General features: G+C 31.6%; 8 protein-coding genes across 14 annotated transcripts; 5 read left to right on the forward strand and 3 right to left on the reverse strand.

The window, feature by feature from the left end:
- Nucleotides 1-15,431: 15,431 nt before the first annotated feature.
- Nucleotides 15,432-16,031, reverse strand: LOC148192064 (protein SMALL AUXIN UP-REGULATED RNA 12-like). Its single transcript, XM_088100865.1, has one exon. The coding sequence runs from the start codon at nucleotides 15,992-15,994 to the stop codon at nucleotides 15,680-15,682; it is 315 nt and encodes a 104-aa protein (XP_087956991.1). The 5' UTR covers nucleotides 15,995-16,031; the 3' UTR covers nucleotides 15,432-15,679.
- A 22,628-nt stretch (nucleotides 16,032-38,659) lies between these two features.
- Nucleotides 38,660-40,479, reverse strand: WUS (Homeodomain-like superfamily protein). The gene is made up of 3 exons (XM_047319256.2): nucleotides 39,927-40,479; nucleotides 39,753-39,850; nucleotides 38,660-39,256 (listed from the first exon to the last, which is right to left on the reverse strand). Exons 1-3 carry the CDS (start codon nucleotides 40,318-40,320, stop codon nucleotides 38,897-38,899), a joined length of 852 nt encoding a protein of 283 aa, XP_047175212.1. The 5' UTR covers nucleotides 40,321-40,479; the 3' UTR covers nucleotides 38,660-38,896.
- A 10,944-nt stretch (nucleotides 40,480-51,423) lies between these two features.
- LOC124842704 (uncharacterized) lies at nucleotides 51,424-54,796 on the forward strand. Its single transcript, XM_047319252.2, has 3 exons — nucleotides 51,424-51,606; nucleotides 52,859-53,721; nucleotides 54,326-54,796. The coding sequence occupies exons 2-3, from the start codon at nucleotides 52,862-52,864 to the stop codon at nucleotides 54,498-54,500; spliced, it is 1,035 nt and encodes a 344-aa protein (XP_047175208.1). The 5' UTR covers nucleotides 51,424-51,606; nucleotides 52,859-52,861; the 3' UTR covers nucleotides 54,501-54,796.
- Nucleotides 54,797-56,441: 1,645 nt separating this feature from the next.
- On the forward strand, nucleotides 56,442-58,820 carry LOC124842708 (transcription initiation factor TFIID subunit 14b-like). Of its 4 annotated transcripts, XM_088100950.1 has the most exons (7): nucleotides 56,453-56,569; nucleotides 56,679-56,771; nucleotides 56,923-57,011; nucleotides 57,101-57,322; nucleotides 57,628-57,815; nucleotides 57,909-58,030; nucleotides 58,488-58,820. In XM_088100950.1, exons 1-7 carry the CDS (start codon nucleotides 56,537-56,539, stop codon nucleotides 58,581-58,583), a joined length of 843 nt encoding a protein of 280 aa, XP_087957076.1. In that variant the 5' UTR covers nucleotides 56,453-56,536; the 3' UTR covers nucleotides 58,584-58,820. The 4 variants fall into 4 exon arrangements, with proteins under 4 accessions (XP_047175213.1, XP_087957077.1, XP_087957076.1 ...); XM_047319257.2 differs by having other exon boundaries at nucleotides 56,442-56,771; XM_088100952.1 differs by lacking the exon at nucleotides 56,923-57,011 and having other exon boundaries at nucleotides 56,460-56,569.
- A 474-nt stretch (nucleotides 58,821-59,294) lies between these two features.
- Nucleotides 59,295-60,620, reverse strand: LOC124842705 (WEB family protein (DUF827)). The gene is given in 3 exon segments (XM_047319255.2): nucleotides 59,295-59,606; nucleotides 59,608-60,066; nucleotides 60,344-60,620. Coding segments are annotated over 3 exon segments (615 nt in total). The 5' UTR covers nucleotides 60,467-60,620; the 3' UTR covers nucleotides 59,295-59,573.
- An 11,971-nt stretch (nucleotides 60,621-72,591) lies between these two features.
- LOC124842703 (Phosphatidylinositol 3- and 4-kinase family protein with FAT domain-containing protein) lies at nucleotides 72,592-106,457 on the forward strand. 4 transcript variants are annotated; one of them, XM_088100602.1, is made up of 35 exons: nucleotides 72,592-73,012; nucleotides 73,893-74,608; nucleotides 75,669-75,794; nucleotides 75,877-75,962; nucleotides 76,605-76,713; nucleotides 77,944-78,039; nucleotides 78,531-78,593; nucleotides 78,683-78,742; nucleotides 79,386-79,454; nucleotides 81,062-81,143; nucleotides 81,849-81,901; nucleotides 81,998-82,063; nucleotides 82,140-83,372; nucleotides 83,787-84,779; nucleotides 84,862-85,197; nucleotides 86,161-86,416; nucleotides 86,513-86,735; nucleotides 86,824-87,211; nucleotides 88,278-88,427; nucleotides 88,507-88,728; nucleotides 88,842-89,063; nucleotides 90,845-91,492; nucleotides 97,518-97,778; nucleotides 97,862-98,209; nucleotides 98,803-99,215; nucleotides 99,290-99,719; nucleotides 100,327-101,625; nucleotides 101,908-102,177; nucleotides 102,266-102,556; nucleotides 102,639-103,127; nucleotides 103,590-104,021; nucleotides 104,183-104,461; nucleotides 104,628-105,176; nucleotides 105,259-105,468; nucleotides 106,047-106,457. In XM_088100602.1, the coding sequence occupies exons 1-35, from the start codon at nucleotides 72,955-72,957 to the stop codon at nucleotides 106,164-106,166; spliced, it is 11,646 nt and encodes a 3,881-aa protein (XP_087956728.1). In that variant the 5' UTR covers nucleotides 72,592-72,954; the 3' UTR covers nucleotides 106,167-106,457. The 4 variants fall into 4 exon arrangements, with proteins under 4 accessions (XP_087956728.1, XP_087956730.1, XP_087956729.1 ...); XM_088100604.1 differs by having other exon boundaries at nucleotides 101,917-102,177; XM_088100603.1 differs by having other exon boundaries at nucleotides 98,809-99,215.
- A 12,664-nt stretch (nucleotides 106,458-119,121) lies between these two features.
- On the forward strand, nucleotides 119,122-125,047 carry LOC124839648 (calcium-dependent protein kinase 28-like). The gene is made up of 12 exons (XM_047315536.2): nucleotides 119,122-119,796; nucleotides 120,678-120,808; nucleotides 121,010-121,051; nucleotides 121,210-121,321; nucleotides 121,406-121,484; nucleotides 121,589-121,758; nucleotides 121,927-122,053; nucleotides 123,319-123,434; nucleotides 123,526-123,633; nucleotides 123,759-123,821; nucleotides 124,208-124,381; nucleotides 124,559-125,047. Exons 1-12 carry the CDS (start codon nucleotides 119,419-119,421, stop codon nucleotides 124,715-124,717), a joined length of 1,659 nt encoding a protein of 552 aa, XP_047171492.1. The 5' UTR covers nucleotides 119,122-119,418; the 3' UTR covers nucleotides 124,718-125,047.
- Nucleotides 125,048-136,001: 10,954 nt separating this feature from the next.
- LOC124839654 (chaperone protein dnaJ 11, chloroplastic-like) lies at nucleotides 136,002-136,782 on the forward strand. The gene has a single exon (XM_047315542.2). The coding sequence runs from the start codon at nucleotides 136,072-136,074 to the stop codon at nucleotides 136,552-136,554; it is 483 nt and encodes a 160-aa protein (XP_047171498.1). The 5' UTR covers nucleotides 136,002-136,071; the 3' UTR covers nucleotides 136,555-136,782.
- The last annotated feature ends 7,397 nt before the right edge of the window (nucleotides 136,783-144,179 follow it).

A 144,179-nucleotide genomic window follows, 5' to 3' on the forward strand; every position in this document is an offset into this window, starting at 1 on the left:
TCATCTACAAAACTATCCTTTCTAATTTGTCCAAAAATAAATTATGTTCTTTTACTTGTATTTCCTTTTTCCAATTTGTCATCAATTGATTAACCACGCAACTCTCTCACTATTTATTTAAGGTAAAATATCTTTGGAGGTCCCTATTTTTGCGGATTCATATCAATTGAATCCTCGTATTCTCAAAGTTCTCAATTGGGTCTCTATTTTGGTAAAATTGACTCAATAAAGTCTTTGCCATTAATTGCGACGTTAACTTTCTTACGAGATGACATGCTGAGGTATCTTTTATGTGTAACGTGGCACAAATGCTGTTACTACATGGATATTTATAAAATTTAAAATTATAAAATTTAAGAAAATCAGATGTTCCTTTTCATTGTTGTAACGGAAGAACAACAACAACAAACCCAATCCAAAACGACGACGTAGTTTTCCTCTCTTCCTCAACCTAAATCGTTGCTCTTTCAATCTCTTCCACAACCAAAATCGTCATCTTCTCTCTTTCAATCTCTTTCTAAACCCAAATCATCGTCTTCTCTCTTTAAATCTCTTCCTTCACCCAAAAAACCTTCCCTCGCCACTTCCAGTGAAACCGCCAACCCTAAACCTAAGCCCCAAATCCCAGAACCACAACCCAAATGCGTAGTGCAATTTAGGCCCCCAATCATCCCTCTCCAAACCTTACCGCAAAACCCTCGAGAAGGCTGGGTTGTACTCAATTCTTTGAATACGAGAATTCATTGCGTTTGAGTTTTACTCTTTCTTTCTCTGCTCACCTCCTTGATCGTTCGGTGTAAAGGGCTTGACCGTTCGGTGTTGTTCATGTTCTTGCTGGGTCATTCTCGGTCGTCTATGCTGCAGTGTTCTGCTGGTGTCCATAGCGTTCGGTGCTGAAGCATTACCGCTCAGATACACTTGGCATCATAAACCGTTCGGTTAGGCGCACTCAGTCCAAACCCTCGGTTCTCTTCCTGTTCCAACCCTCGGTTCTCTTCCTGTTCCAACTAGGGCTGGGCAGAATTAACTTAAAATACTTAAACTATAGTTAATCTATACTTTTTTAAACTTAAAAAACTAATAATACAGTTAACTAAAAACTAATTAACTAATTAATAGTACAGTTTAAAAATACTAAACTATTTTATATTAAGTACAGTTAACTGCAGTGCAGTTTAGGTTTATACATCCTTTCCCAATCACAGCTTCATTTTGCTTTCTGCCTTACATCTCACTCGATGTTGCTGATGAAGGTTGCCGTTGTTGAAGGCTGCCGTCGAGGTTAACGCTGTTGAAGGTTCGCTGCCGTCGAAGGTTCGTCATCGTCGAAGGTTCGTCGCCGTCGAAGGTTCGCCGTCGTCGGAGGCTCACCGCTGTCGAAGGTTTTGCCGCACTCTACCGTCGCCGAACTGTCGAAGGTTCTTCTACATACCCTTTCAGAGTTCCTTTCCACTCTCTGGGTAAAAGAGTGGATTGCTCAACCTCCCTGTTCCCCCTCCACGTGGAACTCTCTACAATTTCTGTGTCCCCTCGTTCTACTTCGAAGGTATCTATCTCATTCGCAATTGTCTCGTTTCATGAATTGCAGAAGACACAATTCACCTGAATTTTAGTCCGTGCTTATGTGAGAGTACTAGGATTTGTCTTGTTAGTTGTCTTTGTTAACTCTTCTAACATGGTGAATTATTCCGTTGATTAATCAAATCTGGTTTCCGGAGGGAATAGAGATGCTACGGAAAATAGAGAAAGAGAATCTATGCAGAATAAAGTTCGCACTGTTGATTTATGTCTTTTATACAAAAGTGTTTAACTCTGGGAATTGGGTAGTTTGTATGTTTTCTAGTTCTATAAAAGCATTCTTTGTGCAAATGGGATAGTTTGGGTGACTTGATATGGTGTTTAACATAAGGGACATTGAGGTAATTATGTGTTTGATGGCATTTGGAGTGACAATAACAGCATGAAGAGGAGGGAAGCAGAGAGGAATGGAGGGGGCTAAAATCTCCTTTCACTTAGTTTATCTCCCTTCTGAAAATTGAGGAATTTGAAGGAGAGAAAAAAACTTTTAATTAATTAGCCCAAGCAATCTTTAATTTAAAGTTTTATTTCGCTAATGTAAGTATATGAATTATGTTTTATGATACGACTCAATGGTCTTTTAGTTCTCATAACTGGGAAATTGGGATCACATGGACAATTTAATTTGGCATGGAATTAAGTGGCTGGATAATCAGTAGGTAGGAGTCACCAACTGCAAATTGGCTATTGCACTAAATGTATCATCATTGAGGTGACAGACGACCAAAAGGACTATTCTATTTGTCATAGTTTTTAGAATCTTATAATTTTGTAATGTTTTTTTTTCTCTATAGAGTATATCCTCTGCACAGGCTAAAAGATTCACAAAATTCAGGGAAAGGAAAGGGCTTATTGAGAAAGATGTGGTAAGCTAGTGGAATAGATTTTAAATTTGAATGACTATAAATGAACAAATAAAAGATGCTAATGCAGTTTTAATTATCTTGTGCTTTTGAAGGTGAGAACTGATAGATCGATCCTTTCAAATATTCTACGAGATATAATGTTGACCTATTCATTTTACAACTTTGATCTTGGTTATTGCCAGGTAACTATGTCGTGCATTTTGGACTTAATTTTAATTGCTGTGAATATTATATATCTTGATTACCAAAATTTTGATCTTATTCTTTTTGGAAGTTGAGTCCTTATTTTTCCTTAAACAGAATATGTATGTAGTCACTACAGCAGGGATGGGTATTATCTTCTTGAACCATGTCATAACTGCATAACTCACTATAGGGATTTAGATTCTATGGTTAGTGTCAAAAATCATGCATTCATTAGCATATGAGCAATGGAATATATAAATGATGTACTCCTCTTACTTTAAGAACTAGTTTTTTGGATTCAGTAAGGTAAAACTCAAATTTTTAAGAGCTAAACTTATCTGCACTGAACCATCATGCATCTGTTATCAGTAATTTAATTGAAAAACTAATAATAGCTAATAGCCCCTGTACTATTTTTTTAGCTAATAATATGGTCGCTCAGGATGGGTTCTATTTCAGCAATGATGAGGTTAATTGGAGGAAGGACTTTTTGTGGTGAATGTGTGAGAACTGTGATGCCAAGGTTTTCCCCTTCATCTTGGATTCACATCACAACCCTGCTTTAATATGGGGATGCTGTTAGCCAATATCAGCATAGAGGAGTTTTGTATAATTATATATAAATTAAATAAATAAAAAATGTGTGTGCAGTTTTTGTAATGGTAGAAAAGGTGACGAGTTTTGTTTTGTTTTGTTTTATCGTAACATAGGATGTATCGGTCGAGAATTCAAATGTTTTACTTGTAGAACTCAGCTATGATAATGAGGATGCCATTGTCATGCATATCCTTCGTTTCTTTTAATAAAGAAAAGAAAAAATGTGTTAAACCGCTTTGAACTTTGAATGTAGGATCAGTTTAGGATTCTGCAGTTACTTCACTGCAGTTACTTTGAATTAAGAACATCATTGTTGTTGTTTAGGTTACATAACATGTTACAAAGCTATATCATCATCATTTAGATTTTTTCAGATCCTATATCATCATCATCATTTAGATAAATTTGCCTTTTGTTTGATTGAACTCTTAATTAATGTAGTGACGTGAATGTCAGAAACGGTAGAAACCCTCACACCAAATACTTCTAGAATGGATTATTTACCTCCTTGTATCGATTCATCGTCAACTGAGATAGTAAGGGTCGATCAGATGTGTGGGGACATTTTACTAAACAAAAACCACATTCTGAGAAGAAGGCCAAATGCAATTATTGTGGTGATTTGATTAAATATTTGGCTAGAACAAGTGGGATAAGGAATCATTTGGCGAGATGTAAAGAAAATCCTAATAGAGAAGCATTCAAAAGGAAAAAGCTTTCATCATCAATTGCAGAAGTTAGTGTTAGCCCTTCACCAACTATTTCTAAATTTGACCAAAATGCATCTCGAATGAAGTTGGTGAAGATGTTTGTGAAGTCTGAGCTTCCTTTTCGATTTGTGGAAAATGAGGACTTCCGTGACTTTGTATGGTCCTTGCAACCACGATTTGAAGTCCCATCCCGCACTACATTGAGGAGTGAAATATGGGAACTCTATGAAGAGGAAAAAGCAAAGTTGAAAATGTTTCTATCAAAGCAGTGTGAGAGGGTTTGTTTAACTACAGACACATGGACATCAATCCAAAACCTAAATTACATGAGTTTAACAGCCCATTTTATTGATAATGATTGGAAACTTCAAAAGAAAATTTTGAATTTTTCTCAAACAACGGGACATTCAGGAGAGCTCATTGCTAAACATGTTGAGGCTTGTTTGAATAACTGGGAGCTGGGAGTTGAAGCGAGTCCTTAGCATCACAGTGGATAATGCTAGCGCAAATGATGTTGGGGTCCAGTACCTTAAAAGAAGGATGTTATCATGGAATTGTCTTGTTTTGAAGGGAGAATATGTTCATATGCGTTGTTGTGCTCATATATTAGGTTTGATTGTGAAGGATGGCTTAAAAGAGATAAAAGATTCAATTTCAAAAATCCGGAGTGCAGTTAAATATGTGAAATCTTCTCCGGCTAGATTTGCTAGATTCAAGGCATGTGTTGAACAAGAGGGGATTTCTTACAAAGGTATTGTTTGTCTTGATGTTAAAACTAGGTGGAATTCAACTTACTTAATGTTAGAGGCAAGCTTGAAGTATAAAGATGTCTTTGTCTTGCTAGATATGCAAGATAAGAAATTTGGGGTTGAAATGGCCAAAAGTAATGATGGTGTGCCATTAAAAGAAGATTGGGAATATGCGAGGTCTATTCTACCATTTTTAAAGATATTTTATGACTCTACCCTACGCATTTCTGGTTCATCTTATGTCACGAGTCATATGTATATGAAGGAGGTGTTTGGAATTGGTAAAAGGATTCGACAATATTCTGAGAGTAGTGATGTGAGCATAAAATTGATGGCAATGAGGATGAAGGGCAAGTATGAAAAATATTGGGGAAATCCTAATGGAATTAATATCTTATTATTGATTGCTATTGTGCTTGACCCTAGGAGTAAGTTGGATTTTGTTAATTACTTCATTGACTACCTCTTTGAATCTAGTATGGCTAGTGAATTGAAATCAAAATTATTGTCATCTTTAAAAACACTTTATGAACAATATCAAGGTATCGAGGAGGGTTCTCAAAGTAGCCAACAAGAATCTCAACTAGATGATGATGATGATGATCCTCATGGCATGAGTTTCTACCTAAGAGCTACAGGACGTAGATTTGATTATATATCAGAGCTTGATAAATACTTGAGAGAGGATCCTGAACCTTATATGAAGTCAGTTGAGCTTGATATTTTACATTGATGGAAAGTCAACTCGACTAGATTTCCGATCCTTGCGAACATGGCTCGAGAGGTGTTAGCCATTCCTATCTCTACCGTAGCATCAGAGTGTGCATTCAGTACAGGAGGAAGAGTGGTTAGTCCTTATCGTAGTTGCCTAACGCCTAAAATAGTGGAAGTGCTTGTTTGCACACAAGATTGGTTAAAAGGAACACCTTTCTCTATACTTTTTGATGAGGATCCTAAAGAACTTGATAAATTTGAGCAAGGTGAGATTATATGACAAATTTATATACTTTTTAATTTATATTTTAAGTGTTAAAAACTTATGAAATATTTTATTTTATTTTTGTAGAGATAACCTCTCAAGATGAAGTGGGACCTTCAAGTGTTGCTATTAATTTGGATGATTGAAGTTTTGCCACAATTTGTTAGTTATCTAAAGTACATGTGCGGTATGTTGCTTTTAATTGTTTTACAATTTTACCCTTTAGCTTTGTTTTTAAACTGCTTTATGTGAATATCTGCCCTATCCTCTACCAACAGAAAAATATACATTAAAACTATTCTTGAAGTTACATTTATGGAAGTTGTTGCTTTGGGTACAGATGTTCCACTTCCATGTCAAAATTTGTTGTTTAGCTGTCACTAGGAAGTTGGATCTTGTGTTTCTGATGGGGAAAGCTCTACCATGTTTTTGATGGGGAAATACTATTGACTACTGTTGATTAATATTACTATATATCCTAACTTTGTTTGTGCATGTTTTCATTCTACACAGTTTGGTTTGAAAAGGATTATTTCTCCTCTCAACAGTTTCCAAGATGTCACAGCTAGTATTGTTTTCCTTTGGTCATGACTAGGGACACTCTTTTATTTGTATCTTCTATATGTCATTTTAGAAATGTCTCATAAATTTTGGAGAGACAACTTCGAAGATCTTGCTAGCGTTTCATAATTGCAATCTTCAATTTCTTCATTTCTTGATGATGTAAGCTGTGTTTTGGAACAGATACTTCAGAACTTGTTTTTCTCCCTTCTATGTTTGTTGCTGCATTTCTTTTTTGCACTTTTTGTCAGTTGAATGGGCGCAGGGAGTGCATTCTATAGTATGCATATTAGAATAAAGTGAATTCTTCTACACATTTGGTATGCCAACAGTCTTTTACTCTATAAATATAAATTCTTATGGATCTTAACATATTCATAGAAGATTATCTTAATTCTTGAGTAATGAACTATAGGAATGTCAAACTATTCAAAGTTTTTATCAGGATGAAGTGTTGAATCTTATGTTTATTTTGGAGCAACGCACATTTCATTATAATTTTTTTGAACTTTCTGTTTATTTTCAGAGCAAAAGAAACAAAAAGTTTCTGAAATAAAGACTGGAATTGATGAAGCTGAAGCTTTGGTACTTCTTTTTCTTCTGCATTGGAAAGCTGTATTTATTTTCTCTGTAGTCTGGTTCAGATGGTTTATTTAATGAATCTGTAGATTCGAAAAATGGACCTCGAAAAATGAATCTGTTGATTTATGATATGCTCTTTGATTTTTATTAATGATGCTCTTCTCATGTTTAATTTACAGGATGAAGTGCAGTTTTATTAATACAATTTTAATAGTTAGTGCTATAGTTGTTAGTGTTGTATAGTTAGTGCAGTTCTTGGTTAAAATTAGTATAATTCAGTTCAAAATTAGTATAGTTAGTAGTTTAGTTCAGTTTATAGTGTAGTTTAGTACAGTTAAGTATAGTTCAGTTCAGTACAGTTTAATAAAACAAAAGCAATTCAGTTCAGTTTTTCTGAACTATTTTTTAGTGCAGTTTAGTTTTTCTGAACTAGTTTTTAGTTCAATACAGTTTTTAGTAGTGCAGTGCAGTTTAGTTTGATTTGCCCACCCCTAGTTCCAACACTTTTTACTTTCCCATAGGGTTTCTTTGCCATATTTGGATTTCAATCATCTACTGGATTGAGTTTCTCTGCATTCAATTTCGATGCTGACTTTGTTGCATTCTTTTTCTCTGTTTAATTTTGAGCATGTTTTTGTTTTACCACCTTCACTAAATGAATTTGGGTTTTATTTTATTTTATTTTTAATTTTAGATGCTGATCAAATAACTGTTAATTTTTTGTTCGATGCACTCTACATTTCTGCAAGGGGGCGGTCATGGCGACGACGGCGAGAGGGAGGGGACCGGTCATGTTATAGTTACCCATCTTCATCTTTCTCCTTTTCTTTTTTATTTTATTTTATCCGACCACGACCACTGTAAGTTCGACGAAGAAATTATCCGGCGACTGGAATACCAAAGGAGAAGAAGAAAGAAAACTTTGGGGGTACTAGAATCCATGGCACGGAAGAGGGTGAGAGTGGCAACATATATTATATTTAAAACTTAAAATAAGTCTACTCTTAAAATAAATTCACATAATCACCTCTTACTCTGCCACGTATTTATTCAATGTTATCTCAGCATGCCACCTCACAAGAAAGTTAACGTCGTTCATTGTAATTAACGGCAAGGGTTTTATTAAGTCAATTTTACTAAAATAAGGACCAATTGAGAATTTTGAGAATACTGAGACTCAATTGATATAAATCCGCAAAAATAGAAACCTATTTTACCTTTATTTAATGCACCTGTTGAGAATATATTACTGTTTTAATTGGGATGAGGGCAGTAGTAGTATTATGGTTGGATAAAAGGATTAGTATGCAGTGAAATTAATCCATCAATTTAACACCACTTTTAATGGACTTCCTTTTAGCATACATACAGATAGGCTTTTTCTTCCCGCACCTCGTTGATTTCTTCCTGCACCCCAAAGTATTTATAATTCTTAAATTGTCCCTTACAAAAATTACAATAAAAATGTAAAAGTTATTCATGCAACCGGAGATGGTAAAAATAAAGGTAAAGTGGATTTATGGAGCTGCCAGAAGAAAAAAAGGAGGTACAGGAAGATATGTCCACACAGGTTTTGCATCACAAAACTATGGGCTATACTATATGCCTGACCCATAAACCATTAAAAGGTTGATCAATAAATAAAATTAATAATCACGTTTAAGTGTCTCAAAAGGCAACTCCAAATCTAAATAAAATATGTTTAATATTATAACTTGTCAAGTATGCTCTTCCAATGTTCACTTATTTGCACATAAAATAACTAACTCTAAATAGATTAAAATTTTCATTTAAATTTTAAAAATATTCTTTTACATCTTTCATCACGAGTGGAAATATTTTCTTACAAGTAAAATTGAATTATATAATATATTTTTTAAATCGAATGGAAAATAAGTTAGCATGTAGATTAACACTATTTTTTAATACTTGAATACTGTTTGATAATATTTGAATTATTTAAGTTAATATTTTGATTTTTATTTAGTGTTTTTAAAATATTAATTTTTACTTATAATTAATGTTAAATGAAATAGGTGAATATCCTCGTTATATTGCTATAGAAAAAAAAATAATAGTTTAATTAATTAGTTATGATTATATTATAATAAATATATATAACAATTGAAAATAGTCAACTCACTTAATTTATCCCTTCATTAATGAATGAAACAAATTACAAAATTTTTTATTTATCATAAAATATATCAAATTAAATTATCTTATCTTTAACTTAACTTATAACGAGTCATAACTCATATAAATCAGATTAACTTATTTTTTATACTCGGTGTTTTCTAATTGTAGAGAGTCTTGGATTAAACTATTTTAGCCTATTGAGCTAAAAATATTGCATCTAAAAATGTAAACTTAAATTCTACATTTGCGCAGGTTTTACATGTAGTCTAAATAGTTAAACTTAATAAGATATTAACGCATTTATATTCATTACAAGTAAAAGATTAACGTACTCTTTCTAACAATTAAATTTGATTAAAGGTTACAAAATTACGAGTGTAATGTATTAAGAATTGAGACCCAAACATATTGGAGTTTTCTATGTTTCTCAATCATCTAATCATAATAAAACTCTAAAACTCCTATTTCATAATAAAACTCTAAAATTCAAAAAAATAGTATTTTAGAAGTGATGATAGTTTAAAAACAGTGAGACTCGATTATTTTAATATTAAATGGTTTAATTATAAATAATTCTATAAACGAGTTTCACTACTTTAAAATGTACCATCTTTCTAGAAACCATTTTTTTAGAGTTTTCTACCTTCTCTTTAAGATTTATAACTCCTCGATCATCTGTTTAACGATCAGGAGGTACCCAAGAGATCATGGCGGAGTAATCTCCATTTCTACCAAATCAGTTCTTTATTTAAAGCAAGTAAGTTTTTATCCCTTTTTTCCTTTTAATTCCGATCTATGATCATGCAGAGAAATTTGTTCTTGCATGTATCAAAAGTGTTTCTTTCTTGACTCTTATTCAATTTGAGATTCTAAGGTTTGATTCCGATCACCAATTGGTGAGTTATTGACTTTTCTAGAATTCCTTGCAGTGGAAGCAACAATTGGGAGTTCTTAGAGTTGTCGGAGTTCTTTTCAAGGTAATGAAAGCTATATTTGTCTTAAATTATGTTTATTTATATTAAAATAGAATATATAAGAATAATATGATGTATTGGATGAAATTGTGATAGTAGTATAGAATTTGATAGGTATAAATGATGATATTTGGTATTATGAAGTGTTTGTGATTGTAATAATGTGAAAGTGTTTGTGAAACTGAATTCCAAATGATTGTGATGAGAAATTGTGAAATTATTTGGTTTTATGCCTAAAATGGGGGTTTGTATGCGTGAGTTTGAGAATTTGGGACTGATGTGAAGAAACTATTGTCTAGGTGCTGTCATAAGATAAATTGGGACTTGTTAGGAAGGCTAGATGGTTGAAAACTGTTTTGTAGCAACATGAGAGTTTCTAGTTGAAGTTTTCAAGTGTTTTAGGTATATAAAAAGGGGGTTTTTAGTAGTGAGATTTTGGAGTAGTGAGTATAAACTGTTTTGGAAGGTTGGAGGTCTATTGTTATATACATATTAGGACTTGTTTAGGTGCTAAAAACTAGTAAAATCTGTTATGGAAGTGTTAATGACTTCATAAGTTGAGTTTTAGTCCATTTTAGGAATTTTAAGGGTTGGAAATGGAAAGTAGGAGAGTTGGGACGAAACTGAGGTATTGGAGTGTGCTAGCAAGTGTATTTAGACTTGTTTGTGTAGGTTATAAACTTATATGAAGGTTTAAAAGTGTAGAATTGAAATTAAGTAGCTTGTAAGAGTGAATTTGGGGTTTTAAAGTGTCAAATTGAGTTAAAACAGGGTTTTCAAAGTTTTCTCAGGATCTGGAGGGTCCTAGAGGTCTTTAGAAGTTGGAGGTAAAGTGTTCAAAGTGAGAAAATTGAGTCTTGGTCTTACTGATAGCGCCTGAGCACCCGTTTCTAGAGGCGCCAACCCCTGGGCGTTGAGCGTTACTGGGCACCACTACACCAAGTTTCCGGGGGAGAGGGGTTTCAGGGTTCTGGATGTCCGTTTTAGACGTTCTTTAGGTCGTTTTGGAGAGTTTTGAACCCTTCTAGAGCTGTTGGTGAGGGTTTCAATGCTCTTTTCTTTGCCTAAGTATGAGTTTAAGGGGTTTTTGTGTTGTTTAGTGATTCTTCTTGGATTGTTCTTGTGTATTAATGTATATGGAATGGTTTCATGTTATTTTTTTATGACTTGTTGGGTTGTTTATGGTCCTTTGAAGTATAATAAATGTTATATATGTTTGTATGCAACGTAAATGATGAAAGGTTATATGTATATGGTTTCAAATGGCTTCGATGTAAAGGTGAAGTGATATCAAGGGTTTCAAAGTTGTGGAAAAGAGTTCCAAGGAAGAACTTCTTAGTAGTGGTTTCAAGTGTATTAGTATGAATGCAGGGAGCTTAGTATTAGGGGTTATCCATATACTCTAATGGTCATACATTCTCAAATAGAGAGATTTGAGGTGAGAGTAGCAGGAGGTCCGAGCCTTTTTCCATTTGGCAAAAGGGCGTTAACCTTGTGATGTATGGTAGGGTGAAACCCAATTGGCGAGAGCTTTGCAAAGTAGTAGTGACTACCACAAGTGCACAACCCGCCATAATTCGACATTCATTCTAAGTCCGAATAGTCCATTCATAATAAGTGTCATGCATAAAGTGTTTGATGACTCTGTAGTGATATGTTTGTTGTATGTAACCTGTTTAAATGAGTTTATATATATATATATATATATATATATATATATATATATATATATATATATATATATATATATATATATATATATATATATATATATATCATTCTTTAATTGTAAACTGGCTTACCCTTGTTTTTGTATTATTTGTCTTTGTGATGTTTTCTCTTTGCGATGATCACCTTAATGATGTGAGTTTAGGGATGCAGTCATGTCAGTTGTTCCAGTAAAAGGTAAGGAGGAAGCAGTTGGAAAGTCAGATGATTATACATGTGTAGATCTTGTTTTCGTAAATTTATTTTCTTAGAGTGATTTCATTACCATATGTGTAATATTCATTTTAGTAGTATTTTATTATTAAAAGTGAGATGTTAAAAAAAAAATAAAAATAAAACATATGGGAAAGTACAGGTTTTAGTTTACATATTTTATAAAATTTATAATTTTGGTTTCTAGTTTTCTTACAATTTTAACTCTAATTTTTAATTATCCGTAATTTTTTATTTTTAATAGAATTTTATTCTCCAAATTTTTTATTATCGATAACCTTGCTCAATTTTTCAGTTTTGGAAACGTCAGCTTCCTCAATTCTGTATCTAATATTGTTTTCAATTTTAATAAAATGCCGCAAGTTCGACGTTACGTTATTTTCCTTAATCTACCACATGATGTCCAAATCGAGAAAAAAACTACATATAACTAAACTTAAAATTGAATAAATTTATGAATAACTAAAGAATCAAGATTATATATAAAAAAAACTAAAAAAACCAAATCTATATATAACTATTAAAATTGAGGAAGTGATGGAAAAAAGTTGGAAGTCAAAATTATGGATTTGATAAAATACAGAGAACGAGTTTACAATTAAACCCAAATTAAAGATAACGATGAGGAGGAATATTATTTTCTTATAACTCTAAAAAGTGGGCACCATTAGTTAAGTTATAATGATGTAGGGTTCAATCCAAAATAGTTTAGTATTATTTTTCTCCAAATGAAATAACTAGGTCAAAATAAAAAATAAGAGTACATATGACTATGTAGCTAGGATGGAAACATTGGTACATATTATACAAAAGGTCAAAACTAAACATTATTTCAATTTCATCATATGTAGAAACTTTCTTCTTTTACCAATTATAATATTAGAAGAGAGTTAGACTTGGGAATATTTTTTGTTAGACAGTCTTTATTAGAAGTGGAATTTTTATGGTCTGTCCATGAAAAACATGGACCCAACACGTGTGTTGATAAGCTCGAATGAAATGGAAAATCAGAAAATTAAAAAAGGAGGAAAAGCTAAGCATATACACTAATTTTTGCGTTGAAAAATGAAAAATTGAAAACATTTCACGTGGAAACTCAATTAAAATTGAAATCCGTAGTCGAAACTGTGCGGACAATATTTTAGGATGCACCTGGAATCCACGTTTGGATGGAAGCAAAAGCACCCAAAGAAGAGAAAGCCATTGCTTTGTCTGCATTAAATCATGCAAGCAGAGGTCATGGTTGAACATGAAGTTTGAATTTTGGGAGACATATATACTTGAAATACCTATTTTATAATTTCATAAAGTGGTTGAGCCTTTGTTTTGAAGAGTGTAGTACATTGAAAATACAGAAAAAAATGGGTACGTGGGCACGCAGGGTTTGCTTGTGTTCATGAACTTGACATGTCTGCCCTACTGTTTCTTCAGCAACCGAACCTACCTTATGTCCTTCTTCAAATAATCGAAACCAGGGTTTAGATTTGGAAAACAGCGTATAAAAGCAAGTCTTGTCTATAAAGTACATCTCCATATACAAGTCAATATTTGACATTTATTATTTTCTTCAACTTCTTCTGCCTATGGATGCTTTTAAAATTCATAAACTTCAACGCTATGATTAGTTCAACTTTTCCATTTGCATTTATTATTTTTGGCTTTAATGATGATTTTCTAGAGCTCTTGGGATGGAGTTTACTAATTAAGGCTTATCACTTTACATACCTGCAAGATTATTGAGTTTAGTTCTCAGAATAGGATACATGTTTCAATGAAAACAAATCATGTTCCAGTGATGATCAAAATAATTTGAAGCAGTGCATATTTACTAGAAGATGATGAAAAGTTCATCTAACATTTCATAGGAGCAACTGAACAGAATGATCCATGCTTACCTTCATAATTATGATAGAATAGGTCGACAACATAAAGAGTTCATGTTCTGTACAATTGTACTTTCACATGAGAACTTTAGTGGTTAAGTTGTCAATATTTCCTTTTTCTCATCGGAAAGTGTTGGTATTATTTTAAATTTTTGTCCTTTTCTTTTTGGGCAAATAAGTATTACTACAAATATCATTGGTTGTGATAATTAATGTTCTGGCAAAGACAATTATACAGTGATTAATCGATCCCTAATTTTTTGTCATCTATATAAGCAGACATCCGATGACATTATTAGGTGACTGGCAACCTAATTAATTTAAACCTCTGAGCTTAAAATGAATCAAATCTTCTCTGACTGGGCTTGTGACTGTCTGTGACACACTTGTCCATATCGTATAGCAGACTAACAAAATCAAAGAAAACAAGCTGATTTATTTCTGTGGCTTAAGATAATTAGGTTTTGTCATTTGTTAATCAAGGAAGGGACAAAAGGACTGTGTGTTTAATTGTTGAGGGGACCCCATTTGATGAACCACGACGCCCTCATTTCCATGTGCAAGGTTGCAGACAGATTAAGAAGACACATTTGTATAATTTAATTATGGTGAAATATGGAATTTACACGTTTGCTGAGTATATACTAATATGGGGTCCATGCATGTACTAGAATTTTCAGGTAATTTAGAAGGAAAAATATCTCAGTACTTGAAATTGTAAGGACAGGTATAGTCGTTGTCCCTTGTGTCGGCTGTAAGAGTAAATGAAAACATACATTATTGAGAATGTCCATTTTCATATCAGCCTTCTGATTGGATAAACTATATATTGTATATGAATGAAAAAGCTTTCTTTGCAAGAAATAATTATATGACTTAAGGTAAATAAAACTGTATATAATATGACCTTTACGAAAGAAAAACACAAACAAACCTTAATCATGATCTGTGACGAGGAATTTAAGCACGTCTAGTTTTGGTTAGTTGGATTTAAGGTGACGTTAGATGAGATAGAAAGATGGCAATGCATGAAAGGAGTTCAATCCTAGTGATGGCTAAGCATACTTTTTCATGCAACTTGCAAGGCTACTTCGCTCTCTGCTTGTCCTATTTGCAGTGATTATTCTTTTGGTCAATGAAATTCTTTCTATTCAGAGAAAGAGAGAGAGAATGTAGTGTACCCGCATCATATCTGAAAGGGATGTGACATAATGATCCATTATGTATCGTGCATGATTAGTAAGAAATATGTGCATTGCAGTTTTATATTGCTTTATTAATGCTAATAAACTTGCAGTTTTAGAATTGTGTTACAACCTGTCTATCTCCATCTTTCATCAACTATTGATGCACCACTTGACTTTCATCTTTCAAGAATATCAGAACTCTGGTAACTGATGAAACTCAAATTTGTTTGGGATTTGAGAAAATGGAGCTTGAAAAGACAACAACCGATCCCCTTGCATCATTTGCTTATTCCCTTTTCCTCCTAATACCTTTTAATCACCATAACCACTGTAATTTTAATACCTTTGAAAATACACATTGCTTAACTTTGCCAGTTTTGAATGTCAAACAATATCTTTGGATTTAATTAACAAGCTCGTTCAAGCTAATATAAAAAGCAGACAAATGCAAATTATAGCAAAGAGGATATCAAAATATTCAACAGGGTAACACCCCCCATGAACAACATTGCTTAAATCACCACTCATCAAAGATACAAATGACATTGCCAAGGAATAAATACGCTTGGACTTCAATCTATATATCTATAGTATATACAATAGCAACAACAAAAGTAAAATGTTAACAGTAGTGACCAGTCATAAGCACCACTTGACAAAGGGACCTTTTAACTAGCGAATCACCACTTGAAAAGGGATGTCTGTGACTATAATCCTCCGCTTCTCAAATATGTAGTTCCTCCTTTCCTATCTCATCATGGAGGTTAAGGACTGAAATGCAACTTCGTCACAGGGTATGGTAAGTCCCATGTCATGGTTGAAGCCAAACTCCTCCTCAGCTCTTTGGAGCAGGCTTTGAAACTGTGGATGAGCCAGCCATGAGATTGGGATAATGTATCTGGTTCTGTTCTCCCCAACATAGACAGCAAAATGGCCTTTTGGTACATCATCAGGGAGACCCTCTTCATTGTAAGTCTGCTTCTTGCCAAAACTTGAGCATCTTTTGACAATTTGCTTGAGAACAACAGCTTGTGGTAGTTTATTGGATTTTTTGATGGCCATTATGTTGCTCTTGCACTTCAAACTTAGAATTTTTTTGTCTGAGAGGGTTTGAGAAGTGTGGATTATGGGATAGAGTGGAGGGGTATTTATGGTGAGATATTACAGTGGAAGAGAGAACCAAAGTCATGTGGGTGTGGGGACTGGTAGCAGACCAAAGTGTTTTAGGCTAAACTTGTTTATCAGGGAACGCAAGTTCCAACACCAGTGAACGTTTGTTTGCCTGCTCCTTCCCCAATAGACATTGTGGGCCACTTTTCCTCTTAACTCAAAATTTTTCCATCACTTTGTCTCCATTCACTCATCCTTTTATCATGTCGGAATTTTTCACTTGCACACATTCAGTTTTCCATCTTTTCTTGCTCCTGCTGGATGCTGCATCTCAGCATTTTCGCCAAGTAATCATAAAGGGCAAGTGGCACAATATACGTTCTCCTTCTTTAGTTTGTAATCTGATCAAATTCAACAGTGTTAATTAGTACAGATAGAGTCCCAAACATAGTAAAAATAAACATGGTATTTTCAGACGTGTCTCTATTGCATTAAGTGGCTAGGTTTTATGCTTCAAACATGGTACTTTCGTTGATATGTTTTGGTTTTGGTATCTACCTTAATTGCCATATACCAAATTGACACTTTCACAACTAATCAGTTAATTAGGCGTGTAGGAAACACAGATAAGGTGAAAATCGTTTTCAAATTGAAGGAAAGCTTAAAGCCTATATGGAACATGTCCTAGAGCTATTTATCATAGCATTCAATTGCATTGCCATTTTGGGTTCCTCGTCCTGTAGTGTTATATTTTACTATTTTGAAGCAATCATGTACAATGACACTACCAAATACTGCTATTCTGAGCCTACTTTGTTAATAGAACAGAAGCAGTCTCTATTTAAGACGAGACTGGTACTTAAACACATGCAATTCTCACTTAGAAGGAGGAAATCTGCTAGAAATATCCAAGTTCAAGTTAACTTTATCAACAGCATTTGTGGTAGGAGTTATAGGTTATGAACTGAATTGGGTTGATAAAAAATATCTTCAACTTAGACTTCTTAATAAATGGGCACTGTTGGATTCACTAAAACAAGATGCTAAAAGTCTCAAACATCAAGTAAAATCTTCAGCACATATAAATATCTATATTAATCAAAAGCTTCAAATGAATTAAAAAGTAATATTTCCTTTTACACAAACTTTCATTACCAAGTATCAATACTAAAATATATCTACAACAAATTTTATAACTTCAATCGTAAACCTTATTATAAAATCTTGAAGGTGGTATTGAAAGATTGAGGCGTTTGTCAGATAGGTTGTTACATAAATTTTTACATGATAATTGAATAATGTATCAGCAAATTGTCTAACTTTTTTATTATTGAGACTTTTAATCCAACCTTATATCAACTCACATATTTTTTTTCTTACATGACTCTTATAGAAAATTTTCAGCAGTAAACTCTTTCATATTTTTATTATCATCAATTTTATCTTCTAAACTACCTTTTAATATTAACACAATTTTTTATTTGAAAATATATATATATATATATATATATATATATATATATATATATTATAAAAAATATAAAAATGAATATTTAAAACTATAAAAATATAGAAATTTTGTTTAGAAAAAAAATTCTTTAATTAGAAAAGAATATAAAAATTTAAATTTAAAAATATAACAAAATATCAAATTTTTTAATTCAAATTTATAAAATTTATAACATATAAAAATTATTAAAATATATTAAAAAGTTTTATTTGGAAAACAAATATAGAAATAAAATTTGGAGCTTTTCTATGCAATTTTTTTTTAGTTTTAAGAAGTTTGAGTAATATAAATTTATTTATTTTTTAAAATAATTTGAACAACAAAATGTGCTATGATAGAAAAAAACCTCCAACTATGTCGAAAAAGATTTAAAAGCTGCAGAAAAAATTGAAAGAGAAAACATCTTCACATTTAAATAATTAAATATAAAAACACTAAATCCTTAAAAAAATTCTTTACATTTACATATTTAAATACAATAAAATAATCAAATCTATTTCAAATATCTTAAATTACTATATTTTAAATTTATATTTTTATATTTTTCTAAAATTAAATTTCTTAAATAAATTTCTATACTTTTTCTATTTTCAAAATTTTATGAATTTCAATTAAAAATTATATATTTTGCTACATTTTTAAATTTCTGTTTTCGTATATTTTGTAAATATTTGATAAATTTTAATACTTTTTCTATTTTAAAAATTTTATAAATTTCAATTAAAATTTTTATATTTTGTTATATTTTTAATTTTCTATTTTTATATTTTTTTTCTAAATAATTTTTTTCAAAAAAAATTCTATATTTCTATAATTTTAAATATTATTTTTATATTTTTTCCAATAAAAATTTAAATTATTTTCTGAAAAATATAATTAAAATTTAGAAATAAAATATATGTGAATCTAATTATATTAATAAAGATGTGAAAGAGTACTGAACAAAAAAATTCCAACTCTATACAAGGCCCAGGAATAAATTTGGTTGTAAATTTTTCATAATTCTTGGAATCTTGTCAAAGAATCATTCATAAAAAATCAAATTCCAAATAATCTCAAAATACAAACAAAATATGACTATAATACCTTTCAAAGAGAAGGAGAAGGTAAGTAGACAAATTTAGAATTTGTTGGGTCTTTGACCAATTTAATTGTTACACATGTAGTTTTAAGTTTGTATATGACCTTTTAAAAGTATCATATAACCTAAAAATCTCTTTTAAGATAATAAACTTATTATAATCAACCTAAAAATATATTGGAATTTTCATTGCATACATTATTATTTTTATTTTCCAATAATAAAATAAAATAAATTTAAAAAGGTTATATAAAGACATATAGTAAGAATATAGAAAATTATATTTTAGAATTGATAGTATATTTAAATTAGAGATACTTGATTATTTTAATATTAAAAGTTTAAATTATAAATAGAAATTTTATTGTTAAGAAGTGAACTTTAAACTTAACTTAACTCCATAAAATCAGCTTGTAAGGTGAAATTTGCACTTACTCATATACTCTAAATTGACCTTATCGATAGAGACTTCCAACATTTATAATTATTTAAAAACACATATTTTCTCTAAAATCTTTTTTCTATAGGTTTTTCCTTTCTCTCTAGGTTTTTCGTATTACAACGAGCTCTCAATCTATGTTTGATAAGTTTCTTCAATAAAGTAGTTGATTTTTTGTCAATTTTTGTTTGTTTGTTTGTTCTTTCTTTGCATGATATCCTTTTTTATTCGTATGTAGTATTTGAGTTTTCTTTGTTAGTCTGAGCTTATGAGTGATCCAAATGGTGTGTCCTGATCGTATTTGTGTTGTTCATAAGAGCATATAGAACTTCATGTGATAAGGGTGGTTATAAGAGTTCTTTGGTTGTTTAATCAATCTTTCAAGTAAGAGAAACTAATGACACAATTTTTGCATAATTGATATATTGTAATTGTTAATTGTATAATTGTACATGACTAAGTTGTGTGATGAAATATGATATATAGAATTGAGACTAGATTTGTATTTTGCATGAATATAATATAATTTGAATTTTGTTAAATTGATATATTTGATTACTCTTGGATTTACAAGACTGAGATTATATAAATATGTAAAGTTATGTAAATTTATTAGACGAAACCAAAATTAAATAACTACTCAGTATATTATCATTGGAGTGTTGACTTGACAATAATTAAACAAAACAAGTTTACTAGATTGTTAGATGGTGTGTTTATATACAATTATCTTTTTATGGATTGTTCTATAATATATTCATGACGTACTTCTAAACTTTTTCAAGTGTTCATATGTAACTAAATCTAATATATCTGAGTTAGATTATATCTGAAATTTAATCAAACCGAATAATTTATGCAATTATATTTTTTATGGAATAAGTATTTATGGTCTATTTGAGACAAGTGAAAAAAAAAATGTACTAAAAGACGAAAGGAGTCTGAATCAATAGACACTGTAGAAGTCAATTGTGATTAAAACCTATGTTTGTTGGTAGGCCGTTACTGTCAAAGTCCCTTCAAATTGGCCTAATAAGAATGTGTTATACGAAGCTTTTATAATGGGCAGTGATTGGATATTATTATTATTATTATTATTTTCTTCTTATGTTAAGAAAGGATTAAAACAACCATTTCATAAACCCTGCAACAAAAGTAAAGGTCTGAACCAAGAAGACAAAAGCATGTTCCATGTATGAAGCTGCTCAATAACTAAATATTACTAAAATTTCACATTTTGTTGGAAACTTAAGTACATTTTTGTATTCTACTGCTTTTTCTCTGTATGCCAGGGGAATTAAACAGAGTAATGAAATAGAAATATTTATTATTTCAAAAACACCTAATCAATATTTATTGTTATTTTTTATTATCCAGAATTCTTAATATTATTGTTATTTAACACCTTGAGTATCTATGTATAATTTTTCAGTTAAATACTCTTTCTGTTTCTTTTTATATCTTTTCTAAAGTTATATCTGCGGGACTTTAAAATAATAATAAATTTTATCCATTATAATAAATTAGTTGTATTATATTTATTTTACCAATTTTTTCTTTCTAGCTCTATAAATATATGTATACATAATTTAAAAGTGGTTGTAATGACTAAAGGTGATTAAAATTTTAAAAAGAGACAAACGAACATATAACACACTCCCTTGCCCATTTAATTATCTTTTGTTCCAGGTCGTGAATAACTAAAAACAAAAAATAAACAAAATGATAAAATAAACAAAAGCTATAGGATATTCGATAAAAATGGTTAGTATGTGTGTTACCACTCTAAATAATTGTTTTAGTAAGAAAAATATGTAGTTATTTTTATTAAAGACAGTGTAATTATTTATTTGTTGAAATGAATAAATATTTTTATTATTAAAGTATAGAGTTTATGATTGTAAAATGACACAAAAACAATTATAGAAAAGTGTATTCATCTATCTAATAATATAGAAGTTGGAAAATCAAATCTCTCACTTTCCAATGAAAAACATCCGCTTGAATGTAAGTCTATAATTGAGTATATATAATTTTTCATTAAATGGTTTGAAATGAACTTTTGTCAAGTTTTAAAATAATTAAGTCATGTCAATTTTTTTCAATAATCGTAATTTGTCAATTTGTTTTCTCCAAGAAAAGTTATTCAAATAAGGTAATCACACCTTTTTATGCCAAAGGTTATCTAATCACATTATATAACATCTTATACTATATATCCTTTTAGTATTAGAAATATATATATATATATATATATATATATATATATATATATATATATATATATATATATATATATATTACTTAACAATAAAAAATTATTTTTCTTTTATTTCTTTCTCTTCTTCTCTTCCTATTTTTGTTCCATCATCGCAACGCAAGTCGTTATGGCAGGCACCATTTATATGTCATAAACATGAAAGAACAATTTCGAATATACTTTATCTTTAAATCCCTTTTCTCAAACTTTGTTCTTGAGCATGACGATAAGCCAACACTTTCAATGGTTCAACCATAGGACCCATTTCATTAGTAGTTAAAGAAGACAGGCAGGCACATTGGCTTGAGAGCAATGGTGTAATGTTATTTTATTAAACTTATTTCCATATATATAGTGACAATATAAAAGTATTAAAGTAGAAGAATTTGATAGAAAAAAAAAACAAAAAAACAAAACGGAAGGAAGGATGAGCCCGCAGACGACCTTATCCTTGTCCATAGTTATCAATTAAATAAAGAAATCAAAATAAGTTGGTGAGATTAACAAATCAAATTGAAATATCATAAAATGTAATCATGATAAATTCGACCTAAGTAGGATTTGCGTAAATTGAGAAATTGGAATAAAGTACAACAAAATAAGTGATAAAATTTTGAGGCCACTCTTTCTTAATATTTTAACATCCTCGTACAAGCAAAAAGGAAGTTACAAAATCAAATTAAGATTTAGAGTGTGTTCACGAGAAAACACTGTTAAGAGAAAATTGAGAAGATGGATTTAGAAAATAATTGTATTCACGTTAAAAGATTTATAACGAATGATTCTTGTTGATTTGCGGGATGAGGTGTTTTTCTCATCCACAGCAATGCAACAAGATTTGAGGGTGATTATGGTGAAAAATCTTTTCTAACCCTGTGAACAAGCAGAGATCACATACAGCACAATTACTCCTCCTGTCCAACTTTATATAATGGGAAGGGAACATTGTTTTGTCTCTATTGACAAAATATTTTATATAATGTTTCTTTTAACATCACAATTGTTTTATTTTTACATTATACATAGTTAAAAAGTAACTTTACATTAGCAAATATTATTTCACTTTATTAATTAGTAAATAAAAAAACATTTTCTTAAATAGTCAAATTCAAATTCAAATATAGATATAATCTATAAAAATTAATTTTTATTTTTTTTATAAACATTTTTACAATTAAATATAACATTTACAATTATCATTTTATATTACTTTTATAATTAGGAATATTTTGATAATCTTCAATTTCTAACAATTAAACAATTTCTTTTTATCTCTCACATCAATCAAATCGTACACTAATTCTCACAAACTTTACTTCGAAATCCACTCTCAATTACCTCCAAATCCACTCAAACAAACAACAAAAACTTTAACTTCAAATCCACTCTTCCGAAAATCATCTCCTACAAATCTACGTATGTGAACAAAGCCTTAACCAAGTGTAATCATTATGAAGGTGACCTATAAATAATGTCACATCATTTCATTCCAAAATACATAGAGTCCAACAATCTCGTTATCTTATTTACTTATTTATACTATTTATGATTGTAATTATTCACTAGGGTGAATATCTCTAACTTAATCTTATTAATTATGTTATATATATTATTAATGATGATGATTGTTTGATGGATATTTCTAATTTTATTAAATTATTTATTATTTTGTCATTTATAATTTTAATTGGGTGAATGTCTAAAATTTCATCTCAATCAATTGTTCTTTAATTAATGATAGTTCAGTATTTAATATTTTTTTATTGTCGTTATACTTACTTCTATATAATTTTTTAATAATAAATAAATATAAATTATACATATTATTTAAAATAAATAAATTTTATTTTATTTTATAAAACTGCTATGTAAAATTAGAGTGGAACTTTTATGTATAAATTTATTTTATTTCTAATGAATAAATAAATATATATATATATATATATATATATATATATATATATATATATATATATATATATATATATATATAGATAGATATAGAATGAAAACATTAGTTGATTCAACAGGGGTGATAAAATAAGTTCAACAAATAATAAATTTTATTAGATAAAATTTGGATGACTTTGATACTGTTTTAAGAAGTTAACTTTAATCTTAACTCAATCATATAAAACTATTTTATAAAGTAAAGTTTTAAGTCTAATTTAACTTTAAAAAATTAGATTGTGAAATAAAATGTATACCTATTTATATATTATAAACTTGTTCTATCATTAGTCTTTGGAATCTCCTGCACACCTCACTCACACTAAGACATATACATATTGATTGTTGAACTAGAAATCAGTAAATACTTCGATAGTGATATGATAGCGGATAGCATGATTAGTCTAACAAATAACAAATCTCATTATGATAGATTTTAGATAATTTTAATACCATCTTAAGAAATAAAACCTAAATCAATCTTACAAAACTAGCAAACTTATATAATAAGATTTGTATCTACTTATATATTTTTACTTGTCTCTAATTAATTGATATAATATCTTGAACACATGTAAAATGTAATAATTATTTATTCTAAATTTTATTTGGAATCATAATAAATTATGATCCTTATATTACTAATACACGCATGTAAAACTAATAATGAAATAAAACAAATGTTTCAAGTTGAAATTTAAATAAATAAATATTAAGCAAGATAATATAATATTATATATTTTTTTATTTCTTGACTTTCTCAAATACTTCCAGAACTTGGAAATTGCCAGATCCGGTAATATTTCCTTTAGTTAGAGAAAATATATTTGTTTGATAATAGCAAACCTATTACGCAATAACCCAATGCTAGTGACTCTTTCGAAGATCTCTACAAAAAGATTAATTTAAAAACTTGTGTACTTACCAATTTTTGGACCAAACATTACATTTGCAATATTCAAGTACATGAATAATCCATTGACCACACATTTAAGGTCATCGCTTGTTACAATACTTAAAGTTCACTTTGGGTTGAATTATCTTTTTTCCAACCTCCGTCAAAATTCATCTTTTAGTATATGATCATACAGACTAAGACAATTGTTTAGACACCAAGAAATAAATAATTGATTTTTGTGTTTTTTTTTTATAATTTTTAAATTTTTTGAAAGTTTGTCAAACAAGATAGATTTTGTGCTCAAATCTTTGATAAAATCAAAGTATTGTGTTTTATCATGAGGGGTTTGGACAATTACCCAAATATCTTGAAGTTTTAATTGTCACAATTTTACTCTTATGTGATAACAAATAAGTTATGTTCCTTACATCTAATTGCTTTAACAGTGAGAGATTTAAATATATAAATATTGATTGTTATTTTATTCATGATTTAGCCACTACATTAGTATGAAAGACGAAACTTAATTCCATTTTATCCATTTAAATAAAATATATATGGATAAAATGACTGGCATCCTATTTATGTCAAAATTGTACTTCCTTTTTAATTGTCTTCAATCATTTCACCAACAAGTTTATACTTATAAACATCTATTATCTAATTAAAAAATATATTAGAATAATATATATATATATATATATATATATATATAATCATTATTTTTGTTTGTTTATTTTTCAGTTTGTCATTACTATTATATATAATTATCTTTTTTTTTATGTGTAAACGTATATCTCTTGATTCAATAAATTCTTTTATTTTCTTTCTCTTTTGATACCTATGGAAAGGAAGATAGAACAATAAAAATCTGATCATGGGAAAGTATAAGGTTTGGTGTTAAAAGATAGACATGTTTAACCGAGAAGTAAAAAATATATTATTTAGATGAAAATAAATGAATAAAAATAAAAAATTTATTTGTCATTAATAGTTGTATTTATTAATATTAATCTTATTTTTTTAATATTTATAAAAAGAACAGAAAAATTAAAAAAATAATACACCCAAGATAAATTGAGGTTGATTTATAATTAGTTATGGTATCTCATTATCCTAAAAACAAAAACATTTTTCCCCTCATTTTTGCAGTACAGTGGATTATGTTGGAGGAAGTATCTCTCTCTCTTCTCATTATTTTTCTTTTTTCCCCTTCTTTTCTTTATACTTTCAAACCATCTTGCATGTTCGTCATACATCAACCTTCCCTTTTCATATCATCTGCTCCAAACCAAAAATTAATCTAAGAATCATAAATTACAATATGTAGCATACCATAATAATCAGAAGAAGGCATTGGTTTTGATTAATGGCGACTAAATGAAATGATAAACATGTGAAGCCATGTTACTTTTGTCTCCAAAAGTTCTGTAACAAGACAAATTAGGGCAGACGTTAAGGTCGCACAAACAGTAATGTCGAAAGTCCAACCAATCAATTCTCTCACTTCCTGTAAATCCTTGTCACACACTTGCTTTCTCCTTCTATATATCTCTATATTTATATATCTATATCTATATATTTATATATCTATATATTTATATATCTATATATTTATATATATATATATATATATATATATATATATATATATCCGTATAATTGTTAGGACTGAGATGCGAACTTTGTTGATAATGTGGTATTTCTCTTATACGTTTGGCAGTCTTGCTCACACTTCTCGCACAGTATAATATGTCCTTTTTAATGAGAATGGGGTACCTGTGAAGATACTCCGATGTCAAAGTCAGATATGAGTGATAGAACTTTTGTTCTTTAAAAAAAACGTACATTTTTTTCTTAGGTTCTCCTGTATTTAACCTGAAAGTAAAATAACTGATTACCTTAAAATCCGGTTAGTTGGTAAATCGAGTTACTTGCTTGTGATCCACGTGGTCTTGATATTTGGTTAGTTGATTCCGTAACCTGCATTATTACGGTTAGATATTGTTGACAATTTCTTCTCTGATTGGAACATCTGGACTACTGATCCAATTATTTAAGTGTTGGGCTAATTGGCCCAACCTCATTTAACGTAATCGAGCGTTCGTTGATCCTGGCTTGTGTCGCTTAACCTTTGACAACCGTTTTAAGTGTCCGCTGGTCTTGACTTGATTTGGCTGACTGAGTGTCATATGTCGCTTGACTTTTAACAAGCGTTTTGGCTTGCTTATGGAGGTTTGACGTGTACTGTCAATTATAAGATAATTGACGAGCGCTTAGTATAGTGGATAGGTGGCAAGTCGTCTCTATAATTGATAGAGCGATCGGTCGATCAATTGTGATTGATAACCCCTCGATTTAGATATCATACTATATATATATATACATACACACACGTCGCCCATTGAGGGCTACATAAAGGACCTTCTACGAGCTCTTGTATTTATTGCACAAAGTACTTAAAGTACATCCTTCAAAATTTAACCGCGAGGGATATTCTCATTATTAACTCTTTATGGAATGTCCCAACTTCAATAAAAACAAAATTAATTTACATATAAATAATATAAATCTCATTATCATATTGTATTTTGTAGTGACAAAATTTAAATACGCTAACTATAAAAAATAGTCAGGATTACCATAAAAGAATGTACTGTTATTTGCAAGAAATATAATGTTCGGTACAAATATAATGATTGTTTTACAAATATTAGAAAAATAGTCTATTATTATATAGGTTATACTCTTTATTCATCCTTGAATTCGTTACCTTATTTTGAATATAGAATGAAAAGTGAAAAAGTAAAAAAAGAATAAATAGTATCAAACCATTAGTGATAATTTTACTTTTTTATTCATTAATGTAATAATGTAATGATTAAAAAAGTAAATTCACTTGTCCTCATTGAAAAACATGACATTTTTTCTTCTTTGATTATCGTGTTTTTTTTTTTCGAAAATAGATAAGAAATGAGAGAACTTTCACTACAATCAACGTTGTCTTTCTTTGTTTGATCGGAACCAAGTGTTTTAAAAAGAAAATACAGCTATTTTATGTTATTTATATTATTAAAATAAAATTTTCGTTCTTGACACTATAGATAATATTTTTTCAATAAATTTATTTAGTAATACATTATTAGCTGAACTCAACTCTTAATCAAATAACAATATATAATAACTTCGACTATGAAATTATAAAATTTCGTCGTCTTTATTCAAAGAAATGTTAAATAAACACCCGCCTTCTATAAGAATATTAGTTAAGAAATTTAAAATGAAAAAAAAAACTAAAAATGTACAAAAGTACATATTGTAATGAACTTCTATGCAACTCTAATATGATTATAAGTATCTATTTATGTATTAGCCGTATCTTGTTGAAATACCCTTTCCATTTTATTTTTATTGATGTTTAAAGTATATCTCATTTTTTTAAAAAAACAAATAAAGACTCTAAAAAATAAATATTAATTTAAAATCGATTCTTTTAAATGTCTTTACTTCTTTTTTTCTTAATTAGAATACATATATTACCAAACATTTCAAAACAACAATATTTATCATTGGACAAAATTAAAATATTTTTTTGTTATTTTATTAGCAATTAAAAATATTAATCAATATATAAAAAATAAACATTGAAACATTAATCAATCATTTTGAAACTACTCATTAACATAAAAAAGAAGTTAAAAGCTATCATAATCAAACCCAGCCATATTCCACCAATCAACATAGAACATTGCGTCAGAAAGCTAAGGTATGAAATCATGGATTCAAATACAATTCTCTGTTTAATTGTTAAATGTAAAACTAACGATTATTTTAAAAGATTAGGTGTTAAGAGGGTTAGAAAATATGCTAAAATTGAATATGATAAAATTGAATGACATACAATAACAAAAATTATAAACATTAAATTTTAAAGTTTTATATTAAAAATATATCGTAGTCTCTTATATTTCTAGTACACCCGATAAGATATTTAATGCAAAAATGTTCTATCTTGAAGTTTATATTTGCTTATTATCCCTGGATAATTAAACATAATGCATAGAATTGAACGATGCATGAAACCATAGGATGTGTGAGTAATTGAAGAGATGGAATTAATATTTAAAGTAAATGAGCGGCAAATTTTTATAATTGAGATTATTTATTTTGTAATTTATAAAAATGAGATTATTGATTTTTTTTTTCACATTTAAGGTAAGTAATGAGTTTTTACGATTTTCTAATTGAAGTCATTATCTTATAATTTCTTTAATAAAATTATGAAAATGTGAAATTATTATTATTTATGACGATTTTTTTTTATAAATTATTTGAATAAAAGTTGTCGGACGCATGACTATTTCTAATTTGAATCAAAATCATTCGATATTCGATTTTCGATTTTCGATTTTCGATTTTCGATTTATAGTAAATCAAAATAGTCATGATTCACGATAATTTTAATTATATCAATTTTTTTCTTGAACAACTAAGTTGTTATGAATCATAATAACTTTAATTCAAAATGAAAATCGTTATGAATTTTGACAACTTTCATTTAAAAAATTTAGAAAAAAAAATTCATTCTAATTCATAACAACTTCACATTTTCATAATTTTATAATTTTATAAAAATATCGTTAAATTTATTACTATAATTCAGTCTTCCTATATTTATAAAAAAAAGTCAACTATCTCAATTTTATAAATTACGAAATAAACTTTCCCATTTTTTAAATTTGTCTAAATGAGCACATGTAACCATGTGAGGCCTTCCCGTGAAAGACAAAATCTGAATACAAGAATAACATGAGTCATGAGCATGGCTCATTTTTTTACTTTCCGTGACCACGACGACCTTCATAATCACCCATTGCTTTTTGGCTCAACATATACTTTCACCCATTATTTATATTCTAATTCTGTGTTGTAGTACTACACATATCTTTAATTAACAAAACCTAATAGCAAAAAAGATTACGTTCAACAATCACAGTTTCCATGCACACTCAACATAATAGTCAAACTTTCTTAGTTGGAATGCCATAGTAACAATTCCAGCTAGATTCCATGTAAAAAATAAACTAAATAGTGAACTGTATTAGGCCCTATATTTTCTGTCATTATTCTCGATTCAAATCATATTTTGCTTCATTCTTTTTCTTCTTTATTTCTAATAATGAAATTTCCTAACTAAAAGCAACATTACTTTTCTCATTTGTGAGTAGAAATAAATTATCCTATACTTCCCATTTTGTCATATATCTTTCGTTGGACATTTTTGCTCTTAACTATTATTAAATAATTACTACAACATGTTTCATTATTTTCCTTCCATTTTTCTTTCTCTTTTACTTTACTTTTGAAAAAATATATATGACGTATATTGCATAAAAAGATTTTTCTTTTAATTTATTATTAGTATAAATATTCAACCAACTAATTTAAGATTTATTGGTTTTTTCTTTGTACTGAGAAATCGAACACAGGTCATTTGCAATAAGTCACACACTATTCAACTAAATTCCCTTATAAAACAGGAATAGCCATCCAAACGAGCCAAAAAGCTCACGCACATGAATACCCTATAAAACAACTATGCAAACATATATTTATAAACTATTGATCCAAGCAATAGATTCTCTCTCTTTATATATATAAAAGAAAATGCGATAACTATAAATTTTTTATTTAATTTTATACAAATTAATCGTGCACTCTCTTTTATTTTCTTTTCAAATAAGATTTTCTCTAAATTTAATGTCCACATTCACCTATTTTTTTTCATTCTTTCACAATTTCTCTCTTTCTTTGGGTGTTTTCTCTCTCGTCTTTTATTATATTGAACTTTTATCTTATGTTATTTATCTATCTCATTTTCTGTTTTGGATATTCTTTTTAGCGTATTAATGAATTTATTAAGCAAATGTTTGAATAAATTAAAAAATAAATTTTTTTTTAGAATTAACACTCACAAAACATAATAAAAATATACGAACAAAAGTAACACATGTATTGTACTTATATGTGTGTGTATATATACTTATCTCCTGCTAACAGATCCATAGATTAGGAGCATTGAACAGAGGAAAGAAAAACATGATGAAGGGTCAGTGCATGCCCCGTTTGAAAAGCAACTCCTGCAAGAACAAAGCACCATCTCCAATGACCTTATTAGAGCGTTTCAGAGAAGCAGTGTTCCGCTTAATGATGCTATCTGCACTTTCAAAGGCCAACACCAACCACCGTGGCTCCGGCGACGGCGAACGCCAACACCGTCGCTGCAGCTCCCATGACCCTCAGCACAGTGAAGCCGTAGCAGATTGCATCGAGTTCATTAAGAAAAAGGCTGCCACCGACACCTGTTAATCAAAACCCTCACTGATAGTGTTTTATTGCTCTGTAGTTTCGACCACCGTCATGTCATGTAACAACATTAAAAATACTAGTTCCATTTTCTTTGTTCTTGCTCTTCTTTTTTCTTTGTAATTTGATGTGATGGATTTGTAATATTTGGCTCCACTGATGTATGTACGCAGGGTGTGAGATGTGGACGGAGAATTCCGGATTTTTATGCGTTTGTGATGTTGAATTAAGCAATGTGTAGATAACAATACATTTTGTTCATTAATTGTGTTTGTTTTGTTTTTCCTATGTGTTTGGTTTTCGTTTGTGAAAGGTTGTTCGTAGGAAGTGGACAAAGTGGTAGATGCAGAATTAATGCTCATGCATGTTTTGAGTTAATGGGCCAACCATTTTCCGGTGTGTCCCCTTCGGCGATGGTGAATTAGAATTTTTTGCCGGTGTGTGATTTCGACCCCGTTGATTCAACAATATTGAAAGCACTACCAATCATTGTTATTCTCCTTTTTTCTTACTTGAATATTATAATCATTCTTGCTCTTCAGATGACGATTTTTTTTATAATGGATGTTCTTGTCTTTCATGCCAAAGAACCGGTAATAAAAAAAAATTATAAACAAACATGGCTTAGAAATCATGATGAGACTGAAACTCACATTAGAAATATATTATTATTGTTAAAACTTTGATTCTTTAACTATTGTAAGGTCATCAATAGCACCTGCAAGTAAGAATTTTCTTTTCCAAAGGCCACCTTTTCATCAATTATGTATGGCTCTATATGTTAGTATTGTTTATATTAAATGTCTAATACTTCAATGCAACCAATCTTTACTTACTAACTTAAATTGTATTTTACTAAAAATTCCTTAATCCGTTCATTATTTTTTGAAAAAAAAAAACACGCATCAATATTAGTTTTATATTTTTACTTTTAAAATGTTCTTCCACTCAATTGGTGAAAAATTAATTTTTCCAATTGCGTATATTATATTGTACCGTATGATCGTCCAGTCAACCATGGATCGGGCGGTCAACCTTTACTTGGATCCAGGAAGATCAGATAATTGTGTAAGTGAACCAGTCGTTCGTGAATTAGGACAATTAATCTTATAATGTTGACCGAGTTAGAGGTAAAGTGTGATTACTTACAATTGGGTCATAATTAGGCCAGTGTTAATTAAAAGTGCACTCTAAAACCTATAAATATAAGTTTGAGGTAAGAAGATAGGTAATTTATATTTATTATACTATTAATATTTGTACTAATTAAGCTGACTTTTAATATCAGATTATTTTCTGCAGATATCTTTCCAACAATTTTGACAAACAATAGCACTAACTTTAGACCGTTAATCCGAAAACATATATGAAAGTGGTAAAATTTTTATATATACAATGTTAGAAGATTGTACTGGCAATCTTTTATTGTACTTTATTATAATGACAAATCAGTGCAATTAAAAGTTGAATACCTTTTCTTGGCATTTGAAAAAACACTTCTTAATTTCGGATTGTTTTAATGAATGGCTATTTTCTTCAGCAATTGACATTCTATTGTATTTGGGTCGTGGTTAATAAAAATGAAATGTATTAAGATGAAATAAGGGAAAGGAAAATTCTCTTGTTATATATGAGCAAATAATTGTTGTCTATAATATTGGTTACAATATAAGTTAATTTAATATTTATTATGATATGTCGGGCCAATGAGTGTAAAGCCCGTGTTGTGATGGTTTCTGCGAAATGAAGCCCATCAAGTTACTGTTGCTGATTTTATGGACATGGAATCCTTGGAAGGGACACATTAGGATAATGTGTCTATGTGTTGTTTTTGGTAGCTGGACAAAAATGTGTTCATTTTTATCATTTTTGATCCATGGTGGACAACGTGTTTTTGAAGTAGTAAGCAAGAAGTGTGAGAAACGGAGAAGCACCCACGTACGAGTAGGAGAAATGATAATAGTTTTCGGGAATTTAATTATAAACAGAAACAGACATTAAGGTTGTACTTATTTTCCCATTGTTTGGGGACATCAGAATCTGAGATTCTGTATCGTGGAGTAAACAGCCACCATCCAATGTGTATCCAACTTCCAAAAGTACAGTTCAAAATTTTTCTCAATATAAGTTTCGAATTCCTTTGCAATATACTGGTAATAGTGTATTGTCGCATTCATTTCGATAATATATTATTAAAAACAGAATAATTACTTTCTATTAGATTCATTTAACTTACATTATAAAAGTAAAATATAAAAAAGTGAATTTTTGTACTTTTTTAAAAAAAATATATAACATAAATGTAAAAAATGTATGTGTTAAAATATTATTTCTGTTATTTTTTTTAGGAATTCTTTATGATAATATTTAATCTTCAAATTAAGCTTTGTGATTAGATCAATATAGTTTTAATCAATTTTAATCAAATATGTTCCATAGGTCATACTGTATTTATAAACTCTAATCTTTAAATTACTTTTGATACATGTTTTGTTTAAATTCAAAGTATAAAATGCGAATTGTTTAATGCGAATTAATTTCTCTATACGAGTAATTAACTACTCATATATTGGAGAACAATGTTAATAATTTCGAGTTATTATTAAGTTAACAACGAAAGAAAGTAGATATCCTTTAACCATATATATTGTTGACAAAGGAAGAACAAGAAATGAAAAAGAGAGTAATAAAACTCTATAATTACATTGGGAAAAAAACTATATTGCATGTTAATGCCATACCTTTTTAACATAATAAGATATATTGTATCATTATGTGCATGACAAAAAGATTAACATGGACAGAAACTTTATGTCACACAAAAGTTATTTTAGAGACAAACTTGACTGTTAATAAATGATGTTTCTTTTAGTAATTCTATTATGGAAGAGTCTAGCTTGCTCGTTTGTTCTTTGTATTAGCAGAACTGGGTTTATGGCTATACAGTGTACAGATGGATCTGACAGACAACTACATATATAGAAACTTTGACGGAAAGCAAGGTGTATATGCGGAATCAGATAATCAATTCCAGATCCATAATGTATGAAGAAATATATTAAAGAGAACGTTAATATCATAAATAAATTTCAGTATTCATGAAAAACTAAATAGGTAAAGTGTAGGGTAATCATTCGTTTGTCTATGAGCGGAAAGTTAAACAAGTTATTTGAAGGAATCTTGTGAATGCTATGGCTATAGTTGCTGCAAAAGGGCATTACGTATTTGATGCCTGAAAAAGCTTCAAAGATCTTCTCCGATTTGCAACTAAATCCCTATCAATCAATAATGGAAGAAGATGGACACCCTTATACACCAGACGAAATATGGGACGATTTTCAGTCACAGAAGAAGTGATTTTATATGGAGCCAAATATGGGAAATCCTGCATCCAACACCCACCAATGGAAACCTCTTACGTTTGTTCAGTCACCAAATCCTTCCTAAATGAATGCCAATAGACGCAACCAAAATCAACAGAATATTTTGGAGCTTATTGCGTTCTGTTGTGGCTGTTGAATAATCTCTTGGTTACATACTGCTTAGTTCTTTTGTTCTCTGTTAATACTCCATGCTCTGTGAATCTCATGGAATGGCTATTTCTTTGAGAAAGCCTACCATCAGATTTCAAAACAAAAGTCTTTCACGCCTTTTTATTCTTAAACTATCATTAACCAGGAAAAATTATGTATGGGCAGCAAAAAGATACATTTAAGACTTAATATATACTTGAACAAAAGTGATAAGGGTACGAGGATAAAATAGTTATAAAATGTAAATTTTTGTATATTTTAAAAATAAAGTGAATAAAAAGTATGAAAAGATAATATCAAATGAATATAAAAAATTTATGTGTGTTAAAAGTATCATTTTTCTTATAGATTATATGATTTGATAAGAATGGAGAGTTAGAAAAGAAAACAAGTATATAATAGGATAGACAAAATTAAGATATCTCATGTGAAAAAAAAATAGAAAAACAAACATAAAAAAAGAAGTTTACTTGATTTTTTGCGATAAAACGCAAAGTGCAGGTAAAAATAAAGCGTGAAAATATCATATTTAAGTTTTTAAAGAAGCTAAATTATTTGAACTAGTTTAAATTAGATTTCTTAAACTAAAATATGACATGAGTGTGCCATTTTAAATTCTAACGTTAGTTTATATTACTATACATAAAAAAGTTATACTTCATTGCATGCATGCTTTCTATTTTTCTCTAAATAAGTCATCTAAAGGCATGTATATCAGAGTGTAGATACGTTAACATATGCTTTGACAAACTTAGTTTATAGAGGTTTTAAGAGACAAGAATAAGAAAATAAAACAGAATAACTTTTTTTTCTAAATTTTTATTTTCAAACGTATGCGTTTAATTTATAAATTATAGACAAACTTTTTTTTTTCTTTTAGAAATTTTTATAAAAAATATCGTTCAATCAAACCCTAAGCCACATTTATTTTCTGGAAATTGAAAGTAATATAATCAACTATATTTATTTTAAACTAAATTTCAAACCAAAATATAGTGTATAATTAATGAAAAAGAAAGAAAGAAAATTTACTTTTTAAACTAAGATGCTGAAATTAGGGTTTAAACTTCGAACTATCTACAGTATCCGAGTAATGCTATTTTTATTTTTAAATCTATACATAATTTTGGACTTGAAACATTGAATATTTGGTTTCATTCGACGGAATATTACATGAATTGTGTTTAAAGACTCAAAAATAAGTTTGGTGTGGTTGATGATGACACTTGATATCTACTATGGGGAATAAGCAGATATTACTACAGTTGGGTGATGATGGAAATGGAATAAATTGTTGAAAGGGCATGCAGCAGAAGAGTGATGGAAATGTACCATTTATTATTAAACATCCAAAATAACATTAGAAATCACTCAAATATGTTCCTTTTTGGAGGTTATATCATTATTAAAAAATAATTTGTCTGTTAATTTTAAAACTAGAGAAAATTTATAAATCTGAAAGAAGAGTAGAATAGAATAATGTTATATATATATATATATGAAATGCCGCAGTTGGAAGTGGGTTCAAACTTCAAAATATATACTCTCCTAGTTGCAGGGTGGTAGTTTGCAGAGTCCATGGTTTCTCAGTCTCATGATATGCATAATTAACTCTTTTTCTGCTTTCTCTTTTTCTTATTATGCTGCAATTTGGTGGTCATATCATATCAGTATGAATGTGTGTCATGTCATGTACATAGATAGCTAACGCCATAAAATGGTCAGAGAAAGATAAAGCTGAAGCAAAGATAAAAGAGAGAGAGAAAGAGGTAAACTAGCCGTACATATTTTGCCAGTGACTTAAGACCACAACACTGCCCAACCAGGATAGGGATTCAGTGGTCCCTACAAACACAAACAGTACTTTACACGATCACGCGCCCCAAATAAACCGTGTACACACCAAACCTCTTCTTGGAGCCCTAGTTAGTAAAAATGACATTATATTAAATTAAACTAAAGAGAAAATAAAAAATTATATAATTTATTTAATATCATCACATATTAAATATATATATATATAATTTAAAAATTTAAATGATTAATATGGTTTGATTAAATGTAATAAATATTTAAAAACAAGTTATTGATTTCATGAAAAAGTTTATTCTATGGTATTCCCAATATATTATGGACTATATTTAATATTCGAACGCTGGTTTGAATATTTTTCATTTGCGATAATTTTTAACATATTTAGTTTTAATCACAAACAATATATTTTTCATCAATTTTATGGATTCGAATAAAATTATTTCTTTAGTTAAATTTTTTTTCATCTTATTTTAATATTTATTGAAGAATTGTTTATATTTATTTTTTTATCTAATATACTAATAAATTTATTTTTAATTTTGATATATTTACTAAGGCCAATTTAGAACTAAAATGAACACGTTTAATCTATACATGTTACATGTCACAAGATTATCTTACATTAAGATGAACGGATTTAATATGATAATAATTTATGACATGAAAGTCATATTAAGACATACAGATTTAATTCAATATATGAAATAATTCTTGACACAAAAATCAATCTCACACTAAAATAAATGGATTTAATCTTATATATGTAATAACTCTTAGTGATCAATTACACACTGAAACAAAAGATTTAATGTGAGTGAACAAATTTAGTCCGATATATGTAATAACTTTTGGTACCAAGGTCAATCATGCACTCATATAAACAAATTTAATCTGATATATGTAATAACTTCTAGCTCCCTGCACTAAGACTAACAAATTTAAATCAATATATGTAACAATTCAACTCTGCACTGATGTAAAAGATTTAATCCAATATATGTAATATTTCTTGACACGAACCCTTACACTAAAACAAACATATTTAATTCAACATACGTAATATTTAATGGAACTAAGACCAACCTTGCACTAAGGCGAACAAATTTAATCTGATATATCCAAGATGTCTATATCTCGTCGTGAAGGAGTATATTGAAAGTTCCATATCGACTAGAAATAAAGTTAAATTATAATATATAAGTGAGGTACAAACTTCACCATACAAGCTAACTAGTTTTGTGAAGTTGAGTTAAACTTAAAACTATTTTCTAATATAATTTATAGCACGAAAATCAACTCTACACTAATGCAAACAGATTTAATTCAATATATGTAATATTTCCTTGTATGAAGGCTAGTTCCGTATTAAACATATTTAATCTAATATACATAATATTTCTTTACATGAAAACCAACTCTAGTATGATATATGTCATAATTCTAATATAAGATAAAGTAGAACTTAAGCTAAAAACTTAGTTTTTAATATAACTGGTCCTTTTTTATGTCTAAATTCTAAATACAAACGATATTTTTTTATTCTATGTTCAAACATAATGATTAAAAGTTTTGGAACCTTAATTACATATAATATGTTCATTTTTTTTTCTAACAAATTGTTATTATAATAGGTTTCAACCAATTAATTATCATGTATCACTATGCAAAGTAGTTTATGTTCATTCCTAAGCAAGAAATTCTAAATCACTTGTGGTACAGAGAAAAAATATAGCTTCTTATTGTGATGTTGATAAGAAATATTGTAAAAATATATAGTTATATTAGTGTTCGATAACGTATCCAACAAATATTATTGGAAAACACACACATATGTGAAAAAAAACAGTAAGAAAGGAAATAAGTAATTTGTACCAAAAATATTTCAAATTTAGGAAATCTTTATAATCACTTCTTCTTTTTTATATATATTTTTATCACTGGTATTTTTTTAATGTCATCCTTTTTCAGTGTTGTTCGAATAAACCAGTTGTGTAAAAAAATATCATCACTGAATACGATCATCAAATCAACTCTATCCGTTTTTTCATATATAGAATCTTTGGTAGTTACTTAATTATAAAAATATTTCTTTATAAACAATGTTGAAAATGAAAAGTAATAACGTTATAGTTTGGAATCTAATGTTTCAGATTTGTGGAAAGATCAAACTGGTTAGGTTACTTATATGCATACACCCAAACCTATTAGTTCATGTTTAATTCAGATTCTTTTTGTCAAACTATAATATTTTGGTGTTAAAATGTATAACATGTAATTCAATGTGAAAATTGAGAAAACACACAAATAAACCTAATCGATAAAGTGATAACCTAAAATTGTAATAGTTCTAAAATAAGTGAAAATTGAGGTGGTATCTCCATTGCTCAATGATAATGATAGTCCTAAATGAGAAAAAAATGTTCTATTTTAAATTATGTGTTAGTGTGTATCAAAACTTAATACAATAGATGCAGTCATATTGTTTACCTTAAGCTAAAACAATAAGTCATCATTGTCTCACTTATTCATAAAAAATCACAGGATTTAAGGTCAAAAAACATGACAATAGCTGCATGCATAGATTAAGTATTGTTCTTTGTTTTATGTATGGTCAGTTTCAGATAAGCTTATCTTCCATCATCACTATTATTAATTATTGTTGTTCTAAAGCCAATCATTTCAATTAGCAAATTAATGAAAGAATGTTTGGGAAGATGGACAAAATAAGATAACTATGATTAATTAGTCAGTGTCAGTCCATTAAGTTCTCTGCTCATGACATGTGTCAGTTTGGGAACAGCTCTTCAACCGAACACAGTTAGAGATCATTACATTTGTCCACTGATTAAACATAACTGACTAAACATGCACAGAGACATTAATAACTACAATTAATCTTAACATGATAACTAATTAGGAAAGTTTATCATCATCATCGTCGTCTGCTTATATAATTATAATAATGACTAAGTTGAGTGTATATATATAATATACATGAATACTTAAGCTAAATCTGGAGATCTGCGAGTGTAGGAGTTGAGACTGAGCTCCAAAGAAGCACGAGAACCATTCTTGAAGCCGTCTTCAGAATGATACCAGCCGTTTCCATCATAGTTGTAAGAATTATTAGACTTGAGGTTGCAATAGCCATGAATGTCCTCACCGTGCATAGGGAATAAAGGGAGAGTTTCAATCTCAGCAGCACCATCCTCTTCTTGTTCTTCTTCCAGGGTTTCTTCAGTTGGCCTTATTTTTCCAAAGAAGTTGGCGTAGGGTGAGGAATAAGGATCCACGCCAACCCATCCCAAGTTGTGGTTTATTCCAACATGGCCACTGCTACCCCCAGCAGATATTGAACAGTCCTGAAAAATTATAAGGGTTTAAAACAAATGAAGAATTAATCAACACTTACACTTGATTGAAATGGTTTAATAACTCTGTACAAAACATTTTTCTAAATCTGGTGAGCTACTGTTTAAACTTTGTATTCTATCTGTATTCACTCCTACGAGCTGGTGGCTTCAACATAAATGTAGTTTTATTTCATGAAAATTTTTTCACACATTGCTTTGTCGTTTTAGAAGAGTGAAGAGATCGGTGGGGTTGGCTCTTCCTTTTATGGAACTTTCAAGGAATGAACAGTGTAAAGGACTGATTGTCGCTACATTTTGTTGTTAAAGATCATCACTTACTTGTGCACTGCACATGGAGTGTGATGGATCATGGATATTAGTTTCCATTTTAATGCATCACAAAGCTAAATTTGCATTGATGAGCAACGGTAGGAGAGTAAAAAATTACAGAAAGTCTTTGAGGCTAATATGTAAAATCCAAAGTTAAGAGTCGTTTATAACTTACCCTAAAACTTTTCTCCATGGGCACAGAACCATAGCCATAATTCCCCATCTGTCCGACAGTAATGATCTCGACAGAAGAAGATGATGCAGAAGAGATTCCTGGATATATAAGCACAATAAAAGGTGAGAGACATAGTAAAAGAGTATATGGTTGAGAAATGAAGAGAGGGTTTACCCGTAGAAGAAATGTTAGAATAGTTGGTATGAATAGGAGGATCTTGATCAGGTTTCCAAGGAAGAGCATTAGATGGGGCAGGAGGTCTTTGCATGGGCACATTATCAGAAGTGAACCTTTTCTTCTGCCTTTCTCGAGCTTTGTGGTTCTGGAACCAATAAAAGACATTCTTGCCTTCAATCTTACCGTACTGCCTCAGCCTAGCAGAGATCCTCTGAATCTGTTCTGCACTTGGGGATCTAATTCCATTGTTGTAGTAAAGGTCCTTCAATATTCTAATCTGGTCGGTTGTGGGAGTCCACCGTGTACTACTTTGCCTGCTGAGAAAGCCCCCTTTTCCACTGGCACCCTCGTCGTTTGGTTGGCTCCCTTGTGGTTGTTGAGGTTCCATCATGGAGTGGAAACAAAGACAAGGCAACAAAAAAGAATGTTGTTTGTTGGATAGAGAGAATGAGAATGAGAATGAGAAAGAGAATGAGAGGGTAGGTAAGGTGAGGAGGGAGAGTGCATGAATTGAATTGGAGGAAATGAAGGTGATCGAGGCGATGATATGAACTTATTATAATAGGTGTCATTATAGATGAGGCACAGGCACATAGTACATGGAGTGATAAAGAGAGAAAATCACAAAAAATATCTGGGAGATAAGGACTGAGGTTGACAGAGTGGTGTTCATAAAAAGGGAAGGGACAAAAGAGAGCTTAGAAAGTGAGGGTACTATCAGGAATTACTTGGACGAAAAGGCATGACCAGGTATATGTGAAATAAAGTAGAAAAAGGTAGAAAAATATATGAAATGATATATTGGATGAAAGGAAAGCAAAAAAGTAGATGTTCTGAATGAAAGAATGAATGAATGGCAATGGAATGGAATGGAATGATGCGGGTTGTCATTTGGGAGTTCAATAGGTTCTTCTTTTCATGGAGCCGAGAGATATCACATATGGCCCCTACACACATGTGTATATACATGTACAAAACCCTACTCTATATGCTACCAAGATATACTGTACTACTTATATATCAACAAGCATCTACATCTTATGTTCATCTTTGTGGACGTTGAGGAAGGGCAAAAATGTATTTCTTAACTTCTCATCATTCCCAACCAATGCATCAACAAGCATGTACATGTTATGTTATGTTCATACATCCAATTTTCTTGTTTTTCCTTTTTGCTTTTTTATAATTTGAAGTTGTACTTGTGAAGTAGATGATGCGTGTGCAACCAAGACTACACCCTATGTGACAAAGATTTTGAAAATATACAGTGTTGAGAGAAAAGGGATATCCTAAAAGCTCATTTCTAATTCTTTCTTCGCATGCCTGAACTTTCAACACAACAGCAGTCACCAAAAACAGAAAAATAAAGTAAACACTTCTTCTCAAACTCTGTTTTGGTTATATGTACCTTTCAACTTATTAATCCTCAACCACACAAAATTCATTTTCTTCTGTCAACTCTTTCACATTTTTCTATTTTCAATTATTTTCACAATCGTATCCTTATTTATTGATAACTATCATCCTCCACCGTAACATTGCAGATTTCTAAACTACTACCACTCTGTAATAAATTAATAAATAAAATAAATTATCCATGTCCATAATTTTATGTACTGATCAACTGGGTCATGTCATGGCATGTGGGTGCGTACATAGGCTTCTCTTGGGACATTATAGTTTTATACATATTTAACTCGAAAATTAAAAAAAAAATAGTAATAAAAAAGACATGTATGTAGTGGGGAAATGAAAAGAGAAGAAGTGGGCAGTGCTTTTTGGGTTCCCTCTCGTGCATATAAGTCTACAGTAAAATAGTACCATTGTACAAGTTTTACATAAAAACGAACCAATCAGGGAAACTAGTGTGGATGGAACTATTCAATCTTTCCTTTCTGAACTCATTCTGTTGTAACAGTCTGGTTCATTTGATGTTTGATACAAAACAAAAACATTGGAAACAATATACTACTGATTTGAACGTTATTCAATCCTTGGTGTACGTGTCTCAATGTTTCAACTTTTTCAGATTGCATAATTTGCTTGATTTTGACACCGCCATCATGAGATTTGGCTTTCCTTATCATGCATTTACATGGCAATCTCTCTCACGCACACACAGATTATTGTTCATTTTATTTTTAAAAGCTCACATTCTTCTTCTCTTTGATTTAGCAGCAACACTTCATTTTTCAACCCAATCTCTCTCCTCCAAAATCCTCCTCAAGTGCTTACCTCATAAGCTAGAGAGACCTCACAGCCGCAGTGGTACACTCCCTAGTCTTACGGGTAATCATCTTCTTTGCACTAATTTTCTTCCCGTATCTCCAAACATACATCACAAAGATCATTCCATATCTCTCTCTCTCTCTCTCTCTCCTTAGCCTTCTACGTCTACTGCTCTCATTTTCTTTTCCTTTTTCTTCTTTCCATCTTATACAACCATATAGAGTAAACTCCTACCCTTTTGTCCTCAACTTTTCATTTTCTTTGTATTCTCTATCATCTACATTCAAATCCCCACGTAATATTTTCTCAAGCTTCTAAAGTAAATAGTTGCTTTCATCAGTTAAACATATATAAATGCTAGTTTTTGTGTGATATGATTTTGATTCTGCAAACAAACAAAGCACATCAGAAACGGGAACAACCTAGTCCAACCTTCAACCTCTTTGACACACATCAAAACGGGAACAAAAAACCCCACTTTTGTTCGGTCTATCATTCAATTCAACAATTTTCTCAACTCTTCTAAAAGTTCTGCATAAACTAAAAATAAAACAAATTCACAAATGTAATATATGAAATATACCGATCCGAGTTAATGGTCATTTATAAATAATTATCAAGTATTAATAGGTCAGATTATCTTACGCTTTACTACAGTATTAATTATTGATTATATCAGGTATAATCATCCTTTTCTATCCTAATAAAATATAGACTCCTTTATGAAACATATCTGACTTGAGCGTTTGAGTGTCTTCTGCAGGTCAAATACCCATTGGAGTGGATCGTGTTCTCGAAAAGGATTGAAGATCAAAAGAGAGGAATGACGACCCACCCTTAGACCAATTCAACGAAACATTTTGGCGCCCACCGTGGGGCCGAGCGGCATCCCCATGAAGTCACGAAGAACCAAACGCGCGCTCGGTCTCGACATTGCTACTTCGGATCAACATCAGGTTTTGCAAGAGTAAAAAATTCCGTAATAATTTCTAAAGGCATGTCTTTTGTTTTGAGAATTTTCACGAAAGTTCGGTCCTGCGTTCAACCTTGTCAGGTTCTACCGACTCTTAGTTTTAAAATTTTAAATTATAAAATATTATGCACAGGATGGTTCAAAGTTACTTTGTCAGGTTCGACCCTACTCTTAATTTTAAATTATAAAATATTATGCAGAGGATGGTTCAGAGTTGCTTTCAACCTAAATATTATGTGCAGGAATACCTCCACTGGGTCAGGTTCTACCAACTCTTAATTTTAAATTATAAATTATAAAATATCATGTGCAGAAAGGTTCAGACCTACCTTCAACTGTGTCAGGTTATAATGGCCGCTCGAGGGGAAGTCAGAAAAAAGACTGCAGAATTCCCCGCTCAACGCAGGATGTCAAAAAAATGACTCCTGCCTCAAGCCGCTCGGGGGAAGTCAGAAAAATGACTCCGCTCAACGCAGGAAGCTAGAAAAATGACTCATGCCTCAAGACCGCTCGGGGGAAGTCAGAAAAATGACTTCAGAAATCCCCGCTCAACCTAGGAAGTCAGAAAAATGACTCCTGCCTCAAGACCGCTCGGGGGAAGTCAGAAAAATGACTTCAGAAATACTCACTCAACGCAGTAAGTCAGAAAAATGACTCATGCCTCAAGACCGCTCGGGGGTAGTTAGAAAAATGACTTTAGAAATCTCCGCTCAACGCAGAAACTCAGAAAAATGACTTCTGCCTCAAGACCGCTCGGGGGAAGTCAGAAAAATGACTTTAAAAATCCCCGCTCTCAACGCAGGAAGTTAGAAAAATAACTTCTACCTCAAGCCGCTCAGGGGAAGTCCAAAAAAGGGCTTCAGAAATCTCCGTTCAACTAAGGAAGTTCGAAAAAGAACTCTTATCAGTCAACTACTGAACAGGTTCAGCTTTGTCAGGTTCCAATGCCTTTTCATTATAAAAATAAATTATAAAATATTGAAGCGTTTACTTTATTTTATTTAAAAGCATATTTTTTGGAGTGAAAATCTCTTGCACACGAAAAAGTGTCAAAGAGAACTCTTAGCATTTTCTGTTCAGTTTAGGGAACAGATCCAAAGACAACTGTTAGAGTTTGCCGCTCGGTACAGAGAGCACTGAAGACTTAAAACATCGAAGATAGACTCCCTAAATACAAGGGTGAGCAACCTCTTTTAAAGCTCATAATAATCCCTACGCACCTCTTTCGAATAAAAGAGCTTGTTTGGGCTTGGGGGCTTACGTACTATATGAAATATACCGATCGAAGTTAATGATCATTCATGGGCAATTATCAGGTATTAATAGGTCAGATTACCTTACGCTTTACAAATATACGGTATTAATTATTGATTATTGGGTTTGATTCCCTAAAAATATACTCATAACTAATCAATGAACTTGACTGCCTCACATCTATAAATAATACATTCATCCTTTTCTATCTTAATAAAATATAAACTTCTTTATGAAACATATCTGACTTGAGCGTTGAAGTGTCTTCTGTCTGTCAACAACCCATTGGAGTGGATCGCATTCTCGGAGAGGATTAAAGATTAAAAGAGAACATAACAAAAAAGGACGACCAACCTTAGACCAATTCATTTTAAGGAGTTTAACATGTAAGAAGTGGATCTAAAGAACTCGACCTAAAAAAAATCGACATGGTCTAAAAAATCGACCTATAAAACTTAACTTGTAAAATATAGGCATGGAGAGTTTGATATGTAAGAGCTCGATAAAAAAAAGTCAGTCTGAAAAACTCTACTTGTAAAAGGTCGACTAAACGAATATACGGTACAAGTAATAAGTTGAAAATATGTGATTTCTAATAAGTTGAATGCGTATCTTCTTAAAATCCCTTAAAAAGAGAGATAGGCTGGAAGTGAGAGTTGAGACATGACATTAATTAAGGTTGAAGTTTTGCAAATTTCAATTTCATACCTGTAATTGCCTTAATAAGTTTTTATGATTTGTAAACACGACGAGGCTTTTGTACAGAATCAGAACAAAGGAATTTGACAGCATGAACGAACCCATGCGCGTGGGCTTTCTTCTTGTACTTAAGTTTTTATTCTTTTTTCTGTGAATATTAATGAAATGTTATTTATTTTATAACATCCTCTGCAGATTCCTTTTCCGATTGATGAAAACATTGAAAAGTCTAGTCGTGTATCAGATTTCAGACATTCATCGAGCTGAATTTTCAATTGTTGCCCCCGAGACATACTTGCTTGCAATGCATCATTACATTCTCCCTAATTGTTAGAATTAATTATTCTCCACTACTTTTTATAGGTGTTATTAAAATTATTTTAAATTTTTTTGTTAAATTTATTGTATTATCTATTATCATTATACTATTGGATTATTTATTATTGATATAAAAATAAGAGATGAAAATTGTGCATCATTTTAACTAAATATAAGATAAATTTATATTATATAAATAAATAAATATTTTATTTTATAAAATTAAATTAGTAAGGTTGAATTAAATTTAAAGTTAAATTTTTTTAATAATTTTTTTCTTTAATTAAATAAATAAAGTTTTGCTTTCAAAGGATTTTAAGTGGTTATATCCTTTAAAAATGGTAGTAACATGCTACCATTTTTATGCTCAGTTGTTTTGCTTTCAAAGGATTTTAAGTGTTTATATCCTTTAAAGGATTTTACTAGTAGGTTACTTCTTCTTTTTATGCTCAGTTGTTTTTAATAAAGTTATAGATAAGTTATTTTTAAATGATAATATGAACAATTAAAAAATTATAAAGTAAAATGTTATATAAACAAAATAAGTGTTTGATCTTAACAGAGTACTATATTTTTTTTCACAATAAATTAATTAGAAACCATTTTAGTTATGATTTTGAAAATGATCATGAAAAATAACATTTTTTTACTCCATATATATAGTTAAGTTATTCTATTTAAAATTATAGATTAGTATGTATAAAATATTAGGTAAGTAGATTCAGAACCTGTTGCAGTTCATAAATATGAGGCTACCATGGACGAATCAAATCCACAACTGATGGACCTCCAAAATGCACAAAAGCCCATTCAAATAACGACCCTACACCGACGTAGATATTCATTACAGAAAAAATTCTCAAACAGATGTGTCATTTCCTGGGTTGAGGTCTTTTTTCTTTTAGTTTTTAGTTTATTAATTTATTGTATTTTAAATTAATATATAAATATTATTTAATTTTTTTAAATTTATTATGTAATTGTATATAAATTAATTTTATTTTATTTAATAAAATAATTATTATTAATTTAATTTATGTATTATTATTTAAATAATTATTTAAATACATATAAATTTACTTAAACGGATGGATGTGACGACATCAGTAAGATTTTCTTTTAGATTTTAGTTTATTATTAATTTATTATATTTTAAATTAATATATAAATATGATTTATTTTTTATAAATTTATTACGTAATTATATATCAATTAATTTTATTTTATTTAATAAAATAATTATTATTAATTTAATTTATGTATTATTATTTAAATAATTATTTAAATATTTTTTTATAAATCTACTTAAAGAGATGTGCTACATCCACATCCATTTTTTTTTTAAGTTTTTAGTTTATTAATTTATTGTATTTTAAATTAATCTATAAATATTATTTAATTTTTTAAAATTTTTTACGTAATTATATGTAAATTAATTTAATTTAATTTAATAAAATAATTATTATTAATTTAAGTTATGTATTATTATTTAAATAACTATTTAAAGATTTTTTATAAATCTACTTAAACGATCATTGAGGTTTTTTTTAGTTTTTAGTTTATTAATTTATTATATTTTAAATTAATATATAAATATTATTTAATTTTTTAAAAATTTATTACGTAATTATATATAAATTAATTTTATTTTATTTAATAAAATAATTATTATTAATTTAATTTATGTATTATTATTTAATAAATTATTTAAATGTTTTTTATAAAATTACTTAAATGGATGTGCCACAACCGTTAACGAATGTGGCCACATCCGTTAAGGTTTTCTTTTTTTTTTAAAATAAAAACAATAAACTAATATATAAAATATGTAAGGGTGTTGCTCCCTCCACCACCACCACCCTATACTTCCTCCACCTCCTCACATTATTTTAAATACAATTATATCCTTAAGTTAAAAAGATTTTTACTTTTATCCTATTTTAAATAATTTGAAATCCTAATTTTACTTTCCCAGCACCCACCCACGGAACTCTCTTCCCCTTTCCCCATTTTCGTTTCACCTCCCCACCTCTCGCACTTGCAATCCTTTTTCTTCCCAGTTTTTTTTTGGTTTGAAAGCTTTCATTGCCGCCGTGATGTGAAGGAGCGTCGCCGCCGTGGTGTGGAGGAACATCAAGGAGCGTCTAGAGCATCAACCAGCGTGAGGAAGTATACATCAACGGAGGTGACATCCTTAACGGATGTCCCCTAATAAAACAAACTATAAAATAAAAAAAGTAATCTTTAAACGGAGGTGACATCTTCAACGGATGTCAACATCCATTTAAGGTAAAACGGATGTCGACATCCGTTTTTCCTTAAACGGATGTTGACATCCGTTGAAGGATGTTGACATCCGTTGAAGGATTTCACCTCCGTTGAAAGGTTACGTTTTTTATTTCAAGGTTTATTCGAATACGAGGAAGCACGACACACACTGCACCACTCCACGCACTGCACCACGAGAGCGATACTGCACCACGAGAGGGAGACTGCTTGATAATTCTTTCCACCACCACCAACCTTTGCAACTTGTAGTATCTCACAACGACGAAAGAAAGAGAGGAAGAAATATAATGTTAAAATGAAAGAAAAGTATTTTACTCATGTACGAGACTAGATTATGTTATTAGTGAAATAAGTTGTGAATGGATAAAATTAAAAAATAATAATCCTAAAAATAAAATTTTACTGAGGGACAAAATAGTAAAGGGCAGGTGGAAGGAGAAAGGTGTGGTGGTGGAGGGAGCAACACCCAATATGTAAACGGATGTCAATATCCGTTGAAGGTGAAACGGATGCTGACATCCGTTTTATAACAAGGGCAAATTAGGTATGGGGTGGTGCAAGGAGCATTTGGTGGTGGTGGAGGGAGCAACACTCCCTTCTTTTGAGATAAACAATAATATCACAATGTTAAACCTCGTTATCCAATATACATAGAGTTTCAGATATGAGATCAAGAACAAGTTGGATTGTGTTATGTGTTGGAAGTTTGAATGTTGTCCAAAAGTTTAAGTGATATTAAATTGTTCGTTTAAATAATTAAGAAGGTATAAATATTCTTATATCAAAATCAGTTTAATATTTGACCGTTTAATAATTAATGCAATAATAAATGTATATATATTCTCTTCTTATTTCAAATTTTTATTTATAAGTTTTAATGTAAATTTTTAATTAATATTGATCTAATTATAGTCTAATTGTGTTTAATTATATTTTATTTTTAAATTGATTAACATTATTCGGTGGTTCGAAAACAATTACGATCAATCAATTTGTTTGTTGATCGACCATATTCACTATAACTCGCTAGACGATCCGAGTTATAACTGATTGTCTGATCTATGACTAACTAAATGATCATATGATACACATAGTTAAGATGAATAATAAAAATTATTTGTAATTTTATGAAATATGTAAAGATAGATAAATAAGATGGTAGTAAATATCCATATTCAATTTAAAAATATACAAGTTTTAAATACTATTTATATATATATATATATATATATATATATATATATATATATATATATATATATATATATATATATATATATATATATATATATAGGGGTTTGCTACGCCTGTTTTTCAGTTGGTACATTTTAGTAATGTATACCAGGTTTTAGTAGACAAAAAAAATACCCTTTGAATTCTAAGTTTTAAGGTTAAAGGTATTTGAATAATTTCATTCTCAAAACTACAAAAAAAAAATAAGAAACCCCCAAACCCTTACTTACCTCCTCCCTCATTCCTCTCAACATTTTCTCTTTCATCTCTCTCACTCTAACATTTTCTTTGTCACCCTACTGTATCCCCAAGTGAAAAAATCAGAAACATGCCGTTAAACAATTTGCCTTTGTAAAGAGTTAAGTCATCAGCATATTCGTCTTTGGCATATTCGCCTTCAGGCAAAGGTTCATTCAAGATCTCTTTAATTTCATCATCAGCATCATCTCTAAAAAAAACTTTTAGGTTGGTAATTTCATATGTCATTATGCTTGTGAAAATTAGATAAGACAAAAATTATAAAATGAAAACTCATTATAAAATCATTTATTTAAGAAATTGTTTAACCACTGAGTGTTTCTGATTTTTTTCAGGCCAATTATCAATTTCTTTGGATGTCATTATGCTTGTGAGAATTAGATAAAATTAGATAAGACAAAAATTATAAAATGAAAACTCATTATAAAATCATTTTTTGTAAGAAATTGTTTAACAACGAGTGTTTCTGATTTTTTTCAAACCAATTACCAATTCTTTCATATGTCATTATACTTGTGAAAATTAGATAAGACAAAAATTATAAAATGAAAACTCATTATAAAATTATTTTTTTGTAAGAAATTGTTTAACGACGAGTGTTTCTGATTTTTTTTCACTTGGGGCTACGAGACTGAAAATGTTGGAATAAGAGAGATGAAAGAAGGGTTGAGAGGAATGAAAGAGGTGAGTAAGAGTTTTGGATTTTTTTTTAGTTTTGAGAATGAAAATTATTAAAATACCCTTAACCTTAAAATTTATAATCCATGATATATAAAGATATTTTTGTCTACTAAAATCTGGTACACATTGCTAAAATGTACCTGAAAAACAGGCATACACGTGTTAGCAAACCCATATATATATATATATATATATATATATATATATATATATATATATATATATATATATATATATTAAAAATATACAAATGTATGAAGTAGTAAATGAAAGTCACGTCACAATCCACTTTCACATATATTTAATTTTTTTAATATAAGATAATATATTTTTACATACTTCTACACTCATTTTGACACATTATTTTTCATTTTTATTGTAAATATTATACTAAATAAGTATAGATATGTTAAATTACCATTTTCCTTTTAACATAGTTTATTTGGGTGTTAGAAGAAACAACCTCTTTTCAATCATAGATTGCACTTGGATTTTCAAAAAGCATCCACCCAGTTTTCATAGATAAACAAGGAAAATACAGAGGATAAAAGCTCGGTTGAAATGAAGGTAACTTTCAATGCTCCATTCAATAGATAAAATAATGGTGGGAGTGAAAAACCACAGTGAATACTCATACTTTTTTTATTATATAATCATCCTATAATTGATTATAATATAAAAAAACACAATGAAGTTGTTATGATATACCATTTTTATGTTATTTTATTTTGTTTAGATAATCATGTTTTTCATGTATTGGTTGTCATTAAATTTGCTTTTACTAACAAAACAATTGAAGCCTAAGAATAAGGTAGAAAGGATGTTATTCATCAACAACAAAGAGACTAAACAATGACGCTGAAGGATAGAATGAATTTTTACATTTATGAGACTAAATAATTCATTTTTGAGCATTACAAAAAGATATGCATTTGAAGCATCTTCAAGTTTTAGACAGAATTATGTGATAAAAAAAATGTAAAGTTTGTTCGCTAAGCAAAGGGGCAAGGAACCAATGTTTTGGTGTAGTTAGCTTTTAGCTATCAAAACTACTTTGTGATTAAGCAGTTAAGTACTCATTTTTTGAAAAAAAAATGTAGTACTTGGTTTTTCAACAATTTACCAACTACAAGGCTGTCCGGAACTTCTCAATTACTTCAAACTTGCTACTCAATGTTTTAGGAAAACTCTTTTTGTTTATAATATTCGAAAAATTAGTTTTAAATGTTAACCACTATTATTATAGTTATTATTTTTATATATTAAATAGCAATGTTAAACTTAGCTCATTTTATGAATAAGAAAATACATTATTATGCACTAAACACGATAATGGTATAAAATTTAAAATATGTTATCAATAAGTTATTATCCATAATGTCGTATTAATTTTATTAAAGTTTGTAGTAATAATTATTGTTGAGTGTGAAATAAGTTATTATAAATCAATAAAAAATGTTGATATAATTCATAAAATAATTATTAAGAGATTAAGAAACATCCTATACTAAGATTTATCATGGAATGGCTTAGTATAGAGTATTAGACTAATTTACCTTCATTTCAAGGAAGTAAGAAAAAAAAAACATTTTCAAAGGTAAAGCAGCAAACTGTTGCGGACAGCAGATTCTGGTTCTCATCGCCTTTCTTTTCCGTTTTCATGTAAATGAGAAGACGATCCAACTCAGACCTGTAATATTCATTCCACTCAACCGATCTTCACTTTTTTTCTTGTCAAAGCAGGTGCTCCTCTTACCTTCTTATTTGCTTGATTGCTTTGTTGTACTTTAATCCCCTTTTTCCAGATTCCACAATTGTAATCACTTTTGTTATCTTTAAGCATTCAATTTCCTGTTTTAACACTTTTGGGGGGATATTCGGTCTCAACTTTGTTCCTTTGATTATGGGTCGGGGTAAAATTTTTATTTTTTTCCCCTTCCACTACAAGATCAGTTTAGAGAAAGGGGCGAGATCTTTTTATTTTTGAAATACGTTTGATTCTTTTACTGCAATGAGATTGTTCAGAGTTTTGTTTTCTTAGTTCATTTTGTTTGGTTAACAATTCGAAGTGCTGTTTTGATCCTGGGCGGTGCTTGTGTTGCTCACCAAACTATGCTGAATTGACTACAGCTTAAAATCCAAGCTTAAGTTAATTTTAAGTAAAAACGAGAGAGAGAGAGAGAGAGAGAGAGAGAGAGAGAGAGAGAAATGTTTTTCGAGGTTATAGCTCACAGGAGTTAACAGCTGGGTTAAGGTTACTTGTGTTTTTCTGGCTGCTTTATAGTGTCAGAAACACTAATTATTATTTATTTGTCTGTTTATTATTATTTATTTTTTCCCGCTTGAACGATTTTCTCTGTCTGTGAGATCTAGCTTCAAACGTAATGGTAGTGTCTCTATGTCAAAAAACATTGATTGAGTCAACTGTTTGTGTGTGCTGTAAGTTGAAGACATAAACCATTGCTAACCAGGTAATGCGTGACGTAGAAGTCTGATTCCAAGAGGTTTGATATCAGACGAACGAGATGTTTGTCTTTTATTTGTATTACAATATTTTAGTACTTCTAGTTGATATAGGTGGATGCTATTAACTTTTTGAAGCTTCAAAGAAGCAAAGTATATAGATTTTGTCCTTGTTGCTTTCCCGGAGACGTTATTTTTAAACATGTTAAAGTTCTTGGGCGTATTCATGGTACTTGTGTTTGAAATGAGGACACTGGCAGGCATGTATCTGAATAAAGCACAAATGGATTTACCTTTGTTTGCTTTGTTTTAATATGTATTTGAACTTACTGTGCTGCATACTTCTAGTTATATAATCACTTTCAAAGCCCACTTTAAGATAACAGGTAGTATCTTCCCGATTACTCTTTGGTGGAGCTTTGCCAAAGGTTTCATACGATGAAATATTGGCCTTTATTAGCTTATTCTTAACACAATACATTTCCTCCATGTATATATTGTGCTCTTGACATTTCTGTGAAACACTGGACAGGGCATGGCAACAGATGAAAATGCTGACCTGTTAGATGTGAAGTCGCAGCCGAGTGAATCACACGAAACATGGAAGCAAGAGATTACAAGAAGCCAATCCGAAGTACATGTATTGCAGAAAGAATTTACAGAGGTAAAGGCTTGCAATCATGGTTCAGATGGAGAAGCAAAAAAGGAATTGGAGGTTCTTTGGCAAAGAGTCAAGACTGCTTCTACATTGTTGACTTACTTGAAATCAAAAGCTAGGCTCATGGCTGTTCCGCATCTAGCCCATGCAGCTTGTGGCATCAAACAATTAGAGGGGGTAGGCTTTGTTGACAAAAATGGGATACCATTATCAGGTTGGTCCAGCAATGTTGACCTTTCTTCATTTGATGACGCAGATGAAGAATCTTGGATGGAAATTAGCCATCACCATGGTTCCTTTGACAAACAAGATGCAGCTTATATAGGAGAGATACTCAAGTCTGTACAAATGGTTGCAGATGTGATGGAAGCCCTTGTCAAAAGAGTTTTCTTGGCTGAGTCAGAAACTGCAATAGAAAAGGGAAAAGTAAGTGTAAGTCAGGAAGAAATTAAGCGGAAGTCTACCCAGTTAGAGAACGTGTCTGTGAAATTAGAGGAAATGGAGCGTTTTGCTTTGAGTACAAACAGTATTCTAAATGAAATGCGGCAGAGAGTTGAGGACTTGGTGGAAGAAACAACCAGACAGAGAGAACGAGCTGCTGAAAATGAAGAAGAACTTTCTAGAGTGAAGCGAGAATTTGAGTCTCTGAAATCATACGTTAGTGGTCTAATCACAGTAAGAGAAACCTTGCTTTCTTCAGAGAAACAATTTCGAACTATTGAGAGGCTGTTTGAAAAGTAAGTATATTAATTGATATGAACAATATTATCACGCATCTTGATAATAACCCAAATCAAGTTGCTTGAGTTACATGCTTCAGTATACTTCATGCTGCATTTTTGTGCTTTATATATGATTTATTTTATGTTAACTTGGCACCATGGCATCATTAAATTTTATTGGATCAGGTATTCTACTTTTGTAGAATAATGTTATGCACATGGCCGTGATCTATCTCAGACTCTTATTTAGAAGGAAAAATTCATATGACTGAAATAATCTGTGGAACCTAAGTAAATACTAACGTGGTGTCATAGGCATATATGTGAAGCAAAAGTTTCTGGTCCATAAGTCTGTTATTATGTTAAAATAACTTAGGTCTTGTGGTGGTTTAGTGTAAAATGTTGATGACTAGGTGTGTGTGTGTGTGTTTGTATAGCCGTCAATGACTCAACGCCAATTCATGATCACCCTTCCTTTTACAAACACACCTTGACTGTGAACATCCACTCATTTGCCTATGGTTCAGTTAAACATTCATTTGAATTGTCATTTACAATGTTCATTTCTACCTCTGATATGTACATTAATTTCTTATTGCCTGATGTTCCTCTGGAGCAGGCTAGTTGCAAAGACCACTCAATTAGAGGGTGAGAAGATGCAGAAAGAGGCTGAAGTTCAGAAACTTATGCAAGAGAATGTCAGGTTGAGTGCACTGCTTGACAAGAAAGAGGCTCAACTTCTTGCATTGAATGAACAATGTAAGGTAATGGCCTTGAGTGCTTCAAACATGTAAATGCCATAGCACGTGAGGGATGGTTGCTTTGCGTTTTATGCTGACCAATGGAGGCATCTAAAGTGAAAGCTTCACTGGATGAAGAACAAGGTCCTCTCATCCAGAAGAGGCATTAAACAAGGATTATCCATAAACATCATTAATGCCTTGATTTTATTTTCTGGTGCCATTTATTGTTGTTAAGATTGAACACAGAAAATACTTGTGCTTGGAATGTAAACTTAGCGTGCTCTTTCACGGGGAAGAAAAAAAATGAGAATGGGGTGTCTCGTTACTCCAAATATGTTGAGCCTGAATCCTAACCTCACATCATTAACTAGTTAATTAATGTCATTTCGATTAACTTTAGGGTTTAGGTTCTTGAGTTTATTTCACTTGTTTATGTCATTTTCTCAAACGTTATTTGAATACTGTTTAGCTTATAATCTTTATTACTATTATTATTATTATTATTATTATTATTATTATTATTATTATTATATTAATATAAAAAAACGACTAAAACTAATGGATATATCACACCAGAAACTGTTAGTTAAAACTCAGATTGCTATTATAGATACTAAAACTTCGGTAAAGAACAGAAAGAGTAATTTAGTGTGGTTTTTTTAGTTTTTAGTTTCTCTGTATTGGTTTTCTAAATTCAATTTTAGCTATCTGATGACCGCATTTAGCCAACGCAAGACGCTTATGTTATTTTAAGAAGAAAACTTTAATCTAATTTAGCTTTGCAAAATCAGTTTCTAAAATGAAATTAGCATTTACACATATTATAAATCTGTTATCTCTACTCAAATGTGGAATCTCCAACACTATCACATTGTCATATTATAAATCTGTGGTATCTCTATTCAAATGTGAAATCTCCAGCACTATCACATTGTCCCTAAGAAGCTGCACTCAACTAATCATCAATCCGAACATGTGAAACATTAGCTGAACGCAAAGGAACATGTTGTCGATCTTCACAGCCGTGCTCATCATCAATGGGACAAGGATGAAATTTCCATGCGTGAGAATCATGCCCGTGAGGTCAAATGACTGCAACAATGTCATTGTATCTATACTATGTCTCACGTTGCAGCTAAAAAACTCAATTCGCAACCCAACGCGTTACACTAGAACATTGAAACTCGCGACTTCGGCAATAGAGGACACAAAAAAACGCATGAACATCGCCGAAAGGTTGAAGTGTTCGAGTTTGTCACATACTTATGGGACAAAGATCAAGTGCTTGGAATTTTTTATAAAAGTGTTTCGAAATTAAGCTAAAGACTATTTAACTTCATTTTATCCTAATTATGTTTGTTTCCTAGAAATACGAAGAAGTTTGGAGAAATGAAGTCATAAAACTCATTAAACAAAGTAAACATTCATCTCTAACTTTCTATATTTGAGATGAAACAACCACTAGCTGCAAACCAAGAACCACCAAAAAGTGAATTTTTTTACAAGAACATATACACGTCTTAACTCTTAAATCATTGTCACAAATACACCGGAAACAATTGTATTAAAAGTGTGAAAACTCTAAGATTTCAAACTTTACAAAATAAAAGATGTTTTATTTGAATTAGCTTAAGTGAGTAATGATCCTAAAATAAGAAGTGAAGTTATTGTTTATTAAGAATTTTCAATCATCAAAATATATGTTTTCTACTAATATTACTTTTAAATAATTATAAATATATATTCTTTTAAATAAATTGTCTTATTATTTTATTTTAAATTAATTACTCATGAAAATAATAAAATTATATATACTTTAGTGTAATGAAAATATAACTACAACTTATTTTCAGTGATCCAAAGGTAAATTGAGACTAAATACTCTAATATATTTTCGTAAATGAGTTATTTCTTCTTCATCACCTTTTTTTTTTCTAAAAAATTTGGATTTCTTTTTTTAAAAGTTAAAATATCTGGATTTTGTCACGCAGATAGAGCTAGCAGCATTCCAGATTTTTTTTTTCAAGAGTAAAGCAAGAAAACCGAACAACTGCTGAGGATCAACAAGCAAGGCATAGTCTAGTCGTATGAATCGGGCAGTAAGAGTGCCAACAATTTCTGTAAAACCCTAAACTTCATTCTTCTGGCTTGTATCTTTCTCAATTTTGGAAAACCAAAACAATACACTGAAATTGGCAAATGTCTCACTCTCAACCGTTACCCCTTAAGAGACAAGGTGAGCATTTGTCCGATGATGGTGCTTCTGCCATTAAACCCTCACGCCTCAAAATCGCAATACCATCTGAGGATTCAGACAAGAAGGTAATCAGCTTCTATCATCAATTTCGTCAACCCTAATTCTGTCTCATTCTTCCTCTTGGTCTGGATTATTCTTTCCTTCTTGGTTTCTTTTTCCCACGTTTATGGTTTTTGGGTACCGAGTTTTTTCCCTAAAGATTTTATTTTGGTTCAGAATGCGAACAATAGGATCAAAGATGTTGAAATTTGTGTCCCAATAGTGTATGGGACCATTGCATTCTATCTTGGTAGGAAGGCCAGTGAGTAAGTTGGGTCTCTGTTTGTGTCTTTTTTCTTTTTCTTTCTTGGGTCACTGAATTTGGCTATAGTCTCTAATCCTTCGTTTCTACCAGGTCCCAGTCACACAAGTGGACAGTCTATGTACGCGGAGCTTCGAATGAAGATCTTGGGGTGGTGATTAAGCGGGTTGTGTTTCAATTACATCCTAGTTTTAATAACCCCACTAGAGTTGTGGAGTCGCCACCGTTTGAGTTGTCAGAAAGTGGTTGGGGTGAATTTGAAATAGCCATCACTCTCTATTTCCACAGTGATGTCTGTGAAAAACAGTTGGATTTGTGAGTTTCTTTTTAGGTCTTCATATTTTTCTGATTGAATAAACATCAATTTCGTTCTCGAACTATTTGAGTACATTTTAAGAATTAATTTGAAGGTTGATTTAATATGTGAGATGCTATTTAGCATGATTTCTGATACTTTTAGGGTTACTTGAGTAGTTTGTTTTACTTAAGAGACTTCAGAGGAGAAAGAGCAATACGTCACACATGAAATAGATGGCTTATTCTCTACTGATTACTTGGATTTGGTACTTGGACGATCACATTATTTTACTAATTTATGTTCATGAATTTCGATATTTTAGGTATCACCATTTGAAATTATATCCAGAAGATGAATCTGGCCCCCAGTCTACAAAAAAACCTGTAGTTGTTGAATCTTATAATGAGATTGTTTTCCCTGAACCCTCTGAGGGTTTTCTTGCACGTATACAGAATCATCCTGCTGTTAATGTGCCTAGGCTTCCTGCTGGTTTGAATTTACCAAGTCCTGGTACTCTGCTTTGAATGTTATTCCTACCATTATTTCGAATTTTCCCCCTTAAGACTTATACCCTTAAGCTTTCCCTTATTTTGGTTTATGCAGTACAAATTGATACTATGAGTGACAAGGAGAGAGGTGACACCAAAGATCATTCTCTAAGCCAGTGGTTCTTGAACTTCTCTGAGGCGGATGAGCTCTTAAAACTTGCAGCAGCACGCCAGCAGGTTATTGTTTATTATTCAATTATTCTATCATGCCTCTTGAACTTGGCAGCTTTATTCTAGGGATTTATTAGTGGCTTTTATTCTACATTAGTTTCTTGTGGATGCTATGCTATGTTATGCCGTTTCTTCCTGTTCCTTAAAGTAATATTATTTTATGCGTTATGAGGTTACCATATGAAAGTAAATATATTAAATTCACTGATACTGATATGCAACTAATCAAGATAATCTTTTAACAAAGTCTAGAAGGCTTTTATTGGATGGTGAAACCTAATGATTTAGTCCGTGGTTTTCACTAAATGTTTTATTTGTTTGGCATTGTTTTTGGATGCATATGAAGTGAGCACTAACTTAACTACTGCAGTTGCACATGTGGGCCTCTCTGTCTTACAGCTTGAAAGCATTATTTTAAATGTTTAGTCTTTTAACAGTTGTTGACTTTGTTGCAATGTCCTAGGTGCAAGCTCACATTGTTAAGCTGCGAAGACAATTAAGTCTGGTGGAAGGGCTACCTCAGCTGTCAAAACCACCCTCTGGTTATGAATGTACATGATTTTTCATTTTATAATTTTTTGGGCTCCCCCTTTGGGGTCAAACTTGGAAAATCAAGGATGAATAATTATGTATATAGTCCTCGTTGTAGATTGTGTTGAATATTTTTTATCTGCAGAAAATATTAAAGTTTTAGAATAACGGACATGTTTAATAGCATTTCTGCGTAAAGTCTGTATGTGGTTGTAGATGTGTATGGGTCTTACTTTGATGATTATAATATTTTATGTTAAATTTATATTTAGTCTCCTGTTTAATCCTTTAAAAATCTAACTTAAATGTACATTACAATTTTGTTGTGGAGGAACGTGTTTCCTGGTATCAAGCAGAAAACCTCCTAGGCCTTTTTTTCCAGACTCATCGGTGAAAATTTTATTTATCACTTATAATTATTACTTATTATAAAGCTTTTATCGTTGGCTAGCTTAAATCTAACAATGATGATAAGCGTGTGCTTATCATCAATACTTTTTTCTTAAAATTTAATTAATTTGTAGTTAAAATTTAATAAAATAGTTAAAAATGCTTCCATGATAAACTTTGTTTTTAGACTTACGTTTATTGTGTCGGTTTTTGTAGTGGACTTTGGCTAATGTATGCTGAGACTCGTTACGGATAAAGGGACTTATGACTCTACAGATAAAAAAGTAAAGATTTATGTGCTGTGTTTGGTTGTTGACCAAAAAAAAAAACTAAGTGGTAGATGTAGATATATGTTACTGAGTATACAGAATACAATATACCCAAAAGCACTTTATTGTCCCATGTTCGAATTCATACTGTTCCAGAAGCTCTTGTTCTACCAAGCAAGGTCCAAAGCAGGCCAGCTCAGTAAGCAAATTAGAAGTACAAATTTACAAAATTGAGAGGGGCCAACTTTCGCCTCATAAACAAAGAACAAAAAAACGAGGGGTAATTATTAATCTGAGAAACTGAGGGCACCCAACACATGTTTGTGGAAAACTGAGAAGAATAGAGGCAAGTTAGGGAACTAAGAAGGTGAGAAGGACTTTTCAGGCTTTGGGAGAGTCAATTTCGTGGCTTCCTTTCTTTTTAGAGAAAAGCCATCCTATCAAAGGCATCAGTGGCTTCCTCTTAGTCTTCTTGACAGAAGGGGGTCTCCCAAGCAATTCACCCTTGTTAGGAATCACATGAGCAAGTGCATGAGGACTAGCGAATTTCACATATCTTCTCCTTTGGAACTCAACTGTCTCCTCATTGCTTGGTGTTTTGATTTCCACATTGGTTGCAATGAACTTGAGGTCTTCAATCTCTGGATCATCCCGTCCCTGCAGCAACCTTTTCTCCCTTGCTTTTGTGTCTTCGAGTTCTTTCTTTGTTTGTTCCAGTTCCTTCTTCAGGGACTTGATGCGCTGAACCAGCATGCTAGCTTCTTCTTTGGCTCCCTCAAGACTTTGCTTTGTTTCTTCCAGCTCAGCTGCCATTGCCCCACCTCTGGTTTGTGCACTCCCTTCAACTTGCATCTTAATCAGTCGAGACACATGCATGATCACGAGAAAAATTAATTAACAAACTACACGCATCTTTTGCAATCCTGAGGTAATTGTTATATGCATGTTCTTAAAAGGCACAATAATATTTTAACCAAGGTAAATACATTGATACAGGAAGAGAAAACAATTAGCGATATCTAAATACACTTAATATGTATGACAAATTTGTTAACTATTGTGTCTGTAAAGATTTCTCATTAACTGAAAATACATGAAAACTAAAGAGTAGAAAGAGAAATGGGAGAACCTCTTTGATCTTGTTGGCATAAATTTCCCCAACTAACACTTTTTCTCCGAACAACATAACTGCTTCTTTGACAGACTTGAATGGGGCACGAGTGTCAATCTCTGTGCGTTCCATGATCACCATTTTCCTACTGAATGTATGTTTGTTCTTGAGCTAACTAGTTGCCGAGTTGTGCTCAGTTTGTGTAGAACTAAACCGTGATAGAATGAGAAAGTTGGTAATAACGATGGTAAGATATGTGAGAGAATGTGTGAAGGCAAAGGTCCATTTAATACAACAGATGAAGGGACTAATCTTAAGGGTCATTAGTAATGTGTTTTGGTGGTGTAATAATTGGGTAACTTGAAAAGAAAATTAGTAGAATTACAAAACCTTTCTTTTCTTCGCGTCCACTTCACTGATATTTCGTTAATTGAAGTTGACAAGGGTGGTTGAACTGTCCTCATAGTTTAGTTTAGTTAGTTAGTTCAATCTGTATGATATCGAAATTTTTGATAGCATATAGTTTCTTTTTGGTTCCATTTCAGGCATTAGTGGAGCCCATTTAAAACATTTTCAGAAAGAAAATAATACTTGGCACGTTCGTGTTCTTAAGGAGGAGAGTTTTATCATTCGAGTGCATCGTCCAAATTGCTATTTAAATAGGTATCCAACACCCTCTAGTTAGACCTACTTCCATATTTCAATCTAAACATATTTTTCTTATGATTATTGTTGTTAATACCTAATTTTAAGTTCTCTTTGGATTATTTGACCATTCTAAACTTTTGGACCTTTTTTTTCTAAGCCTAATAATATTGACAAGATAAATAGATTATTCTAGTTAAATAGTGAGTGTTAACCGTTAGACGTATTCATTAAAATATTAAACAAACATATTCAAATAATATTGTATTTATCTCTTGATTAAATATATTATTTTACTCATGAAAGAGTTTTTCTTTAAAGAAATGATATTTTACCCACTATTTCTTTATTTTATTTTTACCTACTTATTTGACAGCTCACGTGGAATTATTTTTTTGTATTTCTAATTTATTTGTTGAGCTGTTGGAAATAAGGAAAGACATATGGGGTGAGGATTTAATTTGAAAAAACCTAATGTCTCCAAACTCCTTTTTTGCACAAGTCTGTTGTTGTAAAAAATAAGTGAGGAATCGATCTTTGGTGGTTGAACAATTTTTACAAATTTCATACTAATTTAACCGTTTTAGAAAAATAAATTGGTTAAAACTTTATATTATTATATTTTTATAAAATTTAATAGTTATGTATAAAAAGACTGAGACGGTTACATAAATGTATTATTGGGAAACAAAAATAATAATAAATAAAAAAACTATATGTTGTATTTCGTGAAAAGGGAAAAAAAACACGAAAGAAGAACTAAACCCAAAACAAATATGAGTGAATAAAACATATTTTGCGCACCACATTGACTCAATGCAGGCACCACTCCACCAACACAAATCACCAACGTCACAGTAAAGAAGAATAGAGTGGGAAAAGGTCAGGGATAAATGAAATATTTTCCAAGGATATTCTTGGAATTTTACATTAATGATGAGTGCATGAAGAAAGATGAAAGGGTGCAGGACGTAATTCCTTTAAAATCATGTATTCATGAGATTAAATTTATGAAATCATGAGTTGATTGATAAGATCAAACAAACATTAAAAAACAAACAAGGGAAAACAATTAAATAATTAATCAATTTTGTTGAAAAGGAAAAAAAAAATTACATGAATGTAACAATATTAACCTTAAACAATAATTTGTTTAACTACTCATGAATTAATACTTATACCAAATATTAAAAAAAATATACCAAAAGATTAAAAGTGAAACATGATGTTTCTACTAATTTAGCTTTATGTATATGATTTTTCTTATTTTTCTTTGTTCTCTAATTCTAAATTTAGAACATCTAGGCTATTAAATTTTTTCCTTAAAACTCAAATATGTAAGGGTTACAAGTCAAGCATTAACATCATAATTACTTACGTGAATGGTCCTTATTTATTGATTAAAATCATTCCTTACTTAAATTCTATTCAATGATTAAGGTCAAGCCTTACTTAAATGTTATCAAGGCTCGCTCAAGTTTATTTTGGCAAACAGGATTTGATTAAGTGATGAAGCTTCACTTGAACAAATGTCTTGTATGTCTAGGACTTATGTTGAATGAAAATTATTTTTTACAAAATGTTGAATATGAAATAAACAAAAAAAATTAAATCACAATAATAACATTGAAATAAAATAATTAAGGAAAACTAATAAAACGTAACATTAAAGAATTGTTAAAATAATCCTAAAATTTAGGTCCAAACTATATCTAATTAAGGGTGGCCAAATCAAACTGAACTGTATTGCACTACTAAAAACTGTATTGAACTAAAAACTGTATTGAATTAAAAACTAGTTTGTCTAAACTGCACTAAAAAACAGTTCAGACAAACTAAACTGAATTGTTTTTTGTTTTATTTAACTGTACTAAACTATATTAAATTGTACTAAAGTACAATATAAATTGAACTGAACTACTAACTATACTAATTGTTAACCAAAAATTGTACTAACTATACAACACTACAAACTACAACACTAACTAGTAAAATTACATTAATAAAACTGCACTAGTTCTAAAATCTGATTTTAAACTATCTAATAACAAATTAATTTAGAAAACTTAAAAACAATACAAACAATTACTATGCAAATATTGTTTGAAATTTAAAACTAGTCTCCAGAATTTGCGAGACCCATTGCCTATCCCAACTTCCGCAAAACATTTTCATCATTCCAGTACCTAAAATAAAGAGAACCACTTTGGAGGCTAATTGACATAACATATTACAGTAAAAAATAATATGGAAATGCCAAAATAGTGAGACAACAAAAATATATTTTTAGCTTTTCTAAACCTCATCATAGCCGCAGGACCACCGGTTTCTATCTCCTCCAAAATATGTTTTAGTGATGGATCCTCCTTGATGCGTGTCATTCTTTCTTCAAGCTGGTCTTTATTTGATGGATTAGCAAATTTTCAAGCATGGCAGACATAGATGGATCCTATCATAGATAGTCTATATTCTATCAACTGGTAAAAGTTAGTGAAAAAAATATAAGTAAGAAGTTTACATAATAGTTACCTGCATCTATGCATTACCCAGACGCTCAAAATCCAGAGAACCACCAAGACATGTAAAAGCAAAAATTCGTAAAAATCAACAATATCTATAAGATGGTATGCGATCATAAAATGCATGAAAACATACACAACATCATTAAAAATTAACAATTAACAAGCCATAGTTATTAAGAAATAGAATTATACCAGACATACACATGATACAAATAAGAAAAAACAAAACAGAGGTACTGATTTACATTGAGCACACCAGCCATCCCCGAGAAATCAAAAGGGTTGTTTGGAAACACAGCTGCAGGTCTAGAAGCACCTCTTGGTCTTGCTAGAGAATCTTTATATAACTAACAAATTGTGGCAAAGCTTTAATCATCCAAATTAATAGCAGCACTTGAAAGTCCTACTTCATCTTGAGAGGTTATTTCTACAAAAATAAATGAAATATTTCATAATTTTTGAACACTTAAAATATAAATTAAAAAATATATAAATTTCTTATATAATCTCACATTGCTCAAATTTATCAAGTTCTTTAGGATCCTCATCAAAAAGTATAGAGGAAGGTGTTCATTTTAACCAATCTTGTGTGCAAACAAGCACTTCCACTATTTTAGGTGTTAGGCAACTACCATAAGGACTAATCACTCTTCCTCTTGTACTGAATGCACACTCTGATGTTACTGTAGAGATAGGAATGGCTAACACCTCTTGAGCCATGTTCGCAAGGATAGGAAATCTAGTCAAGTTGACTTTCCACCAATGTAAAATATCAAGCTCAACTGACTTTATATAAGGTTCAAGATCCTCTCTCAAATATTTATCAAGCTCTCATATATAATCAAATCTACGTCCTGTAGCTCTTAGGTAGAAACTCATGCCATGAGATCATCATCATCATCATCTAGTTGAGATTCTTGCTGGCTACTTTGAGAACCCTCCTCAATACCTTGATATTGTTCATAAAGTGTTTTTAAAGATGACAATAATTTTGATTTCAAATCACTGGCCATACTAGATTCAAATAGGTAGTCAATGAAGTAATTAATAAAATTCAACTTACTCCTAGGGTCAAGCACAACAACAATCAATAATAAGATATTAATTCCATTAGGATTTCCCTAATATTTTTCATATTTGTCCTTCATCCTCATTGCCATCAATTTTATGCTCTCATCACTACTCTCAAAATATTGTCGAATCCTTTTACCAATTCCAAACACCTCTTTCATATACATATGACTGATGACATAAGAAGAACCATAAATGCGTAGGGTAGAGTCATAAAACATCTTTAAAAATGGTAGAATAGACCTCACATATTCTCAATCCTCTTCTAGTGGCACACCACCATTACTTTTGGCCATTTCAGCACCAAATTTCTTATCTTGCATATTTAGCAAGACAAAGACATCTTTGTACTTCAAGCTTGCCTCCAACATCAAGTAAGTTGAATTTCACCTGGTTTCAACATCAAGACAAACAATGCCTTTATAAGAAATTCCCTCTTGTTCAACACATGCCTTGAATATAGCAAATCTAGCGGGAGAATATTTCACATATTTAACTGCATTTCGGATTTTTGAAATTGAATCTTTGATCTCTTTTAAGTCATCATTCACCATCAAACTTAATATGTGAGCACAACAATGCATACAAACATATTCTCCCTTTAAGACAAGATAGTTTCACGATAACATCCTTCTTTTGATGTACTGGACTCGAACATCATTTGCTGTAGCATTATCCATAATGATACTAAGGACTCGCTTCAACTCCCAATTATTCAAACAAGTTTCAACATGTTTAGCAATGAGCTCCCCTGAATGTCCCCTGAGTGCCAACACGGTAACCTAGTTGACACTTATTATATATTGTGATGTACTTGTAATAATGGAGGCCTTAAGGTTAGAGAGAAACTTACCCAAACTTACCCGTAGTTATTTCAATGAGAATATTAAGCTTGTTTCACCCTATATTTAAATCGATAATTTAGTCTGTTAAAGGTCATTAGACTCATAATGTGTTGATCAAGAAATATCCTATCGAAGAATTGCATATATGGTAACATTAACCCTTTCGAAATGTCACATGAGTAGTCAAATTAGACATATTTATTTATAATTTAATAGTAGTTAAATTTATTTACTTTCAAATGGCTATGGATATAATTATTTATGAGTAATTTATTTTCATAGGCATGTGGTGGTTTTTGGTGTAGGTTTAGACTTATTTTGTAGTAATATTACTTATTTATATTGAAGTATAATTTATATGAAATTTTATTTACAAAGTATATTATGTTCAAATTATTTTGTTTTGAATTGAGAAAAAGTGTAATAAAAAAGTTACTATATCTTAAATGAGATTAGTATTTTTTTTGTTTTTTTATATCACTTCTGAATTTTTGTTTTACTTTTCAACACAAAAAATGGAACACATGTGCTTTTGTGAGAGACATGTTTGTTGTTATCTAAAAAATCTTTTAAGATAATCTCTATAACCACTATATTGACAAAGTTTTATCTTAACTTACTCTAATCAACTTATTTTAGGCATCACCACAACTTTTGGTAGTTTGACAATAAATGTTATTCATAGGTTATAATAAAGTGTTACTCCCAAGGATGATTTACTTTTTGGGAATTTATTATGATTCAATACATATAATTCGTTTTATAATTAGTTTGAAGTGTTTTTCTCGAGCCAAGTCACATGTTTTAGACGATAAATAAAATTTATGTTTAACTATTTATGTGCCTTGCTTTAACTTAACCTGAATAAATGTATTTAAGAAACATGATTTTGATAAAGTGGATACTATGACCAGTGAAGGTGTAAAATAGAGAACTATATTTGTCATTTCTATCAGGACTGTTATTTTACATATGAGAGTGAGTCATTTGGGTGATTTTTTTTTTTTTTTCATTTTGAGTGTGTTTGGATATTTTTTTTATGATATTATAAAAATCTATCACTTGTTATCCCTCTTTGTATATATACATTCATGTCTTATATATAAAAATCAAGATTTAAATAACTTAAACTTTTATTTTCCTATTTACACTGATCTTAAAAGTTCTAACTTATATTTTTAATATTTGACATGGAGTTGATGTTTAAGTAATATTTAAATGAAGCTACTCAATAAAATAAAATGTATATAAAAAATTAAAAATTATTATTAGTAATAAATAATGTAACCATCTAATAATTATAATAAATTATATACATTTTATCGAGAAAAACATTGTAACATTTAATATGTCAGATTATATGAAATTTTGAAAGTTTAAAATCAATTTATTTTATTTAGTACACGTGCTTCAAAATCTCTCCTGATTACATATATTTTTTTGTAAATATTGATATTAAACTTAAACAAAATAAAATATTTTGTTTAATATCCTATCGATTTTAGCTATTTATAATATCAATTTTTATTTATTGTGTAATATTACAGTAATTATTGTAAACATTCATCAACATAAGATTAAATAGTATGAGTCTTTATTAGCACAATCATATGTTATTATTTATTGTGCACCACTTTTGTATTTAAACACATGCATGATTAATGCAAATCAGACAGTTCAATATATTTTTTCTATCTTGGTATCAAAGCTTTTGATCCATAATCACAACAATCATATCATTCTTTACCAACCAAAGAAATGATCTTCTAACTACAATCTTTGTCAAGTTGAAGAGAGACAAATATCCACTATGAAAATCTCTAATATTACAAGTGATTAGAGGTTATAAATTTGATGCTTATATGTTAAACACAATAGAATGTATTAATCAATTCATTATGGATAACCAATCCTAGTTATGAGGATTGACAAGCCCAAATCAAGCCATTTTAAGATGGCTAGTAAATTTCATGTCAATTGACATTGCAACTAAATTACTTAAGTGTGAAACATTTAAACAACTTTGGGATGAAGCTCAAAGTCTTGTTGGTGCACAAACCGGATTCATAATTGTCCATCTTAAATATGAATTTCACAACACACAAAAATGAGCATTGGAACAATATCTTAACAAGATAAAAAACCTTAGTGATAAGCTAAAGCTGGTAGTTTCAACAATTTTTAACTCTGATTTAGTCATTGAGACACTAAATGGTTTGGATTCTAATTACAATCTCGTGGTTATCAGACTTTATGATAAGATTAACATAAGTTGAGTTGAATTACAAACCTAATTGTTAACGAAGTCGATTAGATCAACTCAATAGTTTTTGCAGCTTTAATCTTAATGCCTCTACAAAATTTGCTTCCAATAATGTGTCTGGAGGCAACAGGTTTGGATCCCAAAGTGACTGGAGAGGTTCTAATTTTAGAAACATGAGAGGTGGTAGAGGAAGAGGTGAGATGTCTAAACCAATATGCAAGGTATGCAAAAGGATTAATCACATTGTTATACAATGTTATTACTGATTTGATAAGTCTTATACAGGGAAAAACTTCCTCTGTTGACCGTGAAGAACAAGGAACGCACGGTGTATTCGTGGCTTCACCCTAACAAGGCCAAGATCATGAATGATATTTTGATAGTGGAGCCAAAAACCATGTGACTCACCAAAGTCACAAAATTCAGGAACTTGGTAAAAATAATGGTAATAATTCTTTACTTATTGGTAATGGTGAAGGACGAAAAGTAATGACCTCAGGATCAACAAAATTGAATAATCTTCATTTGCATGATACTTTTTATGTTCTAGAAATTACCAAAAATTTGTCGAGTGTCTCAAAATTAACAGCTGACAATAATATTCTTGTTGAGTTTGATATAAATTGTTGTTTTATTAAAGACAAACTGACAAAAAAAGCTCTTCTAAAAGGGGAACTTAAAAATGATTTGTATCAACTATGTGACAATAAAAACTCTTATGTTTACATGTATCTTAAAGAAAATTGACATAGGAAACTTGGACATCCCAACAATAAAGTTCTAAAAAAGGTTTTGAAGGAATGCAATGTGAAAACATGATCTAGTGACTCGTTCACATTTTGTGAAGCTTGTCAATTTCAAAAATTGTATATGTTATCTTTCAAAGGCTCTTCCTCACATCCTAGTGAAATTTTAAATTTAATCCATACTGATTTTTGGGGTCCTACTCCAATTCTGTCTCCATTTGAGTTCAAATATTATGTTCATTTTATTGATGATTTTTGTAGATTCACATGATATTTTCTCTTAAAGCAAAAATAAAATCATAACCCAGTTAGCACAAGCCAAAATGCCCCTACATTACTGGTGGGAAACCTTCTCAACTTTTGTTTACAAGAAAGAACCTGACTATGGAAACTTAAAACCTTTTGATTGTGTCTGTTATCCTTGTCTCAAACAATACAATCAAAATAAGCTCCAAATTCAAACAACTAGATATGTGTTTTTTGGTTATAATAATTTACACAAAGGATACAAATGCATTAACTCTTATAGGAGAATTTTCATCTCAAAACATGTGATTTTCAATGAGAAGCACTTCTCTTTTCATGAAGATTTCATTGACACAATAAATTCTTTAAAAGAATTAACTATATCAATTTTACTTCCTAATTACTCGGTAAGTACCATTATCAATAATACTCTTAAACTTGGCATCAATGCTATAAGTTATCAGGAAGAAATCACAGGTGATACCAACATTGGTACAAATGAAGAAGATCTTGGTCAATCTTGACAAAGATTTGTGAAAATGACAAAGAACCAGGAAATGTTAAGGAAGCCCTAATCAAGCTATAATGAAATAGTGGAATGTAACTAAGGCAAACTAAGTGCATAAAAGATATTCTGGAGAAGTTCAACATGAAAACAATTTTAGCCTGTCTAATACCAATGGAGGCTGGTAGACAATTCACTACAAAAGGAAAACTAATGACCAATGTTACTTTGTACAAACAAGGTGCATTGCTTATTTGTTCAACAAAAGGCTAGACATTGCCTTTGCTATCAACAAACTTAGTTAATACATGAGCACACTTATCATGGATCACATACAAGGAATAAAAAGAATTATAATATATCTTTAAGACACAATGAACTCATGTCTGCACATAAAACCCTTAATGTTGTGTTCGCTTAAAGGAGTTTACTGTTTATGATGATTTGTGCGGATGGATTAGCGAGATTATGTGTGTTCATTTCCAAGTATTTGCAAAGAGATTGAGGTGATGATTTGAAAGTTGACTCCTTAATTCCATCTTCGCTGATAACAGATATTTGAGGGTATTTGCTCTCAATTATCCATTTTTCCCTTGTATAATAATAATAATAATAATAATAATAATAATAATAATAATAAATAATAATAATAATAATAAATAAATAATAATAATATAATTTTTGTCATGTTAAAATTTATTTATTTTTTCTCTTTTTATAATAATTTTTGCAATTATATATAATATTAACAATTACAATTTTATATTACTTTTACTACTAAGGGTATTTTGGTAATTTTCAATTTCTATCAATTAAAAAAAAATTATTTGTCACATTAATCAAATCCCTCACTAATTTTCACAAACTTTACTTCCAAATCCACTCTCATTTACCTCCAAATCTACTCAAAATAAACAACAAAAAATTTACCCTCAAATTCATCTACTCACTCTCCCCCAAATCCTCTCCCCAAAGTGAACACAACCTAAATGATCTTAACATAATGAGATATTCTAATGCAGATTGGGCAACTAGTACTGATGACAAAAATTCAATGGCAGGTATTTCTTAGAGAAACTCTTGTTTCCTAATCTTCAAGAAAATAAAAGGTAGTGTCACGATCAAACACAAAATTAGAATACAAAGCCCTGACTAACCTTGCAACTGGAGTAACTTGAATTAGATATTTGCTGACAGAGCTAAAACTACCAACGCTTAGAAAACCAATTTTGTAGTGTGATAACCTAAGTGCCAAGTCAATTGCTTCTAATCCGGTCATGCACGCACGGTTTAAATACATTGAGATAGATGTGCACTACATACGTGATCAAGTCCTACAAAATGAAGTAACTTGTGACCTATGTTCCTACTTTTGATCAAATTGTAGACTATTTGGCTAAATTTGTCACTCATACAATATTTAACTTATTAAAAGACAAACTTGGTATGACCATGTCACCACCAGTTTGAGAGGGAGTTTAAACAAAATCAAAATTTTTGTTCAATATCCTATCATTTATGACTCTTGATTTTTTAATTATTTATAATATCATTTTTTATTTATTGAGTAATATTATTGTAATTATATCAACAACCGTTTATGATAATATTTATTTTTATTAACACAATTATAGACTACTATTTATTATACATTATTTTTTTTTACTTATTTTTTGTAGATTACTTTTGTATTTAAACACGTAAATAAGACAATTCAATACCTTTTTTATCTATTAATAACTAATAATTCGGTATTTTTTTTAAAAATTAATCACTATAAGTATAAGTCATCAAAATGTTTTGACCTGTTCATGTTAATATATAGTAAAATTATTTCATTGTACACATACTGATAAATATTTAATATAATTTCCTACCATGTACTCATTTAAAAATGATTTGTTTATTTAATAATCATAAAAAGTAAATTAAAGATAGGGTTAAATATGTTTTTAGTCCCTAAACTATTGGCCGTTTCTGGTTTTCGTCCCTCTTTCAAAGTAAGGTACGATTTGGTCCTCAATCTTTAAAAAACGTTCGTTTTAGTCAAAAAAACGAACGTTTTGAGGACTAAAACGATGACTAAAAACAAAATTTTAAGGACTAAAACGAACGTTTTTCTAAAGAATGAGGACCAAATCGTACCTTACTTTGAAAGAGGGACGAAAACCAGAAACGGCCAATAGTTTAGGGACTAAAAACATATTTAACCCTTAAAGATATTTGGTGGTCAATAAATCAAATAGATTGAAAATTATGATATAAACTAAGATAAAATATACTAATTATTATTTTAATAAATTTTGTGTACAAAATTATGTTTTATATTTAATCTTCTTTTCACGATAATATTTCTCTTTCTCAAATTTCTTCTAAACGAAAACATTGGTTATATACATATTCTTTTCGTCATGTGAATGTGAGTAAGTAAAATATGTACAATTTTAGATTTAAATGACAAAGACAAGCAAAGTTTAAAGCTTTTTAAATTTACAAAATTGAAAGTGATAAAATTAATAAATTATTAAAATTAAGTGATAAAATAAAATATATATTTTTGAGGTATAACATTGTATGGTATGATTGTCTTCTAAGTTATACAACGTTCGATCAATTATAATTCGAACGGTTACCTATGGTTTGATTGGTTAACCAACAAACTCAAGTGCCACTAAACAAGTCGTTTTGCCATGAACCAATTGAGATGGTCAATCCATTGTTCGGAGTACAAGTCATTAAGCCCGTTCGACCAACAAACAAGTAGATTGGACACATACCAGTAAGGATAGTCAAACATCATATCGGTGAGCACGACACTAAGTCTAGCTTACCACCAAACAAGGCGACCAACCATGTGCAAGCTCAGATAAGTTAAACATTGATTCGAATAGCAGATCACCGAGCCTGGATGATTACTAAGCAAACATGCGGTCTTGAATTGGACTGATAAATATGAATAATATCTGAATAAATTAATCTCAAAACTGATCAACCTAATATAACTCAAAACTCAAATAAATATTTGATGTAAGAAGGTATATTATGTGCATTAATTATTTAATTAATTACAATATAGTATCTTTTACATGTATCATTTTAAACACACTAAAACCCCTTGTTGGACAACAATTCAATACTACATAAAAAAGTTCACACACCGTAAACATCACAAGTTGAAACAAATACATAATTAATTTAAAACTAGAAGTGATTTCACATTAGCCTAAGTGAATTAACAAACCCAATGTACAATTTTAAGATTAAAATAATAAAATATGTAAAAATAAAAATTCAGTCAAATATAAAATCTGATGACATTAAACTTAAGTTAAAAGAAACAATTTTCCAAGGGTAAAATTGTAATTGACATTTTTATAAAACGAAAGCTCTACCCGGTCGAGCGAGTGCAATTCTCGGTGGTGGCAAGTCGAGTCCCGTAGAAGGACGAGAACGCGACACTCGAAGGAGGAGGAGGGAACGTACTGTCACTCAATGCTGCTTCTAAAGACCTAGCAAATTCTACACTCTAATTCATAGTTGCTGCAAATTCTTCTTTCTTTAACCCTCCAATTCCTCTCAGTTCTGTTTAAATCACTCCCTCTCAATTGCAAGAGTGAGAGGTCTGCTCTAGGTTGCTCGCAGAACCTTTGGGTTAGCGTTACTTCATTGAACCCTAGAGTTAGAATCATAGTATAAGCGTTTTAGACTCGGAATCGTTCCTCTCTCATAAAATTGAACTAGGGTTCGAGTCTTTTTTGATTTCCCTCTCACTTATACAGTACCAAAATGAGTCCTGTTCAGAATTTCGAACAACATTCTCGTCATCTCGTGGAGCCCGACATCCGTATGTTCTCACTCTTCCTGCAACAATCATTATTTATCATTTTGTGTGCTATATTTACTGTTTGATAGAGGATTGAAATGAAAAAAGGTTGCGTTATGGCGGAAACTTAGACACTGGATGCTTTCACTCTCTTCTTCTTGTTTTGATGTTCTCTTGCAGTAAGGAATTGTATTCGAGTATGCATGTGTTGTATTGGAATTTAAGTGCTTTCAATTTTCGCTCTTTTGACATTTGGCGCTTATTTTCGTGTTCTCTTGCCACAGGAAAATGGATTGAACTGTGCCGGTTTTTTATTGGCATTTAAATGCCTTTATTTTCTTTGTTTTATCATTTGGTGCTTATTTTCATGTTCTCTTGCCGTAGAAAAAGATTTGACTATGCCCGTGCCATACTTTGGTATTTAAGTACTTTCAGTTTTCGTCGTTTTGGCATTTGGTGCTTATGATGTTCTCTTGCAGTAGGAAGGGATTCAACCACGTCTCTGTTGTATTGGCATTTAATTACTTTCGGTTTTCATCGTTTTGATATTTTACACTTCTTTTCGTGTTTTCTTGCAGTAGGAAAATGGATTCAATTCAACTATGCCTGTGTTGTACTGGCATTTAAATGCATCCTTTTTTTCTTGTTTTGACATGTGCACTTATTTTCATTTTCTTTTGCAATAGGAGAATGGATTCCAATATGCCTGTTGTATTGGCAATTAAGCGCTCACTGTTTTTGTTGTTGACATTTGGTGCTTACTTTCACGTTCTTTTGCAGTAGGAAAATGGATTCAACTATACCTGTGTTGTATTGGCATTTAACTGCTTCCAGATTTATATAGTTTTGACATTTAGCCCTTTCTTTTTCTTAAAAAATGTTTTTCCCTGGTTGAAAACAGCTATTCCAGGGAGGCTGCAGATGGTGATGGAGGTTAGGGACAGTCTAGAGATTGCACACACGGCTGAGTATTTGAATTTTCTAAAGTGCTACTTCAGGGCATTCTCGGCGATACTGCTACAAATTACGAAGCCACAGTTTGTGGACAATCCAGAGCACAAACTTCGGAATATTGTAGTTGAGATATTGAATAGACTTCCACACAGTGAAGTTCTCCGCCCCTTTGTTCAGGACCTCTTGAAGGTTGCCATGCAAGTGCTTACCACTGATAATGAAGAGAATGGCCTAATTTGTATTCGTATAATATTTGACCTTTTGAGGAACTTTAGGCCAACTCTAGAGAATGAGGTCCAGCCATTTCTGGATTTTGTCTGCAAGATTTACCAAAATTTTAAACTGACTGTTAGCCATTTCTTTGACAACATGGCAATGATTGGGGAAGATGTCAAGCCCATGGAGACTTCACTTTCTGATCAAGGTATAAACACCACCACTGCAACTGGTTCACAGCTTAATCCAAGTACGCGCTCATTCAAGATAGTTACAGAGAGTCCACTGGTGGTGATGTTTCTGTTTCAATTATACAGTCGTCTTGTGCAAGCCAATATTCCTCAATTATTGCCATTGATGGTTGCTGCTATATCAGTTCCTGGCCCAGAAAGGGTTCCTCCTCATTTGAAAACTCATTTCATTGAGCTCAAGGGTGCGCAGGTTAAGGTAGGTGTTTATGGTAATAATGAAGGCTGGGTAAATTTTTTCCCCTAGATTTTATTAATAATTATATTAGTAAGTTGAAATTTTAGTATTTTTAGTACTTAGAAGAATAGCACAACATATTTCAGTATGGCTTATGAGATATGTGATGACATCAAAATCCTCTGGATCTCCATGACCGTCATGAGCACCAACTACTTGGATTTTGAATTTTCAACACCTATCACATAACATGGCATAAATTGGCTACCAGTCACTAGGGAAATAAAGCTGGTGTTTTATTTGCTGTCTGCTTTAATTTTCTGTTATTTTTTTTTCACTAATAATAAAAAAAGTGCCACATTATTTTCACTGTGTTCCCTATTTACAAACTCCTGGGAAAGAAATGGTGAAGACAACCTTTTTTTGTTGTTATTTCCTTCTAAACTAAAACAAGGTGTCATTTTTGTAGTTATCAGTGAAAACATATTAGTTGCATCAGAAAACAATGACCTCAAATATTTCCATTTGTTGAGGGCATTTTAGAACATATATGACAAATTGTAAAGACCACATTTTCAAATGAAATAACCACAGTTGTTTCCTTAAATATCTAGCTGTTGTGTCATCCTTTTTATGGTACCCTCAATTTTCATCTGCAGAATAGTTAAATTTTATTAGCTTACAAGTTAGTCAACTGAAGTTATTGAAGACGATTCTTTTACTCATAATTTTTCTGCTAACCTTTTGCATCTCTTTGGTCGTTTGTTAATTTTGGAATTCCTTTAAGATTTTCAACGATAGTGATTATGAGAAAAAGTGAGGTGGAAGAGACACCTTGAGGATGGTCAATTTTGGCATTTGGTTCACCTGTGGGTATATTATGTATATATATATATATGTGTGTGTGTGTGTGTGTGTGTGTGTGTGTGTGTGTGTGTGTGTGTATTTATATATATATTCTATTATATCATAGTTATTTTGGGGTGTACAATTGAGAATATGAAAAGCCCCATTCATTAACTAATTCTTCTTCTGATGTAATATAATTATACACTCACTAGTTTATTTATTTTTATTGCAGACGGTTTCCTTTTTAACTTATTTATTGAAGAGCTATGCTGATTATATAAGGCCGCATGAAGAAAGTATATGTAAAAGCATTGTGAATTTGCTTGTTACATGCTCTGATTCTGTATCCATTAGAAAGGTGATACTGATGTTACTCTTGTTTTTTTTTTCCTGTTTTGATTTCTCTTTCATTGATTTAAAGACAAAGATGTTGGATGCAGGAGCTATTGATATCTCTGAAACATGTCCTTGGAACAGATTTCAGGAGAGGTTTATTTCCTCTTATAGATACTCTACTGGAAGAAAGGTAACATGATGACCTATTCTGAGATCTTGATGCAGATACACTTTAGATGGAGTCCAATTAAGGGACTCCTGTCAGTACTATTTTACATGAAATATGAATAACTTTTAAGTGTCGAGTGGCTGTTAAGTTATGTCTACTATATTAGCTTAAATGTGACTTTAAAACCAATGTCATTATTATTCTGTCAAATTACATATTTGTCCAGAGAACCATTTGATGATTCTGTTTTCCTTTTTGACAAAGTCAAAGTACAAACTAGATGGTTTTAAATTTTTCTGAAAGTACACTTGTGTATTTGTTGAGTAAAGAAGGATTAAACTGTATGAACTGTACTTGCATCTGATAGTTATCTGTCAATTGTATTGAGAGTCATAATTTGGGTCGTTTATTATCCATGTTCCTGTAGCCTCTCAGATAATAGTTCTTAATTTGTGTTTCCAATATTAGATGTTTGAGATCCTAGATCAAAGTATAACTTTTGAGTTATGCGTAGAGGATCTAAATGGATAAATCCATGTTTGTCATGAAGTAGAATATTTTAAAAAGGGAACTAAGAATTTAGAGTAGTCAGAGTAAATAAATCTGAACATTTATACAACTCTGTTGAATGTTCTCTAATGTTGTATATAATTCAAACTTTAGGGTTCTAGTTGGGACTGGAAGGGCATGCTTTGAGACATTGAGACCCTTGGCTTATAGTCTTTTGGCAGAGATTGTACATCATGTTCGGCAAGATCTTTCCTTATCACAGGTATGGTATTTTCTTCCACGTTGTTTAAGACAGGAGATGTCTGTTATTCAAGCAATTTCATGCAGAATAGTAATTGGATTCTTTCAAATGTCATGCCATCTTAAACAGTTATTTAATGATTAATACTATTGTATAACATAGAACTATATATTATTTGTGGAATCTTTTTTTAAATATCAATTTGGTCATTGGAAGATTGGGACATCAACTTAGTCATCTAATTATGGCTTTTTGACATTGACTATAATTTGGTCCCAGTAAACAGTAACTTTGGACTCTTGATGTCAAAAAGTTTCATTTGGGGACCAAATTATTCTTTCAAGGACTACAAGGAGGGTTTTTCTTAAACAAATTATATCCTTTTTTTAAAGAAATAAAAATAACTTTTGGAACCATATAGTAATTCAACCAAACATACGTTGGAAACTAAAAATTAAAGTTGACCAGCAGTAAAGAAGGGAGGAGTAATTCAGCAAGCCATATAATGTGGAGAATTTGGAACAATTATGTGTTTTGTGTAGAATAAAATAGAGAAGGTTTTTTGCTTCTGTGTAGCAAATGTGAATTTGATGCGTTTAATTGGACAGGATGAATGTTTTCATGGATAATGTTTTATTGTTTTAAATGGAATAAAGTAGTGTTATGAGTGTTTTAGTGATGGTTAGCTAATGGCCAGTCCAATGGGGTTCTCTGTTGGATATTGAGAAAGATTCAAAGCCTGGCCTAGTTGGATTGTTTTTTCTTTTTAGGGTTTAGGATATGAGTTTGAGTTTCATTTTGGATTATAAGATCTGTTAGTCCAATTTTCCTTTATTCTACTGTTTAATTAAATTTCTCCTCATATATAGCTAATGTTTCACCAAGAAAGGGATGTACACTCCAATAGTGGGAATAAATTAACAATTAATTTAGGGAAAACAAGAAAGGAATATTAATTAGTTTACGAATACAAAGATGGTTTCTACATTTAATTTAAACAGAAGAAAACTAGCAGGTGGATTTCTAGGGTTCTAAAATGAAAAGCAGTGTCTCCTTGGAGTTCAATACATAGTTATTTTTTATACATTTGTTCCCTAATTTACGCCAAATACTTCTGAACTACATATAAATCATTGTTCTATTATTTTTATAGTCGATAGAATTTGTGAGAAATTGTTTCTGCAAATATTTTTAATTGACAAGGTTTCTGCTAGACGTGATCATGCTAATTTGAACTCTCTATGGTTGCAGCTGTCGCGAATTATTTACTTATTCTCAAGTAATATGCATGATGCTTCTTTATCACTGAGCATCCACACCACTTGTGCTCGCTTGATGTTGAATCTGGTGCTTATCCTTTCTCTTAATAATATAGTTAATTTTATTCTCTGGTTTAATTTTCCAATTTCTGTCTTGATCTACTATTAGCTCCAAGGGTTTTTGTAGAAGTACTACTATTAGTTGTGATGTTCATATTGAATTATTTAAAACATAGGGTGCTGCCTTCTTTAGCTTAGGAGTTCAGGGCCTGACTAACTGTTTCTCATGTAGTCGGGGTGTTTGTTTGTATTATCATTTTTATTTTTCGCTATGTTTTTTTTATTCTTCTCTCTCTTTGGACTATTTATTGTTTTCTATATCTTTTAATTTCTTCTTAAATAATACCTTATTTTGCTTGCTTCCAGAGTGTTTTTCTTTTAAAGTTATTATTTGTCCATCATTACTTCTAACATGACATGCAAAATTTAACCTCTATTTCTGTCTTCTCCTTTGCTCAAAATTAGGATTTGTTATCTGATTAAATTCTTGAAATCTTGTTTTCTTTCTATTTTATATAGGTGGAACCGATTTTTGAGAAAGGGGTTGATCAGCAATCTACAGATGAAGCAAGGATTCTATTGGTCTGCTGCTTGATATATGCTAGATTTTTGCAATTTTGTATTCTACTTCATTCACTTATCGCATTGATGATAATTATGTTGTTTTATAGGGCCGCATTCTGGATGCTTTTGTTGGGAAATTCAGTACTTTCAAACGGACAATTCCCCAGGTTACTTGAGTCAATTTATAATTCCATGTCGTGTTTAACTTATTAGAAAGTGGACTTTAAGCCTAACTCAACCCCACAAAACCAGCTTGTAGGGTGAGGTTTGCACCTCACTTATATATTATAATTTGGCCTTATCTCTAGTCGATGTGGGACTTCCAGCACACCCCCTTCACGCCGAGGTATAGACATCTCGTGCGTGATAGTAGAAATTGGGTGGTCCGATAACGGCCCGATAGCGGGTGGAATAGAAGAATAGAATGCCCACTTAGAAGTCGCTAGGATAGGCTCTAACCATGGCTCTGATACCATATTAGAAAGTGGACTTTAAGCCTAACTCAACCCCACAAAATCGGCTTGTAGGGTGAGGTTTGCACCTCACTTATATATTATAATTTGGCCTTATCTCTAGTCGATGTGGGATTTCCAACATAACTATTGCCTCATTATAATTGTGCATAATTATAATGAGTTGGTTTACCACCTGAGCCCTTTTTTCTCCGGTGGTTGATCAGTAATCTCTAATTTGTCTCACAATGTTTACAGTTCATTGCATTTTACTTTTATTAATTTGAATCTGTGGGTAATTGTTACTGCATATCTTCATAATCTTTTAGTAATATGATTTACTGCTATTTTTTTATAGCTTTTGGAGGAAGGTGAGGAAGGAAAGGATCGTGCTACCTTGAGATCAAAGCTTGAACTCCCTGTGCAGGTTATTATAAAAGTTCTGTTTGTGATTTTGTTTCAGGCTATATAATGGCACTTAGATATTTATATCTTCACATTTGGCATGGCGTCAGATTGTCATGATTTGCATTGTTTTGAGCTATTTTTGCATTTTTTTGGAAATAAACAATGAAATATTACTCACTTGTAGAGAAAGGAAATAAATTTTGATGGTTAACAGTTATCCGTCTTGAATTACTTTTGAAATAAAGGAGAGACTACTTATTCTTTTTTAGCAATTTTAAGTGAATATTGGGGGATTTAAATGAACTGCTCATTCTTGTTTATAAGAGATGAGGATATGATGCTTAAAATATATCCTCAAACAGACTTTTGTGGAGCATATACAGACTCAAGAAGAAAGCCATTTATTTTGTGGACATTGGATCCAATTAAAATGCGGTCTTTGCAGATATGCCTTAAACAGGCCAGATCGGTTTGTTTTCCTGCCTCTAGTACAAATTGATGTGATCATGTCTGCAACTTCTATTAACTCACCTTTTGTTGGGCAACAGACTGAACTACCCAAACAAACTTATCAAGTGTATTTTAAAAGAAATAATAAAGGGAGATTAGTGGGTGTTGGGATTTGTGGGTTTTAAATAAAAATTTTGGCCAAGTGAGGAGGGGTTGTCCTTTATTTTTTGTGTAATTGACTGGAAATTCTAGTGTGAAAAAAGAGTGCTGCTTTGTGTTGGAGATCCCATGTCAACTAGATATATGCCAAACTTTAGTATACAAGCAGGTGAAGGCCTCACTTTGTAACTTGGTTTTGTGTAATAGTGTTAGGAACCAAGAATTGAAACGAGAAAGAAAAGAAAGGATTTTTATTTAATAGAATGAAAAGAACAAAAAATAGGAGAGCTCTCTCCTTCAAGGGCATCTCCTCACAAATATCTAGTCCCATGCTTTAGATTTCCATTCACTGGCATGAAGAGATGTTTTGGAGATCTCACATCAACTAGATATATGACTGAAGTATAGTATATAAGTGGGTATAAACCTTATTTTGCAAACTGGTTCTGAGGTTGTATTAGGCTTAAAGTCTAAGATGACACTAGAATCTATCCTAATGTGGTTTTTTAGACCTATTGTACCACTTGCTATTAGACCATTAACAAATATCTAGTCCCACGCTTGAAATGTCTGATCACTGGCATGAGAAAGTAGGTTAGAGATCTCACATCCATTAGAGATATGACTAAAATATGGTATAGTATAGTATATTATAAAAGATCAAATCCTTATTTCTATAATTATAACACTCTCTCAAGTTAGATCATATAGGTCATATATCCTTATTTCTATAACTATAACACTCTCTCTTAAGTTAGAACATATAGGTCATATAATTGATCATCTGTCCTCTTTGAGATTTGGTGAATATGTTAGCCAATTGTTCATTGGAGTTTACAAATCTAGTGTCTATAGAGTCCAGTTTTTTTCTTGTGAAATGACAATACATAATTGTTTATAGTTATGGTTTGATAATATATGTTGAGTTGAAATACTGCTACTATTGATGTTGTTTTTAATGATGGTTAGATCAACATTTGTCTTTGGCTCTGTGTGATGTTGTCCTTTCTTTTGCAGGCAGTTTTGGCTTTGCAAGTTCCTGTAGAGCATTCAAAGGAAGTAAATGATTGCAAACATTTGATAAAAACATTAGTGATGGGTAATTTGTATCCTTAAACCTTCTGTTGCACTTAAGGGTGATCATGTTTTGGGCTGAACGAGGTTTGACAAAATGAATTCCAACGTGTTTAATTGTAACTGGGATGGATTAGATCTTTGCTGTTGAATTTTTTCAACCTACCTGACCCAAATCAACTTGGTTAAATGGTTGGAATCTGATCAAGTCGTCAAATTGTTACTTTTTTATTCTATTTATTTATTATGTTCTAGTTATTAAAATGGAATATTATAGAAAATAAACAGTGATAAAATTTGGTATTATGTGCACACGTCCGTACATAGCCACACACATCTGCACACAAACACTCATATATATATATATATCTTAATTTTTATAACCATTAATAATAAATCCAAATAAAATAGAAAAAATAAAACTAAGATTGCGCCTTCATTGGATGAGATTGAATGATCTTCTACCTAATTTGGTTGTTGGTCCCGTCAAGCTCTTTTGATCCATTTTAATACGAATATTCAAATGAACCTGTGTTTCTCTAGTTTGAATTGGTTTTGGTCAGATTTACTGATTGAATTTGGTCTGTTGCAACCCTACTAGTTTCTTATCTTTAGGAGTGCCATATGTTCCATGTAATTTTATTGCTTTTGACACCTTATTTTATGTCTCATAAATGTACACATTTTTATTATATGTATACGTTTTTAATACTTTTCTTACAACTTTCAGGAATGAAGACCATAATATGGAGCATCACCCATGCGCATTCCCCTAGGCCTCAGGTAATGAAAATAATTTCTGCCTGTGGATTTTATCTTGCCACTTAACACATGTATTATTTCACAAATATGAATTTCCCTATCCATGGATCTATACAGACTCTTGTCTCACCATCTTCCAATCTATCACCACCTCAAGCCTTAAGGGGCATGAGAGAAGATGAGGTACTACGGATAGGCTTAACTTTAACATATGTGTTTTTAGGTTTAACGGCAAAGTTGACTTAAGATTCTTGTGTAGGTATGCAAAGCTTCTGGTGTTTTAAAAAGTGGTGTGCATTGTTTAGCTCTTTTCAAGGAGAAGGATGAGGAGAGGGAAATGATGCATCTCTTCTCACAAATTTTGGCCATCATGGAACCTCGAGATCTGATGGATATGTTCTCTCTGTGTATGCCTGAGCTTTTTGATTGCATGATCTCCAACAATCAACTTGTCCATATATTCTCTACCCTTCTATCAGCCCCAAAAGTGTACCGGCCATTTGCAGATGTGCTTGTTAATTTTCTTGTGAGCGGAAAACTTGATGCCTTGAAGCAACCAGATTCACCTGCTGCAAAACTGGTTTTGCATCTCTTTCGATTTATATTTGGTGCTGTTACCAAAGCACCAGCTGATTTTGAACGGATTTTGCAGCCTCATGCTCCTGTTATAATGGAATTTTGCATGAAAAATGCTACCGAAGTAGAAAAACCTCTTGGCTACATGCAGTTGCTTCGTACAATGTTCAAGGCACTTTCAGGGTGCAAATATGAACTTTTACTCCGTGACTTGGTGCCCATGTTGCAGCCCTGCCTCAATATGCTGCTTGCTATGTTGGAAGGGCCAACTGCAGAAGATATGAGAGATCTTTTATTGGAGCTCTGCTTGACCTTACCTGCACGTTTAAGCTCTCTTTTACCATACCTTTCTCGTCTTATGAAGCCTTTGGTATTATGTCTCAAGGGAAGTGATGAATTAGTGAGTCTTGGTCTAAGAACCCTTGAGTTTTGGGTTGATAGTTTAAATCCTGATTTTCTTGAACCCATTATGGCTAGTGTTATGTCTGAGGTGATTCTTGCCTTGTGGTCTCATTTAAGACCGGCTCCCTATCCTTGGGGTGCAAAAGCATTGCAGCTTCTTGGCAAGTTAGGAGGCCGAAACAGACGATTTCTCAAGGAACCTCTCGCACTTGAGTGTAAGGAGAATCCTGAGCACGGGCTTCGCCTGATTTTGACATTTGAGCCTGCAACTCCATTCTTGGTGCCACTTGATCGATGCATAAATCTTGCTGTGGAAGCTGTAATGAATAAAAATTGTGGTATGGATGCTTTCTATCGGAAGCAAGCTCTAAAATTTCTTCGGGTGTGCCTGTCATCTCAGCTCAATTTGCCTGGAAATGTTGCTGATGATGGATCTACGTCGAAGCAATTATCTGCATTGTTAGTTTCTACAGTTGATCAAACATCGCGGAGGTCTGAGTTAATGGATGTCAAGGTTAGTTTGTTATGAAGTACACTTAATATCCTGTATAAATTTGTGCTTACACTTTTGATAAATTTGTGTAGCTAAATAACTCAGTTTAATGTATTCATCAATCTCTCTTCCATGATGGTCTAATTAAATTATAAAAATTCTGCTACTGTTGATTACTGTTAGTTTCTTTTTTCTCCATCACAATATACTTATTTAAGTGTGGTTACCTTTAGGTACTATCTACTTAAATTGGTCTCTTATCCTCCCCAATATATATTGAGAGTACTTACATAAGTTAGATGGGTCTATATGTAGTATAATGTTTCTGCAATATGTAACTGGTCTTTTATCCTTTCCAATATTTTTCTGAGTACTTGTACAAGTTAGATGGGTTTATACTATTATTTTAGCAAAAATATGACACTTCATTTTCAGGCCGACTTAGGTGTAAAGACAAAGACCCAACTTATGGCTGAGAAGTCTGTTTTTAAAATTCTTTTGATGACTGTCATTGCTGCCAATGGTGAGACAGATCTCACAGATCCCACAGATGATTTTGTTGTCAATATATGTCGACATTTTGCAGTAATATTTCACATTGATTCTACATCTAGCAATGTATCAGTAGCAGCACTTGGGGGTTCATCACTCTCAAATAACGTTCATGTTGGTTCTAGGCTAAAAAGCAATGCTTGTTCAAATTTGAAGGAGCTGGACCCCCTAATATTCTTGGATGCTTTAGTTGAAGTACTAGCAGATGAAAACAGGCTTCATGCCAGAGCTGCTCTTGCGGCTTTAAATGTGTTTGCAGAAACACTTGTATTTCTTGCTCGTTCAAAGCATACTGACTTCATAATGTCCAGAGGGCCAGGTACACCTATGATTGTCTCTAGTCCATCAATGAATCCTGTATATTCTCCACCTCCTAGTGTTCGTGTACCTGTATTTGAACAACTGTTACCTCGTCTTCTGCACTGTTGCTATGGGCTTACATGGCAAGCTCAAATGGGTGGCGTCATGGGACTTGGTGCTTTGGTTGGAAAGGTCACTGTTGAGACTCTATGCCTTTTTCAAGTAAGAATTGTGCGTGGTCTAATATATGTTCTTAAAAAGCTTCCCATATATGCTAGCAAGGAGCAAGAGGAGACAAGTCAAGTGCTTACTCAAGTTCTTCGAGTGGTAAATAATGTTGATGAAGCTAACAGTGAGGCACGTAAGCAGAGCTTTCAAGGAGTTGTTGATTTTCTCGCTCAAGAATTGTTCAACCAGAATGCATCTATCACTGTGAGAAAGAATGTACAATCATGCTTGGCACTTTTAGCTAGCAGGACTGGTAGTGAGGTGTCAGAATTACTAGAGCCACTATATCAGCCTTTTCTCCAGCCTCTTATTGTGCGATCACTCAAGTTGAAGACTGTTGATCAACAGGTACATGTTCTTTTGCTGATGGTGGTTTATTTGATCTTTCTTTAGCTTTTATCTTTTTACTAGTTTATTGTATCTTGTGTAGGTTGGAACAGTTACAGCATTGAATTTCTGTCTAGCATTGAGGCCACCTCTTCTCAAGTTGACACCAGAGTTAGTTAACTTCCTGCAAGAAGCCTTGCAAATAGCAGAATCTGATGACACTGCCTGGGTTGCTAAGTTTATCAACCCTAAAGTGATGACATCATTGACTAAACTTCGTACTGCTTGCATTGAACTGCTTTGTACAACAATGGCATGGGCTGATTTTAAAACTCAAAACCACTCCGAGTTGCGTGCCAAGATTATTTCAATGTTTTTCAAGTCTTTAACCTGTCGGACTCCAGAAATTGTTGTTGTTGCAAAAGAGGGCCTGCGGCAGGTACAGTTAGTATTCATGATATATAACTTATGCTTCTTCATTTGCTTGATTGCAACACATGTACAGATTTATTCCTAGCAATATGCACACCTGTAATTTCATAGAATATTTGAACTCTTCATGCATATGATCAATTATCATTTGTGTCAATCATAGTTATCAATCCCATAGTGGAGCAGCCATACCCCAAAATGCTATAATTGTATAGTGGATCCCAGGATGGATGCTATACTGAATATTTTCAATTCAAGTTAAATAGTTTATGAAACACCGGTACACAAGCTAAAAAGTACAAATTTTATGGTGAGAATTTAAGAATTTTTGTCAATTCCCTATTTTCCTTATTCTCATGAATCTATGGGATCATAGATCATTAAGATTCACCAGAACTGTTGAAGAGATTTTCTTTTTCAAATTATAGGAATAGATAACTCACCTTTTACAAACTGACGTTTCACTTCTTTCCCTTATCCATTCATCCACATTCCTGCCTCCCTCCTCCTTGCTTTGGTTAGGGACTCAACATACGGATGCAGATTCTGTGTGAAGGTTGCAGTTTCAGACATTTTTCTGACATCAACAATTACCCTGCACTTGTTGACACATGTGAAATCCTTCTAATTAATCTGAAACTTCTAAACAACTTTGAAACTAGCCAACACTTCCATATGGATAGCAACACGTTAATATTTGAAAAAAACTTTTTTAACCTTCAGAAAAGTCAGCTTGAAATGCCATATCATTTGCAGAAAGTTGTATTACTTTTTATTCAATAATGCAAGACTACATTTTTTAAATAATTGGCATTACATAAGAATTAGGATTGCCAAGCCTAAGGTTCCATGTGACTGAGAATCATTGGAAACATCCGTGTGAATATTTGCTTTAGTTTGCATGCTAATTGGTATTAGCATAGAATCATTTTTGAACCTCATTTACATCTTTGTCACCCTGTTTACCTAGGTTATTAATCAAAGGATGCCCAAAGAACTTCTACAAAGCAGCCTTAGGCCTATATTGGTGAATTTAGCACACACAAAAAATCTTAGTATGCCTCTTCTGCTTGGTCTTGCTCGCCTGCTTGAACTGTTATCGAACTGGTTTAATGTTACTTTGGGTGGAAAACTTCTAGAGCATCTCAAGAGGTGGTTGGAGCCTGAGAAGTTGGCACAAAGTCAGAAGTCGTGGAAGGCTGGTGAAGAACCAAAAATTGCTGCAGGTTTTACATCTATGGTTTAACCTATTTAATGCAAGTGTATCTAATTCAACTTCCACAGACCATACTTGTGCTGATATGTCTTTTCTATTGTTGTAGCTATAATTGAGCTTTTTCATTTGCTTCCTCCCGCTGCCTCAAAGTTCCTGGATGAACTTGTAACCTTGACAATTGATTTGGAAGGAGCTCTACCCCCAGGACAAGTATATAGTGAAATCAATAGTCCATATCGCCTTCCACTCACAAAGTTTTTAAATAGATATGCATCCCTTGCAGTAGACTATTTTCTTGCTCGATTAAGTGAACCAAAGTATTTCAGGCGGTAAGTTTTACATTGCAGAACTTTAATTATATACCTCGTAAGATTGATTGCTTACGTTTTTTCTTTTTGTTTTTTACTGTAAATTTAGTTTCATGTATATAATTCGTTCAGAAGCTGGCCAACCATTAAGAGATGAACTTGCAAAATCACCACAAAAGATACTTGCAAGCGCATTCTCTGAATTTCTTCCCAAATCTGATGTGACAATGACTCCAGCATCCACAAGTACACATACTACTTTATTAGGTGAAGAAAGTGTTGCACCATCGACTGATGCTTCTAATCAACCTGCTCCTCCTCCCAGTACAACATCTGATGCTTACTTTCAGGGATTAGCACTTATAAAAACCCTTGTTAAATTAATCCCTGGTTGGTTACAAAGTAATCGTAGTGTGTTTGATACATTGGTACTTGTTTGGAAGTCACCTGCAAGAATATCTCGCTTGCAAAAGGAACAGGAGCTTAACCTAGTGCAAGTAAGTATAGAATGTTTTTAATGTTGTATCATCATTATTGATTGCGTATTTTTTAATGATTTCTTGTTTCTATTATTCAACGATTGCATGAACTATTTCAATTTCATGGAATGTAAAAATATTTATCAGTTTTAATTGTGTTTGTGTTCTTTGCTTCTTATCTGATCAGCTTTTGCCCTAAGTTAATTTTAATAGTGTAGAATAATGGGAAGATGGGCTCTGGATTTTCAATTAAGCATTGCAGACGCTGGTCATGTCAGTACCATTTGATTTTACAAAATAACAGCTTGGAGAAGGGAATGATTAGTCATATTTAGCCTTGAAAACTCATCCTCTTGATGCTATTTTCCGTCAATTAACTTGTCTGTTTCAGTCACCAACTTTTAAATTTGTTTTTCTTAAGCCATCTATTACCCTCGGCTTTGCCTTATGGTCTTGCACATATTGGAGAAGTTGCCACTTCATTGCAGTCTACTTCTGAATTAACTTTTGCATATTAAACGTTTTCTGCCTTGGCCATATTGTTTGTATTGATATATTGGTTTTTTTTCTAGATATCTTCACTTTGGTTTTCATGAGGAATATTTATAGATTCGTGGCATATCTTTTTGTTGCATCTCCACCCCTCTCCAATTATGTTTTAGCATCACCAATGCAATGTCATCACTTAACATTTTAGCCTTACTACTTAGTATATCGAAGCTCATTTTTCCTTGCAAACAATCTGAGGCTAAGTTACATTTATAGTTATTTTCATTTTTTATTTTGTTGTTCTACATCTACATGCCATTTGAGAATTAATGTGGATACTGTATGCGTTACTTCTTTCATCATCAAAATTAGTAATGTTGCTTTGTTTTCTGTTGTGAAATTAGTATTCATGGTATTTTAAAGTTTTTACCTTGGTCGGAGGCTGATTTTTGATTAATTTTATTTTTCTTTTCTCATGGTTTGTCTAATCTTTCATTTTATTCTTTTAGATAGTTTTTTAACTGCACATTCATTAATTTGACTTGTCTTTTAACTGGCTGGTTAACTTGTTTTCATGGTCATTATGGTATCGCAGGTTAAAGAAAGTAAATGGCTTGTCAAATGCTTTCTTAATTACTTGAGACATGACAAAAACGAAGTGAACGTTCTCTTTGATATACTTACCATATTCTTATTTCACAGTCGGATTGACTACACATTCCTGAAGGAGTTTTACATTATTGAGGTACTTGATAATCGGTTTTGAAATTTCTGTTAATATCTGAGTTCCTTCTTGTATTTTAATTTTTTTTGCTGACTTTTAGGTTGCAGAAGGTTATCCTCCAGGCATGAAAAAGGCTCTTTTACTGCATTTTCTCAGCCTTTTCCAATCAAAACAACTTGGTCACGACCATTTGGTTACTGTGATGCAAATGCTTATTCTTCCTATGCTTGCACATGCCTTTCAAAATGGTCAAAGTTGGGAAGTTGTTGATCCTGGTATTATAAAGACAATTGTTGATAAACTTCTTGATCCTCCAGAGGAGGTATGTCCTTATCATGTTTAATTTCTCATCTGGCCTTTTGTTGAAATCTTAGTGATTCTGTTTTTGACATAGACGTATGATGTCTCACAATACATAGTTTCCCTTTTCTGTAGGTTTCTGCTGAGTATGATGAGCCATTAAGAATAGAACTACTGCAGCTTGCCACCTTGCTTCTTAAATATCTTCAGAATGATCTTGTCCATCACAGGAAGGAACTGATAAAGTTTGGGTGGAATCATCTTAAGCGAGAAGACACAGCCAGCAAACAATGGGCATTTGTGAATGTTTGCCATTTCTTGGAGGCATATCAAGCCCCTGAAAAAATAATACTCCAGGTATGAAACATTGACTTCTAAATGTTCCTTACTCATATACTATCTTGTAAACGTGAGCAGGTGGGAAACTGAAAGTAAATGAGAGAAAGTGGTGAAGAGTTCAAGAGAGCGGAGGGACATATTTGAGTTTGTATTGAGAGAATTATTGATTTGAAAAATATAACTGTCTCTACATGCAGGAAAACCTATTTGTAGAGATGGTGAAAGGATTCCTGTAGCAAAGTTAGTTATAGATGTGAGGCTGTTACAATGTGATTTAAATTAACATCTCTAAGAGTCTATTACAACCAAGGTAGGCAAAATCGAGATCTTACTCACGATCATCGGAAAGGGAAGTGTGGATCCTAAATAATCGTATGACAGATTGTAAGATCCTACAAAATTTATGAAATTCATTATATCTTACTCAAAACTCTTAATTGAACATCAATTCAACACGACAAACAAAAACAATACAATAAACATATAAAAGAAGTCAATAGGTGTAAACACCCCATCCTAGTTACAAAACAGTAAACCAATAGCTCCATATTATTATTTCCAAATAGGAATTCTATCCTAGTTACAACACAAAAAATCCTTATAAAGATAATATCACAAGTTAGCATCATAATAACCTTCAATTCCATCATTTCTAGTTCCATGTCCTCCTCAACTTCGATAGGAGCTAAGTTTTCATCCAAATCCAAGTTTTCATCTTCCATGAACTACTCATCATTATACGAACTGGTTTTCTTTTCTTGTTAGCTAATCTTGAATTAGCCATCACAAGTACACCATTCATTGTGCTTTGCTTTAGCCTATTCCTTCTCTTTGTGTGAACCTAAACATACGCAATTATAAATATGGTAAACAAGTAGTAGACTAGCGATTTTATTCTAGAGATATACTTTAATTAATATTAACTTATCATCTCAGAAGAACTCCAATTATACTCACTTCTAGAGAAGCTACATGTGAATCTAAACATTAGAAACTCATGCTAAATAAATTCAATAAACAATAAAAGTTCATGCAGAATGAACTCAAGAAACAACAGGATCTCGTGCAGAATGAATTCAAGATAGCATAAATTTTTTTACAAAAATGAATACAACCAAGAACAAAAATTTATCCGGAGTAAATTACATGAATGGCAAATTTTTGGAGTTTTGAATGCTCATCGCCTGATTTGCACCAATCTGTGTATGTCTTTAAACTAATTGATCTAGTAACCTAGGGGCAACCAAAATATTTTGCTTGCTCTTCAAAATTGTCAATTTACACATCAATCAAAGTTTGCTCATCCTCATCCTTTTATGATTTTTATGGATTTGACAAGCTGGAGATAACTTCTTTGTTTTAGGAGTACTTGTAGATCTCAGGTTGAAACTAGATGCCTCTAGATTGAATTTATTACTGAGACTAGCTAAGCAGAAGTTGTTGGCTTTATCTGAAATATGAATGTGTTTTGAAAGACTCTCTTATTGTGTATCCAACTGAATCTCTCATGAAAAGGTTCAATCAAGTCTCTAAATTTAAAAAATGTGACCCTATCGTATCTTGAAACTGAAGTTGGTAGTTTTAAATTAAATCCATCAATTTTCGTTTTTTAATAACACTGCTGCTAATTGGATTGAAAGTTGTCACATTGTCGTGTTCTTAAAGATTAGGGGACATGATTGAACCTTTTATGGAAATTGAGACCAAATTGAATGAAATAAATAAATAACAAGACTAAAATGGTAATTAAAAAAAAATAACATGTATATCTATACCCTGACTCTGATTTGCAACTGCAGGTTTTTGTTGCTCTTCTCAGGACTTGCCAACCGGAAAATAAAATGTTGGTCAAGCAAGCTCTTGACATTCTAATGCCAGCACTGCCACGACGTTTGCCCCTTGGTGATTCTCGAATGCCCATATGGATAAGATACACTAAGAAAATCCTTGTAGAAGAAGGTCATTCAATTCCCAATCTTATTCACATATTCCAACTTATAGTCCGGCATTCCGATCTCTTCTATAGCTGCAGAGCACAATTTGTTCCTCAGATGGTGAATTCTCTTAGCCGGCTTGGATTGCCTTATAATACCACAGCAGAAAACAGACGACTTGCCATTGAACTTGCTGGATTAGTTGTTAACTGGGAGAGGCAAAGACAAAATGAGATGAAAGTTGTTACCGATTCTGATGCACCCAACCAAATCAATGATGTCTTTAATCCTAGCTCAGCTGATTCTAAGCGATCTGTGGATGGGTCTACATTTCCTGAAGATACAACTAAGCGAGTAAAAGCAGAACCTGGCCTGCAATCCATGTGTGTCATGTCACCTGGAGGTCCTTCATCAATAACTAACGTAGAAACCCCTGGATCTGCCACTCAACCTGATGAAGAATTTAAACCAAATGCTGCAATGGAGGAAATGATTATCAATTTTCTTATCAGAGTGAGGCTTACTTCTAGCCTGCTTTCTTACGTTTTTTATGGTGATGATGCCATTTGGCTAATTCATTGCAAGATAATTTAACATCTTGGAAACACACTTTCCAATATTTAATGTTGTGGTATTGAAATTGCAGCTGCTTTTTCTAATGATTGCCATCTTTGTGGATTAAGGGTTCAAAAGATAACTTATTAGTTTCTTAATATTACAATATTCTCTTGCCTAATCACGGACACTTCTAAGTTGTAGCTGGCTGTGTAGTGTACGGTTAGGTTCCTTTATACAAGGAACCGAACAGTAGCAAAAATACACACACTCAACAGTATAAAGGAATATGCATGTATATGTATTTCTATTTCCTCTGTACTGTGTAGAAAAAGATGAATACAGGTGTCTATCTCTTCCCCAAGGAAGCCTCCCTTCCTCCACTGGCCAAGAGGTCCAGTCTCAATTCCCAAATAATATTCGATACCCTCTCTCCTTAATCTGTTTGTTATTTATATTCCCTCTCTCTTCTAACCAACTAACCACCGTCTCCCACTACTTATTTCATCCCTTTTCTACCCCTTCTCACGTAAACCTTTAATTGCCTAACATTACCCTCCCCCTCATTATCAACCTTGTCCTCAAGGTTGAAGTTAGGAAACTGCTGTTTGATATAGTGCTCCTCCTCCCAAGTAGCACCTTCAATATCATTCTCCTGCCACTGTATGAGGACTTGGGGTATCTCCTTCCCCTGATTTTGCTGGTTCCTTCGCTGTAACACCTTCACTGGACTATATCGTGGGTTGTCATCCTGCAATTCAGTTGGGAGGGTGCCTTCAACTGAATGTGTTCCAATAGCTAACTTCAACTGGGACACATGGAAAATAGGATGTATTTTTGTTGTTTCTGGTAGCTGTAGCTGAAAGGCGACTGGGCCTATTTGCTGCTCCACGCGGAAAGGACCATAATATCGTGCAGATAGCTTCAGATGGAGTCTTGTTGGCATAGATGTTTGCCTATGAGGTCTGATTTTTAAAAATACCCAATCCCCTACCTTGATTTTGGCCTCCACCCTCTTCTTATTGGCAAAGTGTGTCATCTGGGCTTGGGCCCTGGCCAGATGATATTTCAGTTGCTGTAAAGCCTCATCTCGTGTCTGCAAATCTTGGGCTACTGCTTCTACCATTGTTTCCCCAGGGATGAATCATGTGAGTGTGGGGGGAAGTCTGCCATAAACAGTTTCAAAGGGTGTGCACTTAGATGCCCCTTGATAACTGGTATTGTACCAATATTCTGCCCAAGGTAACACCAAACTCCAACTTTTAGGTTGTTCTGAGCTAAAACAGCGTAAGTATGTTTCGAGTACCCTGTTTAATACTTCCGTTTGTCCATCTGTCTCTGGATGGTAGGCAGTACTCATCTTAAGTTGTGTTCCTTGCAATTTAAATATCTCCTGCCAAAAGATGCTAAAAAATGTTGAGTCCCTGTCACTAACAATGGTCATAGGTATACCATGTAATCTAATCACCTCTTTCACAAATACTGCAGCTATAGACCTTGCTGTATACGGATGCTTAATGGGGATAAAATGCCCATATTTGCCGAGTCTGTCCACCACCACAAGTACAGTGTCAAATCCTTGCGATTTAGGTAATTTTACCACAAAATCCATACTGATGTCCTCACATACTGCCTTAGGAATGGGTAAAGGTTGCAAGAGACCTTTTGGTGAAGATGCCAAGTACTTATGCTGTTGGCATACTAGGCAGCCAGCCACATAGTCGGTGACTGTCTTCTTCATTCCTGTCCAATACAGGGATTGTGCCACCCTTCTATATGTTCTATAGACTCCTGAATGCCCTCCTGTGACCGTGTTATGGAACTCTGTTAATAATTTTGGTATCCAGGAAGATTGTGCTGACAGAACCAACCGCCCCTTGTAATGTAATCTCCCATGTTCCAGGGTATACGCCGGATGTGAATTCGGATCTGCCCTTATATCTTCCATCACTTTCTTTAGAGTTGCATCCTTCTCAACCTCTTCCATAATTTCCTGGAAATTGGACCAATAAGGCCTAGATATCATGTGCAGTACTTTTTCTCCCTCCTCCAATTCCTCCCCTTTTCTTGAGAGCCCATCCGCCACCTTATTGGATGCCCCAGTCCTATAAACAATATCAAATTCATACCCCAGTAATTTAGCCAACCAATTCTGCTGATTTTGAGTAGTAATACGTTGCTCCAACAAATATCTCAAGCTCCTCTGGTCAGTATAAACAACAAACCTTTGGCCCAAAAGGTAGGGGCGCCAGTGTTGGATGGCTAACACCAAAGCCATCAATTCTTTCTCATAAACAGATTTGGTGAGTGACACTTCGGAAAGAGCTTTGCTAAAATAAGCTATTGGTTTTCTGTTTTGAGACAAAACTGCTCCTAAACCTGTGCCCGACGCATCGCACTCCACCTGGAAGGTTTGAGAGAAATCCGGTAGAGCTAATACTGGAGCCATGGTGACTGCTGTTTTGAGTCTCTGCATTGCTTCTGCCCCTGCAATAGACCAGTCAAACTTCCCCTTCTTAAGCAGGTTGGTGAGAGGTTGAGCGATCTTCCCATACCCTCTGATGAATCTCCTGTAGTATCCAGTCAGACCTAAGAACCCTCTCAACTCTCTGATACTCTTTGGTTCAGGCCATGCTGTCACCGCAGAAACCTTCTCCTCATCCATCTCAACTCCCGCCTTTGAAATTTTATGCCCCAAATAACGAATTTGTTCTCTCCCAAATTCGCATTTGTTTCTATTAGCAAATAATTTCTGCTGTGCTAACACCTCCAAAACTTGCTGTAAATGTTGCATATGTTCATCCCAAGATTTACTGTATATTAGTATATCATCAAAAAAAACTAACACGCACCTCCTCAAAAATGGCCTGAGGACAGAATTCATCATATCTTGGAACGTGGTAGGGGCGTTTGTCAACCCAAAAGGCATAACGAGGAACTCGTAGTGCCCTTGATGCGTTCTAAAGGCTGTCTTAGGAATATCTTCATTTTTCATCCTGATCTGATGATATCCAGCCCTTAAATCAACCTTAGAAAAATACCTTGCCCCTTGAAGCTCATCCAGCAGTTCTTCTATAACTGGTATTGGGTATTTATCCGCTATTGTGACTCTATTAAGTGCCCTGTAATCTACACAAAATCTCCAGCTCCCATCTCTTTTTTTCACTAATATTACTGGGCTTGAATATGGACTATTGCTGGGACGAATCACACCGAGTTTCAACATTTCCTCAACTTGTTTCTCTATCTCTGTTTTCATGAGGTGTGGGTAGCGGTATGGCCTGACACTTATGGGCTCTGTTCCTTCCTTCAAGGGTATTCGGTGATCAACTTTCCTCTCAGGTGGCAGCCCCTGAGGTTCTCGAAATACTCCTTCGAAATCTGACAAAATCTCCTTCACTTCTTGAGTCGGTGTCCATCTCTCTGTTTTCCCCTCTCCCTCCACCGCTTCTGCTTGACTTAAGCTCCACACGAGAGTCATGGCTTCTATCTCCTTTTCTTTTAAGAGAACTTCGGGTGTCACCATTTGACGTGTTAAAGTGGGATCTCCTTTTATCTCCACTATTTTCCCTTCAACCTCCACCTTCATAATTAGGTGTCCCCAATCCACTTTAATTTCTCCTAGGGAAGCTAACCAAGTGATTCCTAATATCACATCCACACCGCCTAACTCAAAGAGATATAGTTTATCTCTAACTTCCAGCCCATCTAATTTCACGGTAACCCCTGTGCAATATCCACTGGTTATTTTCTTTTGCCCATCACCTAAGCACACTTTATAGGGATGGGTGTCAATGCTTTCCAAACCCAATTCTTTCACCAATCTGGTGGATATAAAGCTATGACTAGCTCCGCTGTCTACTAACACCAGAATTTTCCTTCCCTTCATCCATCCTTGCATCTTCATGGTATTCGATTGGGTGAGTCCTCCGGCAGACAACCTTGACAGTTCCATCGCCGTGTGTTCCATCACCGGGGCCTCCATTTCGATCGGGTTCACCATTTCGATCTTCTCTGCGACTCCTTCTTCTTCACCTTCTTCCGCCAAAATCATCACTCATACTCCTTTCAGCACACCGATGGCCCGGGCTGTATGGGCCTCCACACTGGAAACAACGCCCTTCTTCACGCCTTTTTATATATTCGGGATAAGGCAACAATCTTACTCCTCTTCCTTGAGTATTCCCTCCTCCGCTACTACCCGCTCGGGCGGTTACATTGCTAGAAACGCCTTCCTTCTTCGTTCCCGATCCACCGCCGACCCCGCCGACGTTTACCGATCCCTCCGACGCGCCGCGATAGGTCTCCGTCCTCGCGATAGTACCTGAGCTCGAGGAATACTTTCCCCAGGTCACCCCTCCTTTTCCTCCCATTCCGCTGTTACCTCGCGATACAGAACTCGCTTGCTCGACGTCGCGTGCTCGCTCCATTGTCGTCAACAGATCGCGTGGGTCATGCGGCCTCACCAGATTTCTTAATCCTTCTTGCAGCCCAGCAAAGAAGTATCCCAAAAGTTGTTCCTCATTCACTCCGGCTGCTTGCGCCACCAGTACTTCAAACTCTTGTATATATTCGTCGACATTTCCCCTTTGTCGCACGGCAGCCAATTTTTCCTAAACAGAGCCCCTGTTTAAGCCTCCAAACCTCCGTGTTAGAGCGGCAGTGAACATGCTCCAAGTTGGGTGTCTAGTCTTCTTCCGCCAAAAACGGAACCAATAACTAGCGCCTCCCTCCATACAGATATATATCAGCTTCATTTTCTCCCTCTCTGTCACGTTCTGGATATCAAAGAATTTTTCGGCCTTCGCTATCCAGCCCATGGGTTCCGTTCCTTCGAACGTTGGAAGTTCAACACGTTTCATCCAACTTCGTTGCACATCTCCTCCATCCTCTTCCGACTCATCCTCCGAACTCTCTAGTGATCTTCGTTCACGGTCAGCATTGATGGAGTCGCGGCTCCCTGCGGAGCTCCGATCATGGTTCCTGGAACGTCTTCCTGAGGTTCGTTGAAAAGCGAGAGTCATCGCCCTCACCTCTGCCTTCAATTCCTCCATTGTCGCCTCCATCGCCCCCATTCGCCCCTCCATGCTTCTTCGCTACCTCTCCTTCTTCTCCTCTCCGAAACTAATCCGGCAGGTCGGACCAAATCTGTTAGGTTCCTTTATACAAGGAACCGAACAGTAGCAAAAATACACACACTCAACAGTATAAAGGAATATGCATGTATATGTATTTCTATTTCCTCTGTAATGTGTAGAAAAAGATGAATACAGGTGTCTATCTCTTCCCCAAGGAAGCCTCCCTTCCTCCACTGGCCAAGAGGTCCAGTCTCAATTCCCAAATAATATTCGATACCCTCTCTCCTTAATCTGTTTGTTATTTATATTCCCTCTCTCTTCTAACCAACTAACCACCGTCTCCCACTACTTATTTCATCCCTTTTTTACCCCTTCTCACGTAAACCTTTAATTGCCTAACATGTACATAGTAGTACCTGCCCGCCATGAAGTTGTGTGGACACTGAATAATTTCAGCTGAGTTTTAATAATTTACTTTTATTTCTTAATTTATACAACTTGGATACAATGATAATTAGATAGCTTTAACATTTTATCATGTTTACTGCGACTTCTTCTCATTTGTAGAATATTTATTTCAACATTCTCTCCTTTTATTAAAGATTTTTATGTAGTTTAGTTTAATTTTATGTTACTCTATAACTGTTACATGTCCTGAATAAAATTTTTACCAAATTTGTGTCCTGAGTTATATTTGTGCTTCTTAATCTTAGTCATCTATCCTTGGGTGTCCAGAAATGACATGTATGTATATGAATGAAAGTGAATGATACAGAGTACTTTCATACCAAGGCCAAAATATGTTTGCTTGTTGATAAGATTCTCAATGCATTCGCAACAACTCTTAAAACACTCTGTTTTTAATAAGGATGTTATTGATGATTATCTCTTATTTATGTCATTAGGTTGCTCTGGTCATAGAACCAAAGGACAAAGAGGCAAGTGCCATGTACAAACAAGCTCTGGAGCTACTTTCACAAGCTTTGGAGGTGTGGCCGAATGCTAATGTAAAATTTAATTACTTGGAAAAGCTTCTGAGCAGTATACAGCCATCTCAAGCAAAGGATCCATCCACTGCACTTGCACAGGGTTTGGATGTCATGAACAAAGTGTTAGAGAAACAACCTCACTTGTTCATAAGAAATAACATTAATCAGATTTCTCAAGTGGGTCTAACATTATGTTTTTTTTTTTCTTTTTTCATTTCCTCAGTGATTCAGTTATTATATTAATTGTATTTTTCTTCCAGATTCTTGAACCATGTTTCAAGCATAAACTGTTAGATGCTGGCAAATCATTTTGCTCACTGTTGAGGATGATTTTTGTTGCTTTTCCTCAAGAAGCACCTACCACACCTGCAGATGTTAAGTTATTGTACCAGAAGCTTGATGATTTGATACAGAAGCATGCTACCACTGTCACAGCTCCTCAAACGGCAAGCGATGACAATAATGCTAGTTCAATTAGTTTCGTATTGCTTGTCATAAAAACCTTGACAGAGGTACAAAGGAACTTTGTTGATCCTTTAATTTTGGTTCGCATTCTTCAACGGCTACAACGAGATATGGGTTCAGCGGCAGGGCCTCATTTAAGACAAGTATGGTGGTTTTCCTTTTTGAATTAATAATATTCTATGAAGTTTCAGGTATAGAAAGAATTTCTATATTAAAATAGAAATGATTGTAGAAACAAAATTAATACTTAGAATTTAGTGGGAAAATATGCATGATAAATCGGTCTGCACATGCATGATTTAAATTGCTTTTTTTATCTAATTTTTTTAACCTCACTCAGCAAAAGCTTATTATACTGACTATAAACTTATAATTTTATTCAGATTGAAGCAGTTGTGTTTGTTTCAGTTCCTCTATTTTTCTTTTGGATGCATTGAAGTTTTATTTATTTATATTGTTAATATATGCTGCTTGACAATTAAATTCCGTGGTGTAATGTAGCAAGACCTACTCTACAGCCTTGGTTTTTATTTGGTAAGGTGCTATATAGACATGGTTATAAAACAAAGGTTGTTTGGACTTCTTTCTTGTATTAAATCAAATCTATCCGACCATTCTAGTGTGATTAACATATATTTTGTCTTGCCGATTGTGTTATTTGTATTTTAAATCTATAAGAAGTTCGTGTGATATGTTTTTATGTTTCAAGTTTTGATAAATTTTCATACATTATAAGGGACAGAGAACAGATCCAGATTCAGCAGTCACATCTTCTCGTCAAGGTGCTGATGTTGGAGCAATTATTTCAAATGTAAAATCAATTTTGAAACTTATCACTGATAGAGTGATGGTTGTTTCTGAGTGCAAGCGGTCTGTGTCTCAAATATTGAATGCTTTACTCTCAGAGAAAGCAATTGATGCTAGTGTACTTCTTTGCATACTTGATGTGGTTAAAGGGTGGGTTGAAGATGACTTCTGTAAACAAGGAACTCCAATCACGCCAGGTTCCTTTCTCACCCCCAAGGAGATAGTTTCTTTTCTTCAAAAGCTGTCACAAGTTGACAAGCAAAATTTCACACCAGTTGCTCTGGAAGAGTGGGACAGGAAATATCTTGAACTTCTATACGGGATTTGTGCAGATTCAAATAAGTAAGTTATTCATCTTAAGTTTATCTGTGCTATGCTTGAAATGTATTCTGTCTTATTTTTTAAATGATTTCCAGATACCCTTTACCTTTGCGTCAAGAGATTTTTCAGAAGGTGGAAAGGCTATATATGCTTGGTTTACGAGCCAAAGATCCAGAAGTTAGGATGAAATTTTTCTCTCTCTATCACGAGTCTCTTGGAAAAACTCTTTTTACCAGACTTCAATTTATCATCCAAATTCAAGACTGGGGGGCTTTGAGTGATGTCTTCTGGCTCAAGCAAGGCCTTGATCTTCTCCTGGCAATATTGGTTGAGGATAAACCTATTACACTAGCTCCAAATTCTGCCAGAGTTCAACCCCTTTTCGTTTCAGGTTCTATTATGGAATTGAGTGGGATGCCACATAAGGTGAATGATGTACTTGAAGGATCTGAGGATGCTCCTTTAACACTGGAGACCCTTGTGCATAAGCATGCCCAGTTTCTTAACAGCATGAGCAAACTCCAGGTTACTGAATGTTTAATCGCTTGAGTACTAGTATAAAACTGAAAGAGGACTTGAAAGAATGAACTAAACGTGAACTGAATGTTTTTATTATTGTATCTCAAGTTCTGAAACATGAGTTCAGAATGTATTTATAGGCATCGCTTACTGACAGCTGTATAAAGACTCACAGCTGTACTAAGTAGCTCACTAATAAATCTACATCTGTACAAAGAGACTTACTAGCTGTACAGAAAAAGGTTTACAAGTAATACTTATATAAACTAACTTGTTTCTACTGACATACTGAATGTTTAATCACTTAAGTACTACTTTACTCTCTTTATTAAAGTTGTAGATCGTGAGTTTTATTGCTCTGGTTATTGTATTGCATCATGAAGTTTCAAGATATGGTAGTGGCACAGTACTTGTTATGTGTAAAAGTTCTTGTGTTTGTTAAAAACGTTAAAATGTTTTGAGACTTTTTTTGGCCTTATACTTTGGATTTGTCAAATTGAGGACTACAGCCTATCACTGTTTTCTGTCACACATTGTAAATTTGTAAGTATCTGATGTGCCCAGTTATTGGCACATACTTCATAGTCTCACACAATGATAAAATTTCTTCCAGGTGGTTGATCTATTAATTCCCTTGAGAGAGCTAGCTCACACAGATGCTAATGTTGCGTACCATTTGTGGGTACTGGTATTTCCAATTGTCTGGGTTACATTGCATAAAGAAGAACAGGTAACACTTGCAAAACCTATGATTAATCTTTTGTCTAAAGATTACCACAAAAAGCAGCAAGCCAACAGACCAAATGTAGTGCAAGCTCTATTAGAAGGGCTTCAGTTGAGCCATCCTCAACCCAGAATGCCAAGCGAGCTTATTAAATATATTGGGAAAACTTATAATGCATGGCACATTGCACTAGCTTTGTTGGAAAGTCATGTTATGTTGTTCCCCAATGATTCCAAATGCTCCGAGTCTCTGGCTGAGCTCTATCGTTTGCTCAATGAAGAGGATATGAGATGTGGGTTGTGGAAGAAGAGATCAGTGACTGCAGAAACCCGGGCTGGCCTTTCTCTTGTTCAGCATGGCTATTGGCATCGTGCCCAAAGTCTCTTCTATCAAGCCATGGTGAAGGCAACTCAAGGAACATATAATAACACTGTGCCTAAGGCTGAGATGTGTCTATGGGAAGAGCAGTGGTTATACTGTGCTAGTCAACTTAGTCAATGGGAAGCACTGGCAGACTTTGGCAAGAGTGTTGAGAATTACGAAATTCTGCTTGACAGTCTTTGGAAATTGCCTGACTGGACATATATGAAAGAGCATGTCATTCCCAAAGCTCAAGTGGAAGAAACTCCAAAGCTTCGTCTAATTCAAGCATACTTTGCTCTTCATGATAAAAATACAAATGGTGTGGGGGATGCTGAGAATATGGTAGGTAAAGCTGTTGATCTTGCTCTGGAACAATGGTGGCAGCTGCCTGAAATGTCTGTTCATTCCAGAATTCCTCTTCTGCAGCAATTCCAACAAATAGTTGAAGTTCAAGAGTCAGCTAGGATTCTAATAGATATTTCCAATGGAAATAAACTCTCAGGAAATTCAGTGGTTGGTGTGCAAGGGAACCTTTATGCTGATCTGAAGGACATCCTTGAGACATGGAGACTTAGAACCCCAAATGAATGGGATAATATGTCTGTTTGGTATGATTTGCTGCAGTGGAGGAACGAAATGTACAACTCTGTCATTGATGCTTTCAAAGATTTTGGTGCCACAAATTCAGCACTTCATCATCTTGGTTACCGTGACAAAGCGTGGACTGTAAACAGGCTTGCTCACATTGCTCGCAAGCAAGGCCTTTTTGATGTCTGTGTCACCATACTTGAAAAATTATACGGCCATTCAACTATGGAAGTGCAGGTAGGATATCTGGTCATCTGTAGTTAGAGGATTATCTGATTTTTGTCATTATCTGTACAATTTTTAATTATATGAGCCTAACCATTGGGGGTTGCTTTACATTTTTTTCTGATTATTTTGACATGAAAATCATATGGCAAGTTCAGTTTTTTTATTAATCTGTATGTTATTTGTACAGCATTAACATACCTTTTTTATTTTCACAGTACGTTTTATTTGACTGTATTGAACTCTGAAATTTGAGAACTTGTGTAGATTTTATCTGATATGCTCTTTGTCAAGTATTTACAGGAAGCGTTTGTTAAGATTACTGAACAAGCAAAGGCATACCTAGAAAGTAAGGGAGAACTTACAAGTGGTATTAATCTGATCAACAGCACTAATCTAGAGTATTTTCCTGCAAAGCATAAGGCTGAAATTTTCCGTCTGAAAGGGGATTTCTTGTTAAAATTGAATGATTCCGACTCTACTAATGTTGCTTATTCAAATGCCATTAGTCTTTTCAAAAACTTGCCGAAAGGATGGATAAGCTGGGGAGACTACTGTGATATGGTAATTAGTATCTGTTTTTCACGTTACTTTCTATGACTGATAAAGTATTAACTAAGTTTTGTACTTATCTGACATCTACTTCAAATAGGCATACAGAGAAACTCATGAAGAGATTTGGTTGGAATATGCTGTCAGCTGCTTTTTGCAAGGTATAAAATTTGGTGTGTCCAATTCAAGAAGCCATCTTGCTCGTGTGCTTTATCTTCTTAGCTTTGATACTTCTAATGAGCCTGTTGGAAGGGCATTTGATAAGTACTATGAACAAATACCACATTGGGTTTGGCTCTCTTGGATTCCACAGCTCTTGCTCTCTCTTCAGAGGACCGAAGCACCTCACTGTAAACTTGTTCTTATGAAGATTGCAACGTTGTATCCTCAGGTGAGTGTTTCCATAATTGCATTTGTTTATTACATATTATATAGATCCTAAATTATTACAAGTTTCTTCTCCTGAATTTCAGGCTTTGTATTATTGGTTGCGCACATACTTACTGGAACGACGTGATGTTGCGAATAAATCTGAACTTGGTAGGATTGCAATGGCTCAACAAAGAACACAACAGAGTGTTTCTGGTACTAGTACTGGTTCTCTTGGTGGGTTGGCTGATGGAAATGCAAGAGTACAGGGTCCAGGGGGGAGTAACTTGCCAACTGATATTCAATCTCACCAAAGCTCCCAGCCTGCGGGTGGAATTGGATCTCATGATGGTGGAAACTCACATGGGCAAGAACCTGAAAGGTCTACAAGTGTAGAAAGCAACATGCACAATGGAAATGACCAACCTTTGCAGCAAGGTTCTGCAAACCTCAATGAAGGTGGTCAAAACACTTTAAGACGTGCTGCTGGTGCTTTAGGTTTTGTGGCTTCAGCTGCCAGTGCTTTTGATGCTGCAAAAGATATAATGGAGGCCCTTAGGGGCAAGCATGCTAATTTGGCTAGTGAACTCGAGGTCATCATCTTCCAGACTTTTTAAGTTGTTTTACTTTGTTTAAAGTCGATGCTATTCAACCTCACCATCTCCATTCACCCTTTCTCCCTGTTGCATGCGTAAAACCATTGCTGCTAGCACTTAGGAATAACGATGAGATAATTGTACACATTTATTGAATGGAGCTATGAATCAATGTAGCAAAGTAAACATAAAGGGATACACCATGGACAAAGCCACATGAAAAAGGACAGTAGATAATTTTTATATACGTGGATTTGTAGCAAAATTGTCTAATTGTGTGGTACTTCCTGGAAGCTCGTCTTTCATGTTTATGTGGATTGAACTAGCACAAGAGTTAAAATGATTTTTTATATAACTATTTTGTGAATTGTGCCATTGTATCTGAAAATAAAATCTGCATTACGTGTTACCTAAAATAGAAGTTACTTGGATTATTATAACAAAACTTTTATATCACAGATCTTGCTAACGGAAATTGGTTCAAGATTTGTCACTCTTCCTGAAGAGAGGCTTCTGGCAGTGGTTAATGCTTTGCTTCATCGCTGCTATAAATATCCAACAGCTACAACGGCTGAAGTTCCTCAGTCTCTCAAGAAAGAACTCTCTGGTGTTTGTAGAGCTTGCTTTTCTGCTGACGCCGTAAATAAGCATGTTGATTTTGTGAGGGAGTACAAACAGGATTTTGAACGAGATCTAGATCCAGAAAGCACTGCCACTTTTCCATCTACCCTCTCTCAACTGACTGAGCGGTTGAAACACTGGAAAAATGTTCTTCAAAGCAATGTTGAGGATCGGTTTCCAGCAGTATTAAAGCTGGAAGAAGAAAGCAAGGTATTGCGGGACTTCCATGTTATTGATGTTGAAGTTCCAGGGCAATATTTCACTGATCAGGTAACTGATTCTGAATTTTTTCTTTTAAAAAATTGCCAAAATTTGAATGTGTTGCACTACAATATATTACAGAATTGATATTTCCTTAAACTGACCCCGAGTTTACCCGGGGACTATTTGGTGCATCCCATACTGATTCCTATTTATTTATTTTGTTCCAGGAAATTGCACCAGATCATACTGTTAAGTTGGATAGGGTTGCGGCAGATATTCCAATTGTGCGGAGGCATGGTAGCAGTTTTCGCCGTTTGACACTAATTGGCTCTGATGGCTCCCAACGTCATTTTATTGTTCAGACATCTTTGACTCCCAATGCTAGAAGTGATGAGCGCATATTGCAGCTTTTCCGTGTGATGAACCAAATGTTTGAGAAGCACAAGGAATCAAGACGCCGTCACATATGCATTCACACACCCATAATTATTCCTGTTTGGTCTCAGGTTAAATTAATTTTCTTAGTTCATTATTGTATCTTTTCAGTAGTTTTAGATTGATGGAACCATGGCCTTGATTGCAACCAAGAAAGACTATCAAATCAAGACTACAATTTAAACTTTTACCTGCTTAAAGTATCCTCTAATTTTACTTGAATTTTTGTATGGACAGGTTCGCATGGTGGAGGATGATTTGATGTATAGTACTTTCCTTGAGGTCTATGAGAATCATTGTGCAAGGAATGACCGTGAGGCAGATCTTCCGATAACCTATTTCAAGGAGCAGTTGAACCAAGCTATCTCTGGCCAAATATCACCAGAAGCTGTTGTTGATCTTCGTCTGCAAGCCTATAATGAGATCACGAAAAATCTTGTTAATGACAACATTTTTTCGCAGTATATGTATAAAACACTACCGAGTGGCAACCATAGTTGGGCTTTCAAGAAGCAGTTTGCCGTCCAGTTAGCCCTTTCAAGTTTCATGTCCTTTATGCTACAAATTGGTGGGAGGTCTCCGAATAAGATTTTGTTTGCTAAGAACACTGGAAAAATATTCCAAACTGATTTTCATCCTGCATATGATCCAAATGGGTTGATTGAGTTTAACGAACCAGTCCCATTTAGACTGACAAGGAATATGCAAGCCTTCTTCTCCCATGGCGTGGAAGGCCTAATCGTATCCTCAATGTGTGCAGCTGCGCAGGCTGTGGCTTCACCTAAGGTAAGAACTGAGCGTGCATACATAAACTTGAATTCTCCAATGCAATACTATCAATTGATCTGTTAAATTATTGGTATTACAGCAAAGTCAGCACCTGTGGCATCATCTAGCAATGTTTTTCCGCGATGAGCTACTGTCTTGGTCTTGGAGAAGGCCCCTTGGGATGCCCATGGCCTCTATGGCTGCAGGTGGTACCATGAGCCCAGTTGACTTCAAGCAGAAAGTTATCACAAATGTGGAACATGTTATTACGAGGGTTAAGGGAATCGCTCCTCAAAATTTTTCTGAAGAGGTATTAAGCAACTAAACAAAATTGCGTTCCCTTCTCAGTGTTCTGAAATTGTTTATCCTTTCGTTTAATTAATTTAGAAATTCCACTTAAGGTTTTCTCTTTAATTGCTGGATTGATGGAACTAGGAGATAAATTCTTTTGTAACAAGTTTCTGAGTATTTTACGGGTTACCTAGCTAAAATAAAGCAGTCCACTTTTATCTTTTTGGACATGTTTATGGATTTAATAATTACTTGAACAAAAGGAAAGAAAGGGGATGAAGGTTTTTTGCATTTCTATTTTTTCTGTTAGCACCACTCATTATCACTGATTGTAAGTTTCTGCCTCCTGCTAATGTCCTTACACTCGGTCATTATTGATACTTGATCGTTTTATTTTCTCCCTTTTCAATTTTCCCATTCCTTATTTATCAATAAGTTTGCCAGTTCGTGTTTTTCACTACAATTGATGTTCTAGAACATAGTATTTAAAATACTTTTGGACAATTTTGACTATATCTATCCCAAGTTTCTACCTATTTAGTATATTTTATGCTGCCTGCTATTTTAATCTAGAGTATTTATGTTTTTTTTATATAGGAGGAGAATGTTATGGATCCACCACAACCTGTGCAGAGGGGTGTTACTGAATTGGTTGAAGCAGCCTTGAACCCTAGGAACTTGTGCATGATGGATCCAACGTGGCATCCCTGGTTTTAAGTTCTGATGGTAGTCTTTTCTTGAAAAGTAACAGCACTGTAAATATGTGTACATATTCCAGCTTTGCAGAGTAGTGATAGTTAATATGTTGAATCCAATTGTTAAATTGATATATATTAGGTCTCATTTTTCTTCTGCTATAGGCTAGAGCTATACACAGTAGAGTATTAGTTACAGGAGCATGATGAGGGACCGACATGTATAATTAAGGGTTCATTGATTTGTAGAAGACATTTGTATACATCTGTGAATCATCGAGTAAATGACTGTTTAAAGTGTGTTGAGAATTAATCTGTTACTTTATTATTTATCTATATTATTAAAATTTGAATAATTAACCCAGTCTAGATTCAGTAGATAAGTTCGAAAATTACCTTCAGTGATAGGGATGTTATCAATCAAATAAATTATATTTTGAATAAAAACTTACAAAACTCGCATGATTTGTATGGGAACAGTCAAAATGCATTGTGTATTGTAATAGCTATAGTGAATGAGTTCAGTTCAGTAAGAATTCATGTTTTTACTCATATCATACACGTATATTCTATATCACTTTTTCTTTGCATGACATGTGATATCACTTGATGCAAGATATGTTGGAATCTATTTATTTATTAATACTTGTGAATTGATTATGAATAGTTTATGTCAACCAATTCTTGGGTATTGTTTGGTTAAAGTAAGAGATGGAAAAGGAAAAGTAAACGAAAAAAAAGTAATAATTTTTTTAACCTTTATTTTTTTTTCCTTGAACAAGAGAAGAAAAATTGTAGTGGAACTCTTTACTCTTAATCAAAGAAATAACCTTTGGTTTTAAAGTAGGATGAAATGATAGTCAAATGACACTTATTAAGCACAATGTTGTGCATCCATTCAATAAGGTAAAATACCTACATTTATCGATATTTATAAAATTCTTTTATATTTTATTATTAAACACAATCAAATTAAAAATGCAGTATTCAATATATAAAATCTTAAAAAATACCAACATAAGACTTATTTAATGGTTAGGGATTCCAATAAATGACAGCAAAAATGTATTAATTTGTTCTTTTTTTTTCATATATTTTGGTCTAGACGAATCTATGATCTATCAAAGTCACTGTTTTTACAAAATATCTATAAAGATATAATTAATAGTATAAACATTCTATATGTTTTTAATTAATTAATATTAAAATATTTAACATATAATATTTTTATATCTTAAGTCATTCAATCATCATCAATAATTAAAACTTAAAGTTTAAATATTAATATATTAATTATTCAAATTTCTAACACCAAAAATATCTATATAACTCCATCGTTAATATATACTCTATTTGAAATGTTCTATTTTACATGTTATTCTTTTGTGAAAAAAAAAATATTGAGTGAACAGAGAAGATAAGATACTATATAAAACAATAACACTTTAAATAAAAATTATGAAGAGTAATAAACTAAACTAAGACTCAACTTAGTTATGTAAGAAACTATTAGTAATTCACAAATTTTAATTTTATTCTAAGATATATTAAAGCCCTCTAGATAACTTAATAAATATTATGCACTAAAAGTTTTGACACGTGACCTTTTAATATCTTATGTATGCAAACCTTAAGTATATGAATTGAAGTATGTTTAAAGTATATTTTTTTTGTTAGACTTCAACGTGTGTTCGCATTAATTCTTTTAAATTCAACATGTGTTACCAATAATTTCCTTCAACTTCTCATCACTCGATGTTTTGCAACATATAATTTTGCTCAATATCTACATTCATTCATGGTTCACATGTCACCCGAGATTTGTGACCTCAAAAATACACACCATACAATAATTTGTCGGGGATCCTTATCAAGCATGAGATTGAGCTTATGATCCTTATCAAGTTTCAATTTCTTGAATTCTGAACAAACAATCATGCATTAATTTCAAGAGTCTAAGATTACTAATTAATCAAGTTCTATTCCTAGATACAAACATCCATTAGCTGTTCAATTTCACTTGTAGGTTCAAGTCATATTTTCCTACCACAAATCAAGCATGAAATCAATTCATATCAAGCATTAAACATGAAAATTGAATAGTAACATGAATTGGAAAACACACATTATTAACAACACAAAATTACACAAGAGTATCATGTTTTACGACTAATCTCAACAAATAAGAATAGTCCTTCATGGTCAAGAACTTAGAGTTCTTCAAATTTATTAGATTCATTTGACACTAATCTACTTGATTTTTTATTTTTTTTCTCAAAAGTATAGAAGTTTACTTTTTTATAATTATTTTATCTTTATAATGTTTGTTAAATAAATATAAATGTGTTATTCTACTATTACTCTTGATTGAATTAAAAAAAATTACTTTTGTTAAATGAAAATTTGTTCAAGAATTTTGATCCACACTACCATAATAACTTGAATTATCAAATAATGTATTGATTGATGAATTAAATGATGATAAAGAAGAGTAAGACCTAATATTTTTTTCTTTTTAGATGGTTAACCTCAAAATAAAGAGACGTGACTATGGTTGTTGTGTCAAATTTCTAATTCTTTTTTATATGAATCTAGTTTTAGCTTCTTGTAAATGGAAAATTCAACTTGTAATATCAACCATTTAAAATTCTATAATCTTAAAAAAAAAACTAGTATTTACATCAGATTAAATTTTAATTTTTGTTAGAGTTGAATATATTTTTAATTTTTGAACTTTGACACAAAATTAAAATTTATCTATATATAAAATTTTAATATATTTATCTACAAGTAAAATGAATATATATAATTTTTTTTTAATTTAATTATGTTAAAAAAATTCACATATCAAACGTATTAAATTTTGCTAAAGTGTCAAACACATTTTAGTTCTTAAAATACTATATTTATAAAAAATATTTTCTTATATGTTTATCTATAGAAAATATTTTCTTATATGTTTATCTATAAAAAATATTTTCTTATATCTTTATCCAAATAACTCAATTTGTTAGTTAGAATTAAGTTATTGAGAAATTTGTTGAGGTTCATGTTGACATATTATTGTAAATAAAACGTTAAAATTTGATTTCTTAGAGTCGAATTCTAAACTGTTTTTTCACTTTCTTTTTAATTTTTTAATGAAATAAAATTATAAAAATTAAAAATTAAAACTATAATAATAAAACATATTGTATAACATTCCGCAACATTTAAGATTTATGTTGTAATAAATTAAATAAATTGTTAAATTTAGTCAATATGGAGATTTTTTCAAAAACATTAAATTTTTTGATAATAAATATTAAAAATCTAAAATTGATTTGAAATCATGATTTGAGTGTATTTATATTTAAATGTGCTTATTAATTAAATAATAAATAATGTATACATATTTATGAAATTAAATTTATTGCAATAATTTGTTTGTAATAATTAAATGGTATAAGATATATAGCTCTGTTAACAGTAATTGATATTTTAAAATTAAATAAATATATTTTGTTTTTATTTATTGAGTTTATTTTTTTAAATGAAATAATGAAATCAATTTTAAATTAAACAAAAAAAATTGTTATAAAATGAAAATTAATAATATATTAATACAAATTATTAACATTCTACAATTTTCTTAAATATTGTGATCATTTTAATAATTTTTTTTGTTAATAATCTAACATATCAAAATATATATTAAATTAAATTAAGTTGTCAATTGTTAATAAAATAATATGTTATCGTTATCTTTTATTTTTTAAGTAATATAATATTTTTGAAAAATATATATATTTTTTTTGTCTAATTGAATTGTTTAATAATGATAAATTTAATTGATAATAAAAATTGAAAAGTTAATTTATTATTTAAATTAATTATTTCATTTAATATTATAAATATGAATTTATTTAAATGCATTAGAAGTTTTGTTTCCAATAATTTAATTTAAAATTAAAAATATCATTTACTAAAATGATAAAAAGAATCATAAATTTAAATTACAAATAAATAAATAAACAATATCTAAAACACATATTAAATTATGTAATTAATATTTATTATTTAATAGCCTGTGTAAAAATAAAAGATAATAATTTAAAAAAATCATAATGTTAATTTTAAAAAATGGAAAAAAAGTAAACTTGTTCCCAAAAAATTTAATTCTATTTTTTTTTTAATGAAGTTTGTGCTTTGGACAAAATTTCTTATTCTAATACCATATACTCTTTACTAAGCACCAACTAATTTTGATATTTTATGACTGGAATCATTTTTTAAAAGTCAGATTAACTACTTCAGTTGATTTATGTTTCCTATTTTATTTCTAAATGTAACATTAAATCTTAACTAAAACCAATGACAACAATTAAATTTAAATAAAATTACAATTCATACAAATTTTGGATTCGAATATCAAATTAGATGAGAAATCCATAAATGAAATATCTATTTTAAAATCAAACCATTCAAATTAGAGAAAAAATAAAGATAAATTTTTAGTCTTATTCAGATTTGATCTTGTTCCTCTTTTCTTTAACTCTCTTTTTCATTAAATTGTCTTGTTCGATTATATTTATTTGTAAACGTTGTAGTCTCTAGATTTTGAGATTCCTCTAGATTTATTTGTAAAATCACTATATTTCAAAATCCTCTATATCTATTAGTGTTTCAATTTTATTCAAAAACTTACTCCTTATAGGATCAAATTAGATATTACTAAATAAATATGTAATAAATATTTATATTTAATTTTGATTATTATGCTATTAAACTTAGTAAGTAAAATTTGAACTTATTAAATATTAAATTTTTAAACAAGTTTCTATGCACTAGATGAGAAATCAAATGACTCTAGTATAATCTATTATTTAAACAATAATTTGAATTATAAATATATATTAGTCTATATATTGCATGCATGAAAAAATTTGCCACCTATTAAAATTTATCAAAGCAAATTTAATTAGCGTTTATAAAAATTAAAATAAGTTAAAAAAAATAAACAACAAATTACATGAAACATAGTAAGACTATAAGCTCTAATTTTATATTATTGCATAAACTTGTTATCCCTTGATGGAAACTTTGTGGTGTAACAATACCATGCAAAAAGTTTACTATTAATTTGAAAAAAGATCAATTATTTATAAGCAAAGATGATGAAATATCATGAATTAAATTAATTACTTAAGGAATACAATTTATTTTTCTAGATGAATTCTGTTATAAGAAATAAAACTAGTAAAACTTGATATATTATTTATATAATGATGAAAAATTATATCATTAATACTATTATACTATCAATTATAATATATTAATAATATTATATTAGTTATAATATAAATAATATTATTAATAATAAATTATTTATGAATTAAAATACGTAAATATATTTACACTAGTATTTATTGAATTTTGAGATTGAAGATAAATAATTATTGAATTTTGAAATTCATCATACTTTGAAATCTGAAATAAATAATTATTGAATTTTAAAATTTCATAAAAAATTTCAACAGATTCTAAAATCCGAGAGAAATAAACACCAAATTTCAAATTTTGATAAATTTTTTAATCAAATTTTAAAATTTGATAAGTTTCTAAGTGAGATTTTAAAATCCAGTGATTTTCTAAATTAGATTTTAAAATTCAATAATTTTTTAAATTAAATTTAAAAATTAAGTAAATTTTGAAATCTATTAAATTTTTAACTTAGATTTCAAAATTCTATGAATTTCTATATTAAATTTTAAAATTAAGTAAGTTTTTAAGTCGAATTTCAAAATTTAAGAAGAAAATATTAAAGATTTGAAAATGCATGATTCAGTAAATATAAATAGTATAATAAATACATTTTGATAAATAGTAATTACTACTTACCTATTTTTTTTATATATAATTTTTTACTAAAAGATAAAACTAGATGTGCAAGGAGAATCATCCGTGTACAATGGGCTATGGCTTTTCCATCCTTTTGTAATGGTGAGAGGAACTTTCTGTCTCTTTATTTGAATCATTAAAGCTTTGTTTTGGGGAGAGTGATTGAAGGAATTCGAGAAAATTTGAAGGTAAATTTTTGTTGTTGTTTATTTGAGTGAATTTGAAAGTAATTGAGAGTGGATTTGGAAGTAAATTTTTTCAATCTTGTCACATTAATCAAATCCTACACTAATTCTCATAAACTTTACTTCTAAATTCACTCTCATTTACCTCCAAATCCACTCAAATAAATAACAAAAAATTTTACCTTCAAATCTCCTCAATCACTCTTGCCAAATATAAGTTAAAAATATATGTTGTTTCTTATTTCATTAACGAAAAAATGCGAGATTTTTTTTTAAAAAAAATCCATTCAAAATTCAAAGTTCTATTTATTTTATTTCTTCCATCCAAATGAAGGTTAAATTAAACACACTGGTGAGAATAATTAGAATATTGATTGAGCAGCTAACTGTGTTGTTAATTTGTTACATCTCCAACACTTCACTGCATAATATAAGTCAATAGATTTGACTTTCGAACAGTTAGACTGCTAAAATCACATGGTTTCTATGGTGTTTACTTTCTTCTTTAAATCAGCTTCGGTAGATAAACTATTTCCTCTGTTATTTTCTAATTCTCTCTTATCTTTCTGCATACATAACCTTTAAAAAAAATGCATTTTTACGTAAATCATTCATGTATATCAATATTGTGAATCTGTGACTACTGGCACAAAACATAAGCACATGTGCAATTATACCCACCACCCACGAATCATATGAATATTGGTTATTAATTAGAAAAACAGTTATTATTTTAATATAATATGCTTGCAATATTAATTATTTTTTTAACAATTACAAATTTTCATTTCACTCTTCCAAAATAAATTCTGAATCCCAAGATACGGGAGAATGGGTTTCTAGACATTGGACATTGATACATGAAAAACGACCATGGTTTTATGATCACTGGGCTAGCTAGATTATGATTTGCCTTCCTTCAACACGTGAACTTAAATCCGTTCACACCAAGGTTGTCTCCTTTTTTGACATATTTGCACAAATCAAAAGCACCAGTTTCATTGACTTGGCAATAGCCAAAGGGCTTTTGGTCAACTTGACCCTGTAATTATTATTATTCATACAGGAGCCCATCAACACGTTATTATGTCAAATATATTTGTAAGAATAAATATTGATTTAATAAAAAAGCAACATAGTTAACTGATATATCTGTAAATTAAATATATTAATTGAGATGGAATGGAACACCCATAAAGTATTTTTAAATAAAAAATAGAAGTCATGATACCAAACTAACCCACGTGTTTTTTCTTTGTTGGCTTGTATTTCTGCGTTCTTTTTAGGGGCAGACATTATTCAGTTTGGAGAAAAACAAGAATTTGAAGATTAAGGTTGTTAATTCATTTGAGTAATATATTAAAACACAATAAACGGATTGATGTTTGGTTGGATCATTGCATGATGAGAACATTCTCCAAATATGGTAGAAATCAAATAAGTTATAAATGAATAGTATGTCTTACTTTTTAAACTTGGCAAATACATATGTTGATATTGAAACGTTTGTTTAAATGAATTGAATTTAAAATTTGTATTTGATTAAAATATTAAATTTCAGCCTTTATTTCTAATTTTATTATTAAAGTATTTAAATTTAATAATGTAATATTTAATAAATATCTTTCAAGTTAAGAGATTAAAAAGAATGAAAGAATAATTGAATGTAAAATAATTTAATAATAATTTTCAAGATAAAATCAAAATTTGGATAAGTGACCAAATTCGCGTTATAAATGTATGGTGTTGTGATTTTAATCCTCTAAAAAAATAATATAATCATTAAAAGTTCCTAAATGTGTGGAAAATTACTTAATTTCGTCATGTCGTGTAGGAAGATTTGGTGAGCCTTTCACTTATAAACACTTGGTTGTAAACACTTGGCACAGTTGTACCCACGTGTCCAATAATTGCACATATATAAAAACATGTCCCATTGATAATAATTGAGATGAACTAAACTGACAAACAAAGTTAATTTTTATTTTTGTTTACTTTGTGAAGTGAATTTTAAAAAATTATATATACGGTGACATACATTTACCTTTAAAAAGATAAAATCACAATAAAAAAAGTTAATATTTATATTTTTCTAAAAATAATAAAAAAAATATCAAAAAAATATCAAAAAATTGCGTGTGTCAAAATATCATTTTCTTTTTTAAAAACTCTCATTTTATCTTTTATTTTAATCTCTTTCCAATAAAAAAGTTAATATTTATTAAAAAGAAAAAAAAATAGTGTCAAATAAATATAAAAGATTTGTGTGTGTCAAAATATTAATTTATTTTCCAAAAACTCTAATTTTACCTGTTATCAAATAAATGGAAACACTGTCTTAATCTCTTTCCATTGATGAAGGAGAGAAGAAGCCCTATCATTAGTAGTCACGTGACATATTGGGTGTATTTTTCTGTTAGTTGTTAGTTGTTGAAGGAGAAAGCAAATTAGGCTTTCGCATTTAAGTGTTAATGTTTGCCTTTTGCATTTAAGTGTTAATGCTTTGGAAAAGTGTTGTCTCTAACATATGCAGATGTCTTTTTCTTTTCTTTTTTTTTTATTAATTTCGTTATAATCTACAGGAGTCAATTTACGCGTAATGAAATCTTGGAGTATGCTAACAGTGAGATTTGTATTTGGCAAGACATTTGATTACATGAAATTTTTTATTTTTCACACTTATGCAAAGCATGTGGAGTTTATCAAAATGTTTAAACAAATCATTTTTTTTCATCAGATAAAGGAATCGAATGAGTTACAAATCTTGCATACATGAAATCTTTTCACAATAAATCTAGTTTTACAATCACAAGTTGTTCATGTAACTTTTTAAAAATTTACCATTATTATAACTTTTTTTTAAAATTACACTAATATAGTGAAAAAAAAATTGTATCCCACTTCTCAAAACCTAAATGAAGATATTCATATTGCATCACACTATACACATTTTTTGTTTCTTCCATGTCCTCTTTTCCCACTTAGAATCAATACTCACTTAACAAAAATCATATAACTTAATTACAAAATCAAGAGAATAATAAAAAAAGGTATGTTTATTAGTTCATTGAATACGAAGAATAAGTAAATAATAATAAAAATAAATAAAACATATTAATTGAAAGTGTATAGTGTTCACTAAACCAAAAAAGAGAAGTTTAATTTTTTGTTTGTTAATAATTTAGTGTAAAAGGACATTTAATGACTTATGCCAATGGAAGAAACATGTGTACATATGTACATGTTAGTGTCTCGTATGTTTAAAGATTGTTTAAATAAACTTTTTTAACATCACAATTAATTGATCAACTTTTTTTATATTTACAGATTTTCTTAACAATTATACTTTTTCAAAGGAAAAAAATAATAATAATGTTAAACACTTTCAAGAATGTATTTGACCTTTTACCTTTATAACCATGTACTTTTACATTCACATGTCTGTGTACGTAGTGATATCAACTAAACATAATGATTCACAGTGATAGACATTGATGTCTAAACCTGCATTTAAGTATAACAAATAACTTTAAAACTTCAGTCATGTTAATACTCTCTATTGATTAGGCATACTTACAAGTGTTATTCAATTTGTTTTATTATATCTAATAATCTCACATTATTTAAGAATTAAAATAAATAATTTGAATATTTTTTTTATTATATCTAATATTCTCACATTATAATCATCCACACCATTAATTTTCTTTATATCTAGCACCTATGCATATAATAGGTGTGAAGGATCTTATTTGTTTTGTTTTTAAAAAATACAAAATTTTCTTTGGGTTTGTTTGACGATTTTATTAGGGTTAGTCCAAGTTCAATTAAATTGTAGTATATTAATTTCAGTTGCTTAGAGTCTGAGTCCGAGTGGAATCTTTGAATTTTGTAGTCCACGCGTTGTCTCAAATTGAAGCATCCTAATAAGACACAGTTCAGTGGAAAACCACAGTCAAGTGATGAAGTCAAAGTCTAATTTCTTATTAAATTAAATTTGAGAATAGATAAATAATTGATTGGTTGTGAGGGGTATATATATAAATACTCACACAACAATATCCTAAATTCAATCAACCCAATGCACACTCTTCTCAATGTTCTTTCTCATCTATTGCTAACATAACACAGTCAATACACAACATGAATAATAATCCATATTCTTATCTTTTTTATCTTCTCAAATTTTAATCTATATATCTTCATTATTACGATATATGTAATGCTAATTTAATAACTTTAAATATTTTTATAAGTATATTCTATAATATCTTATAGAATATTATAAGTATATTTATAAGTATGTTCATTATAGATATTTATAGAATACTTATAAGTATGTTCATTATAATAAGTATATTTTTATAAGTATTCTTGGAGTTAATATCTATAATATAAATAAATTTCCTTTCCTTTAAGTATAAAAGCGTACTAATAAGTTTTTTTTTTACCAATTATGTTAATATTCACCACTACCCTTTTTTGTCACAAAATTGTGTGTGTATGCATTTTTATTATAAAAATATCGTTTACGTACTAATGCTCTTTGCAGTATTTTCTACCTGGATTCACAATGACTCAATTTTGACTAAGAACGTGTACTGAGAAATATGTTACATCATAAGTCTAACAAATGACTAGCTATAAGTTAATTATGGTAATTAGTATTAACTATAGTAAAATATAAAAACAGATATATTTATCTGCAAGAGTTACTTTTAGATTTGGTTGGCGTATGAGATTTTGTTTCTTTGAAGAATAGCATTCTCGCATTTAATACTTGCACTTCATGTTATTTAAATAATTTGTAGCTTTCGTGACAATGATTTATAATTAATATTAACAAGCTATGTGAATTTCTTAACTGATAAATTAGTAATTTGAATTCATAAGTTAAAGTTAAATACTTAAATTGTAGATTGTTTTGTTAATCTTATACAGATTTAAACGACATATAAGTAGATAAAATTATTATAAAGTAAAATCATATTAAATTTGTGTCAATGTCATGTGATAATAAATAGTGTAGAGAAATGAAAATGTCAGAAAAGAACAACGTTAAGGACCCAGGACACCAACCAACAGTGAATATTGTTTATTTTTAAGAGTAAGACTTGGTCAACATTAGTGTATTTATTAGTATTTTAACCTTTGGCATGATTTATTGGATATTAAATTAAGAGGAACTGGTAATCAATTAAAATATAAGATTGTCAAATGGAGTGTACATTAGCAATAGTAATAATCTTTACATGAGAAAAATAATTAGGAAATCATAATGTAGTTTTCTCAAAATAATCAAGAAATATTAAGGCAAATAAACAGAGAAAAGACATACTTTTAACATATGGTTATTTTAACAATTTTTATTTTTAATTTTAAAAAATAAATAAAAAATTAAAAATTATTCAAATTCCTTAACTTTAAAACTTATAATTATATTATGATATTTTTGTCAACTAAAATTTAATACATTTTAAGAGATTGTGTAAGTTAGCAAATTCATATATATATATATATATATATATATATATATATATATATATATATATATATATATATATATATCAATGAATTAAAAAGATATCATTTGACAATTTATTTTGGTAGAAAAATAGTTTACAGTTATAGCCAACTATATTTTGAAAGAAATAGATTTTAGTATAATACATGTCTATAAAGAAGAAGAAAATTAAACGTGTTGAAGGTATAAATTGTTGAGAAATGAGAAAATTTATTGTGCAAAATTTAAGTAAGAATAAAAATATCAACGTAATCTGAAATGTAAGAATAATTGATACTATAACAATTTTATAAAAAATATAGAGATATGTGTTAAATAAACAAAATGTAAATGGCATCCCATATATATAAAAAAAACACTTAAATTTGTAATATGAAATTTTTGATAAGTTTATAGTAAAAGTAAACAAACCATATAAAATTAATCGATTTAAGTTAAAGTCATTTATGTTGAATTAATATTCATTCCCTTTTTATCTCTTATGCACATGAGATCAGGTTTGCTCTTATTTTTCTAAATTAAAGTAGCACTAAGAATTTAATATTAATTTAAATTTTCATAATCAAATGATCGAATTATTCTTGCTGAGCTGATACTGTGTATCGAGTTATTTTAATTCGGTGCATCTTCTTATTTTCATTTTCTTTTCATTTTTATGATATATGTTCTCTTTGTATTTATTTTATTTTGTACTCAACCACTTCAAAATTCAAAAATAATAGTGGAAAAAGTGCACTAAACACCTTAATAATTCTTAATTTTAATTATAAAAAATAATATAGAATTATTAAAAATTAAGATTTTGAGTCGTAAAATTTGAAAATAATAAAGAAAATTCATGTTAAAAGTTTATAATAATAGAAAAATTAAAATGATTCGAAAATAATTAAAGATTTTGAGTCACAATGTACCACTTTTAAAGACAAAATTCTTTCACTATGTTTAAATCTCACAATTAATGACCTATACTTTAAGTTTGTTGGATAGCTTTTACTAAACATACTTTTTATTTATTTCAAACAACTACCTTCTAAAAAAATTGAGAAAAGGGACACAATTCCTTAAGAGGTGGATTTGGGATTCCTAAAATGTAGTTATGAATCTATTTTGATATTGATAATAAATATTAAAAATCTTGTAACTCTTTAAGTAGCTTCCAACCCAAAACAAGGTTATGAGATCAGATCCTGAATCAAAATTTAGGAGCTAAACCTTAAAATAAATGAAACATGTAGAAAATGAGTTAAGAATGGAAACAAAGTTTAAGGTGTTTATAAAAGCAAAAAGAAAAAGAAAAAAAAGGCTAACAAGGAGAAGTGACAGCTAAGTTGAAGAATGAAGAAATAAAAAATAAAATTTACAATTCCCAATGGGAAGGAATTATTGGAAGTAATTTTGGTTTGGGGAAGGCCATTCTTTCTGTTCCTCTCTCTCTCTCTCTCTCTCTCATTTTTTCATTCAAAAGTCTCTTTTGACCACCACCACCTTCCACCTTCTACCCTTCTTCCTCCTCCCTGCTTCCTTCTTTCCTTTCTCCTATTTCTCTTTCTTTCACGCACACAACCATCCACTCTACGCATAAACCTCTAAATTCTCTTTCTCTCTGTATATCTCTCTATGCTAATCAACCAGTGAATGGTAACATCTTCTCATTCTTCCTCTCATCTCTCTGCCATTCTTCCATAATGGGCATCTGTTTTTCAAGCACCAAGGTCAGCGGCTCCAGCAGCAACAACGCTGGTGCTTCCAATCGCAACCGCAAATGCTCGGAGCCCGTGGCTGCGCAGGGGGAGCCCGCGGAGCATAAGCAACAGTCGTCGCATGGTCAACGGCGGCGCGAAGAATCGCGGAAGCCCCCACGCACCAAGGAGAAAGCGAACGGGCGTCGCCCGGGGGGGACGCTGCCTTGCGGAAAGCGCACGGATTTTGGATACGAGAAAGACTTTGACAAGAGATTCTCGCTCGGGAAGTTGTTGGGACACGGCCAATTCGGTTACACTTACGTTGGGATAGACAAAGCAAATGGGGATCGTGTCGCCGTTAAGAGACTCGAGAAGAACAAGGTATTCGGTGTCGTTTATTTTGTTCTTCCGCGGATACAGGAAACCCAATTTAGATTATTTTGTGATTGTTACATCCTAATGGAAATCAATTTATGTTCTTTTTCCAATTTTAGTTGATGGGTCAGGGTGAATTATGATTTTTTTTTTTGTTTCGCGGAGATACTACTTATTTTGGTTCTGGAGATTGGTATATTCATTTGGAATATGGGATAATGATGAGCTTTAGTTACAGTATTTAATTGAACAGGCGTTTCTGGAATTCTGCTGATTCCCCAGTGCATCTTATTTTGTTCGTCGTTGACCTCGACTAGCTCGAATTTCTGATTTCGAGGTTGAAGTTTTTATGCCCGATTTTTCTCTACCACGAGAAGGTTGATTAGTTATTCTTTTTTCTGCAATTTGTAAATTAAGCAACTTGGTTTTTTTTATTTTGACCCTCTTCTTTGAAGAAGGAAGGTTCACAAGTTATTGATAATTCAGTTTTATCTTTAACTTTAGCTCACCGTTATGTGGCAGCATCCTCTTGAAAGGTCATGATAGAACTAATTAAAGTCATACGGAATAGTTTGAATTTGAGCGTGTTACACGTTCTACAGCAAAGATGTGAAAAACTACTAAGGTAGAACTAGTTAGGGCTGATTGTGATGTGAAAATCCACATCCTGATCCGTTTCCGCTACAAATAAAAGAGCAGCGGGGTAATAATGAATCTGGGTAGCGTTGGCGATGCCTGCAATTGTTTTTAATATATGCGAAATATGTGTTTTGTGTTCCGAAGTTTTACTCTGAGCGCTTTCTGGAGTTTTCTTCTCATTTATGTTCCAATTTGTTATAATATGAGGTTTCGTGTGATCCTGAAACATTCCTAGAATTTGATGGCAGATGGTTCTCCCTATAGCGGTTGAGGATGTTAAGCGTGAAGTCAAGATATTGAAAGAACTTACAGGCCATGAAAATGTGGTTCAGTTCTACAATGCTTTTGAGGATGATTCATACGTGTACATAGTTATGGAGTAAGTTGCTTTTGTGTTCAGTCTCTTTTTTATGCTGTTTCATTGTTTTCATATGATTTTGGGCATTACTTAACTGCAATATACTCAGGGTATATCTTTTGGGAGCTGATACATCGAATCCTTTGTATTGTTTTCTTATGTTCTTTTATGTATACATCAATGTTATTAACAACATGAACTTTATCACAATTTCCATCTTAGGTTATGTGAGGGTGGAGAACTGCTAGATCGGATATTGGCCAAGTAAGTTTCCCAATGTGATCCCCATCCCCCGCACCCGGGTCTGAATGGATCCTGACTGTTTACATTTCTCAAATCTCAGAGCCATGATCCCTAATACCTCCAAGTATTTGTATTTTCTTGTCGTGGAACTTGACTCTGTCTGCCATCTTGTTTATCAGGAAGGACAGTCGTTATACTGAAAAAGATGCAGCTGTGGTTGTAAGGCAGATGCTTAAGGTTGCGGCTGAGTGTCATTTACATGGGTTGGTTCATCGGGACATGAAACCAGAGGTGTGTTCAAGTTTCTGGCATGTCTAAGTAATATGGAGTTGTATGTGCTACTATATATTAAAATTTTTTCCTCCTTGCAAGCAGAATTTTCTTTTGAAATCAACCAGAGAAGATTCACCTTTAAAAGCTACCGATTTTGGTTTGTCTGATTTCATAAAGCCTGGTGAGCAAAATTATTTGAACTAAAAATTTATTTATCCCCCTTTGCATTCAACTTGTTCTGGCAATCTTTATTTGGGAGTTATATTTTTCTCTCTTTGAGAACAGGGAAGAGGTTTCAAGACATTGTTGGCAGTGCTTACTATGTTGCACCAGAAGTGTTAAAACGAAAGTCAGGTCCTGAGTCAGATGTATGGAGTATTGGTGTGATTACATACATATTGCTTTGTGGGAGACGTCCATTTTGGGATAAGACAGAGGATGGTATCTTCAAGGAGGTATATTTCATTTTATGACATGAATCTCCTGTAATTTATGTGAGATTTTGATCTATTCTTGTTTCTTTAGAAACAAGAATAAATGTTTGGCCTTTACATTCATACCTTTAATTAAGAATTTGAAAATCTTTTGATATTACATTTAATTTATAATCTTGTTACATTCAGGTCTTACGGAACAAGCCTGATTTTCGGCGGAAACCATGGCCAACCATAAGCAATGGTGCAAAAGATTTTGTGAAAAAATTGTTGGTAAAAGATCCCCGTGCAAGATATACTGCTGCTCAGGCTCTATGTACGTATCCAACTGATTTCTTTTCATGAGAAGGCTGTTTATTATGTTATCTAGTTGCCTTTCCTCTAACTAATTACTGCTTTATCACTGCCTCAAATTTTCGAGCCTTCAATAATTCTTTGAGTTTAAACACTGAATTTATATAATTTGGAATGCTGTTCATCAACATTGAGTTTAAGTGCTGATTTTCTTCCCTAACAAATAAAAAATTTCAGTTTTAATGATGGCAAATATTGAAGCTATGCATATTGCAAAAATTGCTCTCATTTTAGACTTTCGATCATGTCCACATTTCAAAAGTTTAATTTTTTTTTCTTACCACTCGAGACCAATTTGTCGTTCAATCAAAATGATGTTTGTTTAAATAAAATCGAATTTAATTCAATAAATTACTGAAGTACAAAAGAAAAGTTGATGAACAAATTCGAAGAGAAAAAGAAGTACACGACAAAGAAAAATATACTACACAATTGATTGCAAATATACCAAAAAGACCAGTAAAGTTATCTTGAAAAAAGAAGAAAGGAGGGACATAACCATTACTGCAAGCAGGCAACAAGTGGGGTGTCCCAGTGCAAGAGACTCTCAGTTATGGTGCTTTGAGAGGGTAAATGCACTTACTCTTACCTCCACAAGTAGTGAGGTTGTTTCTAGGATTTGAAGCTATGACCTCTAGGTCAAAAGGCAGCATCTTTAGAGATGGCAAAGCAGGACGGACCATGCAAGCTGGCCGCTAACCCACACAGAAAAAACACAGCAAAATGTTTATTTGAGTCTGCCAACCCGCCCGGGCCAACGACGGGGCAGGGTTGGTCAGCCTGCAGCCCACATAGTCTTTATTTTCTTTTGTCAATCTTGTCGTTGCACCATGTAAATTCACTGTGCATGTATGCAACAGTGACAAAGTAAATTTGCAATAGGTAAACTGGTTATCTAAATGGCAGTAATTAAATAGTCATTTTCAAAATTTGTGAGTAGCCTACAGTCTTTACATGTTATGAAATAGCTAGAGCTGCTCAACTCTGTTACTTGTTCGGTCAAGCTTGGTTTACCGAATCAGTAACGCATCAGCTTTTCATAGATTTTTCAGTTTCCGAATTTGCTTAGCAATTATGCTTAATTTTGTTTCCATACAGAGTTTTCTTGATCTAATAATTTGGATTCAAACTGTATTCTAATTGTATACTTTTCCCCTTTATCTAAACATATCTAAACCAAAGTCATACCTAATGTTGTGTTGCATCCACGAATTCTTATATTTCCAGCACATCCATGGGTTAGAGAAGGGGGAGAGGCATTAGAGATTCCTATTGACATATCTGTCCTGAACAACATGCGACAGTTTGTGAAGTATAGTCGGTTGAAACAGTTTGCACTAAGGGTGAGAAAGGACAAATTAATTCAAACCTTTGCATGTTATAAGCAATGGAACTTGTTTGATGCCAATTTTTTGTTACTTGATTATCGTGCAGGCATTGGCGAGCACACTTAATGAAGAAGAGTTGTCTGATCTGAAAGATCAGTTTGATGCAATAGACGTGGACAAAAATGGTTCTATCAGTCTTGAAGAGATGAGACAGGTAACTCATTAATCAACTTCTTTCTGAATATATTAAATCCACACACTTTACTTATCAATTGCTGAGCAATCAACCCCTTAAATATAGTTTTCCCTGCTTTGATCTAAAGGCCATACTTTGTGCAGGCTCTTGCTCAAGATCTCCCTTGGAAATTGAAAGAATCACGTGTGCTAGAGATATTACAAGCGGTTAGTATCTCTGACGATCCTCTGCAGGCACCACATTTTTGCTGGTTACTTTTCAGCCATTTTTTGATTAAAAATATGAAACATGGAGTTTCTTGGGTGTTTAATTAGTATATGCAGTACAAAGGATAAATACTTTTAATTTCAGACACTGAGAGATATTCTTTATCTAGCTTTAAGGATAGTGTATGAAGTGTACTTCTGAAGTAGAGAAAAGAGTGTTAAGAATCCTTACTTGAGAAAGAAAAGTGAGAATTTCACTTTCTAAAATATACAGTACAGGATTCTCTCTTTTTCCAAAATATTTTGTATGTTTTTAATGAGACAATAGATTTGATTCCCCTAATCATTCTTATTCACCGTTGTGGCTTTTTGTTGTGTGCCGGCAGATAGACAGCAACACAGACGGGCTAGTGGATTTCTCCGAGTTTGTAGCAGCTACATTACATGTACATCAGTTGGAGGAACATGATTCTTTTAAGTGGCAGCAACGGTCACAAGCTGCTTTTGAGAAATTTGACTTGGACAAGGATGGCTACATTACTCCAGATGAACTTAGAATGGTCAGTCTCGTGTCTATTCTCAAGCACCCTGAACATTTTTTTACGATAGATTGTCCTTAAAAAATAGTAAATAGTAGCCCTGCAATAAAATAATTAAATAAGTTTTTAATCATTCATCAAAGTTTATACTTTTACATATTTTCTGCTAGCAACTGATATGGTTTATTGGTTTTTCAGCACACGGGTTTGAGAGGGTCCATTGATCCATTGCTTGAGGAAGCCGACATTGATAAAGATGGAAAGATCAGCTTACCAGAATTCCGCAGACTTTTAAGAACTGCAAGCATCGGTTCTCGAAACGTGTTGAGCCCGAATCGCTTGCATCGAAAGATGTAGATTAGATGTGTTTGATTGACTGAGACAACTGAGGAAAAGAGAATGATGATTTTTCTCTAAGATGATCTGGTTTGCCATTTGTGGTGAAGCCGTTGTTGTGCACATTTTGCTGTGTATGGAACTCTGAAACTACATTTGTGGCATAGAACACAGCAGAATAGTGTTAAGGTTAGCGTTGAGGAGCATATGAAATAGTGTGTGGATTATTGAGTTGAGGTATCAGAGTTACATCAGTGTACATCATTTAAGTTCAAGGCTTTTCTGGCCCTGTTTGTGTAATTCTTGTAATGTGTAATACTGTAATTATAAATAAAACTATTCTTACCCTCCTTCCCCACCTCAAATAATCTTCAATTCCAAACCCCCTTATTTTATTAATTTTATTTTCCTTCTCATCTCAAAATAATTAATTTTAATTATTATTTTAGGCTGAGGAATAAATTATTAGTAGAATGTTTTCAAAAAATATTCCGTTTATCCGAAATTAAATATATATTAAATTTTAGTAATTCGACCATTAAATATTCTAAGTTTATTGGATAGATCGGGTCTAAATTTTTCAGAAATTTTAAAATCATCTACTTTCAACTTTTAAAGAAATAACTAAATATTTATGCTCAATACCAAAATATTTAAATGAAAGATTTTTTAAATTTAATATGTACAAAAAAAAAGTTATTTGGTCAGTTACTATTTTTTGTTGTTTTTACATTTTATTTTGCATTTGTGGTTTAAACATACGTGAGCAATAATGGAAACTCTTAAAAGTCATATAAGTTTTCGTTTTATTTTATTTTATATTTTGGGTGTGGAATTTGAGACCTAGAAGAGCCAGGAATAATACTTGGAGAGAAAAAAAATATAGAAAAGAGAGTCTAACAGTAATTAGGGGACTGCAAATAGAAACTGAATGGGCCAAAGTACAACAGCACATAAATACTTAGTTTTTTTCATATACAGGTTCTTTTTATTCATTTAAATAAATTATCTCTGTTGAAAGGAAATTCCTTATCTTATTTTGTCAATTTTTCAAACTTTTACGAAAGAGAAACCGTTTCTTCTCCAATTTATTTCTTACTTTGTTTTTTTATTTTTAAAATTTATTTTAATTTGCTTTTAAGCCTTTTTAAATCTCTAAATAATTTAGATTAAAATAAAATAAATTTAAACTACATTTTTTCCATTAATTTAATCTAAATTTTGAAAACAGTAATTCGTTAACTAAAAATTATTCAACTATAGGAAAACAAATTTAATTGTTTTTAGAAAAATAATTACATAATCATGTCGGTATATGATTTTTTTTTCCTTCCTGCATTCCAAAAATGTCTCATAAAATTTAGTAGAATATGTAAAATGCAAAATAAATGCATTGAATTTTCCAGTGTTCTACCATTACCTTAGATTGTGTAAGCATTTTTAATAAGATTAAGTAAAGATCATATTAAGTGTAAACATGCATGCATAATTCAATTAATCCTTGACAATGGAAAAAATTTCATTCTTTTTATAATAAGATGTAATTTTGTATTACATCTTAATTACAGAGCACAGGAGACACATTTCACCACTCCAACGAGGTACACGTACAAAACAGGGAGGTGCAGGAAGAAGCTACTATACCAAAAATAGTTACAAAGAAAGTGAGGCGCTCAAAACGAGCCCATCTTTTTCAGCCCCAGCTATATCATAATATCAGTGTAGTTTTCATTAATTCTTATACAACTATTGATTACTTTTTTAAAAAAACTTATGTTAAAATTAAAAGTCTATTTAACATAAATTACATATACAAAATTTTATATTAATTTTAAAATATTTGATTTTTTTCATATATTATATATTTATAGTATATTAAAATATAAATTATTTAATCATTATGTCATTATTATTTAATTTTAACAAAATTTTACATAAATAATCACGATCATATAAAATAATGGGACCCACATATTAACTTAAACACGTGTATGGCTAGTGATACAGGTTGGCATAAACGGTGCCAGCAAACCTATGATGTGTGGTCGTAGATGAAAAAAAATGCTCGATAAATAGTATTAACTCTCCGGTTTCGTTTTGTATTAGTATTTTAATATTATTTTTTTTGGGAATTATGAAATATAATATTGTTTTATTAGGTATAATAAGAAAAACTAATAAATATTGTTTTATTAGGTATAATTTTAATTATCAATATTGTTTCTGACTTTATATATAACATTTTTATAGGACCGTCTTTTTCTCTGTGTATGCATCTATAGTTTGACTTTAAATATCTAGACAAAGACACAGAAGAGAATATGTTTCTCGAATTTGATTGGTTACAGCAATGGAACGATAAGCGGCAACGTGTTTTCCCTATCTCAGAATTCAGTTCAAAGACGCAAAGTATGTTTGTACCACTCAACGGTGATGCCAGTAACCATCTCTAAGACTTATAAATAAGTTAATTAATATAAAAGAAAACACATCTAGAACATAAGAAACATTCTTGGGCTAATTGAAAATTTGAAAAACAACGTTTGACAAATGATACAGACCTTATCTTGGACCAAATATTAACGATTTCACGATGCAAATTTGGATAAACATGGGACGCAATTGAAACAGTAAAAATGTTACTTTATACATATTCTAACGTTGATTTGTGCTGGCAAGAAAACCTTTGATTTTACTAATGAAATGTCACATCCATTCTTCGGTCTCATCCATAATCACTCTAAGATGGGTCACCTACACATATTAAAAGTTAATTAGGTTACTGATGTCATGTCACTATTTTTACTTCTCACATAAAATGATTTAATATATTTTTTGTTTTTTTTTGTTTTGCGGACAAAATCATAATGTCTCTAGTATTTGTAGTTTTAACCTTTTTAATTATCTTTTAACTCTGGTGATTTTTTTTATTAAAGATGACTGCAAATGAAAAATATTAATAATTAATTACAATGAAAAGGAAATATAATATTTATATTAAAATTTAATCAGCTTACATAAGGTAATCAAATATATCGTAAATTGTTTTATATAGCTCGTCACGTTCATTTTTATAACAATTAAATTAGTAATAGGAAAATAGTCTAATTTTCATTATTTTTTTATGTGGATTGGTTTACAGCAAATTGAAAGAGATTATTAAGATATTAAAGAGTTCCCATTTAATTTGATTTTAATATAATTTGCTTAATTTTTGTTTTTGTTGTGAGATTCGTTATCATACGGTTCCTATCAAGAAAGCAGTGGAAGTTTTCTTAGTGGACACATATATAGTAAGAGTGATAAAACATGAGAGTTCAGTCTACTTCGTAAAAAAATGGATCTTTGAACTGGCTTGCCAAAAATGTAAAAAAGAAAGAGTTTAAGTTTATTATTATATAAAGCTAATTTCAATACAAATTTAATAAAATAACCAAAAATATATTAAAATTATTATGTTTTAAGTTTTGTTTTAATATAAGTTTACTATTAGTATTACAGGAATTAAATATATAAAATAAACTAATTACAATGAATAACCTATAATTTTTAAACAATAAAGACTTTTTACATACAATAACAAGTCGAATTAATACTTAGATATGAAGGATTATTTAACCACATAATAAGTTTAACTTTATTTTTTTAAGTTAAATTCAATCTGTTTAGGATTTGTTCTTATTTGATCTAGTAAACAGACTAAAGTAAGATTTATTAAGTCTTTTTATTTTGGAATAGTTCAAACTTACATTAATTTGAACAAAATTCACATATATTATAACTAATTTGGATAGTTTAGTATTATGGTTATTATTTATAATGAATTATCATTTTATTATTACTAACTATTGTATTATTATTTAAATGATAAGTAATTAGTTGAATTAAGTAACTCTAGTGTTATATTTTTGGGTTTAACTTCTATTATTATCTAGGTAACTCAAATGCTACGTTTGTGGATTTATATTACCATTTAGGTTGGGTGACACGTTTGTAGGCTTTTGTTTGTGTTACTATCTAAGTAATTCATGTTCTTTTAAGCACATAATTGTGACAAAACTTTAGTCTTAAAAATTGACAATATTTCGGAAATGCGATTATTGATCATAACGATGTCTTAATAGTCTTGAGATCGAAGCATTACCATTGTATGTAGGGACAAAAACTCCCGTTATCCTTGATTGGAGAGTTTATTCCATATACTCAATAGTCATACATTACTTAAAAATTGAGATCAAATGAAGTTTAAATTCTTCTTCTTTTGTATTATTGAAAAAACTATAACAAAACTCTAATTTTCAAAATGAAGAATATTTTATGATTAACTCTAACTATGTGTCAACAAACTTGAAATCAAAACATTGTATTTAGATAAAACATAAGCATCATTGTATCAACAGGGACCGGGCGCCGTACGGGACGGACACCCACGTCATTGGACCATCAAACGGACCGGACGCCCACGTCACCGTATGGGACCCAGGAGACTACCCTTCTACTTACTGTTGGGAAGGGTTGGGCATGGTAGGCCGGACGCCCGTATGCCCATAATCATCCAACCTTACCGCTTGACACTTGGGGAAAAACAACTCGCCGGTTACCCGCGAGGACGACCGCCCGCGTTACTAATCAACTTAGCTTAAGGCAAGTAGGGGTTTAAAAGCTATTGGGCTGATTAGGGCCGTGATTAACTTTTCACTAATCCCAAGCCCATAGCGAAAACTATAAATACAGATCCAGGGTGAGTGGTAGATAAGTTGCATTTACTGCACATTTATTACTATTCGATAGAGAAAAGCTATTGCTCACAACTGACCTTAGCATCAGAGAATCTTTTGCAGGTCTCTCACCCTAGGACTGGGAAGGAAGTTGAGGATCGAGTACAGAGGTCAGGATATACGAAGGAGAAGAGGAGGACGTGGAGATACCGAACGATACAACCCTAAACAATCATTGACACAAGAGTCACGTGTAAAATATTGGGAGCTCCCGTTACAGTGCATATTTCTTTTTCACCATTGGTCTGTACAAGTTTCACTAACATTTTATTTGGAAGTTTTATGTTAACACATTATTAACTAGATACAAAGTTAATTTATAATATATAAATAAATATAAATTTTATAAACGATTTCGTTAAATTAAGTTAAGTTTAAAGTTAATATTTAAAAAAAAAAATATTTTAAAACTAACTTCAAACATGTAATCAAAATGACTAACGAGGAAGTAATATGGCACTTTTCTTCCATAAAAGATATATCAGGCATATATAGTCCCTGCATTTCTATTCACACACAGTTACACTTAATTAATCCAAAATATTGACTTCACGTCTTCTTACTTTAATGTCTGTATTCCCTATCTTCATATTTTCACACAGTATTGTGTCATTGCCTTCATTATTAATTACTTTGACACTATAACAAGATATGTATTTAGTCTGGCTAATTAAATCATTGTTAGACTATCTTCATAACTTTTTTAATGTACGAAAAAATAGAAGTTGCATTATTGCTTCCTTGTTTCTAGAAATGATTTTTCCATTGACTTTACAGCAACAATAAACTTTCGAGAAGATACGCAATTCATCGTGATAAAGAGAGAAGAAGAAGAAGAAGAAGAATACGCAACTTGTGAGTAATTAAGAAACAACAAAGATTTTGGCCGGTAATGTTAAGGTGACCTTTCGTTTAACAGAAAAGTCTACCGGGCAACAGAAAATGGAAGATGAAATTATGCAGAGAAAGATATACTATAATTTATAGAAAATTTTTTTATGTTTTTATCTTTCTCTATCAGACATATCTATTACATCTCAATGTTATCTTTTTTTAGTTCATCTAAATTTGCGGTGACTAAATAATGCTTTAGTTTTTAATTATTATGCAGAGTGACTCATATGAGGGCTGTTTGGTTGTCCATGGATGTATGTGACGGATCTTGAGATTTGGTTGTATCAGTGACAAACGTAAGATAGTGAATTAATATAAGAAAACAGCACTTAGACGTGGAATGACTGTTTTACCATAATGTTTTGTCCAGTTTAGGGAGACGCAGTGTTGCCACTGATTGCTGGAGAGTGATTAGGAAATTATATAAATAAATAAGTATATGCCCTTCTGATCGTAACTGCACCATTAATTTATCTAATATTATACTTTCTTATTTGCTGATTCACTCTTTAAATATGCCGTTTACACCATATCCTACAGATCTCCTACTAAAATATATTGTTTTGAACAATATCCGACTAATCATAATCTTAATATTAAGTTGTGGGGACTCTACGTTATAGTATTCCTAAAATCTTAATCTTAATAATTTGTATTCTCCTCTATACTTTTCTCATATATTTAGGATTTTATTATTTAAAATTAGTTATATACAAAAAATTAAATATTAAAGTCTACGATATTGGGAGTAGTTAAAGAAGTTATTTTGTATAGTTCAATGCGCTAAGCAATATAAAAGTTAGATATAGAGATAAGGTTTCCAACTTAAAGATCAATAACCTTAATTTAAGATTATGTGATATGGTTAAATACATATGAAATCATTTTCATTTGTACATGGTGAACTAATTTTAAAAGATATGCAACTTTTCTCAGGATAATTATTAATTTATTGCATCTAAACTGGCTACTTAATTAAAAAAGGACGAAATATATGTTTTAAACGTTTTTGTGAGAAAAAAAAAGTTAGTGAAAAAAAGATAATTGATGTGTCTTTTGTAGAGAATATTACTTAGAAAAGACGTTTTAGGTATTGTTTATTTGTTTTTTTATACTCATTTATCTAGATTACAGGTGAAGAAAATATTTTATCTTTAAGAATAAATGTGGTATAAATTTAATATAAATAGTAGAAATTAGGTTAAAATAATATAGAAATTGTTATTTAAAATTACAAAATTATAATGTATTATTTACATTATTATTATGAATATAATTATTATTATATCATATTATGTATGATATAATATAAAAGCATGATTGTCTTATATTATAACATATAAGATAATCGTTTTTTTTTTTACAAATGAGATTTCGTTTTTATTTTTAAAATCTATTATGTGCAAGTTATATGTGAAGGAAACCGATTTTGTGGTGAATCAAGAGGGCAAATAATCCATTTCGGTTCAATTATCAACCGAAGATAATCGATTCTGTCCTTCTACAACCAATTCTCAACTTTCATGTTCATTCATCTTCTTTAAAACTTCTTTCCACGCCAAAAACAATCTCACTCCTTCATCACATATAAGGCTATAGATAATTTTGTTTTGGCTGATGTGTGGCTTTTTTTCCCATCTCTTAGTATGTGTTTACTTTGGAGGGGAGAGTGATAGATGAATTTGAGAAGATTTGAAGGTCGATTGTTTATTTGAGTGGATTTGGAAATACATGATAATGAATTTGGGAGTAAAGTTTGTGAAAATTAGTGTATGATTTGACTAATGTGACAGATAAAAAATGTTTTCTCCATAATATTATTATTATTACTATTATTAAGAAATTTTCAAATAAAATTGAGTAATAGATAGAATAAGAATGATGGTGCAGCTTCAACATATTCACAATTAACAACACTGTGTCCCTTGCTTCAACCTTAACATAAAGAATTGGTCATTACAAAATTGGCAGAGGGCAAACATGATATTTCTCCATAATTCCCTTTAAATCCCAACACTTCATTGGGTGATAGAAAATCAATGCAACCCACAAGTCATCGCTTTCCTTTCCATGCATATCACTTGAAGCGAACACGTCGCAAATCATTCTTCGCGATTTCATTTGAACAGTGCCACCCACGGAAGTGAACACAACCTTAGTTTTGCAAGAGGAAACAAAGAGTTACTCGCAAATCAACGTTCACATCTCGTTTCAAATTGATAAAAGTAGACACAATTATATTTTCTCTTCCTCCTACAAAATCAGCTGAAACAAACATACTATTAATACTTTAATAGATCCACAATAAATCAGCTGAAACAAACATACTATTAATACTTTAATAGATCCACAATAAATCAGCTGAAACAAACATACTATTAATACTTTAATAGATCCACAATATACTGATTAATCATTATTAATAGAAATAATTATCACCTTAAGTCTCATTAACTCTTCTTTCATTTTGAAAACTTCTTTTATTTAACTTGTTATTTTTCAATAACTTTCAATTTTGAATAAATATTTAAGTAAAATGACTCAATTTTGAATAAATATTTAAGTAAAATGACTAATTTTATAACTCAACCTCAAACCAATTGAAAAATACTGACTATGTTATAACTAATTAAAATAGTACACACAACTAGACAGCTTCAAAATATAATAATGAATAATAAAAGTTTTATTCATATCAAATTAATTTAAAAGACATAAAAACAAAATCATTCTAACCTTTATTAATTATTCTATCCAAATTTGAATCTAGGTCTTCTTAAAAGAGTGCAAACGTTCGTTTATGAGACCATTTAAATAATATAATCAATAAATACTTATAGAAAAGACAAATAAAACACTTAAACTTTAACATTAAAATTAAGTTTTATACACGAGTATTTTCCAAAACTTTCTCATATTTACCTTTTTCTCTCATAACTTTCACCATTAAAAATTCTCTCTATATATGCTAAATTCATGTTATAAGCTGTCTCACAGTGATACATATTTTAGTTAAAAGATACGAAGATTGAGTTAAATGTTAATTGAAAAGTACTTAGTCAACATATAATACTAATTAATGGGATGAGTCACATTCAATTGTGTGTAATAAGATTAGAAGTAAATATAAAATATTTTAGTTCCATTGCAATTTGAATGTGGGGTCACGCATGTGGTGCAACTTGTAACATTGGTGGTACCATAAGATATATACTTGGTTTTGTCGCTAAGATGAACACAGACACATGCATACACATCAAAATCATCATCATGCTACTCATCTTCCAATTGTGAAACAAAGATAACTGGTGGGTCCTTGCTGTACCATTTATTAGCCTTTAGCTCCGAGGCTGCTAACAATTTCATTTTCTTTTTATTATTTACTAATCCAACACTAATACTAAAATTCACAATAATTTCACATAATATTGTTCAGTCAATCGAATTATATATCTAATATTTGATTAGACTGAAATTTAATCTAACATGCTGTGTAATTAATTATCTTCTGATAATACGACCTCGTAGAGCACAGGACACAGCGATGTCGGCGTTGCGATAAATTTTGAAAATAAAATAAAATAATACATCATGGAAGCCAATTTTTGTGTGAACGGTATACATAATACATTTGACAAAAAGGATGGATATTTGAATCTAAGATGAAAAGGAGGGCGTCAATACTTTATGTGCTCCCCTAATATTGAATGTTTAATTTCAAAATTCATTGTTGAATTAAATGTTCGTTTTACATACATTATATTTATAACACATTATTTTATTATAAATTATTTTATACATCATTTATCTCACAGGTCAATGAACCGTAAAAATAGTCCTTAAGATAATCAATAGTAATAATTATCGGAAAGTTAATGAAAATAATTGTCATTTATTGACAATTAATATTGTCATTTATTGGTGATTAATGAGTCAGACCTAACGGTAAGCTCATTATAATTTATAAATATTTGTGGAGATAGATAACTTTTAACTGAACTTAAAGCTCTTATAACTAATCTTGATTACAAGATTATTACACGAGGTCACTGACTTGAGCGTCGAAGTGTCTGTTTGGACAACGAATAGAGAGAAGATAGCATAACTAGACATCATAACAGATAACTTTAAATGTTTTGAATTAAGGTTCTAAATCCTGTCGAAACAACTGATATTGGTCACTTGAGTTCTAATGACACACTTTACTCTCTCTATTACACTTAAGGATTTAACACACTTGAACTTTTGGCATAATGTTTGAGCATAAAAGAGATAGAGTTATCTCAACATCTCTCTTGTTCAAGTTAATAAAACGTCGAGTCATATTTTACATCATCACTTGAATAACCAACATATCAATTAGATAATTAATGCATTTAATGTACATTATTTGATATTTATCTATGTAATATCATATCACTCACACACGTAAGAGTATTTCAACCAACTCATGTTATAGAAAAATATAAAATTATTGATAAAACACATGTGAAAATCAGTTTGTGTTAGATAAAAATATACAACACTTAGTTATATGATATAAAATAGGATTGAGTAATAATTAATAATGAGTAAAATAGGTTTATTAAATTATGATATATATATATATATATATATATATATATATATATATATAAATGCATCTTTATATATAATGAATTTATATATTTTATTCATAAAAAATATTTTCTTCCTAATTACAGGTAGAAAATGCATTTTGGAACATGTCTATTTAATAGTTTAAATATTTATGTTTTAAAAAGTATATACATTTAGAAAAGAATTTAAAAAATTATTTTAAGTAAGAAAAAATAACGATTATATTTAGATAGAATAATTATAACTATATCTTATTAAATAAAAAAAATTGTTTATCAAAGGATAAAATTATTTAAATAAAAATTTCAACCAAATTAGTTACAAAAAATATGTTTTATTAAAAAGCAAAATTACCTTATAGAAAGATGTCATCACTTTTATATAATGATTTGAACATTAAAAGTAAGCAAGAAGTTACACAAATAGATCTTTCCTAAGAATCCATACTGTTATTACAAAATGAAAATTTTATTTTTACTATTCTTTCATTTATTAGAGAGAAAAATGATTTTATAAGTATATAGGAAAATTTTAATTTCTTTTATTTAAAATCAAATTTTAACTAATTAATGTTTATATGTATAAATTTATTTATTTTTCTTATAAATATTTGTTAATAATTAATAACAGTGCGTTTACTAAATAAAATGGAAACAAAAATAACAGAAAAATATACGGGAGATAGAAAGAAAAAAAAATTTAACATAGAAAAATAAATAGAAGGAAAATATTGAATGGAAAGTGTGAGGGATAAATTAGCGTGAAATTTGGAAAATTGTAAAAATGCATAAATAAATACGAGAGCGACGTTTAACCGAGAATAAGTGGTGGTGGAACCCGAAGCAGAATTAAGATAAGCGAAACCCAAGCCAGATACGTCTTGAGTCAGCTAACGCCCACCGGATAAGTTCCATTTCCGTGTCTCCAAATCCAAACACTCCCAAACCACGACTTTATTTTATTCACTGTGGGCTCCACACACACTCTCTCTCTACCCTTCCTCTTATATATTAACAACCCTAACCCATTCCCCTTCCCATATTTCAATTCCAATTCCCAAATCAAAACCTCTTCCAGAGCTTCGCGACTTCAACACTACCAAATATGATTTCTTCTGTGGCCTTTCAACCGTCTCTTCCCGCCGTTAACTTCTCCGGTAAAGCCGCGACCTCGCCGTCCTGTAAGGCCAGATCCCGCCCAATAGTCGCCTTCGCCACCGCTACCGCCACTGCAACCGAGGAAGCTCGATCTTCCTGGACGGAGAAACCACGCCCATCGTATCTGAACTCCTCATGCTCTTCTCACTACGATATCCTCGGCATCCCCGCCGGTGCCTCCGTCCAGGAAATCAAGGCCGCGTACCGGCGGTTGGCCAGAGTCTGCCACCCGGACGTGGCGGCGATCGACCGGAAAAATTCCTCCGCGGACGAATTCATGAAGATCCACGCCGCGTACTCCACTCTCTCGGATCCTGACAAACGCGCCAACTACGACCGGAGCCTATTCCGGCGACAACGGCCGCTGTCGACCGCGGCGGTTTTTTCCGGCTACACGCGCCGGAACTGGGAAACGGATCAGTGCTGGTAATGAGTCACTGAGTCGACTCGCCGAGCGAAAAGTGAGAAGACGCGGTTATTGAAGCGCCTTTCCTTGCATATAAATTATTAATCACTAATTCGTAGGTAATATATCTCCTTAGGGTAGAATAGACGGCACTAGTACTCAGTACTACATGCCATTTGTAATATAAATTTTCATCAAATGACAAAAAAAAAACGAAAAGAGAATTCAAAGTGCCCAATAAGTTCGTTAGCTTCTTTTATGAGTACAGATTTATTTTTAATTACTTGACAATATCTAAGGTTTATAATTAATTAAGCACAATCTGTTCCGGAAATTGAGTATAGAAAGTTATTCTTTTGTGTTTCCTTTTTGCGGTGATCGAGATCTGTGATGTTGATTGGGTTAGGGGCGAGTTAACCTAAATCACAAACAATGTTAATTGGCACTTTCCGAAAACAAATTTGCTTGGTGTAGTGCATCCTACAAATTCGGAATATTTGGTTGTTTCTATTTTTTGTATTAAAATACAAAGTCAACAGCATTTGGCGTGTTCAGGAATTGTTCACATAACTAAATGCTAGAAGCTCAAGGTTTCTAGAAGAAGAGGGTTACCGTGCCGTTAGTGCGATTCCACAGTCGGTTGATTAATTATTCGTTGATTTTTATTTATTTAATTTAAATTCCCGTCAATATACTTTTTTTCATTTTCTTTTTGAATCATCCAAACCAAACTCGCAACTTGCAACGCACATGAGTGGACAACCCATAAATGGTAGAATGCGTGTTTCCATTGAAATTGTGAACCAAGGTTTTGTTTATTGTTTCTGTTCAATAATGTTTCCAAGTTAACATCAAAGCATGTGTTCAGTTGATTTAATATTTGATGGTGTTCATGGACAACCATATCCGCCACAAAAGCATTGCATAAGTGGCATTATGACATTTAATGATACTATATTCAACCAACTGTTCTCGAAGGTTTTGTTTAAACTTTGTCTGTGTTCACTTTTCTTAATAATCGGCTAATACATTATTGTCACTACATGTGCCCAGACCCTAGGGGTTAGCATTACTGTCACGGGTTATTTTTATTTTCTCCCTTTTGTAACATATTATTCATAGCTTGCTAGGAGAATAATTTTCACAACCAGAAAAATCAAACACAGCTTAGAAATCCGAAAAGATTGGCTGCATTTGAAAATTCTTGTGTTCTAAATATTTGCATAAAATTAGTTCTCGTTAAAACATGATTCCCCTGTTTAAATTGTTAAAATTTGTTGTTTCTGCTGAATGGGACAGGGGAAAGCTCCTGCTATCTCCGTCCGGAAACACTCCTCCTTCTCCGATCGGTTCTTCTCCCTTCGCTCTCCTCGCACCTCTTCGTCACACAAATGGATTGACCTGCAACAAACACTCCGACGCTCAAGTCAGAATGGGCTCTTGCAAGTCTATATAATTATCAAAGAACAATTACCCATTAATTTACCTCTTTCAACGCACACTTTAAATACTCGACAATGACCGTTACCTCATTAACTACACATTCATGAGCATTCAATTGCTGCCTCCAGTCCACAGTTTTATACATCTGCCCGATCGGACACGTTGTGCTAAAGAGTTCCGATCGGACAAATCAGACTGGAACACCCGATCGAACGTGTTAGCCTTGCTTCCACCCGCTCGGCCTTGTCCAAACCTTCCCGGTCGGTTGTCCGCCCTCGGTAGTAACATTTGTCATTTTAATTTTTACAAATAGGATGAGTGAAAGCCCAAAACCAACATTGGGAACATGTCTAATAGCTAAATTCCGAATAACAAACCATGACAATGATTTTAAGCATTTAAAGTTTAAAATTATAACGTTTTTAAACTGTGGTGATTTCAAATTAGAAAATTCAAGTTTCTAGATGGGAATTACTTTCCTGTTTATAGTAATAAGAGTAAAACATAGGAGCTTTATATACAACGTATAAACAAGTAATTAAGGTAAAAGAAAACTAAATAAATCTCTTTTATCAATCTTTTTTTAAGGTTGTGTTCACTTGAAGGAGATGATTTGGGGAGAGTGAGTGGATGGATTTGAAGGTACATTTTTTGTTGTTTATTTGAGTAAATTTGAAGGTAAGTGAGGAGGTAAGTGAGAGTGGAGTTGGGAGTAAAGTTTATGAGAATTAGTGTAAGATTTAATTCATGTAACAGATAAAAAAATTTGTTTATATGGTGAAAATTAAAGATTATCAAAATACCCTTAATTATTAAAATAATATAAAATTATATTTATTTATAATATATTTATTGATAAAATGAATTTTAGATATTAAAAACAAAAAAAATAAAAAAATTAAGTAAAGTGAAATTATTTTTTTTAAACTTCACCATACAAAAAATAATTACAAATAAACTTCACCCATATAAACCATCATTTTATGATATACACTTTTGTATTAATTAATCATGTTAATTTTATAAAATTTACTACATTATCTAATAAAGCTTCAAATTCAAAAACATTTAAAATAATACGACAAGAATTATTACAGAAAAAAAAAAGTTTAAACCATCGTTTGGTCCTCGTATTTGTGTGTCAATTTCAAGTGGATCATCGTTTGGTCCTCGTATTTTTTTTTTCGGTCTCAATCGGGTTCATAAACTCGTAAAAATGAGTCAATTAAGTCATTTCTGTTAAGTTTTCACTAATGGCGTCTAACTGTGATGACGTGTTTATGCTGATATGCATTGTTTCATTATGTGCAATTTTTATTTAAATTAAAGAAGTATGAGATGGCAAAATTGAAAAGGAAATTAAAGATTTGGCGCGTTCTTCTAAACGTTATTTGCAAAAGCCTATAAGGGTGACCAATGTCCATCGCTTCATCATCTTACAACGTCTTCATCTTTCCTTCACGTACTATCGTCATCTCTATAAGGTCGCCGACAGTAGATTCCGGCGTCATCAGCACCTTCACAGGAAGAGGCTTCTCGGCACGACTACCTTCAACAACATCGTCGGTAGCGGTCTCGGAGGACAATCTGACGTTGATCCGGTGTTGTTGAGAAACGGCTTCTGTCGCATCTCCGGCGTCTGTCATAGAAGAAATTATTTCACTGGCCCAAGATGCATGCGTGTTGACCAACTCTCTACCATCAACTGTGTCGGGATCACCAACTTCGTCCTCCCTTCCCACCTCGAAAGCAACCTCAAATCCTTCCCACCAACCAAAGCTCGCATATTTCCCACCCCCACTTCAAGAAACGAGGAAAGTTTCAATTTTTTGCCATATTTGTATCCAAACACAAGTCCAGTATCTAAATCCTCTCCGTAGCACCCCTCACATCACTTTCACTGGGATTTCCAACAACGATTGTGGTTTGGATCTGTGCCTGAAGCTGCTTAAAAAGCCTTGCAACATTTCTTTGTTCCTCGGCTAGTTGTGAGGGTTGGATTTTGTTGGTAGCAAGTAGCATCCCGGTGGCTGCAGAAAACAAAAGAGCATATGATAGTTTAAGAGCCAAAAGTGGTGCCCCTTCACCAGTAGTCGTGCCTGCAACACCGACCATGGTAATCCTTTTTTCTAATTAATCATATCTAACACTTTTCTTCTTGTTCTCGAGAAGAGTGGTTGGTAATCAATATGGAATTAACCATAATCAATCGTCGTTTTAAATTGAATTTCTTATATGGAAGACGTGGAGTGACGTTGTTTAGCCTATACTCTTACTTATTCAACCCTTAAATGTGTGTTCATTCTCACTTTTAGTCACAATCCATGATAGCCCTTAATTTCTGCATATGGTGACTTCGAGCTTTCCTAAACCCTTTAATTTATGCTTCAAGTTTAGTTTATTTTTTCATTATTTGATGGTGTTGCATAATTTATGATCAGTTCCAACTACTTTAGAAATGTTTGAAGTGAATTATCTAATTTAACAATTTTCTAGTTTATTTCACCTTCTTTAATTTGCATGAGGATTAGTGTTTTTTTCTGGTGACTTTTCTCGGTTCTCAATCTGGAAGCAATTCTTGTAAGTACTATTGCATCGGTGTAGCTTGTGGCAATGAAATAATGTTTTAACCCGACGCCATGCCGACGATGCCTCCGACGATGCCTCCGACGGTGAACAGCGGTGTTGGCGATGCCTTGAACCGCGACTTGCAACGGCCTTTGGATGTCAGGGGTCCCTTTAAATGTTAGGGCTACACGTGGAATGATTGATTATACAATAAAACACTCATTCAATTTAATACACATTTCCACGTTAACTAAAAAAAATTACACCTCAGCATCTGCAGACCGCGTTAATGAAAACTTAACGAAGATGACTTCATTGGCTTATTTTTACAAGTTTATGTACCCGATTGAGACCGGAAAAAAAACGATGACCCACTTGAGATTGACACACAAATACGAGGACCGAATAAGGGTTTAAACAAACAAAAATTAAACTAAGACTTTTTAAAAGAAAAAAATTGTGCATAGATAAATACTTAAATGGTTAACTAAATTAAGATTTCAAAAAAGAAAACTTTTTTATCTATAACAATTTTATTAGATTTTATTTTTAGAAGCGAATACACTTTTTTGCATGGAAGACAATGTGTTCAGTTCTCTCTTCTCTGTAATTATTGCATAAAGGTAAAATAGAAATTTCATTGCAAATCGTTTCAAATCTGCACAAAATGGGAAGGTTGAAATTTTTAATGATCCCGCAAATCATCGCTCTTCAATCCTTCCTTCTAAATCGATGAAAACGAACATGATATATCTCGTCATTCCATCTTCACAAATATGTTTGAACAATACTATCCATGCATGTGAACACACTGTAAATGTTTTTGAGATTATTATAGACATGTATTTATAATATTGTTATAAAACTATTCATGATCTACTTTACCTTTTCTCGGGATAAAGAGTTGTAACTATTGAAAATTTAGATTATCTACAAGTATAGTTTGAATATATGAGATTGTGGTTTTGTATAATGTCAATGGACCGATTTGGAGATGGTACGACGAAAAATATCTCAGTTCTTTATTATCATTCTTGATGATAGTTTGAGTTTGGGGTGATGGATATAGGTCGATTTGAGAGTATTGTTTGTAGAATAGTGTTGTATCAAATCCGTTACGTGATGATATTGTCAATCGTTATAATGTTAAATAAGAGAGACATTCTAGTATGCTAATTGACTATGATGTCACTTCTCCTATATTGATTTTGTAAAGCACAAAGATAATTAATGTATTGTCCGATTATGAAAATATAACTACCATATTGGAACGAGACAAGGGGAAAGATATCCTTATAAATGAGAAAAAATTTAAAAAAAAGAAGAGAAGACATAATTTAAACATTCGACAAATATATATATATATATATATATATCAACTCTCCCATCTAAATTTCTATCTTAACTTAGATAAAAACAATATTAAATTACCTTCATCCATGATTCATAGTTGTAGTAGTCATATAATTCTAAATGCGATCATTTGTAACAATGAATAAACAATTATTATTTTTTACATTTAAATAATAGAATAAAATATCATTTTATTTTTTTCAATTAGATAATAACATGTCAGGTTTTAGTTTAATAGAAACTATTATTTTAAAAATAAATTAAAATTAAAATTTAAAATAAAATTACTATGTAAACTACACTTTTAATAATTTGATTATTCATTTATAATTTTTTTTATTGTTTTAAATTAATTTTTAAACTTCTTATAGCTCTCTTTAACATTTGACAGTAGAATTTCCTTTCTTTTAATTAGATAGCATGATTGACTGTGTAATTGTATGATTAAGTAAGGGTTATTAAAAAGAAAATATACAATAAATTTATTTTATTATATAATTTTCTTTCTAGTCTTTTATGAGTTTAAGTTGAAATTTTTTATTCTCATAAATTTATTGAAATGAATAGATTATATCAATATTTTACATTTGATATTTGAGATATTTTTAAAGTGATGGTAGCTTTGCAAGTAATTTTGAACTTTTTTTTAACATAACATTATTGTGATTTAAAAAACATTAACTAACTAAGTTAGAATATGGTATAAAGTCTAATTTGAGTTGAAATTAAATATTTTAGAGTGAATTAATGTTGTATAGAGTTAATTTTTATTCAATTTAGATTTTTGAGTTCTTGATTAACATATTTTGTCAAGAATTAGAAATAGTTTATGTTCTTACAAGATTGAGTAACTCTTTCTAATTAATAAAGACTCCCTACTCTTCAAACTAAGATATTCTAGGTCCACATCTCTTATGACGTCCAAGTTAGTTGAGTGTATGACATAGTAGTTAATGTTGTAATAATGAATGCTCAACGATTGTACTATTTATAGGATAATTATGACGTTTGTGGGCATTCACCTATATGGGCCTAGTGACCCACTTACCTCAGGAGCCAGTTGTTTGATTTAGATTGTACTAAGTTACAAAGTAATACACCATTAACATTGGTTGAAAGATAGTTGGACTGGCTGGCTTGTGACCGGGTAGTGGTGGTCATACAGGCTAGTTTGTGGTCCGATAGAGGTAGTCATACAGGTCAATTTGTGGTTAGATAGTTCACCACTAGCTCTAGTAGGCGACGCATAACTCTAGTAAGCGGCACGCAGCCTTCGGCAGACGACACCTAGTCTTAGTAGGCAACACATAAGCCTCAACAAGTGACATATAACTCTCGGTAGAAAACACATAAGCCTCGACAGGTGGCATACAAGTCTCGGTAGGCACTATATAAGCCTTAACAAGCGTCATAGAATCCTCGGTAGGCAGCATATACGTCTCGAAAAACTGCATATAATCCTCGATAGACAACATATTGGTCTCAGTAAGCGGAATATAATTCTCAGTAAGCATCATATAGGCCTCAGGAAGCGACATATAACTCTAAGTAGGCATCATATAGACCTTGGCAAGCAACATACAAGCCCCGATAGGCAATATATATGCCTTTACAAGTGGTATATGGTATGTTATGTATCAAGCTATTCTAGGACGAGATTAAGGTTGAGAAGGCTAAAGGGTAATCAACCATCTACAATATAGTCTAAATGTATAATTAGTCTAGATGTTAATATAACACGAGAATATCAAAACTTATTATTATTTTTAAAGAAATTATATTGCTATTAATTGAATTTAATATAATTAAATTACTTTTTATTTACGATGATGTTATGTTACTATTGAGTTTGAAGTACTAATTTTGAAGTAATAAACTAGGAGATATGAGCTTTGAAGTGGTAGTGAGTGTTAAATAAGATATTGAACTTGTTGGTGATGTTTGAATTGATATAATATGTTTTTGGATGCTTAAGAGTTTATGGCAAACCTTATTTTATATAAATATTTACTCAAGCGATGAATGTTTGCTCAAGAAAAAATGAGATTGAAAAGAAAACTATTTTCTCTTAACTCTTTTTCACTAAAGTAATAGCTTATAATTCAAAAAAATACTATGAATCAATCACATAGATCTCCGACTTTGTTTGTATCTTAACAATCCTTCCCTCAAACAAAGGATTATGGTTCTCCACCTCCCCTACAAATGAAGTCTTTTCTTATCTGAGTATAGTGCAGACCCATGGTCATGCCATTGGGACGTACTCGTTTGAGCCCAGTCACCAG

The sequence above is a fragment of the Vigna umbellata genome, chromosome 10, assembly GCF_029865625.1.
Source record: "Vigna umbellata cultivar VRB3 chromosome 10, Vumbellata_1.0, whole genome shotgun sequence".
Taxonomy (NCBI): Eukaryota; Viridiplantae; Streptophyta; class Magnoliopsida; order Fabales; family Fabaceae; genus Vigna; species Vigna umbellata.

Excerpts from the sequence above, each read along its gene's own strand:
- LOC124842704 (XM_047319252.2), top strand. The coding sequence starts at position 52,862 with ATGGCAACAGATGAAAATGCTGACCTGTTAGATGTGAAGTCGCAGCCG. Across the intron at positions 53,722-54,325 it reads ATTGAGAGGCTGTTTGAAAA|GCTAGTTGCAAAGACCACTC; the intron begins GTAAGTATATTA and ends CCTCTGGAGCAG.
- LOC148192064 (XM_088100865.1), bottom strand. The coding sequence starts at position 15,994 with ATGGCCATCAAAAAATCCAATAAACTACCACAAGCTGTTGTTCTCAAG.
- LOC124842708 (XM_088100950.1), top strand. The coding sequence starts at position 56,537 with ATGAATCGGGCAGTAAGAGTGCCAACAATTTCT. Across the intron at positions 56,570-56,678 it reads TAAGAGTGCCAACAATTTCT|AGACAAGGTGAGCATTTGTC; the intron begins GTAAAACCCTAA and ends TTACCCCTTAAG. Across the intron at positions 56,772-56,922 it reads CTGAGGATTCAGACAAGAAG|AATGCGAACAATAGGATCAA; the intron begins GTAATCAGCTTC and ends ATTTTGGTTCAG.
- LOC124839654 (XM_047315542.2), top strand. The coding sequence starts at position 136,072 with ATGATTTCTTCTGTGGCCTTTCAACCGTCTCTTCCCGCCGTTAACTTC.
- LOC124842703 (XM_088100602.1), top strand. The coding sequence starts at position 72,955 with ATGAGTCCTGTTCAGAATTTCGAACAACATTCTCGTCATCTCGTGGAG. Across the intron at positions 78,594-78,682 it reads ATGAAGCAAGGATTCTATTG|GGCCGCATTCTGGATGCTTT; the intron begins GTCTGCTGCTTG and ends GTTGTTTTATAG. Across the intron at positions 91,493-97,517 it reads TTATCAATTTTCTTATCAGA|GTTGCTCTGGTCATAGAACC; the intron begins GTGAGGCTTACT and ends TTATGTCATTAG.
- WUS (XM_047319256.2), bottom strand. The coding sequence starts at position 40,320 with ATGATGGAACCTCAACAACCACAAGGGAGCCAACCAAACGACGAGGGT. Across the intron at positions 39,851-39,926 it reads TTCTAACATTTCTTCTACGG|GAATCTCTTCTGCATCATCT; the intron begins GTAAACCCTCTC and ends TTATATATCCAG. Across the intron at positions 39,257-39,752 it reads CCATGGAGAAAAGTTTTAGG|GACTGTTCAATATCTGCTGG; the intron begins GTAAGTTATAAA and ends ATAATTTTTCAG.
- LOC124839648 (XM_047315536.2), top strand. The coding sequence starts at position 119,419 with ATGGGCATCTGTTTTTCAAGCACCAAGGTCAGCGGCTCCAGCAGCAAC. Across the intron at positions 123,435-123,525 it reads TGAAACAGTTTGCACTAAGG|GCATTGGCGAGCACACTTAA; the intron begins GTGAGAAAGGAC and ends ATTATCGTGCAG. Across the intron at positions 123,634-123,758 it reads GTCTTGAAGAGATGAGACAG|GCTCTTGCTCAAGATCTCCC; the intron begins GTAACTCATTAA and ends TACTTTGTGCAG.